The sequence below is a fragment of the Zea mays genome, chromosome 1 (genome assembly GCF_902167145.1).
Source record: "Zea mays cultivar B73 chromosome 1, Zm-B73-REFERENCE-NAM-5.0, whole genome shotgun sequence".
Lineage (NCBI taxonomy): Eukaryota > Viridiplantae > Streptophyta > Magnoliopsida > Poales > Poaceae > Zea > Zea mays.
In genome coordinates, this window is record NC_050096.1 from 6,006,977 (window position 1) to 6,151,155 (window position 144,179).

Sequence of the window (144,179 nt, forward strand, 5' to 3'; positions counted from 1 at the left end):
GACGACGCATTGAATGGCCCAATCCATGAGCCTCAACCCATTGCTCTCAAGGCAACAAGGAGCAAGGAGGCGCTGCCCAGCAAGGTGGCGCAAATTGAGGCGGCCGGTCTTAATGATGAAGAGATGGCTCTCATCATCAAAAGATTCAAGACGGCACTAAAAGGTCGCAAGGGACAGCCAAGCAAGACTAAGACCAAGGGAAAACGATCATGCTTCAAATGCGGTAAGCTTGGTCATTTTATTGCTAACTGTCCCGACAATGATAGTGACCAGGAACACGGGAGCAAGAGGGAAAAGAAAAAGCATTATAAGAAGGCCAAGGGCGAGGCACATATCGGAAAGGAGTGGGATTCGGATTGCTCCTCCTCCGACTCCGACAATGAAGGACTTGCCGCCACTGCCTTCAACAAGTCATCCCTCTTCCCCAACAAGCGTCACACATGCCTTATGGCAAGGGAGAAGAAGGTATGCAATCAAAACAATGTCACTTATGATTCTTCCAGTGATGATGAGTCTAGTGATGATGAAATAGATTACTCTAGTTTGTTCAAGGGATTGGATAGAACTAAAGTAGATAAAATTAATGAATTGATTGATGCCTTGAATGAAAAAGATAGACTCTTAGAAAAACAAGAGGACCTTTTGTATGAAGAGCATGACAAATTTGTAGAAGCACAAAAATCTTATGCTTTAGAAGTTAAAAGAAATGAAGTGCTTTCTAGTGAACTATCTTCTTGTCATAAAACCATTGCTACTTTAAAGAGTGTTAATGATGACTTAAATGCTAAACTAGAAGTAGCTAGTAAATCTAATTCTTGTGTAGAACATGTTGAGATTTGCACTAGGTGTAAAGATTTCGATGTTGATGCTTGTAGTGATCATTTAGTTTCAATTTCTAAATTAACTGAGGATTTGGCTAGTCTTAATGCCCAACTTAAGACTAGCAAGAATGAATTTGAAAAACTAAAATTTGCTAGGGATGCCTACACGATTGGTAGACACCCCTCAATTAAGGATGGCCTTGGCTTCAAGAAGGAAGCCAAGAACTTAACAAGCCATAAGGCTCCCATTCCCACTAAGGAGAAAGGGAAGGCCCCTATGGCTACTAGTGCTAAAAGGAACCATGCCTTTTTATATCATGATAGGAGACAAACTAGAAATGCGTATAGGAGTTATAATGCATATGATGATTTTAACTCTCATGCCATGTTTGCTTCTAGTTCTTCCTTTATGCATGGTAGAAATATGTCTAGGAAAAATGCTATGCCTAGAAAGAATGTTATTCATGCTCCTAGGAAAGTAGTGAATGAACCTTCTACAATTTATTATACTTTAAATGCTTCCTTTGCTATTTGTAGAAAGGATAAGAAAATTGTTGCTAGGAAGTTAGGGGCTAAATGCAAGGGAGACAAAACTTGCATTTGGGTCCCTAAAGATATTTGCACTAACCTTGTAGGACCCAACATGAGTTGGGTACCTAAGTCCCAAGCCTAAATTTGCCTTGCAGGTTTATGCATCCGGGGGATCAAGTTGGATTATTGATAGCGGATGCACAAACCATATGACGGGGGAGAAGAAGATGTTCACCTCCTACGTCAAGAATAAGGATTCCCAAGATTCAATCATATTCGGTGATGGGAATCAAGGCAAGGTAAAAGGGTTAGGTAAAATTGCAATTTCTAATGAGCATTCTATCTCTAATGTGTTTTTAGTAGAGTCTCTAGGATATAATTTACTATCTGTTAGTCAATTATGTAATATGGGGTATAACTGTCTATTTACTAATGTAGATGTGTCTGTCTTTAGAAGAAGTGATGGTTCACTAGCTTTTAAGGGTGTATTAGACGGCAAACTTTATTTAGTTGATTTTGCAAAAGAAGAGGCTGGTCTAGATGCATGCTTAATAGCTAAGACTAGCATGGGCTGGCTGTGGCATCGCCGCTTAGCACATGTGGGGATGAAGAACCTTCACAAGCTTCTAAAGGGAGAACACGTGATAGGCTTGACTAACGTGCAATTCGAAAAAGATAGACCTTGTGCAGCTTGTCAAGCAGGTAAACAGGTGGGAGGAGCGCATCACAGCAAGAATGTGATGACCACTTCAAGACCTCTGGAGCTGTTGCATATGGATCTCTTCGGACCCGTCGCCTATCTGAGCATAGGAGGAAGTAAGTATGGTCTGGTTATTGTTGATGACTTTTCCCGCTTCACTTGGGTGTTCTTTTTGCAGGATAAGTCTGAAACCCAAGGGACCCTCAAGCGCTTCCTCAGGAGAGCTCAAAATGAGTTTGAGCTCAAAGTGAAGAAGATAAGGAGCGACAACGGGTCCAAGTTCAAGAATCTTCAAGTGGAGGAATTCCTTAAAGAAGAAGGGATCAAGCATGAGTTCTCCGCTCCCTACACACCACAGCAAAATGGTGTGGTAGAGAGGAAGAACAGGACGCTCATCGATATGGCAAGGACGATGCTAGGAGAGTTCAAGACCCCCGAGTGCTTTTGGACGGAAGCCGTGAACACGGCTTGCCACGCCATCAACAGGGTCTACCTTCATCGCCTCCTCAAGAAGACATCGTATGAGCTACTAACCGGTAACAAACCCAATGTATCTTACTTTCGTGTATTTGGGAGCAAGTGCTACATTCTAGTGAAGAAAGGTAGAAATTCTAAGTTTGCTCCCAAAGCTGTAGAAGGGTTTTTATTAGGTTATGACTCAAATACAAAGGCGTATAGAGTCTTCAACAAATCATCGGGTTTGGTTGAAGTCTCTAGCGACGTTGTATTTGATGAGACTAATGGCTCTCCAAGAGAGCAAGTTGTTGATTGTGATGATGTAGATGAAGAAGATGTTCCGACGGCCGCCATACACACCATGGCGATTGGAGAAGTGCGGCCACAGGAACAAGATGAGCAAGATCTACCATCTTCCTCAATTATGGTGCATCCCCCGACTCAAGACGATGAACAGGTTCATCAAAAGGAGGCGTGTGATCAAGGGGGAGCACAAGATGATCACGTGATAGAGGAAGAAGCGCAACCGGCACCTCCAACCCAAGTTCGAGCGACGATCCAAAGGGATCATCCCGTCGACCAAATTCTGGGTGACATTAGCAAGGGAGTAACTACTCGATCTAGATTAGTTAATCTTTGTGAGCATTACTCCTTTGTCTCTTCTATTGAGCCTTTCAGGGTAGAGGAGGCCTTGCTAGATCCGGACTGGGTGTTGGCCATGCAGGAGGAGCTCAACAACTTCAAGCGCAATGAAGTTTGGACACTGGTGCCTCGTCCGAAGCAAAATGTTGTGGGAACCAAGTGGGTGTTTCGCAACAAACAGGACGAGCACGGGGTGGTGACGAGGAACAAGGCTCGACTTGTGGCAAAAGGTTATGCCCAAGTCGCAGGTTTGGACTTTGAGGAGACTTTCGCTCCTGTGGCTAGGCTAGAGTCCATTCGTATCTTGCTAGCATATGCCGCTCACCATTCTTTCAGGTTGTTCCAAATGGATGTGAAGAGCGCTTTCCTCAACGGGCCAATCAAGGAGGAGGTGTACGTGGAGCAACCCCCTGGCTTCGAGGATGAACGGTACCCCGACCACGTGTGTAAGCTTTCTAAGGCGCTCTATGGGCTTAAGCAAGCCCCAAGAGCATGGTATGAATGCCTTAGAGACTTTTTAATTGCTAATGCTTTCAAGGTTGGGAAAGCCGATCCAACTCTTTTCACTAAGACATGTGATGGTGATTTGTTTGTGTGCCAAATTTATGTCGATGACATAATATTTGGTTCTACTAACCAAAAGTCTTGTGAAGAGTTTAGCAGGGTGATGACGCAGAAATTCGAGATGTCGATGATGGGCGAGTTGAACTACTTCCTCGGGTTCCAAGTGAAGCAACTCAAGGACGGCACCTTCATCTCCCAAACGAAGTACACGCAAGATCTGCTAAAGCGGTTTGGGATGAAGGATGCCAAGCCCGCAAAGACTCCGATGGGAACCGACGGACACACCGACCTCAACAAAGGAGGTAAGTCCGTTGATCAAAAAGCATACCGGTTAATGATAGGTTCTTTGCTTTATTTATGTGCTAGTAGACCGGATATTATGCTTAGTGTATGCATGTGTGCTAGATTTCAATCCGATCCTAAGGAGTGTCACTTAGTGGCGGTGAAGCGAATTCTTAGATATTTGGTTGCTACGCCTTGCTTCGGGCTCTGGTATCCAAAAGGGTCTACCTTTGACTTAGTTGGATACTCAGACTCCGACTATGCTGGATGTAAGGTCGATAGGAAGAGTACATCGGGGACGTGCCAATTCTTAGGAAGGTCCCTGGTGTCATGGAACTCTAAGAAACAAACCTCCGTTGCCCTATCCACCGCTGAGGCCGAGTATGTTGCCGCAGGACAGTGTTGCGCGCAACTACTCTGGATGAGGCAAACCCTCAGGGACTTTGGCTACAATCTGAGCAAAGTCCCACTCCTATGTGATAATGAGAGTGCGATCCGCATGGCGGAAAATCCTGTTGAACACAGCCGCACAAAGCACATAGACATCCGGCATCACTTTTTGAGAGACCACCAGCAAAAGGGAGATATCGAAGTGTTTCATGTTAGCACCGAGAACCAGCTAGCCGATATCTTTACCAAGCCTCTAGATGAGAAGACCTTTTGCAGGCTGCGTAGTGAGCTAAATGTCTTAGATTCGCGGAACTTGGATTGACTTATAGCATACATGTGTTTATGCCATTGATCATGTTCCTTATGCATTTTGTTGCTTATTGTGGTGGTCAAGTTGTACAAACACTCCCTGGACCTCACAAGTCCGTTGCAAAGTGATGCACATGTTTAGGGGGAGATGCGTTACAACTTGACCCTTTGAGACTAACCATTTGCTTGAGTTTGCTTGATTTAGTCTAGAAGGTGGATTGAAAGGGAAAGGTGAACTTGGACCATGCAAGACTTCCACTGCACTCCGATGAGAGGGTAACTTATTCCAAGTTCATCTCTATGATCTTATTGCCCTTGTACTCTTAATTGAAGATTTTGGTAAGGCAATGGGGTTAAAGGGCCAAGATTGATCCCGTTTTGGTGCTTGATGCCAAAGGGGGAGAAAATAAAGGCCAAAGCAATAAATGGATCAGCTACCACTTGAGAGATTTTGAAAATAGTAGAATAGAGTTTTTGTTTTGTCAAACGCTTTTATTGTCTATTATTGTCTCTCTTGTCAAAAGTTGGCTTCTTGTGGGGAGAAGTATTGATTATGGGAAATAGGGGGAGTTTTTGAAATCTTTGATCAATCTCTTTTGGAATGACTCTCTTTATGCTTCAACATGTGTGTTTGACTTAGAGATAGAGATTTGAGTTTGATTTGCAAAAACAAACCAAGTGGTGGCAAAGGATGATCCATATATGCCAAAATTGAATCAAAATAAATTTGAGTTTTATTTGAAGTGATTTTGCACTTGTTCTAGTTGCTTTATGTTGTGTTGGCATAAATCACCAAAAAGGGGGAGATTGAAAGGGAAATGTGCCCTTGGGCCATTTCTAAGTATTTTGGTGATTAAGTGCCAACACAAGTGCTTAAATGTGAATCTATGCCCATGGATGAACAAAGTGAAAATCACAAGTAAAGGTATGTTTCTAAGCCTTAGTACATTGGTTTTGTGCACTAATACATTTGTCTAAGTGTTAGAAACAGAGAGAAGAAGAAAAGGAGAATGTTGGCTGTATACAGCCAACAGGCTGCTTCGGGCTGGGGCACCGGACTGTCCGGTGTGCACCGGACAGTGTCCGGTGCGCCAGACCAGCGCGGAGCAAACCAGCCGCTCTCGGGTTTTTCTCCGGCGACTTCGGCTAAAATTCACCGGACTGTCCGGTGTGCACCGGACTGTCCGGTGAGCCAACGGTCGGCCGGGCCAACGGTCGGCCGCGCGATCGGCGCGCGACACGTGGCCGAGCCAACGGTCAGAATGGGGCACCGGACTGTCTGGTGTGCACCGGACATGTCCGGTGCGCCAACGGCGCCCAGATCTGCAACAGAAAGCAACGGTCGGATGAGCTTTTTATGGAAACAAATCGGGCACCGGACAGTGTCCGGTGTGCACCGGACTGTCCGGTGCGCCCGACGACAGAAGGCAAGGATAGCCTTCCAGATGTGTTCTCAACGGCTCCTAGCTGCCTTGGGGCTATAAAAGGGACCCCTAGGCGCATGGAGGAGGACACCAAGCATTCCTACAACCTTTCTAAGCACCAAGACATTGATCTAGCGCATTCGATTCATTGTGATAGCATATAGAGCTCTTGTGGAGTTGTGTACTCTTTGAGTTGTGTTGCGAGCTCTTATTGCTGCTTGTGTGCGTGTTGCTCTGATCTTGTGAAGTCTTGTGTGCGTTGCTCATTCCCTCCCTTGCTCCGTGATTCTCTGTGAACATCTTTTGTAAGGGCGAGAGGCTCCAAGTTGTGGAGATTCCTCGCAAACGGGATTGAGAAAAGAAAAGCAAGAACACCGTGGTATTCAAGTTGATCATTGGATCACTTGAGAGGAGTTGAGTGCAACTCTCGTCCGTTGGGACGCCACAACGTGGAGTAGGCAAGTTTTGTACTTGGCCGAACCACGGGATAACCACCGTGTCATCTCTGTGATTGATTTCTTGTGGTTATTGTGTTTTGACTCCTCTCTAGCCACTTGGTCATAATTGTGCTAACACTTAACAAGTTTTTGTGGCTTAAGTTTTGAAGTTCTACAGGATCACCTATTCACCCCCCCTCTAGGTGCTCTCACACCCCCTTTGCGGGCGCGGTCTTGACGAGTGGTCCCATTGGGGGGGGGATCAACCCGCTGGTGGTATCTCATCTAGTCCTTCCTTATTCGATCTCGTACCGTGCCTTTGATCGATCTTGTCGATCAAAGGGGGCTTCGTGGCCACCCCATCAGCCAGGTTCCCGCGAGAGAATGTGAGGTACGACCTTGAACATGGGTATGAGCAAATGACCTATGTGCCAGTCACCTAGCTTGCGCCTCACTGGGAGCTTGCTCAGCCCACCCCTCGCTCTACGTGGGGATTTCGAATGGGTTTTAATTTTTACTTGGTTGGTGTCCGGTAATTATTGCAGTGGCGTGGGGAGGCAGGATGATCATCATTATTTCGCTCGGCGTGGATGACCTGATGGGACGTGGAACGACCCGCTTGTCGTGCTGCACCTAGGTAGCGTGCCGGTTTGGCTAACAATCTTGCTTGTTACTGGTGCGACCTCTGCCGCACATCTTTTTGACGCTATGCCCAGGCGACAGGGTCTTGCAAAAAATCACATAGTTTCTCCTTGGCCAAGGTGACCTTTGGCCTAAATGGGATCCCTCACGCTGTTTTGTGTGGGGGTCCCCACCATCTAGGAGTCCTGCCTCTTCTCCTACATTTCTGCGTAAGTGACTAGGAGGGTGCTTAGTGTTATTTTGCTTACCGTATTATCGTGTTTGCGAGTCTTCCCTCTTGGACTGCTTTTGCCTTCTCTCCCCTTTGTATCTCCCCATTTGCTCTCATGGTGTCGTCCCCTCCTGTGCGATCCGTGAGAGTCGTCTTTGTGGCTTAGAGAAGAAGGGGTTCCTCCCGCCGAAAGATGTCTCGAGGTGGAGGCTAGAAGCTGAGGGCGAGGTGCCCTGCCCCAGGGACGATGAAGTGATCGTGCTCGTTGTTGGTCACTTGTTAAAAAGATGTATAATAAAAAACAAGGCAACACAATGTTAAAAAGTTAATCAACCTTCGTCCTTAAGGAGGCATTCCTTCGGAACAACTAATAACATAATTGAAAGGGAAATAGTCTCAACATTTCCTATAATAGATTTTGGTGTTTGACGACCATCACAAACCTTGTGGACTAACCTGTTTGCCCAGTTGATCATTTCACAGGTGCATAAGTTCATCTACAACTATTCTAAATCGACTGTCCGGAATACCGTAGATTATTCCAGACAGGAGAAGCTTTTTTTTTGGAAAAACACCTAAGCACGGACCGTCCGGGCCCTTGCGGCGGCCGTCCGCGACACCGTTTCGACTTCGGCCAGGAACTGAAAATCGTGGATAGTCCGACTAAACCGCGGATTGTCCGACTATACAGTACTGACCGTCCGGCTATAATTCACGGACCGTCCGCATGTGAAGACCTGGTTCAGCCTGAAGGTGACAAGTTGAGCAAAAGGAATTATAGAGCTGGCGCGGACCATCCGGGACCAAGGGTGGACCGTCCGCATGGTGTCACCGAGGCAGATAGCCATTGATCTAGCCGTTGATCTGTCAGAAGTATCCGTTGAAGATGTCAGAATCAACCGTTGGAGGGTCGCGGACCGTCCGGGCCCTAGCCACGGACCGTCCGCCAGTGCAATTTCTGGCAGATGCGCCCCAACGGCTACATGGGTGGTTGAGGGCTATAAAATCCACCCCAACCAGCCCATTCACAAGCATTCATTGATCCATTTCATACACAAGAGTTGGGTATTCACTCATATCTACTAGAGCAACACTTCTATACACATCAAAGCCTCACAAGTGCCACAAAAGAGAGATCAAGCAAGAAAGAGCTACTCGTGTGCGTTTAGTGATAGTGCCTTGTGAGAATTATTGAGAGAAAGTGTGTGCTACCTCTTGTGATCATTTGAGCGTGGAGTTTTGACTCCCATTCATTGTAAAGCTAGCAAGAGCCCCTTATCTTTGTGCTTGGCCTTGTGGAGACTTCGGTCTCTTGTTGACAAAGAAGAAGAAGAGCTTACCGGTCTTGGTGATCGGTGGAGAGAGGGAAAGGGTTGTGTTGGAACTTGCTCTCCTGGGCAAGTTGATCCAATAGAAGAATGAAAGCAACGTGAACAAGATTTGGACTCGAGATGGCAATTGCTCTGTTAATCTAGCCTCTTAAGGGCACTGTGCGGGGGTATTTATAGGTGCCTGAGTGTCCAGCGTCTTGGATTAAGGACGCATGTGCCCTCAGGCGCCTAGGTCATCCCCGAAATATTCCCATAAAGCAGGGTTACAGACCGTCATTACAGAAAAGCCTTTATAAATCGGGCCCGTAATACACTCGGCCGCACGGGGCCTGTTACAATGGGCCGAATTCCACGTGGGCCTTCGTGTTGGACGAGGACGCGGGACGGGGCGACCTCGTCGTAGGCCTTCGTCTTGCAGCATGTTGGACGAAGGGTGGAAACTGTCGGTCGCCTCGCCTCCGTTGGTGCAGCGAGATTAGCGAAGGCATCGAGCGAAGGGTAGCGTCTTCGCCTTCGCCCCAACAGGTTGAAAAAGACCCGTCCTTAGTGGACTCCTCAACGGGGATTAGGTACTCGAGAACCGAACCTCGGTAAAACAAATCACCCGTGTCTCTTGTGCTTATTGTTCTTGATTTGTTTGTTTTCCTCCTCTCTAAGTTCTCTTGCACAATTCCTTGCTAATATTATTTTGTGTTGCTTCAAGTTAAATTCTCATTTAGAGAAGCAACACCTTGCAAGAAAGAATTTGTGTTATTCCTCTTCTTTATCTAAGTCCTCTTGCTCTATACTCCATAAAATTATTAGTTGTATTGATTTGCTAATTCCGCATTCTTTGAAAGCAACACTCTTTACAAGCAAAGGACTTAGTTTTACACTCCGATAATTGTGCATCTTGTTCTAACCACTAATCAAGGGATCTAGTTTGGATTTAGAGTTATAATTTTCAGGTTTCGCCTATCCACCCCCCTCTAGGCAAATTTCAATTGGTATCAGAGGTAGGCACTTCATATTGAGTCTAACAACTCGAAGTGATGGCTCATAGAGGATCCCAAAAGAACAAGAAGACACCTCCGAAGGAAAACAATGAGGTAACTCTTGAGATATTACTTTCAGATTGTTCTAATTATGTTTCATGGTCTACTAGTGTCATAAATGCTTTTAGAACCATAGATTCACAATTAGAACAAATTTTAGACAAGAGTATTATACCCTCTAGTTATAATAGGAAAAATGTTTCCGAGGAAGATCAAAGATGTATATGCTTAAACTACCTAGCTTATGACATCTTAAGTAATTCTCTTAGCAAAGAAGATTATCGTGCCTTCATAATGAATTATAATGAATCTATTCATGATGCGCATGATATTTGGACTAGAATTAGAAGTAAATTTGATGAGTCCAAACATGTTAGTTCATATGATGCTTCTACTTCCTCTAGTCCTTGTGAAACTAACTCTTTGAAGGAAGAAGAAGAAAATGAACGTTGGAGACCAAACGATGAATCCACCTCTCCAAAAGGTTTGTCTTCCCATTTTGATTCCCACATATGTTGTGTGGCTAATGAAAATGATAGCGGAAGCACAAATGAGGATGAGGAGGATGAAAGAAGCTTCATGCGACTCTACGCTCATCTAATCCAAGAAAATAAGGCGGTCATGCTCAAACTTCTAAAAAGAGCAAGAGAGCAAAGCGAAGATCTTCAAATGCTAGAAGATGTTATCGCCATAAAAAGCCAATGCTTTGATGAGTTGACTAAAGAACATGATGAGCTAAAGTGCTCTCATGTTGACTTGGTCCAAAGTTATGAGACTATTTCAATTGAGCAAGATAACTCTTTATATTGTGTCGCTCACTTAGTAAATAAGAGTGCCTTGCTTAAGGACCAAGTAGAAAAGCTAAAAATTGAAAATCTAGCTTTTCAAGAAAAAACATGATATGCTTCTATGTTCTCATGAAAATCTTATGGATGATCATACCATGTTAAACATTGCTCATGAGGTTGTGATAGAAAACTTAAAATCCCAACAACCTCACTCATGCACATGTATTCAAATTGAAACTATACTACCATGTGCTAATGCTTGTTGTCCGTCGACAAGCAAATCCTCCTTTGAGCTAGAATTTCCAGGAACAAAAGATGATACATGTCAAAGGCTTGAGGATGAAAATGAGAGGCTAAGAATGAGCTTGACACAACTAAAAGGGAAGTGCACTGCTCAACCTTCTCAAGATAACTGTGATTACATGGTGAAGAAGCTTGAGACAAGAACAACCGTGGCATGCACAAAATCCCTTGAAGAAAATGTCAAGGACTTGAGGATTGCCAAGAGGAAGGAACAAAAGAAGAAAATCAATACCTCTGCCAAAGGCCTCAACCATGCCTCCATGCAAGGTAACATCCAAGGTAATGATCAGGCCACACTTCACACTAAGAAAAGTAATAAGTGTAGTGAATGCTTTGAAAATGGGCACTTGATTAGGTCATGTCCCTATATTAAGAATGGCTTGATTATTAACAAGGATGATAAACTTTGTTTTAAATGCTCTAAGAAGGGACACTTAGTAAAGTCTTATCCCCATGTAAAACAAAAAGGCATAGCTTTAGAAAAGAAAATATTAACTAACAATGTAGCAAGCAAGAAACAAGGAAAGAAGAAATCTTCAAGACTTGAAGATCGCCTTTGCTACATATGCCGAAAGAAGGGACATCAATCCAAGGATTGTCCCATTGGTAACTATCCCGCTTCTAGCTTGTCAATTAATTCACATGTAACTAGGCAACCCAAAATTGCAACTTGTGCTAGAAAGGTAATGAGTTTACCAAGTGCTAACACAAAGGACATTTGGGTTCTTAGATCTTTGTTGACTAACCTTGATGGACCCATCAAGCGATGGGGACCAAAATATGCTTGACAAGATTTGCAGGACATGGAGATGATATGAAGCTTTGGGGTGCTTGAGAGAGTCAATTCAATTCTTATTAACTCAAGCTATCAATCTTACAATGATCTATATATCCAAGATTGACACAAAGTTATTTTGAATTGTTATATCTAAAACTCATATCATCTCGGGAAATATATTGATGTTGTAGGAAATAAAGAATTATCCTGTGCGGAAAATCAAGGCCTACAATATGGAGGAAAGCCAAAGGATGGTAACATTTATGCTTTTAAGTGCAAGTATCTTAAATTATCATTTATTATGTGTCTTTTGTAGCCACATAGAAAAAGGAAGCACTTCAATTGTTTTAGAATTATGTCATCATTCTTTGAAGAAATTCCTCTCATATGGTAGATTGCATATTCATCATTTCTATACTATGACAATCTACATGTTTTAAATTATTGTAAGAACCTCATGGCATGTTTTACACTAATTATCCTATTATTGCCATGATCTAGTTATAGAGAGAAGGAATTCAAAACCTTAGGACACTTATAAAGGGAATCTCTCTTTATAACTAGAATAGTGAGACTAATGTTTTTGCCCAATTGATCTAAATAGTCTCACATATAGAGAATGAGTTTCTCTATGGAAATGTGTAATCCAACATGACAAGGAAAATCAATCCAATGATTTATGTTGTATTTCTTCTTGCTTAAATTGGATATGATTCTTCTACATTCATCGCTCTCCATGTTATGAATTAGATTTTTTCCCATAATCTTAAGGAATTAACTATGCTTATTTTATAAGTTAAAACTGAGCATACATCATGGAATAATCTAGTTCATATTATAAAGTTTCCATGCTTTAGTAATCCACTTTTCATTCCTTGTCAAAAATGATTACAAAAAGGGAAACTAGTGCTTGTGTTACTAATGACATATCTCTTGAGCTTACTTATGGAAATCTACTAGAGAGTAAGTGCATGTTTAAAGCCACAAGCCTCAAGGGTTGCTCTTCACCCAAAGGAAGAAAGGTAAAGGCAAAGGTATGGGAACTCATCTTAATCAAATATAGTTCCCATCAATGGTTATTTAATCTAAATTATCATATTCTACCTATGTGAAGAATAGATTCTTTATTGAACTTAAATCAGCTAGATGTGCATTCAATCTCGTTCTCATAAATGCACTTGTCCATTAGAATCTAATTCATGCCTTTGCTATATCTGTTCTCATATTGATATGCTTCTAAGTTATGATAATGAATTCAATATGAAGAAGTAAATTTCCTATGATTGATAAAAAAATGTTTAAAAGGTGCATATTCCTCTTTTCTAATGATATGCACTAATGTTAAGGATTTTACTTCCAGCAGCGCTGGCTGAGGGGTATGTGGCAAGGACCCATGGCTAGTCCTGATCACAAGAGGTCCACCATAGGGAGTGACATCACCTCCGTGGCCGCCCTTATGGGGTCGACGACCACCTTTCGAGCTTGGAGACGACTGAGAAGCTTTAGGAGGAGTGGAGGCATGAGGGCATGAAGGAGCCCCCTTAGCGATAGAGGGCGAGGGGGTTGGTTGGTGGAGGACGTGCCATAGAGAGTCGAGGTAGACGTGCTGGACTTAGTGTCTAAGGTGAGCTCCTTAAGAAGTAGCTTGTTGCGGAAGTCATGGAAGTACGGAAAGGGCATGGAGCACTTGATGAAGGCCTTCAGATGGTCATAACACCAACTCAGACCACACAGGAGGTTGAGGATAAGCATGCGATCGGAGACATGCTTGCCAAGATCTCGGAGAGAGTCAGACATGTCCTTCATTTTGCGATAGTACTCGATGACAGAGAGGTCTCCCTACGAGAAAGCCAAAAGGAGACATCGAGATGGAGGGTGTGGTCCTCCTAGTTGCCATGGAACTGGGCCTCATGGTAGGCCTGGTGAGTAGTTCCCATCGCTCGCGGACAGCGTCTTAGAGCTTGGTGAAGAGGGAGCCAAGGATCCACGAGAGCACCACACTGTCCATTCGGTGCTAGAACGAGAGTAGCTAGGCAATGGCATCAGTGAGGGCATGGTCGTCAAGGGCATAATGCTACAGGGTGAGGAGCACCTAGTCACACCAGCGGGAGTAGTGAATGGACACGTAGTGGAGGACGACTGAGACGAGAGATCGGATGCGCTGGACACCCGTTGCCTGAGCGTGGAGGTTGACGATAACCACGACCTCATGTTCCGATGGAAGTGATAGCACTAGGGCTACCGGAGAAGGCTCGACAATAGAGGGGCCAAGGATCCATTATAGAGTGAGCTAGAAGGCAAGGGCATCCATCATGGAGTTATGTTGCTCCCAGGTGATTGCCACAGCGCGTTCGCGGTCCTGGGTAACAACCACAACAACCATGGTAGCAACGAGAGCAACGACCAAGCTAAAGTGGGCGACGATGACATCGAGGGATGTATGTACCATTAGTGGGGGAGAGATGGGGATGTGAGGGAGTGTTGGAGTGAGGTGGGACCATGCTATTGAAAAAATGGCCGATGCAAAATCCGAGAAGGGGGCAACAACGTTACACAGTGCTAGTGAAAGGGAGGGCGCACCCACACTTGGGCCAGGGGCATCCATGGCGGCAGGGGTTGCATCAGAGCAAGCAACAACCACGATGGTGGTGGCAGCCGCACCAGGGCCAGTCATGGCGAGGGGAAGGTCGACGTTGGGGCTAAAGCAAACGAGGCCCACACCCATAGGAGGAGCTCATGCAGAGGTAGGCGCGATCATGTCCACGAAAGGCGCATGAGCGCCTACGCCGGTGTAGATGGGCAAAAGGAACACAAGGGTAGTTGGAGGGGGTGCAAGGGAGACAACAACTCTAGGCGAAGTGCAGTATTTGGGGAAGGATGGAGGAGCCGATGGAATGCTCCATGCTGACAAGGGTGGGATTGAGGAAGAAGCCTGGCATCTAGAGAAGGGAGAGTGACTTGTTATCATGTTGGAAACCCTGATTAGAGTAGACTTTGCGTATATATGTAGTAAAAGTACATGTGCTGGATCAAAGACTATTACAATAGAAACACACACAGTAATCTAACGAATACAATTATGACACCTTGATCTGATATTTACATATTGTAATCATAAAAACACACTATACCCCGTGAGACAGTAACAAATATTTACAAGTGCATATTGGAACACACATGAAAGAAGACTAATCAATCTTTGTTACGAGCGGAGCGTTCCTTCTTTTGACCACCAAGAATTCGAGAAATTTGCAGTCCTCTACTGAACGCTTGATTAAACAGCATCCGCGTTTGGAACTCGGACACAAAGGGGAACCATGCCAATATAGCAACTGGACTAAAGAGAAGCACCCCCATAATTATCTCATAGGCCCGTGCAAGGGCACGAACAGATCCCCATAATCCTACATGTCGAGCAAGAGGCTTGCAAGCTTGTGCAATCTGAAGAATCAAATCATGAACAATAAGGCAGAAGCAAGCATATTAGTATTATGAGTTTATAAAGAATAAGTAAACCAAATGTTGAAAAGCAAGAGAATGACATACCAGAAGTATCCCCCATCCTGTGGGCAAGAATGCTAGAAAGCACACAAATATATCGCGAAAGGTCATATGAAGTAATACTATCAAGACAATCAAAATAGCAATGAAAGCAACAAATATCAAAAACTTGATCAGACGGAAGAATAGCTGGAAATCTGCACTGAATGTCCGCCTTCCCACCGACACAGTCTGCAAAGAATATAGGCAACTTAGGAAAGAAACTAGAAATAGCAGCCAGAGATGTAATGCTAAGAAAATTGTACCATTATTGCTACAAGATCCATATTCTGTTCATAAACTAAACAGTATCATATTTACCTTCATAACGAGCAGAACCGCCACAATTACGAGCCAAGAAATTAAATATACCTACAAGAAATAGCATTGCAATACAAATGATCTACAAAGCTAATAATATGCAATCAAAGCATAGTTTTTTTTTAAAAAAAATAAGATAATGATAATCAACCTGAAAAGCTTACCAAGATGCTTTTGTTATGTGTGACATGTAAGTGGTAAACAAGGCCATACTGGTATATGAAAAAACGTATAGCCAAGATTATCTCAACAAAGCGTCCTATTGTTCCTGAATATTTTAGATGATCCTGCTCCACTTCCCACCAAGATTCCCAGCTCTTGTCTGGTGACACACCAATCCCACCACGATTGCTGATCCACTTGTTCCAATCAGACCAATCATCAACAATTTTTGCCCACTCAAATCCCGAGGGGTTGAACAGAAAGGGTGCAAATAGCCATGTCAATACCAGAAGCCACATAGAGAAGGTAATAAAAATATAGGCAATTGTTGAGCGATAAGATTGACCAAATAGTTGGTATACAATGAGCAGAATCATCAGCTCAATCCCTTTAACAAAGTGGCTGCGAGAATAGAGTCTATAATTCTCTGCAAACTTAGCATGAAAGACGACAAATCCCCTGCCAGTACCTCTGTACTGAGCACCTCCATGAAGCAACATTCTTCCATAGTAGTGAGTCTTAGTGCCAAGGGAAAATGTGAAAAAGACAGTAGCCAATTGCAAGTTCATCATGATTAGATCACTTAGTGCCTGACCAAATCCTCTTTCAAGACCAATTTCCATCATCATTGGAAGAGCCATCAGAAAACCAAGTTGAACAAGAGATTGTGAGGCAAGAGCAATTTGAAGGGGATGATTATGAATCAATCTTCCCTGCGATAGCCCCTCTTCAAGTCCACTGAGAGCAAGATAAAGGCGTCCATACAGAAATACATAAACTGTAACAACCGTCAACTGAGGGAAAGAGTAAAATGTGTTAGAAACATACTGAATCATACTGATTTATATTTTTAAGATCAACACAAATTGATCATACCAGTGTACTGAAATAAAACCCCACGGTTGTGAAGTAGCATGAAAGCATCCTGAAAAAATCAAAGCGGTGTCCAAGCCGGTAGATATCACGACTAAGAGTCTGTTCACCATTTCCATTTGCTATTTTAGCCTCAAACTTAGAGATCTGATTTAATCCGACGTCTCTTCCCTTACCAACTTGTACATATTCATGGTGTGTTACATTGCCTCCACGAAGAGTTGAGTTATAACCTAAAATAGTGAAGACAATAGGAATATTACTTTGCACTTTGCAGTACTCATTACTATCTCATGATATGTTGTCTCTTGCACATGTTTATTTAAGGGGCCGTTTGGATCCAAGTGACTAAAATTTAGTCAGATGTTTGAATACTAGTTTGAAGTATTAAATACACTCTAATTATAAAACTAATTACACAGATAAGAACTAAACGGAAAGATGAGTCTATTAAACCTAATTAGTTCATGATTCGCTAACCATAAATTAATTAGACTTAATAAATTTGTCTCATCGTTTAGTCTCCATCTATGTAATTAGTTTTGTAATTAAACTATATTTAATACTTGCAATTGATATTCAAATATCCGATGTGACACGGACTAAACTTTAGTTAGGTGAACCAAACACCACCATAAGTACACTACTTACTGGGGAAAGTGAAAGCATACTCCATTGGCATAGCAGAAATTAAATTACGAAATCATTTCTTATATTTCATGGAGAACTTAAAGTTTATTTTGAAACACAGGAGACATGTGTGTGTGTGTGTGGGTGGTGGGGGGGGGGGGGGGTCCAATAGGATCCTCACCCACAGGGGACTAGTTATGAGTGAGGCATTTACACAGACTCATGGTTGAAACACATAGCGAACAAACACTCATATAGAGAACTTAATCATAGGCATATTACAGATTGAGTCGAACCTGCAAAAATGTCTTCACTTAAATTGATACTCTTTGATGCCTTACTGACACCACCCGTTGTCAGATGGAAAAGTCTATCAAATACATCAGGATGCCCATAGTGGAACCGGACCCTATCATAAAGCAAATTAAGAACTTCAGATACATTCCAGGAAAAAAAATCCAGTGGCAGGAACTTACGATTCTGAAAATTCCTAGGTACCAATGCAACTGCAGAAAGAGTACACAATGAATTTTGAAATAGGTGACTCGTATTCTAATCCTACTAGGACTTGGAGAGCTGTGCTTCATGGACCGTGATATTCATACCATTATGTGCAATATAATTTCACTGTGCATTTATTGTTGTGGAATACAGAGTAGTCAAAAAAGGAGAAGCTCTCACTTCAGAGGGTTTGCAAGGAGACGCTGCCCAATAGTCACAAAACTGTGCTCCTGATTTGACATGAACCATGCAAGGGAGGATACACTACATTTTCGAAGAGAATAAGTGTGAGATTATGCAAAGAACAAAGCCATCAATCTCAATTGTGTTGAAGTAATCAACCTGCCAGTAAAAATGTGCTCTCTAACTCCAAGTATAGATGGACGCCGCACTCCATGCTCCGTAAGGAACTCTTGGAGCAGGTTTCTCATTTTAAGGGATTCTTCCAAATAGTTGTCCTACAAAATAAATAAGGCAAGAACAAATTTATGAGATTGAAAGTCATCTTCTTCACAAAAGAGAAGTAACGGCATGATGAGAAACACCTGGTTCATATCTATGGTCTGCAAACCTTCACCACGGGTGAAAATTATTGCATGGTTTTGGTTTTCGGGCTTTCCTTCTCCCAGAATTGCAGGGCCTGGAAGTTTTATCCGATAGATAACCTTGGAAACATAAAGATGTATTTATAAGACCAATGTTATAGACTTTCTAGAGGATTGATGTGATGCAATGAATTGAGACAGGCATTATATAGGGTTTTGTAAATTTGTGTACCATTACCAGATTTAATAGACCAAATTACCTGATCAAGATTTTGAGTGGGGTCTGCAGATTCAGAATCCTTAGTTAGAGCAACCTTAACCAAAGTAGAATAATATGCTGTCTCCATTTTCTTGTCTCCTACTCTATCTTCCACCTCATCAATATATGCTACACGGAGAGAAGGGTAGCTACAAGAAGTGTAGCCCTAGTAATGAGTTTACAGGGAAATAACTTCAATTGATTTGAAAAAAAACTAAAACTAGAAAATGAGTATTTCATTGATATTATTGTATTATATTTTTAAGGTAAATGCTAGAAGATCATTTACTTCCTCATTAGCTGCAATATGTCTTGGGCATTAGCAAGTGCAGCACGCTTATCATTTCCATACTGCTGGCATGAAACAACATAGGTGAATTTCATATCAGCCACTGCTTCACATTGAGCAAATAAGGACCTCTGGTGTATCTTCCATTGTTCATCATTTACTGACTCGGCTGCTTTGTATCCTTCCATGAGATCTGCAGAGTTGTGAATAATTTTTTATTAGTGTAAGGGAAAATGAGAGTAAATATGTAAATGCAACAAACAAGAACCATGGTCCAGTCATAAAGCCAAATGTTAATAGAATTAATCATCACTTCGGCATAATAAACAACAAGATTGGTGTGGATGGCAGGAGAATGGAACCTATGCTAAGAAAACTGATATGGTCTATTACCTTCACGTTTGGCCATGTCTAGAAATGCTTCAAGATTCAAAGCTTTCTTGTAGTACATCATGCCTCTAACTGTTTCAGAACAATCAAATGATATAAGATTAAGAATCAACAGGTACAGACTGAAATATTTTTTTTAACGTAATGGCAGGAGCTCTGCCTCTCAATTAAGAAGAAAGGAATTGACCCAGTTTTAAGGGAAACCGGGCCCAAAACCTATACAGGACGTACAAACAAACCAGACAACAGCAACCCCACACACACAATGTCCATCGTGAGTCATCGTTGCCGAGCTCAACACAAGTGACGAGCAGCTCCGACACCCCAAGATAGGCAGCACAAGGCCGAAGGAAACACAACGATAACTACAAACACCGGCAGAAGAGAAGGAAGACTGTGGCGCGCCGTCGTTGCCAAGCCACGAGAAACCCCACTCGAGACAGCTCCGATTCTTCACCAGCGAGACTTCCAAAACATTGATCCACCGCCCCGCCTCCGCCAAATGCCTCATCTTCGAAGCAAACAAGCCCACGAAGAAGGGGGGTCGCTCCACGTCATCGTTACCAAGCCACATCCCCTGACGTAGCAGCTTTGATTTCACGGTGCAAGCCTCCACCTCCACACGCAAACTAGGACCCAAAAGATTAAAGCAACCACCGAAGGCGACGACGTGGCCGAGATGAACTTCATACAGACTGAAATATTACAACATTCATTTGAAAGGAAAACGAGTGACAGAAGTATTTGACTTCTCCAGTGTATTCTTGAAAAGTAAGTATTTGACTTCAACAAATAAATGTGTTATGATGGTGGCTAGGTTGAGGGAGCGCAAGGGAATTGGCCAGGGCCCTTGCTCATGGTCGAGCAAGAGAGAAAGGTTTTCCTTCGTATTTTTTGCTTGATATTGATACATCTCCTCTCCTTATATAGAGAGGCTTACTTTTTATCTCGAAAAGCGCATGATAACTTTTTTTTCTCGAACACGCAGGAGAGCTACGTATCATTTAATTAAAGAGAGAAAAGAAAAAAACAACACATTACATAGTAGGCCAACACAGCCTTCCCCCGCCACATACACAAAAAGTCAAAACACGACACTACACAGCACCCAGGCCACAGCCACACAGCCCCAAGAACACCTCAACCCGGATCAACCACATAAGCTGAGAGCAAAGAAAAACCTTTTGCTCCAGCCATACACCACAATCTAAAATCATCTTCAGCCAGAATGAGGGCCTTGGAGATACTAGGCCGCACACCGTTGAACACACAGTCATTACGGTGGCGCCAAATACACCAAGCACCTAACACCATTAAGGAATTGGAACCAGCTTTAAAATCACCATGCACCATCCCAGCCGCTTTGCTCCACCACTCATCAAAATTAGATTCATCATTGCCAGGAGAGAGGGTCGGCAGCCCCAACTTTTGCAGCAACAAGAACCAGAATTGTCTTGAAAAGACGCATGATACTAAGAGGTGGTGGATGGGCAAAAAAGCAGGGTGCGGGAGGCCCCTTTTGGCCAAACGGTCTGCTGTCCAGCACCTATTGTGCATGACCAGCCATAAGAAGCCACACTTGGCCGGAACCCAGGTCTTCCAAATTCTCTCATAGGCTCCAAAAGAAGTTGAGCCACTAAACAACAGCTCATATGCCGACTTAACCGAATACTGACAAGAGCTAGAAAACCTCCAAACATGTTTATCAGGGACTCCTGCATGAAGCACCACATCAGAAATAGCAGCCCACAAGGTCAGAAAATCTGAAATGATCTCCCAGGTGACTGAACTTCTCAGATCTCTGACCCAAGACATGTCATCAAAGGCCTCCACCACCGTCCTCTTATTAGCGATCCTAAATGGAACAAGAGCGTGAACATGGGAAGCCAAATCCTCCAGTCTCTGCCCCATGAGCCATCTGTCTCGCCAAAACAGGGTACTACGACCATCACACACCTCAGGGACCACCGCAATAGAGAACAAGGACTGCAGCAAGCTGTTACATACAAAGGAAGATCAGCCCAAGGCTTGGAGGAGTCTGTCTTGTTCAGCCAGAGCCACCTAACTCGCAAGGCCCAATTCAAACATTGAAGGTCAGAAATGCCAAGACCACTGTTGGGGACCTTCGGCTTCCGAAGGTCCTCAAAAACATGATTTAACAATGTTTCTGGAGTATAATACATGAGCAGGTACCTTCGAACTTGGACCTTTCGGACTTGAGTCAAAATCACAGTGTGAAGAAGCACAAGGGATACGAAGGATGGAACGAAGCCGAGGCTGTGCGCAAGGAAGCTTCGGCGTGATAACAGAAAAGGAAACCGACTTAAAAGGGAAAAAGGCTATCTAGACCCCGATGAATTATTATAGAATTATTAGCAAATGTAAAGGGCATGAGTGTAATTTTACATGGGCTGCGTCCCGTGCCTATAAATAGATGAACAGTGCTCCAGTACTGTTCACGCTGACTTGACATTTGCTTTTGCGTCACGCTTGTACTCTTTACTTTTCCTCAAGCCGAAGGTAGACTTGTAACATGAAATCATTTCTATTTCTTCATAGTAATAAAATATAAATGATTCAATAATAACAACATATTTAATTGTTCATGTTGTCTCTTATACTTCGTATGATTTCCTCTCCATTTTTATATGTCATGCTTACGAAGGTATGTCCTTCGTAACCTTCGTCCTAAAGTCGTTATATCCTAAGGTAAATAATGCTTCGAAGGGTGAAGGACTTTAACGTTTAACATTCTTTGTGTTGCCTTGTTCTTAAGCTAAAGTATTTGAGAGCAAGTCCCCAACAACCTCCAAGCTCTTTGGGTCGGGTCACCTTACCCCAAGCAACTAAGCAATGCCCACCATTCGCCTCTTTACGACCCCTCCAAAGAAAACCACGCCTAATTTTGTCAATAGCCTTAAGGGCCCATTTGGCAAGTCCAAGGCTATAGCATGGTAAATGACAGTTGCCGTGAGCACGGATTGAACCTGTATGCCACTACCAGCACGGGTCATCAAATCAACCTTCCAAGCGGGCAAGAGATCAGCCAGCTTATCCATAAGGGGCTGCAGCTGCGCCTTGGTCAATCTCTTGAGAGAAAGAGGCAGCCCCAAGTACTTCATTGGAAAAACCTCTACCTTGCAAGGCAAAAGCTCTTGCACAATGACCAAGTCCCGTTATATTAAGAAGAAGGAAAAGAAGGTCTGAAACAGACCTGGTACAAAGACTCCCTTACGGAGGTCGAAAACTTAGAAACTTGAGAAGATCCATCTAAACAAACTAAAAAACACTACGTGCCAATCCCCGGGATTGGGCCATTGGGGTAGTAAGGAGGGCCAAGCTCTTGGCACCAGCTAGCTCCCACATTTCTCTTTCTTCCTCCGCTCTTCTGATGGCCGTTTCCAAGTTAGGAGAAAGACCATCAAATACACATCTATTTCTGTGGTTCCAAATTGTCCAAAGTCCCAGGATAATTAATGAGTTGAGACCTTTTCTAGCAATCTGTTGCAGCTGGTCACTGCAGCTTTTCCACCACTGCATGACATTTTCTTCTCCAACCTGAGGAGTAAAACTTTGGAGGTTGACTTGTCCAAGCAGCATAAACCAAACATTCATCGCAAAGACACCCTACAAGTAGATGGTCTATAGTTTCAGTCTCTTGGTCACAAAGAGGGCATTGTACCGCCCCATTTTGGGGCTCACCTTCTTATTTTAATGAAATGCAGCTCTCCTGCGTTTTCGAGAAAAAAAAACAAAGAGGGCATTTCTCAGGATGATTGAGACCTCTTTTTTTGTAGCCTGTCAGCTGGCCAGCACCTTTTCAAGGCAGCTAACCAAATAAAAAATTGCATTTAGGAGGTGCCCAGGAATGCCAAATTCGCTCCCAGTGATCAAAGTGTGTGGATCCAATAAATAGTCCAATATAGACTGCTTTTGCAGAATATTTTCCATCAGATGCAATACTGAAATGTGCTTATCATTACACCCTGGATAAATATTGACTGAAAGCAGGTTTTCTGGAAGAAAAGTACAAGTCCAATACGTTATGACAGGAATGATCATCTACCTTGCAATGGCAGTGGACTTACATCCAAGAGTTCTCAAGGATATTGATAAAATCAGGAAAGGATTTCTGTGGCGTGGAAAAAAAGAAGTCAGAGGGGGACACTGCCTGGTGGCTTGGGGTAGAGTGTGCAGGCCAGTTGAGTTGGGAGGGTTGGGCATTTTCAGCCTTAAAGAACTTGGTTGGGCTTTGAGAATGAGATGGTTGTGGCTGACTAAAGTGGAACCTGATAAACCTTGGGCAGGACTCCCTATGCATTTTCCTTCCAAGGTGAAATCCTTCTTTCATGCTGCCACTCACACGGAAATTGGCAATGGACACTCGACACTCTTTTGGGAAGATAGATGGATTCATGGACGAAATGTGATGGATATTGCTCCCAGATTGCTACTAGTTGTGCCAAGGCGAATTCAAAACAGTAGAACTGTTCAGACAGCTTTAGCAAATAGAAGTTGGCTTAATGATATCCAAGGAGCTCTCACTGTGGAGGTACTAGCTGATTATCTTGATCTTTGGGATGCTATTATCACAGTTAACATAAACCCGCAGAGAGAGGACAAACACATCTTTAGGTTTGCCCATAATGGCAAATACTCTGCCAAAGTAGCCTACGAGAGTTTATTTATTGGATCAACATATTTTGAGCATTGTGACAAGGTTTGGCATTCCTGGTCCCCCCCAAATGCAAATTTTTCCTATGGCTTGTGGCGCTGCAGAGATGTTGGACAGCTGACAGACTTCAGAGGAGGGGGCTTGATCACCCTGATAAGTGCCCCCTTTGTGACCAGGAAATGGAAACCATTGACCATCTCCTCGTGAGCTGTGTGTTTGCAAGAAATTACTGGTTCAAGCTGCTGACAAAGGTTAACCTCCAGAATTTCACGCCTTATGTCTATGAAGAGAATACCATGCTCTGGTGGAAAAGATGTAGTGATCAGTTGCATGGAATTGCCAGAAAAGGACTAAACTCGCTTATCAGTCTCGGCCTCTGGATATTGTGGAAACACCGAAACGCCTGTGTTTTTGACGGCCTTTCTCCCTGTCTTAATGAAGCCATCAAGAGAACTGAGGAGGAAAGGGACCTGTGGGTGTTAGGAGGGGCTACAAACTTAGATCTCTTAACAGCCCCAATCCCAGGTCTTTAGGTCAAAGTAGTTTCTGTTTCCTTTTATTTATGGATGTATTTTTGTTTCTTTGTTTTCGACCACCGTAATGGGGGTCTTCTTGTACTGATCCATTTTGGATCTTTTTCTATTCCTACTTAATGAAAAAATGTGCATGTCTCTTGCGCGTTCGAGAAAAAAGATAGGTCAAGAAAATCTACAAGCACCCCGACAGTAAGCACACCCTTAATATCAGTTATCCATTTGTTATCTGCAAGAGTGTCCTGAACAATTCTGCACTTTCTGTATTGCTTGGGAAGAGCCGCAATCAATCTAGGAGCAAAGTCTTCTATTCTTTTTCCCAAAATCCAACGGTCTTGCCAAAGCAGGGTTGAAGCACCATCTCCAATTTCAGTATACATTACAGCTGAAAAGAAATATCTAACCTTTTCAGAGAGGTGTATAGGTAGGAATGCCCATGGCTTAGAAGGATCAGTTTTGGCCAACCACAGCCATCTCATTTTAAGGGCCCAACCCAATTCTTTTAGGCTGAAAATACCCATCCCTCCCAACTCAATTGGTCTACAAACCCTTCCCCACGCCCCTAAACAGTGACCACAACTAACCTCTCTTCCTTTCCGTATGAATCCCTCCCAACTCAATTGGTCTACAACCCAATTTTATCTATAGCCTTGAGAGCTCCTGGAGGCAAATCAACAGCCATTGCGAGGTAAATAAGTTTTCCTGTCATCACATATTGAACTTGAACCTTTCTCCCAGCCCTTGACAATAATTCAGCTTTCCACCCATGTAATTGGTCAGCAACTTTATCGATAATGGGCTGCACTAGCCCTCTGGTTAGTCTCATTAGTGACAGGGACAAGCCGATATAAGTGCAAGGGAAGGAAGACCTGGCAAGGCAGCTGCTGCTGCAGGACTTCCATCTCCCCAACACTGCATCGGATGGGATAAACACAGCTTTTTTGCACATTAGTTTGCAGCCCCGAAGCTTCCCCGAAAAGCTTCAAAATGCTGAGAACAACTTGAATGTCTTGATCTTTTGGCTGTAGAAACAATACCACATCGTCCGCATAAAGGGATAGCATATGCTGCAGTGGCCTGGCTGATAGTGGTTGCAGCAGCTCCCTTTCCTCTGCTTTAGAAACTAGAAAACTAGGTACATCCATAACCAGTATAAATAGCATTGGTGACAAAGGGTCCCCTTGTCTCAAATCCCCTTCTATGTTTAATAGTTCTCCTTGGAACTCCATTCAAAAGAATCTGAGTGGAGGAGGTTGCCAAAAGACCACTAATGATGTCTCTCCAAAACTGTCCAAAACCTAGTTTCTGAAGAACTTCTAGAAGGAAAGCCCAAGAAATAGAGTCAAAAGCCTTTGTGATGTCAAGTTTCAAGAGGATTCTTGCTTTCTTTTGGTAATGAAAAAATCTGGCAGTTTGTTGCACAAGCATGAAGTTATCTTGAATGAACGCACTTTGTCGAGGTGAGACCATATCCTGCAGTTTTTGAGCCAATCGATTAGCAAGAACCTTAGTTGTTAGTTTTGCCATGCTGTGCACTAAGTTGATAGGTCTGAAATCCTTGACCTCCTCAGCTCCCTCCCTCTTGGGAATAAGAGTAACCAATGTTGTATTTATTGTATCAAAATGAGCAAATTTGTGCCCCCAGATTTCTGAAATTACCGCCATCACATCTTTTATAATTGACCAATATGTCTTGTAGAATTTACCTATGAATCCATCTGGACCAGGATTACTTGACCCTAAAGAAATATTCTAATCAATAACTTATCTCTTTCCTTATCTAACCAAATCTTTCCTTATCCTAAGTAACCAAATCTTTCTTTATTCTAACAAACCAAACCAATCTAAATTATTCTTTTCTTATTATTTTCTCATCCTAATGGATCCACTAGTCATAACACTACTCCGCTCCTTCAAGACAACTCGCCCTCGAGCTGTGCTGATGGTCGTGGCTGCAAATGTCATTGTTTCTATGGCGACAAGGTGGCATGTGTACAACCCCCTAGATCCCATGGCGTAATCTGGTGGGTGTCGAGACCTGAGAGCAATCGCAACAGCGACCAGTGGAGACCAGTGATGAAATGCAATGGCACTATGCAAGGCACGCCTGTAAGGAACACCATGCCTTTTCCCCATCGGATGCCTACTAGTTTGCGTCACACCGGGAAGTCCCTAATGTTGAGATGCCATAGGGACGAAAGAGTTGACTCAGGGGCCGAAAGAGGAGTTGCCCTAGAGACCTATGCAAGAAGTGCCCTGAGGGCCAAGATGCCGGTGATCGGCACATGAAGTGCCACGAGGGGCTAAATAGATGCCCCGAGGGCAAGCACAAAAAGTGTCCCGAGGACTAGGGCGCTAATGGTTGGCGCACGAGGTGCCCGAGGGTCGGAACGCCTGGGGCCAGTGGAAGAAGTGCCCTCGAGGCATGGCGTCGGGACCCAATCACCCAACGCAAGAAGTGCCTCGAGGATCAGGGCGCCAGGGTTCAGTAAACGAAGTTCGGAATAGGTGCCTCGACAAGTGAAGGCTGCCCACAGAACAACTGCTCGCAATAGTTGATCTAGTCCACGGGTCCTTGCCGTCGTAGGTAGAGAAGGATGAGAACATCATCATCCCATACCCCGTCATCCCGTAGGGAAAATCCAGGGCTACGAAGCCCGCCGATGATGACACCTGGTGGCTCCCATGGTGCCAGTCATGAGAAGACGACGACCTGCTGCACCTTAAAGTGGTCAACTATTGGATGACCTCGGAGAGGTCCTGTGTTATGTCATTAAGGACGGATGGTGGCACTCCATATGTGAAGGACCGGTGAGGCGACCAGAGGGGGGGTGAATGGGAGCCACTTCAAATTCTCTCTCGAGAACAGCACTGTGACTTCCAATCCCAGACTTCAACGCAACCCCACGGGACGACTGAAACCATGTAACACAGTAATACTCAATCCAGTGTCAATGGAATATACCAAACTGCTACTCGAAAACTTGCCAAACTGTCTGCAAAAGTTCAGAGCTAAAAACAAAAGGTAGGTCAAGCGGCAGTGCCACGCGGAGGGGCGACAATGCCGGGCAGCGGCAATGCCGCTCACAGGGGCGGCAGTGCCGCGCAGTAAAAAACACACAGAATTGCATCAAATTTCAAAGGAAGTTTGCGCAAGGGGAAAGAAGATTCGTGAAGTTTCAATCCGAGCAAAACAAAACTCTATGCGCAGATCAGATTTCCCGAGAAGGATGGAGTTTTCTCAAATGAACGCAAACTGAGATCAACTCGGATCACGATCAAAAACTGCACCAACATGGCGTATGCAGTGATTCAAAGAGTGTATCTCTCCACCCAACAAACCGAAACAGCAAACACAACTAAAGAACTCGATGGTTCTTCCACAAATCCAAAGGAGAGGAGAGGAAGCGAGAACGGAGACAAACTCGAATAAAAAACTGCAGTACAGGTAAAACTGAGTACAAGATTCGAACTACTCCGTGGATGGATCCGGCCACCCTTCCTTCGAATACAGAGTTGAAGATTACAAGTCACAGATGCAAACAAAACACATGCGGATCTCCAACTACACTAGTGAATGGAAACTAGAGTTCTCTAAACAAAACACAAATGAGAATAGCCAAAGAGATGGTTGTCCATAACAGCCTACCCATCTATTTATAGAGGGTTATTTCTATTCCCTAAACAACCGCTAAATACATAGTGCCTATCCACTTAGGCAAGGGTGAAATGGACCTAGTCCTGGGATTTTGATCTGACGGCCACGCGCTACACATGAAGTTGTTTCGCCTTGACACACCCTTCGCGATTTCGCCATGTGCCACCTCTGATTTCCACCAGAATAGCCATCGCCGAGTTTTGAGGCCCAAACTCAGCAAAACTAGTAGCAAGGTGGTTTTTAGGCTCAACCATGAAACCGTCGTGAGTAGCGCACCACTTACGCGTCCCCCATGTCTTGGACATGTGTCCCACCAGTCCTCGACTACGCCGACGACACGATCGGCTCTACCACGTCCTCGCTCCAGTGTGTGTCCCAGGTGTCAGCCACTGCGGCTAGTCACCTGGCTTCTCCGGTCCGTCGATCAACTCCCAGCGCTCGTCCTTCGTCGCTCCCGATCCATCGGCACGAACCCACATGACCTTCACCTTTGCCTTCGACCACCGTCCCTGTGCTCCACACCTACCCACCACAAGCCGACAGACATGGTTGCACAACACATATACTCATGTCTCGGTTAGTCCACGACTCAACCCGAGACGCTATCCGTTGACAATGACTCATCATCAACCCGAAACACAAGGGACAAATCAACCTTGTGTTTGCAGTATGGTGTCGGCGACACAACCCATTGTGCTGATAGAGAAGAAGTCTTAGCATCCATCGTAGCAAACTAGCAGTAGTGTCGGAACCTAAGATCTCTGATACCAGATGGTATTTTCTCGAACATGTAGAACTACACATCATATTATATTAATAGAAGAAAGGGGGCCCAAATAGGTCCAGGTTACAACCATCTCGTGGAGGCCAAAAAAGGAGGTACAAAAAACTATCCATAATAAAATTATAAAACTACAACATCCAACTATTCTCAAGCAAGGCAAGGAGATAGGAGATCACTATGCCCCCAGCCAATCGCTAGAGACGACGCTCATCTCCAGCCTAAATAAGAGCAAGGGAAAGATTTGGAGTGAGCCACTAAGCCCATCAAACAAGCTCTGGTTACGGTGGTTCTAGATAATCCAAGCGCCTAGGACGATAAGAGAGTTAATTCCTTGTGCATGTTAACCGCAACTAAAACAACCCTCCATCACTCCAAGAAGCTTAGAGCGTTAGGGTGTGGAGATAAGGACTGAAGACCAACTTTACTTAACCAAAGGAACCAAATTGTCTAGAGAAGACGCAGGAGGTCAAGAGGTGATCAGTGGTTTCCTCTTCCTGATCGCAAAGAAGACAAAGTTGAGAGTGTTGCAGATTTGCCTAGCCAATCGGTCTGTCGTCCAGCATCTATTATGGGCAACCAACCATAGGAAAAATCTGCATTTCGGGAGAGCCCAAGTCTTCCAAATATGTTCATAAGGCTCAAACTAGGCCGAGCCGATGAAAACCCCTTAATAGATAGCCTTTGCCGAGTACAGACAATTGGCGGATAGCCGAAAAGGGTGTGTATCACTCACATCAGGTTGCAGTTGTATCTCCCACTAGGTCCCAGAGAAGATAGCTAATAAGAGCCCCGACAGTGAGCATACCACGTATGGCACACCCCCTCCTATGCCCACTTTCGAGACTTTGGTTGTGCCTGCTATACCCACACCTCAGCCACTGCTCCTCACAAGCTATCCCCTCGCTGTCTTTTCCTCGCTCCACTCGATGCCTTGACATCCTCACCCACTGCATCATCATCTCTTGTCATGTTGTCTTTGATGAGGAGGATTTCCCCCTTGCTGACTCCTCCCCACCCCCATCTCGATTCCCTCGATGCAGACTGTGTCGATGTTTCTCTTACGCTGTCCTCTTTCATGCCTGCACCCCGCGTGGCCCTGTCGACCCCCCCCCCCCCGTGCCCTGTGTGACCCCACCGACCCCGCCCGCGCCACGCGCGGCCTCGCCGACCTCGTCCGAGTCATGCGCGGCACCGACGCTGCTGACCCCGCTCGCGCCATGTGCAGCCCCATCAACGAGTGTGGCCCTGCCGCCCCTGCCTGCGCCCTGCACGGCCCCATCGCCTGTGTCTCATCCGACACGCTTCACCGACCCCGCCCGCGTCTACCACCGTCGCAAATAGACTGATCCGTTGGTCCTCGCCCTCTCGATTCGTTCCTGTGCCGAACCGCCGGTGTACCACTTAGTCACTATCCAACGTGACCCCAGCCATGTCCACCCGATGGTGACATGCCGCTCGACCGGTGTTCTCCACGCCGACAACTAGCTAGTTCTGTCGGTCGACGCTCCTCCGGATGCCTCCTCGGCCCCTTCCTCGGTTCACGCCGCTCTCGTCGATTCCTATTGGCGCCACGCTATGGAGGAGTACGCAGCCCTGCTGAGTAATCACACTTGAGACCTAGTGTCGCGTCCACCAGACACCAACGTCGTTATCGGCAAGTGGATCTTCCGGCACAAGCTGACATCGGATGGCTCACTCGAGCGCTACAAGGCCTGTTGGGTCCTTCAAGGCTTCACTCGGCGTCCCGGAGTGGACTACGTTAAGACCTTCAGCCCCATCGTCAAGTTCGCCAACGTTCAGGCCGTCCACTCTCTCCCCCTCTCCTGGGACTGGGCGGTCCATCAGTAGGACGTCAAGAATGTCTTCCTCCACAGCACTCTGACAGAGACGGTCTACTACAGCTAGCCCACCGGTTTCATCGACTCTGCTCGCTCGAATCTGGTCTGTCGGCTGAATCGCTCTCTGTACAACCTCAAGCAGGCGCTGAGGGCTTCGTACAGTCGCTTCGCCTTCTACTTGGCCTTCCCTCGATTTCATCGAGGCAAAGTCGAACACGACCTTGTTCATCTATCGGCATGGCGACGACACCGTCTACCTCCTGCTCTACATCGATGACATCGTGGTCACAGCGTCTAGTGATGCCCTTCTTCAGCGCACGATTGTCGCTCCTCAGCGCGAGTTCGCGATGAAGGACTTGAGACTTCTCCACCACTTCCTCGAGATCACCGCCAAACGACGGCCTCAAGGTCTCTTCCTCCACCAGCGCCAGTACGCACTCGACATCCTGGAGCCTGCTGCCATGTCTGACTATAAGCCCTGCTCCACACCTGTCGACACACAAGCGAAGTTCTCCGAGGACGACGGGCCTCGATCGCTGACGCGATGGCCTATCGGAGCCTCACCGACGCTCTCCAATACCTGACATTATCACGGCCCGATATCGCCTACGTCGTCCAGCAAGTGTGCCTTCACATGCACACCCCATAGGAGCCCCACCTCACCACTCTCAAACGGATTCTTCGCTACCTCCGCGGCTCCATCGACTATAGCCTTCTCCTTCAACCCTCACTGACATTGGTGCTCATGATCTACACCGACGTTGACTAGGCTGGCTGCCATGACACGCACCGATCCACATCTAGCTACGCCGTGTTTCTGGGCGACAACCTCGTCTACTGGACCTCGAAGCGACAGCCCATCGTCTCCCGCTCCAGCGCTGAGGCCGAGTACCGCGTTGTGGCCAACGGCGTGGCCGAGGCCTCCTGGCTCTGCCAGCTTCTACAGGAGCTTCATAGCCCCCTCGAGCGCTCCACCCTCGTCTACTACGATAACGTCGGTGCGGTCTACCTCCCAATCCTGTGCAACATTAGCGCACGAAGCACGTGGAGATCGACCTTCACTTCGTCCGCGAGCGTATCGCCGCCAGTGATGTTCGCGTTCTCAGCGACCTGACCACGTGGTCGCAGTTCGCTGACATCTTCACCAAGGGGTTGTCGTCGAGTGTATTCACTGAGTTTCGATCCAGTCTCAACATCTGTACATGATAGAGTTGAGACTGTGGGAGGATGTTAGACTCCTGTTCAGGGTCAGGCCTGGGTCTTCTTTTATTTATCTGATTACCCTGTGTAATGGGCTTGGCCCACCTAACTGCCCTATATAATATACTCCAAACCCTGGATTAGGGTTAGGGTTTCACCCTATCCAACACTAACAGCTACACTTGCCATAACAAAATGTTAATAAGTATCCAGTAGTACCTGTTCGAGCTAGTGTTTGGCCTCTGTATGAGGCCCATAGACGAAGTTCCTCCTTTAGTTCTTCGCTTTCTTCGCTCTCTTTAAGTTCTTCCTCCAATCCAACCCTTTCCTTAAAGTTTTTCCATTCATCTACATGTATAAGCATAACATGACAAAGTTAATGCCAGATGTTCTTGAACACACTTTATGTTAATACATGAATAGGATAAAGTTGTGCCTCAACCTGGATAAATTTTTTGCAGGTAGAATAGGGTGGAAACTCCATCTTCATTTTCTTCCTCAAGTTCTTTTATAGAGAAAAGAACTGGTTCATTGTAATAAGGGGTCAATGCGCTGCAGAGAGAGGCAAAATATCATCACCTATAGATTCCAACAGCAAGTTTATGACAGGGAAAAGAGTCAACAGGAGAAAGAATTTCAAAATGCAAAGGAAAATATAATCATTTCTGTATGTGCTCTACTATGCTTCTGTTTTGCAACTTTCAGACAACGTAGCAGTAAATTATTTCAGTAAATTGACTACAACTAAGGAAAAAAAATGCCTCCAGGAAAGGTATTCAAATTAACAGAGTAACTGCTCGAGAAGAGTTAGAGAGACAAGTATCATAAGAACACTGGGCATATGACAGTATAAAAGTGATATGATATGAGCTTCAGAAATATTTTTTTTTCGAAAAACGCAGGAGAGCTGCGCATCATTATATTAAGAAGGGGAAATTAAGGTCCAAGAGGACCAGTACAAAAAACCACCCTATGGTGGCCAGCAACAAGCATAAATAAAACTATCCATAGGACTAAGATACAAAAAGACGACCAAGGAAAAAATTAAGTCGGGCCTGCTGCGCCTAGAGCAGCAGCAAGCCCAAGGCTTCCGAGGTGTTTGGCACCAGCCAGCACCCATAAGGATAGCTCGTCGACGAAGCTTCAGAAATAATGACCGAGTTATTCACAGGTACTTACGAAAACGAGAGCATGTTTCGGACTTTGGGTGCATCAGGCATATCCATAAATAAGGAGTTGGTAAAAAATGTAAGACGCCTTCTGGCTTCTAGGTTTGAAGGAACATCCATAGCAGATTCCTTCACCGTAAGTAGCAGTTCCAGCCTTTTTATCTGCAGTGAAACGAATCATATAAGCAACAAAGCATTTAGACGTATGCCCCTTGTCCAGCAAAAACACTGCACAGGAAAGTCAACATGCATTCAATTTTGCACAAGTTTAATTATAGCTCAATAACCTTTTCTAGCCAAGCATCTGTGGTCGTGACTTGTAGAGGAAACTTGATAGCTCCAGATGGTTGAAACAACTGATACTCTTTATCCCACGTGGTTGTGCCATCATGCTTTTGATATGAGCCTCCATGACTTGACTCTAAAATACTGCCATGTTGCGGAAAAATGATTAGCTACAGAAAGTCAAGCAGAAGCCTACCCAACTTGCTTTGGACACAAAGGCTTTGTTGTTACTACTGTCGTAGAAAGCCAGGGCTAAAGAAAGCATGAGACAGATATCAGCATCAAGATTTAATCTTATTTTTGTGATTGCTTGCACATTCATCATGTTTCTGGAGGGACCGCAAAAATGCATGAATTCAGTATTCCTAAGACATTGTTTTAGCATAAACCATTGGATTCTAGAACAATAGCTCATGATCAAAGCGACCACAGGCTATTTTGATAGTTGCGCTTGCGGAAATCTTTGGCACAAAGTCCCTCCTTGTTTTCAGCTTTTGGGTGATATGGATGATGCTTGAAACTCAATACTGCAAATAATTTAACAGAAACAGCTGCATATGGTTATTACCTGAAATGGGCATTGTCCACAGGATGTGAAACATTAAGTTAGCAAAATCAGCATCCCACTGTTATGGCAAGTAGAGTGCCGAACAGATTAGATTGTTTTGTTAGGAAAATAGATTAGATTGGTTTGGTTTGTTAGGAAAGAGAGATTAGATTGGTTTGGTAGGATAAAGAAAGAGATAAGTTAGATTGATTTGGTTAAGATATTTCTTTAGGGTTCAAGTAAGGCTCTCTATATAAGGAGAGATGGCGAAAGGGCCTCTAGCTGAATTGGTTAGGTGGTCTGAGTAGCACTCCTCAGGTCCTGAGTATAAATCCTAGTGTGAGCGAATTTCAGGCTGAGGTTAAAAAAGGCCACTCACTGGTTCCCCTGGTTGTGTGCACACGAGATGGACTGACCTATGGGAGACGGATCCTCGTGTACGGGCTGGGCAGACTCAAAGCACGAGTAAAGATCTGGCCTATACGGGGCAGACCCTCTGCACCGGGGGGGGGCATGTTTCGTGACCTTTCTTGGTCGGGGCTCTGAATGCGCTTTTTCTTGATATAATACCATGGGGCCGGTCTTCCCCTACAGGCGAGTTTTTTTATATAAGAAGAGATGTATCAATCTAATCGAGCAAAAATTAGGAAGAAATCCTAACCAAATCAATCTAACTTATCTCTTTCCTAACAAACCAAATCAATCTAATTTGTCCGACACTCTACTTGCCATAACACCCACTTGGTAATATATGTACAAGCTTATAAAACAATATATGTACCTAAGGTGGTCGTCAAATATATCTCTTGTTACAACCTCCAGCATATCTTGAAAAATCTTTATTACAGCACTCCTGTCTTTCTCATCATTCTCCTTCTGGTATCATAAAAAAGGATAAGATTAAGATGAATTAGACCAGTGGAATCTAGGGAATAAACATGAAGATACGACAAATATTGGGTGATGCGATAACGGCAGATGTTTTGAAAAATATAATAGAATCTTAGAAATCCAATCATTATCTGTTAGATAGGCAGTTGGACCTAGAGCCTGGTATGTATATGGTTTGTGCAGCCTTGGACTCCCAAGTCTGGCGCACCTGTAGATTGACTTATATTAGGAATGGATATCGGTGGTTGGTTCTGTCCATGCCTATACATAAACATGTATTGTGTTCCCCTACAATAACTCTATTAGTTCTGCATACCAATCTTGCTTACATCATAAGCCAATCAAGGAAAAGATTGAATTTGAATGCTTCCTAAATGTATGCAACATGGGTCCAATATTATACAAAACAGCAACCTTATTTTTTCCCTAACATAGGTAGACATCATGCTAATCCCAGCCAGGTGTCTCTAGTATGCATTGTTGTACTGTTATGACAGGCGTGCAGTACCAAAGGAAGCAGAGGCCCACGGGGCATGCACAAGGAGAAGGCGATCAGGGTCCTTAACAGCCCAGCAGTAATTTAGGATCTATTTCCTTTTCAAAGTAGTTTCCTTTTATTTAGAGACAAGCTTCCTTTTATTCAGGGACAAGCTAGCATAAATAGGAGTAAGACGTGAGGAAGAATGGGAAAGAAGTATTACCCTAGTCGGCTTCCTTGTGGAGGCCGGAACCCTAGCCGCCACTGTTCTCCACGTCGTGATCACGCGTCTCGTCGTCCCTCTCGCCCAGTTCGTTCTTAACTGCCACCAGATGACCGATATAGCATGAGGGAGATCTCGGGTAGGAGTAGGAATCATCGGCTTCCACCATCTCGGGGCCGATCACCACCATTTCCCCACCATCTTCCACCACCCCTACCCCAACCCTCACGCTGGAATCCGTGGCCACAGTGGTCCACGAACTGTCCCGGTCGATGGCAGCTACGCAGGCTATTTTGCTGGGCTCCATGTACTCCCAGCCAGCACCAACACCCACCCTTCCCCCACCACAGTCGCCACTCTATGGTCTTCCAACCACCGGGGCGGTGACACAGGGAGTGCCCATACACCTGATGTCCATGTCGATGTCTGAAAGGGAAATGTGCCCTTGGGCCATTTCTAAGTATTTTGCTGATTGAGTGTCAACACAAGTGCTTAAATGAGAATCTATGCCCATGAATGGACAAAGTGCAAATCAAGAGCAAAGGTATGTTTCTAAGTCTTAGTACATTGGTTTTGTGTACTAATATACTTGTCTAAGTATCAGAAATAGAAAGAAGAAGAAAAGAGAAGAGTTGGTTGTGTACAGCCAAGAGGCTGGTTCGGTCTGGGGCACCGGACTGTCCGGTGGTGCACCGGACAGTGTCCGGTGCGCCAGACTGACTCGGGCGAACTGGCCGCTCTCGGGAATTCGCCGACGGCGTACGGCTAAAATTCACCGGACTGTCCGGTGTGCACCGGACTGTCCGGTGAGCCAACGGTCGGCCGGGCCAACGGTCGGCCGCGCGATCTGCGCGGGACACGTGGCCGAGCCAACGGTCGGAAGGGGGCACCGGACTGTCCGGTGTGCACCGGACATGTCCGGTGCGCCAACGGCTCCCGCATCTGCAACGGTCGGCTTCGCCATTTAAGGAAGGAAATCGGGCACCGGACAGTGTCCGGTGTGCACCGGACAGTGTCCGGTGTGCACCGGACAGTGTCCGGTGTGCACCGGACTGTCCGGTGCGCCCGACGACAGAAGGCAAGGATGGCCTTCCAGATTTGTTCTCAACGGCTCCTAGCTGCCTTGGGGCTATAAAAGGGACCCCTAGGCGCATGGAGGAGTACACCAAACAACCTTAGAGCAATCTTGATCATCCACACTCAGTCTTTGCGCATTCGTTTGTCATTTTCAGTGATTCGAGCTCCGTTCTAGTGAGAACTTTGAGATAGTCTTTTGAGCTCGATTCTTGGCCGTGTGTGTGCGCATTTTGCTGTGGATTTGTGTGTGTTGCTTCCCTTCCTTACTCTGTGATTCTTTGTGAACATCAAAAGTGTAAGGGCGAGAGGCTCCAAGTTGTGGAGATTCCTCGCGAACGGGATAAGAAAAGAAAAGCATAACACTGTGGTATTCAAGTTGATCATTGGATCACTTGAGAGGAGTTGAGTGCAACTCTCGTCCGTTGGGACGCCACAACGTGGAGTAGGCAAGTTTTGTACTTGGCCGAACCACGGGATAAATCACTGTGTCTTCTCTGTGTTGAATTCTTTGTGATTATCGTATTGTGCAAGACCTTCTCTCTAGCCACTTAGTGATTATTGTGCTAACACTTAATAAGTTTTTGTGGCTATAAGTTTAAGTTTCACAGGATCACCTATTCACCCCCCCCTCTAGGTGCTCTCAATTGGTATCGGAGCCGTTCTCTTCAAGAAAGGGACTAACCGCCCGAAGAGATGGATCCTAAAGGGAAGGGAATCGTGATCAACGACAAGGAGAAGGAGTCCTTCGTCAACGAGCCAAGGGATGACAAGTCCAACGACTCGGGCTCGGGCCACAAAAGAAAAGATGGGAGGAAGAAGAAGACAAGGCGCATCAAGGAAATTGTCTACTACGACAGCGACGAATCTTCCTCCTCCCAAAAGAACGACGACCACAACGACTACGAGAGAAAGAAACCGGTCAATTCGAACTTTTCTTTTGATTACTCTCGTATTCCTCAAAGTACTAATGCTCATTTATTATCTATTCCACTTGGTAAACCTCCTCATTTTGATGGAGAGGACTACGGATTTTGGAGTCACAAAATGCGTAGTCACTTGTTCTCTCTCCATCCTAGCATATGGGAGATTGTAGAGAGTGGAATGCACTTTGATAGTACGGATAGTCCCATATTTATTAATGAACAAATTCATAAAAATGCACAAGCTACTACTGTGTTGCTAGCCTCTTTGTGCAGGGACGAGTACCATAAGGTGAGCGGCTTGGACAATGCCAAGCAGATCTGGGACACCCTCAAGATCTCTCATGAGGGGAATGATATCACCTTGCTCACCAAGATGGAGTTGGTGGAAGGCGAACTTGGACGGTTCGCGATGATAAGGGGGGAGGAGCCGACGCAAACATACAACCGGCTCAAGACCCTTATCAACAAAATAAGGAGCTACGGGAGCACGCGATGGACGGACCACGACGTCGTCCGCCTAATGCTAAGGTCATTTACCGTTCTTGATCCTCATTTGGTGAACAATATACGTGAAAATCCCAGGTACACCAAGATGTCGCCCGAAGAAGTTCTTGGGAAATTCGTTAGTGGGCGAATGATGATCAAGGAGGCAAGGTACGTGGACGACGCCTTGAATGGTCCGATCAACGAGCCGCAACCCCTTGCTCTCAAGGCAACACGAAGCAAGGAGGCGCTACCTAGCAAGGTGGCACAGATTGAGGCGGCCGGACTTAATGATGAAGAGATGGCTCTCATCATCAAAAGATTCAAGACGGTGCTGAAAGGTCGCAAGGGACAGCCAAGCAAGACCAAAGCCAAGGGGAAGCGCTCATGCTTCAAATGTGGTAAGCTTAGTCATTTTATTGCTAACTGTCCCGACAATGATAGTGATCAGGACCAAGGGAACAAGAGGGAGAAAAAGAAGAACTATAAGAAGGCAAAGGGCGAGGCTCATCTTGGCAAGGAGTGGGATTCGGACTGCTCTTCGTCCGACTCCGACAATGAAGGACTCGCCGCTACTGCCTTCAACAAGTCATCCCTCTTCCCCAACGAGCGACACACTTGCCTCATGGCAAGGGAGAAGAAAGTAAGCACTCATAATACTAGTACTTATGCTTCTTCAAGTGAGGATGAGTCTAGTGATGATGATGAGATAGATTACTCATGCTTATTCAAGGGATTAGATAGAACCAAGGTAGACAAAATTAATGAATTGATTGATGCCTTGAATGATAGGAATATACTTCTAGAAAAGCAAGAGGATTTGTTGTATGAAGAACATGATAAATTTGTAGAAGCTCAGAAATCTCTTGCTCTAGAAATTAAGAGAAATGAAATGCTCTCTAGTGAACTATCTTCTTGTCATGAAACTATTGCTAAGTTAAAGAGTTTTAATGATGATTTAAATGCTAGACTAGAAGTAGCTAGTAAATCTAATTATTGTGAAGAAATTGTTGAAACTTGTAATAGGTGTAAAGATTTTGACATTGATGCTTGTAGTGAACATCTAGTTTCAATTTCCAAGCTTAATGATGAATTGGCTAGTCTTAATGCTCAACTTAAGACTAGCAAGAGTAATTTTCATAAGCTAAAATTTGCAAGGGATGCCTACACAATTGGTAGACACCCCTCAATTAAGGATGGACTTGGCTACAAGAGGGAAGCCAAGGACTTGACAAGCCATAAGGCTCCTATCTCCGCCAAGGAGAAAGGGAAGGCTCCTATGGCTAGTAGTGCTAAAAAGAACCATGCTTTTATGTACCATGATAGGAGACAAACTAGAAATGCTTATAGGAGTTATAATGCTTATGATGATTTTTGTTCTCATGCCATGTTTGCTTCTAGTTCTTCCTATACACATGGTAGAAATATGAGAAGTGCTATTCATCATGTGCCTAGAAAGAATATTATTCATGCTCCTAGAAAAGTAATGAATGAACCTTCTACAATATATCATGCTTTGAATGCTTCCTTTGCAATTTGTAGAAAGGATAGAAAGGTGATTGCTAGGAAATTAGGGGCAAAATGCAAGGGTGATAAAACTTGCATTTGGGTCCCTAAGACAATTGTGACTAACCTTGTAGGACCCAACAAGAGTTGGGTACCTAAGTCCCAAGCCTAAATTTGCCTTGCAGGTTTATGCATCCGGGGGTTCAAGCTGGATTATTGACAGCGGATGCACGAACCATATGACGGGGGAGAAGAAGATGTTCACCTCCTACGTCAAGAATAAGGATTCCCAAGATTCAATTATATTCGGTGATGGGAATCAAGGCAAGGTAAAAGGGTTAGGTAAAATTGCAATTTCTAATGAGCACTCCATCTCTAATGTGTTTTTAGTAGAGTCTCTTGGATATAATTTGTTATCTGTTAGTCAATTATGCAATATGGGATATAACTGTCTATTTACAAATGTAGATGTGTCTGTCTTTAGAAGAAGTGATGGTTCACTAGCTTTTAAGGGTGTATTAGACGGCAAGCTTTACTTAGTTGATTTTGCAAAAGAAGAGGCCGGTCTAGATACATGCTTAATTGCTAAGACTAGCATGGGCTGACTGTGGCATCGCCGCTTAGCACATGTGGGGATGAAGAACCTTCACAAGCTTCTAAAGGGAGAACACGTGATAGGTTTGACTAACGTACAATTCGAAAAAGATAGACCTTGTGCAGCTTGTCAAGCAGGTAAACAGGTGGGAGGAGCGCATCACATCAAGAATGTGATGACCACTTCAAGACCTCTGGAGCTGCTGCATATGGACCTCTTCGGACCCGTCGCCTATCTAAGCATAGGAGGAAGTAAGTATGGTCTAGTTATCGTTGATGACTTTTCCCGCTTCACTTGGGTGTTCTTTTTGCAGGATAAGTCTGAAACCCAAGGGACCCTCAAGCGCTTCCTCAGGAGAGCTCAAAATGAGTTTGAGCTCAAGGTAAAGAAGATAAGGAGTGACAATGGGTCCGAGTTCAAGAACCTTCAAGTGGAGGAGTTCCTTGAGGAGGAAGGGATCAAGCACGAGTTCTCCGCTCCCTACACACCACAGCAAAATGGTGTGGTAGAGAGGAAGAACAGGACGCTAATCGATATGGCGAGGACAATGCTTGGAGAATTCAAGACCCCCGAGCGTTTTTGGTCGGAAGCCGTGAACACGGCTTGCCACGCCATCAACCGGGTCTACCTTCATCGTCTCCTCAAGAAGACTTCGTATGAGCTACTAACCGGTAACAAACCCAATGTATCTTACTTTCGTGTATTTGGGAGCAGGTGCTACATTCTAGTGAAGAAGGGTAGAAATTCTAAATTTGCTCCCAAAGCTGTAGAAGGGTTTTTGTTAGGTTATGACTCAAATACAAAGGCGTATAGAGTCTTCAACAAATCATCGGGTTTGGTTGAAGTCTCTAGCGACGTTGTATTTGATGAGACTAATGGCTCTCCAAGAGAGCAAGTTGTTGATTGTGATGATATAGATGAAGAAGATGTTCCGACGGCCGCTATACGAACCATGGCGATTGGAGAAGTGCGACCACAGGAACAAGATGAACGAGATCGGAGGTATTCACGTGATGAGCTCTCCCGCTCCCAGCCCCTCTCCCTCCCCCAGCCCCTCTCCCTCTCCCCCTCACACCTCCACCAGCCTCTCGCCGGAATCCACTCCGGACCCGTCGACCAACTCTTCGGCCCCCACCCCCTCGGAGATTGCCCCCAGTCAGGCCAGTCGCCCGATCCCCCAGGAGGCAGGACGTTCTAAGTCCCAGAGATGGTGTGATGACGTTATTGATGGTGACTCATCGGGAGGATCCTCCTCTGCTTATCATTCCTATAAAGAAGCTCTCCTTCAACCTTCTGGTCATGGTGGTAACGCCCCTGCTCCCCCTCTTCCCCACTTGAAGACGAAAGCTGGTGACCAGTCAGAGGTGCAAGGGTCTTCTGCTGAAAGTCGACGTCGAAAGGAGGATGGCTGGCAGGTGGTTGAGCATAGGAGGCGCCACCTTCCTCGTCGAGGATCCATAGTGGATCTCCGAGGGAAGTGCTACAAGTGCCTTTCTACCTCCCACCTGGTAGCTTCCTGCCGACGTCCTACGAGGTGCTATCGCTGCTTCAAGTTTGGCCATCAAGCGGCAAGGTGCCCCTTGCCGGAAGCTGGGCGAAAGACAGTGTGGCAGCGGCTGGGCTCTGGTGGAGATCGTACTCCGGTGTGGCTGCGTTTGTCTGGAGTGGACAATTCTGGCCCAACGGTGATGGATCGTCCAGTCATTCAGCGCAAGGCCCCAGTCTGGCGAAGGCTTTCCCCTCCAGTGAACTCCCCATTAGTGGAAAAAGAAGCACAGGGTGGCATGCTTCTGCCTGTTGGACGTATGAAGAAGAAGAGAAGACGTTCTAAACGCGGGAAAGGCAGCTCGGGACTGCAGTCGGGCCCAAGTCAGCCGCATCCCAATCCCCCTGTTGCTGTCCAGAGCGCCTTGCCGCGGAAACCTTCCTGCGTATTGGAGTTTTCCACTGATTTGGCAAGAAAGGAAGCTGCTCTTCGGAGAGCCTTGTTTGTTTCGGTGGTTGGCACCAGGCCGATGGTTCGCGGGGATGAGGTGATTGAGGAATTGGCGCGAAGTTTCAGCATCAACCCTGATGATATGTCTATCCAGCAGGCCACGCCGGAAGATTTCCTACTATTCCTGCCTGATGAACACACAGCGACCCAAATTCTTAACGAAGGACGACCTTTCAGAGGCCCTGGATTTTCTCTCAATTTTAAAAGATGGACAAGATTCTCTCATGCCTCGACGACGTCTATGGCGGCACTGGTTGATATTGAGATTCGAGGAATTCCAGCTCATGCTTGGGATATCTCCACGGCAAAAATGTTACTACAGGATTCGTGCTGGGTTTTGGAATTGTTAAGGGATTCAGGAACAGCATTTCTGCTACGCGCCTGGTGTTTTGACCCAAAATATCTGCATTCAGAAATGGAACTTCATATCGTCGAGCCGGGCAGTGATGAGCAGAAGAAACGATGTTTGACATACAACATTTCCATGACAGTGTCATCGGTGCCCTTTCAGATGACCAATAGCACTGAAACTCTATCCCCTTCCTCTGACGATGGTCAGTTTGATGAAGGAAATGACAGTGATCCAGCTGACTCCCAGCAGCGCCGCCTTCCACCTCAGCCACCTAGGGAATCTGTTCACCTTCGGATAGGCGCCCAGTTTGTGTCTGGAAGGAGTAGGGCGCTGTGTTCGGTTGAGGAAGCTGAAAGGATGGGCTTAGGCGCCTCTTCGGGACTTAATGCACAACATTCAATGCGGCCCCTTGAAGATTGCCCGACCTGGGGAGATGAGATGGGAATGCAGCTGGTCTGTGGCGCCTCGGGTCCTTCCAGGCAGATATGTGGCGCCTTGGGTCCTTCCAGGCGGATATGCGGCCAGCCGTCCATTGATGCTTGCGTTGCCCAATTAAATAACGCACAGCTCGATGCTCGGGCCTGCTCCTTCATATCGGTGGAGAGATCCCAGGAGTCGCCTTCCCCTTCATGGAAGCAGTGTAGACAGTTGGCTAATGAGGCACGCGACCTTGGGGTCCGAGCTGCCTCCTTTAATGATGAAGAAAGAACCAAGGTGCCACTAGCTGTTGGGTCGCTGAATCAGTTGAGGTCAGCCTCGCCCCAGTACCATTTAGCTGCTGGGCCGCTGGAGGGGGACCGGACTGATTCGCCCCAAGCTACTGGGCCTTTGGGATTTACGGGTGAAGCACGCCAGGATGATCTTGTGGCTGAACCGGTGGATTGGGCTACGACGGACCTCACCCATCAAATGTGCATTTCTGAGACTGAGAGGACGACCTTGACTCTGGGCGATCATGTGGCTGCGGACAGCGGAAGGAAGTCCTCAACCGGGAATTTGCTACACCAATCCATTCACTGCACTACTGGCATTGAACAGCCAGGGATGCTACATATTAGGGGCCTTCAATCATCCAAAAAGCTGATGGTATACTCACGAAAAAGGTTCAACAGTAGGGACAAGTCTGGAAATATGAATGAAGAAGGGAGTGGGCCAATCGCTTCTGTACTGAGGATTGATACTGATGAAAATACAGTGTCCACGGTGCGAGAGGTCAGCCTAGCTGTTACTACTGATGGTAGTCAGTCAACTTCGCAAGAGACCCAAACAGGCAGTACGCAGCTCAAGAACAAACAATTCCTTAGCAAGCTCTCCAAAAAGATTTCAGGCCTCCTTGCAACACCAGAAGATCCCCCTTTTATGACGTCTAAAAATGCCCAAGTTGCAGAAATTATCCCACGCCGCAGCCGTCGAATTGCTGGCGTGGGAGTTGAATTTGACAACATGGATTTATCCTCAAGAACCACAAAGAAAGTTATGCAGGCCTTGAAAGTAATTGGGGATCCTGGGGCAGTCACCCAGCAAGCCAAAGAAGACTATCTGAAAGTATTCTCCACTGAACTTCCTATTTCACATATTGAAGCGCTGGCGTCCTTTTTTGGATGGGTGGTACCAGATGATCTCAAGGTGGGCAGCATTAGTGTTGGCATTAGTGCCTGTTGAGTTGTCCTGTAGAGGTCGCTGATGTAAGAGGTTTGTAATGGATCCAAAAAAAATCTTGAGCTGGAATGTAAGGGGTCTCAATTCTACATCTAGGCAATGTTCTGTTAGAACTTGCATTGATGCTTGTGGCGCAGACGTTATCTGTCTTCAGGAAACAAAAATGCAGGAAATTAACAGAGGAAAGGTGCTGGCTATTTTGGGAACAGATTTTGATCAGTATGTAATGCTGCCGTCCGAGGGTGCTAGGGGGGGAATTCTGATTTCCTGGAAAAAGCATATAAAGGTGACAGGGCTGAACAGAGTGGATTCTTATAGTATCTCCTTGCAATTCCAGAGAAATAATGGGCAGTCTTGGTGGCTGACTTGTGTCTATGGACCTCAAAGTAATTCTGAAAAGATCCTTTTTCTTCAAGAGTTAAGGCATTTCAGAAGCATCTGCTCTGAGCCTTGGGTAATAGTGGGAGACTTTAATCTCATCTACAAGGTTGAAGACAAGAATAATGATAATATTAATAGATCTATGATGGGTCGCTTCAGAAAATTTATCAATGATGTTGGTCTGATTGATACTCCCCTAATTGGTCGCAAATATACCTGGTCCAATCATCAATCTTCACCAACACTGGTCCGACTGGATAGAGTTCTCTGCACTACTGATTGGGAAGCGTTGTTCCCTAACCATCTCCTTCAAAGTGCTGCTTCAGAGGACTCAGATCATTGCCCACTGATTCTTGGACTTAACAGTATGTGTTCTGGCAAGCGTCGATTTCATTTCGAATCCTTTTGGCCAAAATTGGAAGGGTTCCAAGAGGTAGTTCTGGAAGCCTGGAATTCGGTTAATGAAAGAAGTTGCCCTTTCCTGACATTCGAACTGAAATTGAAATCAACTGCCAAGGCTCTGCAGAGATGGAGTGCTAAGAAGGTAGGCCATGTGTCCTCCCAGTTGGCACTTGCTAGAGAAATTCTTCATCAGCTGGAGATTGCCCAAGACTCTCGGCTCCTGTCTCCTTTGGAGGTTTGGCTCTTGAGAGGGCTTAAAAAACACTCCTTAGCCCTTGCCTCCCTCAAACGCACTATTGCCCGCCTACGGTCCAGAATCAGTTGGATAAAGGAGGGCGATGCCAACTCTAAGCTTTTCCATATGCATGCTAGGCACAGGCAAAGGAAGAACTTTGTTGCCAAGATTGTGTCAGGGATGAACACTTTCACTGATCACGGCGAGAAGGCTAGAGCAGTAGATGAGTTTTATTTCAAACTTTTGGGCTGCAAGGCGGACAGATCCTTGACTGTTGATTTGGATTACCTGGGTCTACCTTCTCATGACCTGACTGATTTAGATGCGCAGATTGATGAAAATGAGGTTCTGGAATCCATAATGCAACTACCTTCTGATAAGGCTCCGGGGCCTGATGGTTACACAGGCAGATTTTATAAAGTTTGTTGGCCAATTATCAAGACGGATGTGATGGCTGTTATTGCTGCAATTTGGTGCAGAAAATTCCAGCAGTTTGGAAGACTTAACACTGCATTTGTTACTCTTATCCCTAAGAAGGAGGGGGCTGAGGAAGTAAAAGACTTTCGACCTATCAGTCTGGTACACAGCATTGCTAAACTTGTCACCAAGTTGATGGCCAACAGATTGTCCCAACGACTGCATGATCTTGTTTCTCTTAGGCAGAGCGCCTTCATCAAGGGCCGTTTCATCCAAGACAACTTCATGCTGGTTCAGCAGACTGCCAGATTGCTTCACCAGCAAGGCCAACCGAGGGTTCTTTTGAAGCTTGACATCACTAAAGCCTTCGATTCTGTTTCTTGGCCTTTTTTGCTTGAAGTACTTCAGAGATTGGGTTTCGGGCAGATTTGGAGGGATATCTTAAGTGGCCTTTTAGCAACTTCCTCCACACAGGTTTTACTCAATGGAGTTCCGGGGAACACCATCCCCCACAAGAGAGGGCTGCGGCAAGGGGATCCCCTCTCCCCTATGCTTTTTATTTTAGTGATGGACATCCTTGGTTGCATTGTGGCCAAAGCTGATGAGGAGGGGCAGCTTGAGCCTCTCTCTTCCAAACCACTGCACCACAGAATTTCGCTATATGCTGATGACGCGGTTCTTTTTTTCCACCCAAGGGAGAGTGAAATTCATACTGTCCTAGGTATTCTGAATTTGTTTGGAGAAGCTTCAGGATTAAAAACTAATATTCAGAAAAGCAGTGTGTATCCAATCCGTTGTGGGCAGGATGAGCTGGACATCCTCAATGATTGGCTTCCTTGTGAACTTTCGTCTTTCCCATGCAAATATCTTGGTCTACCTTTGTCCTTAAAAAAGCTGTCCAATAATCAGCTGCAGCCCATTATTGACAAAGTGGCTGATCAACTTTCTGGGTGGAAAGCGGACCTCATGACACGGGCAGGTAGAAGAGTGCAGGTTCAGTACGTGATGACTGGCATGCTTATATATCTAGTCATGGCAGTTGACATTCCCACAGGCTCGCTCAAAGCTATCGACAAGATCAGAAAAGGATTTCTCTGGCGTGGGAGGAAAGAGGTCAGAGGAGGACATTGTTTAGTGGCTTGGGGAAGAGTTTGTAGACCTCTTGAAATTGGTGGACTTGGGATTTCTAGTCTTAAAGAACTAGGATGGGCCTTAAGAATGAGATGGTTGTGGCTGCGCAAAACGGATCCGGATAAGCCTTGGTCCTCATTGCCCATGCAGATATCCAACAAAATAAAGGCCTTTTTTTGCACCGCCCTGCTCACTGAAATTGGAAATGGGTCCTCAACCTTATTTTGGCTGGATCGTTGGGTCCACGGAAAGAATATTGAAGATATTGCTCCTCGACTGCTTGCAGCGGTACCAAAGAGAATTAGGAACAGCAGAACTGTGCTTGAGGCCTTGACAGACAGGAGATGGCTAACTGATATTCAAGGGGCCTTGACAGTAGGTGTCTTTGCCGATCTCCTAGATCTCTGGGATGAACTTCAAAGTGTCCAGCTTCATTCAGACAGGGAGGACAAACATATTTTCAGGTTCGCTAATGATGGAATTTATTCAGCGAAAGCAGCTTACAATGGCCTCTTCATCGGGTCGACCATGGCTAAGTATTGGGAACTAATTTGGAAAACCTGGTCCCCTCCCAAGTGTAAATTCTTTTTATGGCTTGCTGATCTTGGAAGGTGCTGGACAGCAGATCGTTTGCAGAAGAGAGGTCTTAGCCATCCTGACAAATGTGTCCTGTGTGACCAAGAGCAAGAAACCATAGATCACATTTTGGTGGGGTGTGTTTTTGCTAGGAGTTTTTGGTTTCAGCTGCTGGGACAGGTCAACTTATCTGCCTTTACTCCTGTGATGGGAGAAACTAAAATGATGGAGTGGTGGAGCAGAAGCAGTGAGCAGTTACAGGGGATTGCTAAAAAGGGATTCAATTCTTTGATTACCCTTGGGCTTTGGACTCTCTGGAACCACAGAAATGGATGTGTTTTTGATAGAGCTACACCTAGCATGGAGGGTGCTATCAGAAGAGCTGAAGAAGAAATTATTATTTGGAATTTTGCGGGGGCCAAACATCTTGCCCTTATTACAGCTCCCATTCCAGGTGTCATGTAGGGATCTAGGAGTGAGTTCAGTAGTTAACCTCACTAGGGAAGGGTGTTGGTTGGTTAAGTTTAGATTGTGGGGGTAGGTTGGTCTAGTTTGCTTTCTTTCTTCTCCTTTTTCTTTTTCTTTTTCTTTATATTTCTTTTTCTGTTGTGTTTGTAATTGGTCTAATTTTTAGACCCTTCTTCTTAATACAATGATACGCAGCTCTCCTGCGTGTTCGAAAAAAAAAAGATGAACGAGATCAACCTTCTTCCTCAACAACGGTGCATCCCCCACCTCAAGATGATGAACAGGTTCATCAAAAGGAGGCGTGTGATCAAGGGGGAGCACAAGATGTTCACGTGATGGAGGAAGAAGCGCAACCGGCACCTCCAACCCAAGTTCGAGCGATGATTCAAAGGGATCATCCCGTCGACCAAATTCTGGGTGACATTAGCAAGGGAGTAACTACTCGATCTCGATTAGTTAATTTTTGTGAGCATTACTCCTTTGTCTCTTCTATTGAGCCTTTCAGGGTAGAGGAGGCCTTGCTAGATCCGTATTGGGTATTGGCCATGCAGGAGGAACTCAACAACTTCAAGCGCAATGAAGTTTGGACACTGGTGCCTCGTCCCAAGCAAAATGTTGTGGGAACCAAGTGGGTGTTCCGCAACAAACAGGACGAGCACGGGGTGGTGACAAGGAATAAGGCTCGACTTGTGGCAAAAGGTTATGCTCAAGTCGCAGGTTTGGACTTTGAGGAGACGTTTGCTCCTGTGGCTAGGCTAGAATCAATTCGTATCTTGCTAGCATATGCCGCTCACCATTCTTTCAGGTTGTACCAAATGGATGTGAAGAGCGCTTTCCTCAACGGGCCAATCAAGGAGGAGGTGTACGTAGAGCAACCCCCTGGCTTCGAGGATGAACGGTACCCCGACCACGTGTGTAAGCTCTCTAAGGCGCTTTATGGACTTAAGCAAGCCCCAAGAGCATGGTATGAATGCCTTAGAGACTTTCTAATTGTTAATGCTTTCAAGGTTGGGAAAGCCGATCCAACTCTTTTCACTAAGACTTGTGACGGTGATCTTTTTGTGTGCCAAATTTATGTCGATGACATAATATTTGGTTCTACTAACCAAAAGTCTTGTGAAGAGTTCAGCAGGGTAATGACGCAGAAATTCGAGATGTCGATGATGGGCGAGTTGAACTACTTCCTTGGGTTTCAAGTGAAGCAACTCAAGGACGGCACCTTCATCTCCCAAACAAAGTATACGCAAGACTTGCTGAAGCGGTTTGGGATGAAGGACGCCAAGCCCGCAAAGACTCCGATGGGAACCGACGGACACACCGATCTCAACAAAGGAGGTAAGTCCGTTGATCAAAAAGCATACCGGTCAATGATAGGGTCTTTACTTTATTTATGTGCTAGTAGACCGGATATCATGCTTAGCGTATGCATGTGTGCTAGATTTCAATCCGATCCTAAGGAGTGTCACTTAGTGGCGGTGAAGCGAATTCTTAGATATTTGGTTGCTACGCCTTACTTCGGGCTCTGGTATCCAAAGGGGTCTACCTTTGACTTGGTTGGATACTCAGACTCCGACTATGCTGGATGTAAGGTCGATAGGAAGAGTACATCGGGGACGTGCCAATTCTTAGGAAGGTCCCTGGTGTCATGGAACTCTAAGAAACAAACCTCCGTTGCCCTATCCACCGCTGAGGCCGAGTACGTTGCCGCAGGACAGTGTTGCGCGCAACTACTTTGGATGAGGCAAACCCTCAGGGACTTTGGCTACAATCTGAGCAAAGTCCCACTCCTATGTGACAATGAGAGTGCAATCCGCATGGCGGAAAATCCTGTTGAACACAGCCGCACAAAGCACATAGACATCCGGCATCACTTTTTGAGAGACCACCAGCAAAAGGGAGATATCGAAGTGTTTCATGTTAGCACCGAGAACCAGCTAGCCGATATCTTTACCAAGCCTCTAGATGAGAAGACCTTTTGCAGGCTGCGTAGTGAGCTAAATGTCTTAGATTCGTGGAACTTGGATTGATTTATAGCATACTTGTGTTTATGCCTTTGATCATGTTCCTTCTGCATTTTGTTGCTTATTATGGTGCTCAAGTTGTACAAACACTCCCTGGACCTCACAAGTCCTGGTGCCAGTCATGCACATATTTAGGGGGAGATGTGTTACAACTTGACCCTTTGAGACTAACCGTTTGTTTGAGTTTGATTGTTTTAGTCTCAAAGAAGGATTGAAAGGGAAAAGGTGGACTTGGACCATGCAAGACTTCCACTGCACTCCGATGAAAAGAGTAACTTTTCCAAGTTCATCTTTAAACTCTTATTGCCTATTTTGCTCTTAATTGAAGAATTTGGTGAGGCAATGAGGTTAAAGGGCCAAGATTGATCCCGTTTTGGTGCTTGATGCCAAAGGGGGAGAAAATAAAGGCCAAAGCGATAAATGGATCAGCTACCACTTGAGATTTTGAAAATAGTAGAATAGAGCTTTTTGTTTTGACAAAACTCTTTTATTGTCTCTCTTGTCAAAAGTTGGCTTCTTGTGGGGAGAAGTGTTGATTATGGGAAAAAGGGGGAGTTTTTTTTGGAATCTTGAATCAATTTTCTTAGGAAAACCTCTCTTTATGTCTCTACAAGTGGATTTGACTTAGAGATAGGATTTTGAGTTTGATTTGCAAAAACAAACCAAGTGGTGGCAAAGGATGATCCATATATGCCAAATTGAATCAAAATAAATTTGAGTTTTCATTTGAAGTGATATTGCACTTGTTCTAGTTGCTTTATGTTGTGTTGGCATAAATCACCAAAAAGGGGGAGATTGAAAGGGAAATGTGCCCTTGGGCCATTTCTAAGTATTTTGATGATTGAGTGTCAACACAAGTGCTTAAATGAGAATCTATGCCCATGAATGGACAAAGTGCAAATCAAGAGCAAAGGTATGTTTCTAAGTCTTAGTACATTGGTTTTGTGTACTAATATACTTGTCTAAGTATCAGAAACAGAAAGAAGAAGAAAAGAGAAGAGTTGGCTGTGTACAGCCAAGAGGCTGGTTCGGTCTGGGGCACCGGACTGTCCGGTGGTGCACCGGACAGTGTCCGGTGCGCCAGACTGACTCGGGCGAACTGGCCGCTCTCGGGAATTCGCCGACGGCGTACGGCTAAAATTCACCGGACTGTCCGGTGTGCACCGGACTGTCCGGTGAGCCAACGGTCGGCCGGGCCAACGGTCGGCCGCGCGATCTGCGCGGGACACGTGGCCGAGCCAACGGTCGGAAGGGGGCACCGGACTGTCCGGTGTGCACCGGACATGTCCGGTGCGCCAACGGCTCCCGCATCTGCAACGGTCGGCTTCGCCATTTAAGGAAGGAAATCGGGCACCGGACAGTGTCCGGTGTGCACCGGACTGTCCGGTGCGCCCGACGACAGAAGGCAAGGATGGCCTTCCAGATTTGTTCTCAACGGCTCCTAGCTGCCTTGGGGCTATAAAAGGGACCCCTAGGCGCATGGAGGAGTACACCAAGCAACCTTAGAGCAATCTTGATCATCCACACTCAGTCTTTGCGCATTCGTTTGTCATTTTCAGTGATTCGAGCTCCGTTCTAGTGAGAACTTTGAGATAGTCTTTTGAGCTCGATTCTTGGCCGTGTGTGTGCGCATTTTGCTGTGGATTTGTGTGTGTTGCTTCCCTTCCTTACTCCGTGATTCTTTGTGAACATCAAAAGTGTAAGGGCGAGAGGCTCCAAGTTGTGGAGATTCCTCGCGAACGGGATAAGAAAAGAAAAGCATAACACTGTGGTATTCAAGTTGATCATTGGATCACTTGAGAGGAGTTGAGTGCAACTCTCGTCCGTTGGGACGCCACAACGTGGAGTAGGCAAGTTTTGTACTTGGCCGAACCACGGGATAAATCACTGTGTCTTCTCTGTGTTGAATTCTTTGTGATTATCGTATTGTGCAAGACCTTCTCTCTAGCCACTTAGTGATTATTGTGCTAACACTTAATAAGTTTTTGTGGCTATAAGTTTAAGTTTCACAGGATCACCTATTCACCCCCCCCCCCTCTAGGTGCTCTCAATGTCGCCATCCCCAATTCCATCATATGCGCTGGCGTCGATGGGTGCGCCGCAATATACGATGACGACACCTCAAGGGTGGTCGGGTTCCGTATGAGGGGGCCATGTCACAAGACACTGCGCCACCTCCGCTAGGACAAGGACCGAGCCTTGGGCCCCATACTCCCCGTTTCTACAAACATTACGATGGCACCGTCGACCTGCTCAATTGGATGAACCAATGTGAGCAGTTCTTCCGGGGCCAACACACCCCGACCTCAGACCGAACCAGGTTGGTGTCGTACCACCTCACTAGCCGCCTAGACATGGTACTATGCCCTCGAGCAGGACGAGGGCATGTCGACATGGGGACGCTTCCACGAGCTATGCACTTTGCGCTTCAGGACAGAAGGCAATCAAGGCCTCGTGTCGTGCATCGAACTGTCCGGTGCATCGAAGGCCTATCTAATGAAGGAGCAACGACTCCTTTGGCCCTTGGGGGCTATATAAGAGGCCCCTAGGCGCCTCTATCCGTACACCAAGCATACTTTGAACATCCTACGACACCGAGACACTGCGACCACGCTAGAGCTTTGATAGTTTGAGATTCGAGCAAGTGTTTGAGATGTAATTCCGTTGTGTTGTCTCTTGTGCTCCTCTCTCGAATTGTGTGCGTGTGTTGCTTTGATTTTGTCTCTTGTGTGTGTGTTTCTACTCCCCCTTACTCTTGTGGTTTACTTAAGATCAATTGTGTAAGGGTCAGAGACTCCAAATTGTGGAGATTCCTCACAACGGGAAAAAGTTAAGATAAGAAAGAGAATCGTGGTACTCAAGTTGATCAGTGGATCACTTGAGCGGGGTTGAGTGCAACCCTTGTCCATTGGGACACCACAACGTGGATTAGGCAAGCATTTTACGCTTGACCGAACCACGGGATAAATCGTTGTGTCACTTGTCTCTTTACCTTATAGCGAATCTACTCTTTACTCTTTCTAGTAGTTCACTTCACTTCATAATTGCCCTAAGTTTAATACTCACCTTGTGAGAGCAATTAAGTGAAAAAGTTCTCCTCACATCCTCTTCATTCGGACTTGGCTTTTGATTTCACTAATCAACGTCGACATCATGCATCGCCTCAAATTAGCCACTAATCCCCGCCCCACACTTTGGGTGATGGTAGCTAACGAGGAACGCGTGTCGTGCCAGGGCGTGGCATGGAACGTGGACTTCACGATCAAAGCCGAAGAATTCTGCGTCAACTGCTATGACAGAATAAGTCATGTGGTCTTGTGGAGGACTGCAGAGACAGCAACATCTCAGTCCTTTTGCTGCAGGGCATCTTAGTCCAAGGAGCATCTTAGTCTTTGCTACAGGGACAACATGTTGCAGGGACAATAGCATCTCTTTTCAGCCTTATGGAAGACAACAGTCTTTTGACTGCTCAAGGATAGCATCTGGACAACAGTCTTTTTGGCTGTCCTCCTTTAGCATCTAGAGGACAGCAGGAGTCTTTTGACTTTCCTCCTTTAGCATCTAGAGGACAACAAGACAGACTAGAGGACAACACATTTGTGTAGAGTGTAGTGCAGCCCCTAAGGCTATAAATATGTATCCCCAAGGCCCAACCCTTAGATAGGTATGGTAGAAGATGGATATAGACGAAGATATACTAAACAAGATGATTTAGTGTTTCAGCATGTTTTTGGTCTTAGTATATATAGAAAATTATAAAAATATAATCATTGACTTATGTTTGACTAGTCATGACTAGTCTGTCGTAGTCACGACTAATCTACTAGTCGGTAGTTGCACGACTCGAAAACATTGTTGCCCTATCATCTAACGCTCGTATATGGGCACCCGTGCTGACTCGTATATGGGCACACACGTAGACTGCACGCTCAGACACAAATGAGATTGGCCACGAAATCACATAACACACTTACCAAGCAACACATGCACCTATACTACTTAACACACCACACACTCGGTCCCCTCGGGGGAAATATCCCCGGTGCGACATCCGAATCGATCCAGACAGGAATCAAACCTACAGGGACACACTACCCACCGAGCAAACTCGGTCCCCTTGGGAGAAATATCCCCGGTGCGGCATCTGGATTGAACTAGACAGGAACCAAATCCAGGCGAGCGCACTCCCCACACCACACACTCGTTCCCCTCAGGGAAAATATCCCCGGTGCAACATCCGAATTGATCCAGATAGGAATCAATCCCAGGCAGGCACACTCGGTCCCCTCGGGAGAAATGTCCCCGATGCGACATCCAGATTGATCTAGATAGGAATCAAACCCGGGCGAGCGCACTCCCCATCGGGAGTCACATCCATCGCACTGCAAGAGCGTTCGCATGATGCTTTTTCATCGGTACTAGATTTGCACCATGGAAGCAGATTTGGAAAAGCTCTTGCAGAGAATAATAGATAGATGCTGGACAAAAGAACATCTTGCGAAGCGTGGCTTGCCACACCCTACTGTTTGCCCTCTTTGTGACCAAGCTAATGATATTGTCCAGCATATCTTGGTCTCATGTAATTTCTAGGTAGGTTTGGGTGGTCATTCTTCTCCTGCGTCGTTCAAGAAAATAAAATTTAGCTAGCTTTCATATGATATGCTTCATTGCTTCAAGACAACAGGTCGTGCTACCTTTTCTAGCACCTTTTGATGACATAATAACAGGTGGACATTTAGATCTCTCTATACTGATAGCTAGTTTCGTTGTTAGAGTATATTTGGTAGTTAGAATATTGTAATCTCATACTGCTATATGTATCTGGTGAGGGTCAACTAAAAGGGTCAATGCAAATATCTCACATGTTATACACAATCTATTACTATGTAGTTTGTCTAACATAAGTATATAGGTCATACATACCAAGTAGTTTACCAACTCAACAAACTTGAAGTAGAGATCTGGCAGGGCCCGCATGTTCAAATCTGCAATAACTTTGTCCTCAGAGATGCATTTTTCAACTTCTACAAATATCTTATTTATGACCCTGAAAGCAAATAAACAGCATCAAGTAGACCATGGATCGGTAAATTATTTCTTCAGAGTTTAATAGATGAAATATAGGAGGGACCTTTTCTCTGGTTCACCCTGTACAAGGCCATTGATGATATTCTTAAATGATGCATAACATTCCTCAATTGCACACTTAAAATAATAATCATTGTCAAGCCTCTTTCTCAGATCTCGGTCTTTGCCATTGCTATCTTTAGCCATGTCAACTGCTATCGGGATCTGACATTCATGATGTTAACAACAGGTCAACCCTTTTTAACTTGCAAACAATGTATGAATGAGCATTGCCTCTAACATGATGTAATACAAACAACAAAGCCATAAAATTTAAAAGCGGAAAATAACCTTGCTGGCAAGCAAAAATGGAGGCCACTGCACGACACCAAGGGTCCGATCAGACACATAAGGAACAAGTAGCAGCTCCTTCTCCCTATATCAAAAATTGTGGGCATCAACTTAGGTCAGCAAAAACAAATCAAGCTGGAAATTAAGTTTACCCATATAATCCAATCACCTATTGTCTATAAGATCTTCATCTCGAAAGCTGGTGACAATTTCATTCCACATTTGTGCGAACCTTGCTGCTATATTCTCCTTGTCAGCATGTTCCATCTGAAAAGTAGCATCAATAACAAAAAATATCCATAAAATTAGCAATCAAGCAATTCAAAGCTAGAAAAACGCCAGAAATATATTAAGAGTACAGAATGACACCTCTTTGAAACGATTGTGTAAGTAAGACCTCAGACCTTTCTTCCTTTTTGCATCAGATGTTTCAACAGGAATTAGGCACGAGTTAAAGGCTAAAGGTATTGAATCAAAGCGAGATCGCAGCATCCCCAGAGTACGAATCTGTCTCATCCAAAAAATGAAGGTTTGCTTTTTATCAATTTTTTCAACCAAAATTAGACACACATAAGAGGCTAAAGGTATTGAATAGAAGAATGTCACCACATCCAGTGTCTGAATCTGTCTCTTCAGAATGAATGGTAAATGTGAATTTTTTTTGCAAAACTGCATTTAGTAATTTGAAGTACACATAAAATAATTGTGTAATCAGAAAGTGTGATGTGCGGGCGCACATACGCCAGGCGCACGCGTGAGGTGCGCAGGGGAACAGAGCGCGCAGCCAGGACACAGGAAGGGAAGGCAAGTGGCTAGAAGGAAAGTTAGCCACCTAATTAGTTGTTTCCTGTGTTAGTTATTCCCTTATTAGTCGTTTCCTTGTTAGTTATTTCCTTGTGAGTTGTTACCTTGTTAGTTATTTCCTTACTAGTTGTTGTTTCCTTGTTAGTTATTTCCTTATAGCTGCCCCCTCTGTGGCTATATAAGCATGTACGAGAGATCATTTGGAATAAGGAATAAGTCAGTCCTAATCTCCCTCTCTTCTCTACAAACCGACGGCTGAGGGGTATAACCTCGCCGGCGTGACGGACAGCGGCTACGAGTTACGTAGCCGGGGTCCGGCCAGTCGGGGATTTGGTGTCCTTGACAACCTGGTATCACGGTCTCGTCGATCCTCACCCACCCGCTCCAACCACGCCCAGCAGCCGCCAACGCCACCACCTTCCCCAGCCTCCACCACAGCCATGGCCGAGCCCACCATTGCCGACGTCCTCGCTGAGTTGCGAGCACTCCGCACGGACGTCAACACGCTGCAGTTCGACATGGCGGCCATGAAGGACAAGTCCGCGTCGGCCTCGGACAACGGGGGCCACGGTCGGCGACCCGAGGGGCAGCGCGACCACGATCCGTACATCCAGCACCGCAAGTGGGACTTCCCCCGCTTCGACGGCTCCGTCGATCCGATGTTGTTCATCAACAAATGTGAATCATACTTCCGGCATCACCGCACCTTGGGGGAGGAACGTGTTCGGATGGCATCATACCATCTGGACGACGTCGCGCACCTGTGGTACAGCCAGCTTGAAGAAGATGATGGTGCCCCGTCATGGGGTCGATTCAAAGACTTCCTGAATGAGAGGTTCGGACCTCCACTCCGTTCCGCGCCGCTGTTCGAACTTTCGGAGTGCCGACGCACCGGATCTGTGGAGGAGTACTCTAGTCGTTTCCAGACGCTCCTGCCCCGTGCCGGTCGGCTGGACGAAGCTCAACGAGTGCAACTCTTCACCGGAGGCCTCCTCCCGCCTCTCAGTCATGCGGTGCGCATCCATAATCCGACCACGCTCGCCGCTGCGATGAGCCTGGCGCGGCAAGTGGAGCTCATGGAGCTCGAGCGACCGCCGGTACGACAGGGAGCGCGCGGTCTACTTCCACCACCGCCGCCTCGAACCGCTCCGGCCGCGCCACCCCAGCAGCTGGCTCTTCCAAACCCGCCGGCGGGTAACGACCAGGGACGACGCGAGGGCAACCAGCGGCGCCTCTCTACGGCGGAGCAGGCGGAACGATGTCGCCTTGGCCTTTGTTTTAACTGTGACGAAAAGTATTCTCGTGGCCATAACAGGTTTTGCAAGCGGATTTTCTTCGTGGACGGGGTTGAGATTGATGACACCGAACCCGTCACCGACGACGGGGACAGGGATGCCCCCTGCTTCTCGCTGCAGGCGGTGGCTGGGGTGTCCATGACGGACACCACGCAGCTCGCGGTCACACTAGGGGCCGCCCAGCTCGTAGCCCTCCTCGACTCCGGCAGCACCCACAATTTCATCTCCGAAGAAGCCGCTCGACGAACGGGTCTTCCGCTCCAACAATGTCCCCGCCTAACGGCCATGGTGGCCAATGGTGAGAACATCACCTGCGCCGGCGTCATCCGCAAAGCCCCACTAATCATCGCTGGTGCTGCGTTCCCGGCGGAGCTGTTCGTCATGCCCTTGGCCGGGTACGACATCGTCCTCGGCACCAAATGGCTCGGCGCGTTGGGGCCCATTGTCTGGGACCTGGCCAACAGGCGCATGTCCTTCCAGCGAGGGGCCGCACCATCTCATGGGCGGGTCTATCCACGACGTCGGGCCCGGCGGTGTGCGCCTTGTCCGCTGAAGAATCGCTCTTGGATGCTCTCCTCGGAGCGTTTGCAAGGGTCTTCGCCACTCCAACGGGACTGCCCCCCAAGCGCGCACATGATCACCGCATCCTGCTGAAGCCCGATGCACAAACGGTCGCCGTGCGCCTATCGGTACCCAGCTGCCCACAAAGATGAGTTGGAGCGGCAGTGTGCAGCCATGATGGAACAAGGGATCGTCCGACGCAGCGACTCCCCGTTTTCGTCGCCGATCCTCCTTGTCAAGAAGGCCGATGGATCCTGGCGCTTCTGCGTCGACTACCGGGCCCTGAACGCCATGACGGTCAAGGACGCCTTCCCGATCCCGGTGGTGGACGAGCTATTGGATGAGCTCAACGGCGCCAAATTTTTCTCCAAGCTCGACCTACGGTCGGGATACCACCAGGTCCGCATGCGACCCGAGGACATCCACAAGACGGCGTTCCGCACGCATGACGGCCTATATGAGTTCCTGGTCATGGCGTTCGGACTCTGCAACGCGCCGGCCACATTCCAAGCCCTCATGAACGACGTCCTGAGGCCGTTCCTCCGTCGCTTCGTCCTCGTATTTTTTGACGATATTTTGATCTACAGCAGGACTTGGGCAGATCACCTCCGGCACCTGTGTGCTGTCCTGGAAGAACTGCGCCGTCACCAGCTCTTCGTCAAGCGCACCAAATGTTCCTTCGGGGTCTCCGCCGTCGCCTACCTCGGCCACGTTATCTCTGCGGCGGGCGTCGCCATGGATCCCGTCAAGGTGCAAGCCATCCATGATTGGCCGACGCCGCGATCCTCCCGTGCCGTCCGTGGCTTCCTCGGTCTCGCGGGGTACTACCGCAAGTTCGTACATAACTATGGCACGGTGGCCGCGCCCCTGACGGCGTTGCTCAAGAAGGACGGTTTCACTTGGGATGATGCAGCGGCCACGGCGTTCTCCGCGCTCAAAGCGGCGGTCACTTCGGCACCAGTCCTCGCCATGCCCGACTTCGCCAAGCTGTTCGTCGTCAAATGCGACGCGTCAACCATCGGCTTTGGGGCGGTCCTGGTCCAGGAGGGACACCCGGTGGCATACTTCAGCCGGCCAGTAGCGCCGCGCCACCGCGCGCTGGCCGCCTACGAGCGAGAGCTCATTGGCATGGTCCAGGCGGTTCGGCATTGGAGGCCATACCTATGGGGGCGCTGCTTCCTCGTCAAGACGGACCACTATAGCTTGAAATACCTCCTCGACCAGCGCCTCGCCACGATTCCGCAGCACCACTGGGTCGGCAAGCTCTTGGGCTTCGATTTCACAGTGGAGTACCGCTCCGGGGCCACGAATACTGTCGTCGACGCCCTATCCCGCCGCGACAACGAGGAAGGAGAACTGCTGGCCACCTCAGCGCCCGGTTCGACTTCATCGAGCGCCTCCGCCATGCCCAGACCACCGACCCGGCGCTGGTAGCCGTCCACGATGAGCTCCGGGCGGGGACCCGCACGGCGCCGTGGACCATCACCGACGGCATGGTCGCCCTGGAGGGGCGCCTCTACATCCCGCCAGCATCGCCACTACTTCAGGAAATCCTGGCCGCGGTCCACGACGACGGCCATGAAGGCGTTCATCGCACGCTGCACCGCCTGCGGCGTGATTTTCATTTCCCCAACATGCGTCGTGTGGTGCAGGACTTTGTGAAGGCGTGCGCCACATGTCAGAGGTACAAGACTGACCACCTGAGGCCGGCCGGGCTGCTCCAGCCACTGCCCATTCCGTCCAGCGTGTGGGCCGACATCGGCATCGATTTCATTGAAGCACTGTCCCGGGTGCAGGGCAAGACAGTAATCCTCTCCGTCGTCGACCGCTTCAGCAAGTACTGCCACTTCATCCCGTTAGCACACCCCTACACCGCCGAGTCCGTCGCCCAAGCGTTCTTCAGCGACATCGTCCGCCTTCATGGTGTGCCGCAATCCATCGTCTCGGACCGCGACCCGGTGTTCACGTCGACATTCTGGACCGAGCTCATGCGGCTCACTGGCACCAAGCTCTTCATGTCGTCGGCTTTTCACCCGCAAACGGATGGACAGACGGAGGCCGCCAACAGGGTAATCGTCATGTACCTCCGTTGTTTCACAGGCGATCGTCCTCGGCAGTGGCTTCGCTGGCTTCCGTGGGCCGAATACACCTACAACACGGCTTTCCAATCGTCGCTCCGGGAGACGTCGTTCCACGTGGTCTATGGCAGCTGTTGCACAGGAGATGGAGGACCGCACGGCTTTTCTCGCCGACGTCCGCTACCGCCTCGAACAGGCCCAGGCAGTCCAAAAGCGTGTCTATGATCAGCACCATCGTCCGGTGGAGTACCAAATTGGGGACTGGGCACTACTACGACTCCGGCAACGCCCGGCAGCATCACTACCACGGAGCTCCACCGGCAAGCTCAAGCCACGGTTCGTTGGACCGTATCGCGTCCTGGAGATCATCAACGCCGTGGCTGTCCGGCTCGAGCTTCCGCCAGGGGCCCGCCTCCATGATGTGTTCCATGTTGGAGTGCTCAAGAAGTTCGTCGGCACACCACCGGCAACACCCCCGGCATTACCCCCCACGCACAACGGCGCTGTGGTGCCCGTGCCAGCAGTGGTCACAGCCGGGCGCCTGGCTCGTGGGATTCGCCAGCTATTGGTCCAGTGGCAAGGTGAGCCAGCTGCGTCAGCAAGCTGGGAGGACTACGACGACTTTCGCGCTCGCTTCTCTGATTTCCAGCTTGAGGACGAGCTGGTCTTCGACGGCGGGAGAGATGTGATGTGCGGGCGCACATACGCCAGGCGCGCGCGTGAGGTGCGCAGGGGAACAGAGCGCGCAGCCAGGACACAGGAAGGGAAGGCAAGTGGCTAGAAGGAAAGTTAGCCACCTAATTAGTTGTTTCATGTGTTAGTTATTCCCTTATTAGTCGTTTCCTTGTTAGTTATTTCCTTGTGAGTTGTTACCTTGTTAGTTATTTCCTTACTAGTTGTTTCCTTGTTAGTTATTTCCTTATAGCTGCCCCCTCTGTGGCTATATAAGCATGTACGAGAGATCATTTGGAATAAGGAATAAGTCAGTCCTAATCTCCCTCTCTTCTCTACAAACCGACGGCTGAGGGGTATAACCTCGCCGGCGTGACGGACAGCGGCTACGAGTTACGTAGCCGGGGTCCGGCCAGTCGGGGATTTGGTGTCCTTGACAGAAAGTCTGGTGGGAATCAGGGCAAGATTACAGCAGAACAGGGAGAGAGAGCCCCCTGACCTACAGCAAGGTTAAGGGTTGTTTCTTCTTTGCCTTTTGCTGCCGTAGAGTCCAATTATATATAGCGTAGACAGGACTCCTAACTTGACCCTCAAGTAACTCAAACAGATCTAAACCTTCCAAAGATATTAACTAACAAGCTTATCTAATTATTCTATATCCTTATCTATGTCGGCCACCTCCTGGGCCTCTCCTGGCGTCGGTTGGGCTGAAGAGGGCGCCAACTGGGCCCCACCAGACCTGAGCTGATGCTTGTAGTGCATGGCCATAAAAGCATCTACAACACTGCCCCACCCATTATCAAATAGCTCGTCCTCAAGCTAAAAAGAGGGGAAAACCTCCTTGAATTCAGGAACCTTCTCCCATGTAGCATCTGCAGCAGCTTGACCAGTCCACTTGATGAGGATCTGCCACACGCGCTGTCAGGGCCTAAGGAGGCCCATGGAGGGGCTGCGGTAGCAACAGCCATGGGCCCTCCAAGGGAGATTAGATAAGGATAGTTAGAGATAAGATTAGAAGATTAGTTGAGATTATTTAGGAGATTAGTTGAGATTATCTAGGAAGGTTATCGGTTAGTTTGTTGAGAGTTTTTAGGAGAGTTTTTAGGACATAATGATCTCTAGCTAGATAGGGGCGGCCAACTGGCCTATTTATGTAATCAATGGATGAGAAATAAAGTAGGCAAGAATTAGAAGGGACAAACCCTCCTCTTGCTCGGCCGTGGGCAGAGGCCCCCGGCCGACGTTCCTGCCCATCGATACCCCTCTCTAATCCCTCATCGATCTAGCAACCATAACATCTGGTATCGGCTAGCCAACGTCCCCATCTCCATGGGTTGCGCCGTATGCCACCTTCGTCACGCCATCCTGGCAACCGGTGTCCCCATCTCCATGGGCAGCATCGCCTGCCAATTTTGTCACCACATCCTGCACGCCGACGTGCCCAACTCCAGGGACAACGCCAAATTTCGTCACATCATCTTCGTTGACGGCGTCTCCGTCCCCATGGGCAACGCCACTAGGAGCAGCCACGGCTCAGCAATCATCAGCTCCATCGATGGGAGACTTGTGGACCAACATAAGGGCTGATCTAGCAAAGATGCAAGCCACGCTCCAGAAGGTTGAGCAAGGGCTGCTGCAAATCAAGGTAGCAGTGCAACATGAGCAGCACCAGCTGGCGTTGTCCGCACAGCTCCAGACGTCGGCGGTTGTGGGCATACAAGCTGCTGCTCGTGGCTTCCTTGCACGACGGAGAGTGCGGGAGATGCGCCGACAGATGCTCGAGGCAGCCTTGGTGACGGTTAACCTCGGCACACGGGGGCGCGACCTCGCCCTGTCGGACGGCCATCAGCAACGGCTCCGGGCCGCTATCTCCAAGTGCGAGCATTGTACGTGTCCCGCGGGCGACGAACTTCAACTCTACGGCAGCGGCGGTAAGGAAGGCACTCCCCTCGTCATCGGCAAGGGCGCACTATTTAGCGCCACCACATTCCGCTACCGGCCGCCACGAGGGCGCCTCTGCTGGTTATTGTTGCGACCTATTCCAGGTGTCCGTCCATGTGCTCCCCTTTCGTCTAGATGGCGTCCATGGGATCCAGGTGGCTGCACACGTGCAAGTCCAATGCGCGGAGGGTGTCCGCCTTATCTTATGGGGTCAAAAAAAATCAGATTCGAAATAATAAGATAAGTCGAGATGTAAAAGGCTTGTCTTCTAGGTGTCTGGTTTTGGGTCAAGTAGACTCGGCCTTTGAGCACCCGTCATGCTGCAGCTCGAGGACGAGCTGCTTGTCCAGGAGGGGTGTAGTGTCAGGGCCTAAGAAGGCCCATGGAGGGGCTGCAGTAGCAACAGCCATGGGCCCTCCAAGGGAGATTAGATAAGGATAGTTAGAGATAAGATTAGAAGATTAGTTGAGATTATTTAGGAGATTAGTTGAGATTATCTAAGAAGGTTATCAGTTAGTTTGTTGAGAGTTTTTAGTAGAGTTTTTAGGAGATAAGGATCTCTAGCTAGATAGGGGCGGCCAACTGGTCTATTTATGTAATCAATGGATGAGAAATAAAGTAGGCAAGAATTAGAAGGGACAAACCCTCCTCTTGCTCGGCCGTGGGCAGAGGCCCCCGGCCGACGTTCCTGCCCATCGATACCCCTCTCCAATCCCTCACCGATCTAGCGACCATAACACGTGCGGTTAAGGCAGGCACACCAAACCTTGTCCAGCTAAGGTAGCACATGACCAGGCTTAGAAGGGGGGAGTGTTGGCGCAACCGTAGGCGGGGAGCCATTGAACTGCTTGAGGAACATTGCGTAAAACACAGTATGTAGACGACACTTAGGAGACAGTGCCGGCTTGTAGGCAATAGAACCCAGCGGGCCAACACCTGAAATGACACATAGAACTTAGGTGCCAACTTGCCCTTAGCTCTGTCAATCAGGGAGTCAGCAAGACGTTGATGGAGGCACGACTAAACCCATCGCCCTCTTGAAATTCCAACTCGAGGTGATGTTGATCATAGTTGCCTTTCATCAAGTCTTGGGCATGCTACAGCCGTTCATGAATTGCAGTCAGGAACTCATCGCGATCGTGGAGCCGGTGATCCGCTGCAGGAACCTTGAATTCGCCGGCTTCATAGGAGATAGGCGTCAGCGACTCACAGCCATAGACCACCTTGAAGGGTGTCGTCCGCTGTGCGGTCTGGTAGGTGTTGTAGCAGCATGCAGCCCATGGCAGCCAACAAAGCCAACTACGTGGACGATCACCTGCGAGGCAGTGAAGGTGGATGCCCAAAATGTGATTTTTCAGATCAGATTGGTCGTCAGTCTGCGGGTGGAAGGCAATATTCATTCGCAATTTGACACCCAAGAGACAAAAGAGCTCCGTCTAGAAGGCGCTGGTGAAGACGGAGACATCAGTGTACGGGTGGTCCAACGAAAGGAAATGGGCATACTTGGAGAAGCAGACGACCACCATGAAGATGACAGACTTGCTCCCACATGTGGCAAGCCCTCAACAAAGTCCATGGAAATGTCGGCCCACATCGAGCTAGGGCTAGGCAACTCGAGGGGCTGCAGTATTCTGCCGGGTGGAGGTGCACAGACTTGTTACGCTGACAAAAAGCACAACTCTTGATGTCTTTGATGAACTTGGTGACGTGGACATTATAGAATGAGGCGCATAGACGGTGTGCGGTCTTCTAGATGCCCTCATATCCCACCCTGTGAGTCATGGCAAGGATAGTGGGTCACAGGGCGGGCACGGATGGCATGAAGATGCAATCGACATATACAGCGAGGCCATCCACTACCAACCACTTAACGGAGGCCTCTCCCTTGCTGAGCAGCTCCAACAGGTCCAGAGGGTAGACTTGTGAGTGCGCATGTCCACAGGACACTGCGGTGTTCTAATTACCTCATTACACGGTATATTCTAGTAATGTAGTTGGTAACCGAGGGTACGAATGTACTTTCGGCCACCTACACTCAGATTGCCCTATAAATACCCACGTCCTGTAGCTGCATGGGACACGCATAACACGCTACAGTCCCTACCTAACGTTTTGTTGTGCATTGTGCCCCCTTTTCTATCCCTGAGTGTTTGGGTCCACCTGCCAGGATCCAACACCGAGGTAGGAGTTCGATGGGGCACCGAAGGAGCTCTTGGTTTGCTTGACAGACAGCTTGTGCTGCCTAAGGAAGGCCAATCGAACATGTTGTAAATGCTCGGCCCATGTGCTATTGTAGATGAGGATGTCGTCGAATAACACCAGCACGAAACATCGGAGGTAGGCGTACAACACGTCGTTCATCAGCGCCTGGAAGGTGGAGGGGGTGTTCATGAGCCTGAACGCCATGACAAAAAACTTAATGTTGCCATGATGTGTCTAGAACGTCGTCTTGGTGATGTCCTTCGGATACATCTACACCTAGTAATTGTTGTTGGGGAGGTCCAACTTGGTGAAGAAGTGTACCCTCTTGACTCCTTGAGCTCATCAAGCAGGTCATTGTCGATCCGATTTGGGAATTTATCCTTCACGGTCTTGGTGTTGAGGGCGCGGTAGTCAACGTTGAAACGCCATGACTTGTCCTTCTTGCGCACGAGCGAGACGGGTGCGGAGAACATCAACATACTGGGTCTGATGATGCCTTGCCGAAGCATGTTGTCGCACTCCCGCTCCATCTCGTCCTTCAACAACTGGCAACTGCTAGTAGCGGTATGGCCTGACGGCGATAGGCATTGTGTCCGACAAGAGGTTGATGCAGTGGTCGAAGTGTTGTGGCAGAGGCAGACCGGCGGGCTCGGCAAATATGTTCGCGAACTCTGTGAGAATTGCAGGAGATTATCATAGGAGAGCGAACACCCGTAGTGAGGCACGAGAACGCCATGGTGAGGCACGAGAAGCCCCAGATGATCGGTCCGAGGGTGCAAAGCCACTTGCACCCGAGTACCACCTCGTAACCCTCTAAGGTGATGACGAGGAAGTCAATGCGGAACGACTCGTCGTTGATGGAGAACGCGAGCGCAGAGCAGGCCCCAAGGCATGGCAGTCGCTCGCCATTGTCACCCCCACCGTCGTACCGTCCTTGGTCGTAGGACTCAAGTGGAGCCGGCGTGCCACTTGAACCACCATGAAGAAGTGTGTAGAGACGGAGTCAACAGGAGCGGTGAGTGTCTCGTCCTGCACAAAGACGTCCAAGTGCATGGTTTCGCCTGTGCAAGTGCCAGACAATGGGGTCATCTTATTGTCGCCGTCAAAGTCGAGGGGGTCGACATCGCTGATGTCGAGGAGGTAAATGCCCTACTGGTGCTTGTCTTCAGGTGCGTCCGTGAGAACTCAAGGCAATTGAAGCAAAGACCTTCATGAGGTGAATCATCTCGTCGGGCGTCAATCTAGTCATGTGTCTGCCAGTAGGTGGACGGGTTGTAGCCGGATAGCTAGGGGCAACTGGCGTGGCGGGAAGTCTTGGAGGGGATGGTGTAGCGCGGGCCAATGAACGATGTGTGGATGGTGCTGGTGCCCGAGCCGCCACAGTATTGCGACGGGTGTAGGTGTGAGCTAGGGTCGTTGCCTCCTCTAGGGTGGCGGGTGTGTCAAGCTTGATGACGGTCTTCAATGGTTTGCCCAGGCCTACGATGAAGATGGAGATATGTTGCAACTTGGAGAGGTCGTCGTAGTGGGTGAGGTGTTAGTAGAACGCATTGATGTACTCGTCGAGGGACCCCTGAAGGCGGAGGTGTGCGTTGGCGAGCTCCATGAAGCGTGTCCAATACGGGGTGCCCTGGTTCCTCTCGGTTCCTCTCCCACCAATAATAACACTGCTAAGTGGTGCCCTCCATTTAGAAGAAGGCAAGCCAGACCTTCTCCATGTCCAGCGTACGTGCTGCTCGGAAGAACTGCTCATAGCGGTGGAGCCAACGTAGCAGATCCTCGAAGCCATCGTACTTGGGGAAGTGTAGATGGCAGCGTTGATGAAGACAACAACCCTATCTCTCAGAAAGGTGGCCGCTAGTAGAGGGTTCCTTGATCGATAGTGTCGTCACCTTTGTAAGCAACGGGACTCTTACATGATCACGAGGATGACACTACGAGTTGGAGCAATTTTCCGTTTATTTCTCACACACTACTCAAATGCCATACCCATCTAAGGGTTGGGGATATATATTTATAACCATAGGGGCTGCACTACACAATACACTACACTTTACACAAAGGTGATGTCCTCTAGATGCTAAAGCACAAGATGTTGTCCTCTAGATGCTAAAGTGCAGTAAAAAACTGCAGCACTACACACTACACAAGATGTTGTCCTCTAGATGCTAAAGTGCAGTCAAAAACTGCAGCACTACACGCTACACAAAGGTGTTGTCCTCTAGATGCTAAAGCACAAGATGTTGTCCTATAGATGCTAAATTGCAGTCAAAAACAGCAGCACAAAGGTGCAGTTGTCCTAGCTGCTGTCCTCCACACCTGCAGTCCTCCACAACGCAGCAAGGATGTTGTCCTGCAGTCAAAAAAACTGAGATGCTGTTGCTGTTGTCCTTACCACAGACCAATAGACTTATTCTAACAATTCTTCCCCTAAGTCTTGTGCGCCGTCTTGTAGGATAGTTGGGCATCCCGGACCTGGAGCAAAACTCAAGGAACTTGATCCTGCCAAGGGCTTGGTGAGTAGGTCTGCAAGCTGATCCTTGGTGTTGATGTAGCGTGCCTTGATGCTCCCTTTTGCCAAGCAGTCACAGATGAAGTGGTACCTCACCCGGATGTGCTTGCTCCGTTCATGTAACAAGGGGTTCTTTGCCAGGGCGGACTAGCTATCCACCCTTAGTTCCACCGCTCCAGTGTCTCGCCTGAGGAGATCATCGAGCAGTCGAGCAAGCCAGGGCGTCTGAGTTGAAGGTGGAGACCACTATGTACTCAGCCTCGCAACTGGACATGGCCACCATCTGCTGCTTCACCGACTGTCAGCTGATGGGGCACTTGCCGAGGAAGAAGGGGATCCCGCTTGTCCTCTTGCTGGTGTCGATGTCGCCGGCATGGTCGCTGTCGCTGTACCCGACAAGGTGTGCCTTCCCAGGCCACCTCGAGTAGTAGAGACACTGGTCGAGAGTCCCCGCAACGCAGCAGACGATCCTCTTCAGAGCCTTCTCGTGCTCCGTCGTCGGCCACTGCAGGAACCGACTAACGTAGCCGACGGAGTATGCCAAGTTCGGTCGTGTGTGGACGAGGTAGCGAAGGCTCCCCACAAGACGTCGGTACTGTGTAGCGTACACCTCCTATGTCGTGCTGTCACGACTCAGCTTCAGCCTCTCCTCCATCGGAGTGAGAGCTGGGTTACAATTGGTGACCCAGCTAGCTAAACAATGCGCTTGGCGTAGGCCGTCTGGCGAAGTATGATCCCAGAGTCACCCTGGTGCACCTCAATCCCCAGGTAGGAGAGATGCCCCAGCTTACTCATCTGTAAGATGGCCTTCATTTCTTCCTTGAACGCCGCCACCTCTACATCCTTGGCGCCAGTGATCACCAAGTCGTCGACGTAGACACCCACCAGCAGGGCATTTTCTTCATTGCCCTGCCAATAGATGGCCGCCTCGTGCGGGCATGGCATGAAGCCCATCCTCTTGAGCGTGGAATCCAGCTTGGCATTCCACGCCCTCGGAGCCTGTCGCAAGCCGTAGAGGACCATGCGCACACGCTGTGTTCCTAGGTCAAGGATGTGGTAGGCCTTCGAGCCCTCCTCGTAGCCAATGAACACCACCGGAGTGCTCCTATTGTCGAGCTTGCCGATGTGGCCAATCTCCTTAGTGAACGTGAGGCAGCCGAAGACCCATAGGTGAGAGACCGCCGGCTTGCGCCCATGCCAAGCCTCGTATGGTGTCATCCCGTTGAGTGCCTTGGTGGGCGAGCGGTTGAAAATGTAGACCGCTGTCACCACCGCCTCTCCCCAGAAGGCAGTCGGCATTCCCCTCTGCTTGAGGAGAGCCCGAGCCATCCCCACAACCGTCTGGTTGCGCTGCTCGACGACGCCGTTCTGCTACGGGCTGCACGGCGCGAAGTAGTGGCACTGAACGCCCTCATCCGCGCAGTACGACGCGAACTCAGCCGCCGTGAATTTGCCACCGTTGTCGATGTGCAGCAGAAGCAGCTTGCGGCCACACTTTGCCTCCGCAGTGACCTGCACACGCCTGATGACGTTCGCAGCCTCTCCCTTGCTACCAAGGACCATCACCCACATGTAGCGGGAGAGGTCGTCGACGAGTAGCAAGAAGTAGCGTCGTCCTCCTGGTGTGGCTGGTGTCACCGGGCCACACAAGTCTCCATGCACGAGCTCGAGCCTCTCCTTGGCTCGGAAGCTCGACTGCTGGAGAAAGGGGAGCCATCTCTGCTTTGTCAACACGTAGACATCGCAGAACTGCTCCACATGGTCAAGGCAGGGCAGGCCTCGTACCATCTCTTAGGCACTAAGCCGCTTTAGGGCCTCAAAGTTAAGGTGCCCGAAGCGCTCGTGTCACTGCCATGCCACGTCGTCCCGACGAGCAGCAGGGCAGCAAGGTTGTGCCACCTTCACGTCGAAGATGTAAAGCCGATTTGGACTCCTGCGTACCTTGGCAAGAAGGCGACAAGAGGGGTCCAAGATCCTCATGACTCCGTGCTCGACCTCCACGTGCGGACCATTCTCATCCAGCTGTCTCCTCATCGTAGGTGTCGTTGCCGAACTGCACCATATTCTGCAATAGAGTGTTGAGGCGCAGAGCAAAGTCATCGACATCCTCACCTGACTTGAGGCCAGATTCTCTCACTCCTTGCGAAGTGTCTGCAGTGTGGTCTTGCGGGCACGGTCTCTGTCGATGCAGGTCGTAGCGATGGCGTCTCAGGCCTCCTTGGCAGTCCGCTTCTGAGAAAGCTAAAACTGCATCTCGAGTGGGACTACAGTAATGAGGGCATCCAGCGTCCGTCGATCCTCGTAGTAGTCGACGTCGTCGTACCAAACTGCTTCCCACATGTGGCGAACCTAGAGGCGTACCCTCATCACCTCGACCCACTCGACGTAGTTGGTCTTGGTGAGGGTAGGCCACCCATCGCTGAGACCGATGTCCCTGGCAACGGCTTGGACCCCGCGGTAACCATGGTACAGATTTGGGGAGGGAGAGCCACGCCGCCTGTAAAGGTCATGATTTTCGTCGACCCGACCGCCGCGTCGGGAGCACCCCCGGCACGTTCACGCACGTCTAGGCTGCCGCTTTGCGCGTTCTCGTCTGGAGCGCCGTCGGCACGTCTGTGCCTATCTAGGGTGCCGTCGTGCACGGCTGCCCATTGTGCTGCCTGCTCTTGTGCTGCCTCCCTTGCCAGCCTGAGCTCGTCGTTGGTGTTGTCGTCGCCAGAAACAGAGTTGTCGGCGCTACTGCCGCTTAGAGCCTTGAGCTCTGCCGCCGCCGCACGTGCAGCATCCGCCGCCTCCGCTGCTTCTACTTCCTCTCTCGCTGCTGCTAGTTCCACCGCCGCTAGCCGTGTTGCCCACGCCGCTGTCACTGCATCCTCTACTGCTGCTCGCTCGCGTTATTGTCCCGCAGCGACCTCAGCCTCCTGCTGGCGTCGCGCACTCGATATGATCGAGCGTAGAGACATGGTGTGCTAGCGAGGGGTCGCTGCGTGTGGAAGAGGATGTCTCAAACGAAAGGCTGCTCGTCCGAGCAGGAGAGGAAGAAACAGTTGGAGCTCTTGCTGCCGACTGAATATGGGGAGAGGTGCGGGAAGGAGATGAGCAAGAGATGTTTAGGTTGCAGGATAGTTTGGCTCTGATACCAATTGTAAGCAACAGGACTCTTATTCTCATCGAGAGGATGACACTACAAGTTGGGGCAATTTTTCGTTTATTTCTCACACACTACCGAAATGCCATACCGATCTAACGGTTGGAGATACATATTTATAACCATAGGGGCTGCACTACACACTACACTACACACTACACAAAAGTGTTGTCCTCTAGAAGCTAAAGCATAAGATGTTGTCCTTTAGATGCTAAAGTGCAGTCAAAAACTGCAACACTACACACTACACAGGATGTTGTCCTCTTGATGCTAAAGTGCAGTCAAAAATTGTAGCACTACACGCTACACAAAGGTGTTGTCCTCTAGATGCTAAATAACAAGATGTTGTCTTCTAGATGCTAAAGTACAGTCAAAAACTGCAGCACAAAGGTATTGTTGTCCTAACTGCAGTCCTCCACACCTGCAGTCCTGCAGTCAAAAAGACTGAGATGATGTTGTTGTTGTCATCCCCACAGACCACGAGACTTATTCCAACAACCTTGTCGTCCATGGCCACTTGACGAGGTTGGATATCGGACAGGCTAACCAGTATTTGGGCCATGGAGGCTAGGAGATTGTTGGTGGCAGTTGGCGTCGTGGCAAGTGCCTTGTTGTTCGACATGGTGGGGCAAGGGTGGTGATGGAACTGATGGGTAGCGTCGGGGTGGTGGTGGTGGGAGTGGGGGTGCCGCAGGGGTCGTGGTGGGGCCGCACAAGCACACATGATCTTGGCTTAGAGTACCAAGATGTTAGGAATTAGGGCAAGATTATAGCAGAACAGGGAGAGAGACCCCTGACCTGCGGCACGCTTTAGGGTTTGTTTGGGACAATGGAATTGGAGGGGATTGAGGGGGCTAGAATAGGAAGGGGATCCTAGCACCCTCAATCCCCTTCAATCCCCTTGCTCCCAAAACATGCCCTTAAGGGTTGTTTCTTCTCTGCCTTTTGCTATCGTAGGTCCCAACTATAGCCTAGTCGCCTAGACAGGACTCCTAACTTGATCCTTAAGAAACTCAAACAAATCTAAACCTTCCAAAGATATTAACTAGCAATATTATCTAATTATTTTCTATCAATATCTATGTCAGCCACAACTCCTGGGCCTCTCCTGTCGTCGGTTGGGCTAAAGAAGGCGCCAGCTGGGCCCCACTAGACATGGGCCAGCGCTTGTAGTGCTTGCCTAGAAAAGCATCGACAACAAAGTCATAGATCTATTTAGGGTAATCTATAACGTTCTAGATATATTTTTTAGTTACTCCTGACCTCTGAACGTATTGAGCACATTCCATTCACCAGAATTAATTAAACAAACAGCAAAAAAATCCTTTCTCAGGGTTAGGGACTCAAGTACTAGGATTTACCGCATGGGTTATTCCAAGATTCTAATAAAAACATTTCCTCTATTTTACCAGTAGTGGACAACTGTTAATAATCTTCATTAAAACAAATTGAAGTGTTGTTGCTTCCTATATTCGCTAGATAATTTCTGCCATAAATAAATCTGAAAATATTTTTCCAAGGTATGTAGAAAAAGGTCAACAAGAACAATACCTCTCCGAGCCGTTGGAAAGCACCGTAAATTCCACCAAGTAGAGTGGAGAAGATTGTATACCAAATTTGTGTATCCATGAAATATACCTGTAAAGAAAACAAAAAATGCACGAAAATCAATGTCGTCCTCTAGACTGTTCGAGTCCACATAATACACATTTATTTAATAGGAGAAAAACAATTGAAGTTCCTATTTTCAGAAGAAAACAATATGTGTGGTTATAAGGCCTTAAAATCTAGAGAAAAGGAAAAGAGAAGATCCTACCAGAATGATTGGAGCCCAAATTGCAATAACAACACCGATATTGCTCTTTTCTGCAAAATAAACTTTGGTGTCAGTATAATTGAATGAGCACGAAATATTGTTCGAAAAACATGCATACCTCTTGGGAAAAATTCATGCCACCGAAACGTATGTATGGGGGTCTTCATGATAACCTTGGTGGGTTCAACAAGAGGTTTGATCTATAGGAACAAACATAATTGAGTTGGAGACATAGTTTCAAAAACATGTGTTTGAAATAATAAATAACAATCAGTTCAATTATCTCTTACTAGCTTACACATAGATGCCATTTACTGCTATGAATATATATACACACACAAAGAGAGAAGTGATATTCATCACCTGAACTAGCCTACCAACGTTGATGCAAATGGAGGTAACTGTCTCGTGTCCTGGGAAGCTGTCCAGCGGCCTCTCAAGTATGGTGGTCTGGGTATTCTCAACCTGGAGATGTTTGGATGGGCCCTACGTGCCAGGTGGCTTTGGTTACAAAAGACTGACGCGTCAAGGCCATGGGCTGGTCTCCCTATCCGAGTGCATCGTAATGCAAAGGCCCTCGTTGATGTGGCTATTACCTCAGTGGTAGGCAGTGGTGAATCTGTGAAGTTCTGGTCTGATCGTTGGCTCCTTGGTAAAACTGTGGCTGAACACTGTCCAACCCTTATCCAAGTGATTTCTAGAAGGGCTTTAAAGCGAAGAACAGTAGCTGAGGGGCTCACAAATCGTCAATGGGTGTCAGATATTCGGGGAGGATTGTCTGTAACGGTCCTAGTAGAGTATCTGCAGCTATGGAACTTGGTTGATGGGGTAGTTCTGCAACCTGACATCGCAGACCAACACATCTGGTGCCTCTCTGCTCATGGTACTTATTGTAGCAAATCGGCCTATGATGCTCTCTTTGTTGGCTCTATCCCTTTTGGCCCTTGGCGACGTGTCTGGAAGACCTGGGCCCCCTTAAGATGCAAATTCTTTGTATGGTTGGCAATCAAAAACAGGGTTTGGACAGCTGATCGACTTGCAAAAAGAGGTCTGCCCCATCCAGTTGCTTGCCCTCTGTGTGATCAGGCCGAGGAAACCATCCAGCATATTCTTGTCTCCTGCGTGTTCGCTCGGCAGATATGGACGTCCATGCTACACAATTTAGGCCTCCTTGCCATTGTGCCTCAGCATGGATGCACTCGTTTCTCAAATTGGTGGTGCCAAAGTATCAAGAAAGTGGAGAAGAGTCTAAGAAAAGGTCTTAATTCCTTGATCATTTTGGTTGCTTGGGAGATTTGGAAGCACCGTAATGCTTGTGTTTTTGAGGGGGTTGTGCCCTGCACCCAGCGAGTTCAGAGTGCTGTGATTGAGGAGGGCAACGTCTGGTGTTTGGCTGGTGCATCAGCTCTGCAGGACCTCCTGCTGCGCCAGCTCCCTAGGGGACCTTAGCAGTTTTCCTGCTGGTAGTCGTTTTTGGTCGGGTTGTTACCTTGTGTGTGTGTGGTGCGTTGTGTTATTGCCGGAGGGGTCTCGGCCTAGGGGCCTTTGTAATTAGGGGTTGACAAGTCTTGTCTCTCCTATGTTCTTTTTTTCTTCTTAATATAATGACACGCAGCTCTCCTGCGTTTGTTCAAAAAAAAAATTAAACCACCCCCGAACCAGCCACAATGGCGCGCGCCCCCGCTCGACCATGCATCGTCTGGCTACGGCCCCCGTTCGCGCGCCCGCTCGGCCTAATCCCGCTAATCGCGCCTTCACATGTTGCGCCTCTATCGATAATTCCTCTGCCACGCCGACCAACCCACCGCTATGCCTACCCCCGCCGCTCGCGACGTTCGCAATGGCTGAAGTAACCCTTAAATGGCTGAATTAACCCTTGAATGGCTAGATATTTGTTCCTGTTGTACGTTGAAATAAACATTGAATGGCTGAAGTAACCCATTAATGGCTGAATATTATGTCGCATCTTAAGAATATATTTGCTTATATTATGTTATATCTTAATAATACCAAAGTGAACTTCAACGTACCGGTTATGTGAATCTTCAAAAAAATAATAAATAATAACTAACAGTAGCATGAATATGTTAAATGACTACAGACGGCTTCAATTTGAAGGCACACCTATAGTCGTATGTTTGGCTACCAAACACATGGTATTGACTTCGTTGAATTGATGATTGTTCAAATAAACCATGGCAAAACAAAATTGTGTATAGAAGTACCTCCACGTAGTAGCTAAATGCAAACTTTATCAAGAGAAGAGCAATCCAGAACATGGTGTACCTAAAAACACAAATCGAGATCATTGTATTAAATTAGAAGATAATAAAACTGATACCTATCTTTCTAATTAAAATAGTTTTGCTAAATAAGCTGCAACCATGCACATGCACACAACAAAGCATGTATCTTACATGAAAAGTGAGAAAGCACTTTCATGCATCCCCCTACCAACAAACAGACGAGGCTGCACGAAGACACACAGCATTAGTTCATGATGTTCAACTATAGTCAGCATTATGAAAAACTTACACATTAGTTCCAGCATAGAAACCAATAAGTAAAATAATGTTAATTACCTAAAAGTAAATTGTCCCAAAAGGTATCTTTCATAATACAAAAGGTTATTTAAGTAAAAAATCTACAATTTTTTAAGTTAGCATCCATCATCTTGGTTGCTACATTTTTTCTGGAATACACAAAAGAGCTTGCACATCATTATATTATTGGGTTTTTTAAATTGGTGCCCTTAGTTTTGGTGGTGTGCTCACCTATACCCTTAGTCGTGTTTTTTGCTCAGTTGTGTCCTTCTGTTCTATAGCACTGGAAGGGCACAGCTGAGCAAAAAACACGACTAAGGGTATAGTTGAGCACACCACCAAAACTAAGGGCACCAATTTAAAAAACCCATTATTAAATAGGAGTCTAATAAATACCCATAGAAGCCTATTAAGGCATGATTTTAGACTATATGAGATGTGACGTCGTCACTACTTCACATAACACATGAGAAAGGCATATTAGTTTGGAAGGTCAAGTAGTGCCCAGGAAAAATAACTTTCAGTATTTATGATCAATGCTACATAGAGACGAATATTGATGACAATGTTAGCCATAGAATCAAAGCAAGATGGATGAAGTGGCGTCAAGAATCCAACGTTCTATATTACAAGAGGGTACCACAAAAGATAAAATAATCTAATGTCTAGCTAATAAATGTTGCAAAAATATGTATCTTACGTTGGATTTTATGGCCATGGAAGAAGGAATTGAGTCCAGAACGATGATGTATGTGATAGGCTAGAGTAGCATCAATTGAAGAAAAGGTTGTCCAACACTGGTTGAGATGGTGGACATGTCCAACAGAGACCTCCAGAGGCACTAGTGTGTAGTGCAATCCTAAGGCATGATAGTGTTGGAAACCCTAGCCCATAGAGTGGGTTGAGTGTTGTATGTATTAGTAAAAAGAGTTATATGGGCTAGACCAAGGCCCGTTACACTTAGACATGATACAACAGAGAAAACAATAATCTACCCCCGCCCCCAGTCGAAACTCTAGTCGTGACAGATGTTGAGACTAGACCGAAATCCAAGAACAACGAGGAGGGAAGACCCTTGGTGAAAATGTCGGCAAACTACAAGCTTGTCAAGACATGATGGACGCAGACGACCCTGACAGTAACGCGCTCAGGGATGAAGTGAAGGTCGACCTCGACATGCTTCGTGCGCTGATGCGGGACAGGGTTGACAGAGAGGTAGAAGGCGCTGACATTGTCGCAGTAGACCAGCGTGCTCCTAGTGTGGGAAATGTGAAGCTCCTAGAGAAGCTGACGCAACCAGCTCGCCTCAGCCATGCCATTAGCAATAGTCCGGTATTCGGCCTCAACATGACAGGTTGACGCTTAGAGAACCAAGAGATGAGGTTGGCCCCAAGCCCCCAACAAATACCGCATAGCAAAGGTAGACCAGCGGGTATCTAGGCACTCAGCCCAGTCAGTGTCTGTGTAGACGATCAACTCATGTGTGGAGCGCTGAAGGTGGAGACAGTATTTAACAATACCCTGAAGGTACCGAAGGATCCGCTTCATCACGCTCCAGTGTGAATCACAGGGATCATGAATGTAGAGACAGATCTATTGGACAACATGCATGATGTTGGGCCTGGTGAAGGTGAGATACTGAAGAGTGTCGATAAAGTTGCGGTAGACAGTGGGGTCACTCATAGGAGCACAGTCACCAGAGAGCTTGGCATGCGTGTCCACCGGGGTCAAACAGGGCTTGCAATCTAGCATGCCAGCACGCTCGAGGATATCTAGGGTATACTGTTGCTGCTGGAGAAATAGGCCCAGAGCGACGCTCAACAACAATCCCCAGAAAGTGGTGAAGATGAGTCAAATCCTTCATGGTCAACCCATGTTGAAGGGCGGTGATGATCCGGTGTAGGAGGCCCGAAGAGAAGGCAATGAACACGATGTCATCAACATAAAATAGGAGGTACACAGTGTCACTAACACACTGGTAGATGAACAAATATGTGTGCGACTTGGCCTCAGCAAAACCAAGGGAGAGAAGATATGTGGCAAAGCGGCTATAAAGTAAGAGGTACACGGTGTCACTATCGCATTGGTAGATGAACAGATATGTGGCAAAGCGGTTGTACCAAGCTCGGGAGGCTTGCTTCAGACCATAGAGGGCTTGTTGAGCTTGCGGACCATATCGGGGTGAGTAGGGTCAACAAAGTCGGCAAGCTGACTAGAGTAGACAATCTTAATGAGAGTGCCATGAGAAAACACATTCTTGACATCCAACTGATGACCTGACCAAGAACAAGAGAGGGCCAAAGTGAGAATTGCAGAGATGGTAACAGGCTTCAAGACGAGACTGAACGTCTCATCGTAGTCAACGGCAGGACACTGAGTGAAGCCTCGAAGAACCCAGCAGGCTTTGTACCTGTCTAGAGAGCCATCTGCCTTCTGCTTATGTGTCCTGACCCACTTGCCAGTAACCACATTGCCGCCTGGAGGACGAGGCACTAGATCCTAGGTGTGATTGGCAACGAGGGACCAGTATTCATCTTCCATAATGCGGTGTCAATGAGGATTGGCAACGGCGCTATGGACAGAAGACAGCATGGGGAGACCGACAATAAGGAGGTCATGGAGAGGACGAGTCGATTGATAGGGTGAAGGACCCCAACGGTCTATTGGGTCACAATCGGGTGAATGTGGCGAGGGTCGCGATGAAGGGGGTGATACACCACCGGCTCGACGCTAGAGTGGGCGGTGTACCCACCCGGGCACATCGATGATAGACATGTACAAGTTGGGTGTAGCAGCGAGGAGCCAATGCAAACAAGGGCACTAGAGAAGGCCAGGGGCAGGGCCCAGCAGGGGTCAATAGGGTGGCACACGAGTCAGTGAGGGGCGGCATGGCAGCCTAGAGGGAGTCTAGGGGCACTGGTGCCACAGACCAAAGCAATGTGAGAGAACTTGCACGGAGAAAAACAAAGGATAGCTAACCATAGGGCACCACGAAGTCAGAATTATGAATAAAATCCAAATCGGGAAGTGAGGTGATGGTGGGCTGATAGTCGAGAAGGGGAAATCTATCTCAGCAAAGATGACGTGATGGGAGATCAAGAGACGATGAGGGGTGAGGTCAAGACAAAGGTACCGTTTGTGATCAGGAGAGTACCCGTGGAAGACGCGGTGGGCAGAGAGAGTACCAAGCTTATGGGGAGCAGAGCTAGAAAGGTCGGGGTAGCACGCACACCCAAAAACATGAAGATGGTCATAGGAGGGAGTGGTGCTAAAAAGGGCAACACGGGATGTAGATGCACGAGTCTTCGTAGTAGGAAGACGATTAAGAAGGTGGGTGGCGGTGTGGAGGCTCTCAGCCCAGTAGCAAGCAAAAATATAGGCCTGAAATAACAGGGAACGCTTGACATTGTTAGTAATGTGAATCATGCACTCAGCCTTGCCATTCTAAGAGAAAAGTGTAGGGGCAGGACATTAGGAGCTGGACTCCATGTGAGGAAAAAAGGACCGAGAGGAGTTATAAAACTCACGACTATTGTTACACTTGACAGCTTTGATGGTGCAATCAAACTGAGTGGAAACCCAAGCGAAAAAGTGGAGAAGAGTCGCAAAAGTATCAGACTTCGAACGCAAAGAAAAAGTCCAGGAATAATGAGAATATCGTCAAGAATCATCAGATAATATTTATAACTCGAAACACTAGTAACAGGAGAGGTCCATAAATCATAGCGTATGAGATCAAAATTGTACATAGCCTGAGAGGGGCTAGAGAAAGGAAGTCGAACATGATGACCTAACTGACAGGCGTGGCATAGATGCTCAAGGGTGCCCCTAGTACAAGAAAAGACTGAACCACTACACAGCTTGGACAACACAGCTAGGCTAGGATGTCCGAGTCAACGATGCCAAGTACTGGATGTAGTGGAAGTAGTCAGAGCATGCGGCTGTGGCGAGGACGAAGGCGGTGATGTAGCAGAAGCAGGATATGGTGAGGTGGACATAGGCAGCCACAGGGTGTACAGGGGCCAGAGCTATCACAGCGCGCGAGAAGACCCCGGGTAGCGAGATCCTTCACGAAGAAGCCAAAAGGATCAAACTCAATAAAGCAAGAGTTATTTGTGGTAAAATGGCAAATAGATAAAAGCTTTTGAATGGTATGTAGGGGCGACAAGGACATTGCAAAAAGATGAAAAGGTCGAGGAAGAATCAAATCACCTACAGAGATGACCAGAAGAATGTTTCTATTGCCAACAATGATAGGTAAAGGAGTGGGCGGGGGAGGTGGGTAGAAAGAAGAGAGTATACCAGTGTTCGGAGTGGTGTGGTAGGAGGCACCGAAATCAGCAACCCAGTCGGTGATAGCGGGAGGAGTTAGGGTCATCATGTTGAAGGAGTTAGCAAGAGATTGTCAATCCAACCCACCAGGCCTCGGGTTCCGGGACAGAGCGGAGTGGGGTGGCAGTGGTAGAAACGAGGCCTGAGGTGCTGGTGGCGTAAAGGTAAGGTGGCCAAGGGGATACCCCAAACCAGGCACTGTCAAGTGAGTCGACTGGGTGGAAGCAGACGCTAGGGAGGCCACCTAGGGACGAGACAGGCCACATGGTGATGCGGTCAGTCAACAAGTTGTAGATGAAGGGCCAAGGGATGTCCTCCTGGCCACCACCACGGCTGCCCTTGCACCGACGGCGACCACCACCCTGGACCTCGCACCCCCTAGCCCTAGGCTGGTGGGGAGAACACCTAGAGCCATAGACTGGAGGCACAGACAAGCGCAATGGAACAGGGCGGACGCAAGGTCTGGCCCTCGAGGGTGGAGCAGTAGAGAACAGTAGCGGTGTCCAAGGTTATTAAGGCGTTAAGGCGAGTTAGGCGTGCGGCGAGGCAACGCCATATGAGCATCACCTAGGCGAGGATATGCAAAAAAAAACCTAACATCTAACACTTGCAATAGCAAAATTGGTAAGGTTAGATAATACAAGCCTTTTTATTGTCCATGCTTGGTATGTACTCTGCACTTCTCTTTTCCTATTTGTTGTTCTTGTAGCATCCATGATCCTTGGCAGATAGGTTGCACGTCTGTGTTTGGTAAGGAGATGTTGTATCTTGTGCCGGTGTCGGAGCGAGGAGGGCCCCTTAGTGAGCTCCTCGTGGATGAGGTCATTGTGGACCTTGTGGAAGGATAGGAACGGGACCGAGTGAATGGTCCAAGTACATAGGTGATTGTAGCGCTCGTTGAGGGCACGGAGAAGGTTGAGGATGAGCATGCGATCAGAAACGGGCTCCTCGAGGTCACAGAGGGAGACCACCATGCCCTTCATCTGGCGGCAATACTCGATGACGGAGAGGTCGACCTGGACAAAGATCTAAAAGGCAGCATCGTGGTGAAGAGTGTGAGCCTCACTATTGCCGAGGAATAGCTCATCGATGGCAACCTAGGGATAGGCCTCACAAGCAACTCAATGTTGACGATCCCAAGGATCCACAAGAGGACCACACTATCCATGTGCAGCTAGAAGACGACAGTGAGGGATGCGGTGTCGGCGAGAATGTGGTCGTCCAGGGCGTAGCGCTAGGTGAGGAGGATGAGGTCACGCCAACAGGTGTAGGTGGAGGAAGTCGAGTCAAGGATAACAGGGAGAAGAGAGCATATATTCTGGACACCCACCGCCTGGGCACGAAGGTTGGCGATGACAACGGCCTCATTCTCCCAAGTAGTGGCATCAGCAGTGAGGGCTATGGGCAAGGTGGGAGTGAGGGGCAGCAACATCTGAGGGCAGGAACAAGGCCGGAAGAGAGGGATCAAAGCCGAGGCCTGCTAGGCTCGAGCCCTAGCCGGCGGCGCCCAGACTAGAGAGGGTTGAGCCGTCTCCCTGGGCTCGTGGACGATCTCTTGAAGCTCGACAGTGATGGTGCCGAAGAGCCAGGACATGACGATGTTGTCGTGCCTATAGCAGGACAGGGTGTTGGAGACGACATCAAGGACGTGACCATCAAGGGCGTAGCGACAAAGCGTCAGCAGCATGAGGTCACACCAGTGCGTATAGTGGGTGGAGAGGGGATCCAGAACAACCATGACGAGGGAGCGGATGTTCTGGACAGCAACTACCTGCGCGTGGAGATTGGCCACCTTGGCGGTCTCGTAGGTGCCGATGACATCGGGGATGGAGTGGTTTTTGTCCTGGTTGAAGGTTGCATCCTCCTCAGTGTCCTTCAATTGTCGCTCTAGGGCGACGAGGGCGGCCATCTTCTCCCACGCAAGCGCAGCAACACGCTCACAGGCGCGAGTGGCAGCGATGACGGCTCGCACCTTGGAGAGGGCTTCAAGCAGGGTTGCCTTCTCCTAGGCAGCAGTAGCCTGAGCGGCCTCGGCGACAGCTTGTTCGGCCTGGGCGCACTACGTCTAGAGGGTAGCAGCGTCGAGGTCGTCCATGGAGCAGATTGGAGCTGCTAGGGGAGGCCTAGTGGCAGGGCTAGAAAGAAAAGCAGAAGTTGTTAGGGGAAATCTAGGTCTCTAGATAGTAGATACCATGACAGAATATGAGCGGCTAGATATTGGATTGATGGTAGAAGTACAAGGGGTGTACAATATATAGGCAAGGATCGTCTAAGATTTATAGAGAGCACCCAATCAATGGAGATCCTTGCCTAATCTATGATCAACAACCATAGATACCAAGGCACATATGGCAAGCATGATCAACATATATGGCAGACATGATCAGTCTAATTACATATGTTAGAGTATTATGGGCCGTATGTGTGCTGGCCCATTAGGGTTCTATATTTTGTACCCGTTGCTATAGCTAGGGTTTGTTGTATTCTGCAATCTAGCATGGTACCAGAGCCTTGACTCCCAGTCGCCGCCGCCCGCCACCCCTCCCTTCCCCCAGCCGCCGCCGGCCACCTCTCCCCTCCTCCGGCGAGCTCTTCCCTCCTCTCCCTCCTCTCCCTCTCTCCTACAGGGCTGCGTTGGCCGCGCCCCCTCCTGCGCGCGGTGCGACCCCGGGGATGGCCCCCATGGCCGGGCCGTATGTGTGCTGGCCCATTAGGGTTCTATATTTTGTACCCGTTACTGTAGCTAGGGTTTGTTGTATTCTGCAATCTAGCAACATAGTCTAACACACAGAACTGGTATCATTGTATTAAGAGGTAAAAACTAGTATAAACACCGAGGTTTGGGTCAAGATAATAGAAAACCCGGTACACTGAAGTGAAATGATAATTCAGAATTAGGGGATGGATAGTGTATAATTTATTAAATATCAAGTTCACCTGAGACCACCACATGATGAACCTCACAAGCTTGAAGTCTGAACTTTCAAGGCTCCGACGTAGAAATGGAAGAAGAAAAAGTATAGCAGAAAGCATACTGGGTGACAAGTATATGACTACTGAAACAACAAATAGTGGCAGGTGGTTTCGACCATTTCCGAACCAGCTTTTGATAATTCTGATGATTCCAGTTGGATTTTCCCAGGTGTATGCATATGTAACTGGTAGTAGTACCACCCACAAGGCTGCCATTGTGAATTTTAGAACATATCTCAGCTTAACTGCAAATTCCATCGTTCGTCTGGCCTTCCAATTAAAGATAATATCAAGTGTAGCTGTAAAAACAGACGCAGTTATTCAAAGCAAAGCTATTTCGAACACTGTGATGATTATGACAGGATGATACAACAGGTTTATGTTCAGTGAAAGATCTTATTACTTCACAACTAGCTTGGGAAAATAAAAATGTGTGTTCCATATACTTTAATAATTAAAGAAATTCTTTTTTTTTGAAAACCGGCAAGAGAATTGCCTGTTATATTAAAAAGAAGATGAGCGCCTGCAAGGGCTAAAGTATACAAGTACACCACACTAGGGAAGGAGACATTAGGTATGGTGACACAAATGTCCCAAAACCAACCCCCTCTCCTTCCCCAAAACTTACAGCAGCCTTGCTAAATGCATTGCTCCTCCTAGAATCCACAGACGGATTTGCTCCTTAATCATCGCTATAGTCTGTGTCACCATGATTATCTACTAGGGTGACAAGCTGACAAAAGACCGAGATGGGCAAAATAAAAAAATGAATTGTCAACCAAGACCAACAGTGTTGTAATTACTATTGTAACGTTCTTGCTAGTATGTGGGTTTTAAATATATTGCCAACATACCACAACACTAAAAAAGGGCGTATCCAGTGTCGTAGGCTTCCCGCACTGTGCGGGGTCTGGGGAAGGGTATCTTTAAGCGTCAAGCCTTACCCGCATAATATGCAGAGGCTGAGGCTCGAACCCGGGACCTTCCGGTTACAGACGGTAGGCTCTATCGCTGCACCAGGCCTGCCCTTCTAACATGCCACAACACTAAAGAAAAAGATTCTAAAAAGAATGTTGAATCTTCTATGGTTCTTCAACCTAATCTGCAAACACATGTGCTACAAAGATATGAGAACCAACAATAATGGATTTGTGTATGTAATATGGCATAGTATATGTGGGAAACCCTAACCAGGTTGGGTGAGCATATATATATAAGCTGAGTAATTGGACCAAGCCTATTACACTGAGGGTATACAGGTAATTACACAAGGACTAACCCCGAAACCCTAACAATACTCTAACACCCCCCCCCCCCCGCAGTCACAATTCTATCATGTACAGATGTTGAGAGTGGAACGAAAATCGACGAAGACACTCAACGGCAGCCCCTTGGTGAAGATGTCGGTGAACTGCAGCGTGGTGGGGACGCTGAGAACCCGAACGTCACCGACAGCGACCCTCTCACGGATAAAGTGCAGATCGATCTCCACGTGCTTCGTGCGATGATGCTGCACGAGATTGGTGGAGAGGTAGACCGCGTTGACGTTATCGCAGTAGACGAGGCTGGCGCGCTGGAGGGGGCTGTGGAGCTCGTGGAGAAGCTGGAGTAACCAGGAGGCCTCTGCCACAACATTGGCCACAGCGCATTACTCGGCCTCCGCGCTGGAGCGGGAGACGATGAGATGCCGCTTGGCGACCAAGGAGACGAGGTTGGCGCCCAGGAACACGACATAGCCAGAAGTGGATCGACGCGTGTCGGGACAGCCGGCCCAATCAGTGTCGGTGTAGACCACGAGCTCTGACGTCGGGGATGGACGGAGGAGGAGGTCGTAGTCGAGGGAGCCGCGGAGGTAGCGCAGGATCTGCATGAGAGCGGTGAGGTGGGGCTCCCGGTGTGCATGTTCAAGCACACCTGCTGGACGGCGTAGCCGATGTCGGGCCTGGAGAAGGTGAGGTACTGGAGCGCGCCGGTCAGGCTCCGGTAAGACGTCTCGTCGGTGACTGGGGGCTCGTCGTCCACAGAGAGCTTCGCCTAAGTGTCGACAGGCGTGGAGCAGAGCTTGCAGTCGGACATGCCATCCCACTCCAGGATGTCGATGACGTACTGGCGCTGGTGAAGGAAGAGACCCTGAGGCCAGCGTTCGGAGGTGATGCCGAGGGAGTGGTGGAGGAACCCTAGGTCCTTCATCGCGAACTCCCGCTGTTGGGTGATGATCGTGCGCTGTAGGCGATCGACGGTGGATGTCGTAAGCACAATGTCGTCGACGTAGAGCAGGAGGTAGAAGATGTCATCGTCGCGCCGGTAGATGAAGAGTGGTGTGTCCGACTTGGCCTCGATGAAGCCGATGGAGGCCAAGTAGGAGGCGAAGCGACTGTACCAGGCCCGTGGCGCCTGCTTTAGGCCGTAGAGGGAGCGGTTCAGCCGGCAGACCAGATCAGGGCGAACGGTGTCGACGAAGCCAATGGGCTGGCTGCAGTAGACAGTCTCCGTTAGAGTGTCATGGAGGAAGGCATTCTTGACGTCGAGCTGATGGATCGCCCAGTCCCGGGAGAGGGCGAGGGAGAGGACGGCGTGAACGATGGCGAACTTGACGACGGGGCTGAAGGTCTCGTCGTAGTCCACTCCGGGGTGCTGGGTGAAGCCCCGAAGGACCCAACGGGCCTTGCAACAGTCGCGAGAGCCGTCCGAGGTCACCTTGTGGCGAAAGAGCCACTTGCCGGTGACCACATTGGTGCCTGGAGGACACGGCACCAGGTCCCAAGTGTGGTTGGCCAGCAGGGCCGCGTACTCCTCCATAGCACGACGCCAGTGTGGGTCAGCGAGGGCGGTAGCGAACACAGGAGGGGACCAGGGAGGCGTCCGGAGGAGTGACGGTCATATCAGCGGCCAGAATCAGGCGATCGACGGGGCGAAGAACACCGAAGGCGCGCCGAGTCACTATCGGGTGGACGTGCCCGGGGTCGCGGTGGATGGCGACCGGGTGATACACAGGCAGCGCAGAGCGGGCCGCCGGGACGTAGGGGGCCGCGGACGTGGCCGGCTCGCGGCGGTGATAGACGACGGCGGGGTCGACATAGCAAGTTGCGCTCGTCGACGGGCCTAGGTCCGTGGGTGCCGAGGGAGTGGGCGCCCGCAGAGGTGGTAGACGAGGGCGGGATCGGCGAAGCGAGTCGCGCTCGTCGACGGGGCCGCGCAGGTCGCGGGAGGACTCGACGGGGCCGCACGTGGCGCGGGAAGAGGCGTGAGTGGAGGGTGTCGGGGTCGCACGCGGTGCAGGCAATGGCGCGAGGCAGGGTGCCTGGGTGGAGGGGTAATCAGATCGGACTCAAGAAGGGAGTCGAGATCGGTGGGTGTGAAGGAGTCAGCAAGATCTCCCTGCTTGGGCGATCAAGGCAATTGACATATTAAGGAGAGCTTTCCTTTGGAAAGGTGGGAAAGAAATCAAGGGAGGGCAATGTTCTTTGGCTTGGAGTAAAGTCACTCGTCCTAAAGAATTGGGTGGTCTTGGTCTTTTTGATTTAAAATTGTCTGGTTGGGCTCTTAGAGTCAGGTGGCTTTGGTTGCAGAAATCAGATCCTGGGAGGCCGTGGGCTGTTTTTCCGCTTCATTTCACAAAGGAAGTGGTTTGCCTATTCAATTCTGCTGTGTATACTGAGATTGGAAATGGTTTAAACACACTCTTTTGGACTGATAAATGGCTGCATGGGCACTGCATCCAAGAGCTTGCCCCTGCAGTGTTTGCCTCTATTCCTAGGAAGGTTACCAAAAGTAGATTGGTTAAGGATGCCTTGACTAATTTGAGTTGGGTTCAAGATGTTCAGGGAGCTCTTTCCTATGCTTTCTGGGTGCAGTTTTTGGAATTGGCTGAGATCCTGGAAGGTACCTTGCTGCAGCCCAATGTGCAAGATCGTCATGTTTGGAGGTTTTCTAGTTCCGGTGAATATTCTTCAAAATCCGCTTACACTGCTATGTTCCATGGCTCGGTGTTTTTCAAGCAGGCTGATCGAATTTGGAAGACATGGGCCCCTAGCAAATGTCGGTTTTTTCTATGGCTTGTGGGTCACAACAAATGTTGGACAGCAGATAGATTGGCTAAAAGAGGATTGACTCAGTCGCTTCTTTGCCCGCTCTGTGATCAACATGATGAGACTATCAACCATCTGCTGGTGGGCTGCTCCTTTGCGCGTCATTTCTGGTTTGAGTTGCTCAGGCCTTTTGGTTTGCAGGACTTCCTTCCAGGACAGGATATAGATGATTTTGATCACTGGTGGTGTTTCAATAGTGCTCGGCTGGGTGGGCTGAGTAAGAAGGGCTTTGACTCCTTGGTCGCTTTAGGCGCTTGGATGTTGTGGAAGCATAGAAATGGTGTTGTCTTCAATGGTTCCCATCCAAACTTGGTGGTGGTCGTTCGGTTGGCCAGGGAGGAAGCTTTCTTGTGGTCTTTGGCTAGGGCTAAGGGTTTTTCTTACCTCCTAGCTCAAAGTCGGGTGATTTAGTTTTCTGTTTTAGTGTTGGGGTGTCTGTCAGCTGACAAACACTCTGTCCCTGCCCCTGCTCCAGATGTTGTTTCTGGCTAGGTGGGGTTCGGTGTGTGTGTGTGTGTTGTACTGTCTGTTCGGGGTCTTTTCCCCTTTTCTTCTTAATACATTGACGCGCAGCTCTCCTGCGTGTTCGAGAAAAAAAAGAGTCAGCAAGGGGAAACACATCTTTGTCGAAGACGACGTGACGGGAGACGATGATGCGGTGTGAGGCGAGGTCAAGACAACGATACCCCTTGTGGTCAGGGGAGTAGCCAAGGAAGAGGCACCGAGTGGAGCGAGGAGATAACTTATGAGGAGCGGTGGCGGAAGTGTTCGGATAGCAGGCACAGCCGAACACGCGAAGGTGGTCGTAGGAGGGGGTTGTGTCGTACAAGGCGAAGTGGGGAGTAGGGTGGCTCACCGCCTTCGAGGGAAGGCGGTTGAGGAGGTGGGTGGCAGTGTGCAAGGCCTCTGCCTAGTAGCTAGCAGGTAGAGATGCCTGGAAGAGAAGACATCAGATCATATTGGTGGTGGTGCGTATCATGTGTTTGGCCCAGCCGTTCTGGGCAGAGGTGTAGGGACACGAGAGACGCAACTGGATGCAATTGATGAGAAAGAAAGGACGGGAGGCGTGGTTGTCGAACTCGCGGCCATTGTCACACTGCAGGGCACGGACCGGGCGACGAAAATGGGTGGATCAGGCGAAGAAGTGTGTGAGGGTGGTGAATGTGTCAGACTTCAACCGAAGATAAGTCCAAAGAAAATGGGGAAAATCATCCAAAATCATCAAATAGTAGTTATAACTAGAAAGACTGAGTACACGGGAGGTCCAGAGATCACAATGAACCAGGTCAAAAGCCTGCTCAGCCCGAGAAGAAGTAGTGAATGTGAGACGAGTATGTCGGCCTAACTGACAAGCATAACAGAGGCCCTCAAAATGTCCCCTACTACATGAAGAATCTAAGCTGCTGGTAAGCTTGGTCATGACGTCAGGTCCTGGGTGGCCGAGACGACGATGCCAAATGGTGGAGGTGGTGGTGGAGACCAGGACTGAAGGTGGAGACGCGCCGGTGGAGGAAGGCCGGAGCGTGTAGAGGGGCCAGCGCTGTCACATCAGGCGAGAGGGGTCCTAGTCGCCAGATCCTTCACAGAAAAATCAAAAAGGTCAAACTCAATGGAACAAGAATTGTCGGTGGTGAACCGACGGACAGAAAGGAGATTATGGGTGATGTGAGGGTCTACGAGAACATCATTGAGATAGAACGGCCCAAGGAGAACCGAGGCACCTACTGAGGTGACCGGCAGATTGGAACCGTTTCCAACGACAATCGAGGTGGGATGGGAGTAATGAGGTGGATGGGAGCGAGATAGCATGCCTGCAGTGGGGGTGGTGTGGTAGGAGGCACCGAAGTCGATGACCCAATCAGATGAGGGTGGGGCCAACGCCATGGTGCTTATAGGCGGTGGCGAGGGAGGCTGGGCCCAGGCTCCAGCTTGCGGGGACCAGGGAGTCATGGTGGGGGTACCCGGAGGGGGGAGCTGAGGCGGAGCCTGGGTCGTCGGAGGCACGCCGTATGGAGGTATGTCATAGGCAGACGTCTGAGGTGCGCCATAAGGGGGGCACAGTCAGGAGAGCCGGCACCAGAGGACGGGAGGCACTCGGGGCCTGACCCGGCCACATGGAGATGGTTCCGGTCCAAGGATTGTAGAAGGACGGCCAGCCCTAGCCAGTGGAACCTTCGCGGGTGGAGCCGCCACCCCCGCGCCCGCCCTTGCGGGGGCGACGCTCCGTCGGCGGTGGCAGCTGGACGAGGGACCGCAAGGGCCGCGGTAGGAGGCGAGGGGCCGGCCTTCCGGAAGACACCTGGCCGTCGGGAGGAGCGTTGTAGAGTGCCGAGGCCGGAGAGGGTGCCTCGGTCGCCATGGTGAGCTCCTCGAGGAGAAGCTCGTTCCGCACGGCATGGAAGGTGGGAAAGGGCACGGTCCTCTTGATGAGAGCCTTCAGGTGGCCATAGTGGGGGCTGAGGCCACGCATGAGGTTCAACACCAAGGTACGGTCGACCACCGGCTCGCCGAGGTCGCGGAGGGAGTCCGCTAGGACCTTCATCTGGCGGCAGTACTCCCCCATGGAGGGGCCCCCTGAGAGAACTGGTAGAACTGGGTGTCGAGGTGAAGGGCCCGAGCGTCCCGAATCCCGAGGAACTGTTCCTCGAGGGCGAGCCACACCTGTCGGTTGGTGTCTGCCTGGTCGCGAATGATGTCTTGTAGCTCGATAGTGATGGTGTCATGGAGCCACGAGAGCACCACACTGTCCATCAGGCACCAAGATGTGGTGGGTTGACCAGGTCGACGAGGACGTGGTCGGCGAGAGCATATTGCCAAAGCGTGAGAACCTGCCCCCGCCAACGAGGGTAGTGGGAGGACGCCGGGTCCAACACAATGGACACAAGGGACCGGATGTTGTGGAGTCCGACGACCTGAGCGTGGAGAGTGGTGACGTGGTCGACGTCGAGACCATGGGCAGCCTCGGGTGTGGGCGTGGGTGTCTCGTGGTCGACCGGAGGATGGCCGAGGAAGAGACGTTGCGCGGTGGCCATATGGGCGGTCAGAGCAGCGCACATGGCACGCTCGTGCTCTAGAGCGAGGGACGTGGCGCGCTGACGCTCCTGTGAGGCAGCCACGGTGGCCTGGATGGTGGCGATGGCGACGACAAGTGAGGAGTCGACGGCTGGCGCCGTGGAGGACTCGATGGTGGCAAGGCCGGCGGGTGCAGCGAGGGCGAGAAACCCCGACGGAGGCCCAGCGCCGGAGCGGCGGCATGACGGCCGGAGGAGGGGCGTCAAGCAGGGGCCTGAGGTCGGCGATGTAGGGGGCGCCCACAGTGAGCTCGCTGCGGGGGTCGTGGGGTAGAGGACGTTCGGCTGTTAGGCCGACCACAGCAAGGGAGGCGAACATGGCAGCAGCGCCCTCTGCCCGACCGACGACGGCTTGCACTGGTAGCCCTGTGGCGGCTGTGCGCGCGCCCAGGGGCATTGTGGCGGGTGGGGCGATGGCCTGGCCGGCGGTCACGGCCACGGCGGTGGCGCTGGGGCTGTCGCCGCCGATGGGGGACGAGGGGAGGGCCGCCATGGGGAGGTGGCAGCTGGGGCAGAGGATGTCGGCGCGGCCGGAGCAGAGGGATCTGGCGGCTTGCGAGGCCGGTGATGACGGCAGCGGGCGCGGGCGCGGCCGGGCTCGGGGTGGAGGAGGGGAAGGGCGGCCGGTGGGTGGCACCGGCGGCAGCGGCTGCTGGGCAGCGGCCGGGGTCGAGAGGGAGGGGAGAGAAAAGTGGAACTAACCTAGCTCTATACCATGTGGGAAACCCTAACCCTAACCGGGTTGGGTGAGCTTATATATATAAGCTGAGTAATTGGATCAAGCCCATTACACTGAGGGTATACAGGTAATTACACGGGGACTAACCCTGAAACCCTAACAGTACTCTAACAGTATAAAATGTCTATCATCCCATGGGATTTCATTTTATACCTACACTAAACATATGGGCATGGCAAAGCATACATATACTATGTCAAATATTAAAAAAATAAATTGTGAAAAGTAACCACGACTAAGAAAAATATAAGTTTTGTCCAAAAGAGGTTGCAAAAACAGTATAACTGGGGAACATCAAGACACTTTACCAGATCAATGCAAAGTTTACACACCTTGTCCAAGATTTAGTATAGCAGAAGTGATAAAGATACTCAAAACCTTCTTGAAAACAGCATAATCAAAAATACTGGCTAGTGAACCTCCGTCCCAAGCGAGAATTATCATAACCTACATGAAACAATCAAAATTAAATTAAAAACCTCAAATAACAGATTAGCTATACAACATCCAGCTAAGATGTTAAGTACCTTCCTGTAGAGTGTTTATTAAAAAATGCACTGAACCCTTCAAACGTCCAAAATAATGCAGCAAATGCTTATTGCAGAAGAAGGTAAATATAAATAAATACCTGAAGAGCTAAAATAAAGAAGCTCCAGAGTCTGTCAAAACTTCTGAATATGTGCCAAAATGAGCGTAGCTCAACGAAGTTGACCTTTCCCTTCTGTTTGCTGATCCTTGTGCTCTGAACAGCTCATTACATTAGATGTTGCTAGCCCAACAAAAACACGAAGATACCATGATGATATATGGTAAAATCCTAAGCTAAAAAACATAATCCAACTCACTTCATTTCTTTCATCAGGCTGACAAAAGAAGTCAGCATCAGCTCGCATAGGCCAACCAAGCCGAAAGCAGTCAGCAGACCTGCAATTTAACAATATAAAATCTAAAGAGCAAACAAATAAACTAAGAAAAAACTAGTACCAGAAGTACTCATTAAGATCATCATAGTTTCTCCACTCAGAATGATTCCCTTTCTCTCTTTTGCTCCTTTCAGCTTCCTGAAAAGTTGTAGTGAAAAACTGAAGTTCAGCACCAGAAGAAGAATAAAGCTCAACCGACACAACTGAATAACAGTCAAGAGCTGAGAGCAAACCACCTTTGCTATGGTATGGTAAATCGGTGTAACAACTTTCTTCAGAAAGGCTTCTTTCTCACCACCATAGGCCGGCTTCACATATTCACCCGTCAAGGCACTGACATTTCCAGCTAACATACCATACATTTCAAATGCCATCTATGACAATAACCAGAACTGTCAGGACCATCTTCGTTACGCTTTTAACATCCAAGACAAGTACTTGCAAAACAAATGTATGACTCATGCATTTTTCTTAAGAACAAATCTGTAGCCTTCTTAATTCACCTATTGAACTCTGAGAGCATTCCATGGATACAATATTAATTTTTCGCATAAAACTTGATAGGGTCCATTATATATGTCCGTAATAGAGCGTATAGTCACAGTAGATTGTGCTAAAATTTTAATATTAGCTACCTTTAAAATGTCGTATTTACCAAATTAGTTACATGAATGAACTCATCCAGTTGATGCCGCTCGAGTGTTCAAAATTTAACTATTCATCCTTAAGAACATTTCTTAAGTATTGATCTTAATATGCTTATTTATTTAAGAAAGAAAAAATGAATTAATGTAAGGGAGTTCATGTGTTGTTTAGATCGTACATGATGATATATGTAGCAAATGCACTCTGGCATAAAACGCAAGTTTGCAGCTTCACCCCAAATGAGAAGGTACAAGCCCATATACAGTAATTTTCGTTGTTGCATCTCCTGCTGAATTGTTGGCAACCTATTATCAAGACAGAACAAAGAATAAACAATGAGAAGGGATAAAGCAATCTACTAGAACAGGTTTCACTTCCTTTTTTAAAGATGGTACTACTTTGGTTTTAAACTTCAGTATTGGGTATCAGTGCTTAATTTTCCTACTTGTTACAGTAAGAAAATGAGAGACGAAAACAACTAATGGCTATACCCCCTGGGTTCAACTGATTTGGAATACTCACTACAGATGGGGACGGATTCCTCATAACTCAAGTGAAAAGGTTCCTTCTGGTGGAAGGACACCAGCAGGCTGGTCAATGATTATAGAGGGATTGCCATGCCAATTGCAGGGGACGAAAGAACCTTCCTCCTTTTGTCAGATGTTTGGAATAATACCCACCTGGCAACTGAGTTTCCAAGGCTTTTCTCTTATGCCAGAAATCGAAACTGCACTCTTCAGCAGTATCTGGCAAGCACTGATGTTCAGGAAATGTTCCACACACCGCTTTCGGTTGAAGCAGTTGAAGAATATAATTTGTTTCAGAGCAAAATTCACTCTCTTGTAAGCGGGATGCACGGAAATGATTCATGGCTGGTTGGGGGTGGCTCTTTTGAAACTGAGAAAGTCTACAGACGGAATTTTCAATGCATTTGCCCCCACCCACCCACCCACCCCCCCCTCCTTTCAAATGGATATGGAAATCCAAGATGTGCAAGAATGATCAAAATTTTCATTTGGTTATTTTTCATGGATAGACTTAATTCTAGAAATATGCTTAAAAGAAGAAATTTCCCGGTGGAGGGAGGTGACTACTGCTGTGTCATGTGCCGCTTGTGGTGTGAAGAGACAACTTAGCACTCGTTTTTTCAATGCCAATATAGCAATGCGTGTTGGGAATATCTGGGGATCAATTGGAACCACTCGGAGAGTTTCTTTCAGATGTTGGAAAAAGGCCAGAGATTCTTTTGGACTCCCTTTCTTCATGGAAATTTTTTCAGTGGCAGATTGAGAGATTTGGAAGGAAAGAAATAAAAAAAATCTTTAGCCAAAATGAGTGAGATGACCCATCCCAAGGGGGGCAGAATGCTATGCCAAAATTTTTTTTTTTGGGAAAACGCAGGAGAACTGCGCCTCAATATATTAAGAAGAAGAGATAAATCCAGATCAAAGAGATCTGGACAAATTACAAGGCCTCCTCATGGGGGCCAGAAACACAGCAAACTGAAAAAATCCATCAAACTAAACAACTCCCTAGTCTCCAGGAATTAGGGCAGCAAGGTATGAAAGACCCTTAGCCCCAGCCATCTCCCAAGACTGCCTCTCCTCCCTGGCTAAATTAATGGACAGATCTAAACTAGGAGTACAACCATCAAAAACACAACTATTACGATGCTTCCAGGTTATCCAAGCTCCTAAGGCCACAAGAGAATTAAGACCTTTACCACGGATACCAGAAGCCAACCCAGAAATCTGCTCCCACCAAGCCATAAATGAAGAATGTCCAGGCTGGGGAGCCAGTCTCTGAAACCCAAACGGTTTAAGAATAGTAAACCAGAATACTCTTGTGAACACACAGGAGACGAGGATGTGATCAATAGTTTCAGCTTCCTGGTCACAAAAGAGGCACCTAGCTGGATGATCTAAGCCTCTCTTCGCAAGCCTGTCAGCGGTCCAGCATCTTTTGTTAGCAACCAGCCAAAGAAAGAACCGACACTTTGGAGGTGCCCAGGTTTTCCAAATCAGGTGATAGAGACCAAAGGACGTTGACCCAGCAAAGAGGCCCTCATAAGCCGACTTAGCCGAATATTTACCATCTGCTGCAATACTAAAAATGTGCTTATCCTCCACTTCAGGCTGCAACACCATTTCTGAAAGAAGCTCCCAAAGATTCAGATAATCCACTAGAACTCCCACAGACAGAGCACCCTTTATATCAGATATCCATTTTCTGTTGGCAAGAGCTTCAAGCACAGTTCTTCTATTTGCAATCCTTTTAGGAATGATGGCGAATAACCTAGGCGCCAGACTACACACATTCTGCCCCAAGATCCATTTATCTGTCCAAAACAGAGTGTGTGCTCCATTTCCAACCTTAGAGACCAAAACAGTGGAGAAGAAAGCTTCTGCCTTTTTTGGAACTTGGATAGGGAGATTAGCCCAAGGTTTTCCAGGATCAGTTTTATGAAGCCATAACCATCTCATACGAAGGGCCCAGCAAAGTTCCTTTAAACTAGAAATACCCAGCCCTCCCAAATGGAGGGGTCTGCACACCCTTCCCCAAGCAACCAGACAATGTCCTCCCCTGACTTCCTTGCGGCCTTTCCAAAGAAAACCCTTTCTAATTTTATCAATTGCCTCCAAAGCCCATTGAGGAAAATCAATGGCCATAGCCAAATATATGATCATACTGGAGAGCACATGCTGAACCATAATCTTCCTACCGGCTCTAGTCATAAGATCAGCTTTCCAACTCGGAAGACGGTCGGCCACCCTGTCTATGATAGATTGAATCTGTTCTCTGGTCAGCTTATGAAGGGAGAGTGGAATTCCAAGATATTTGCAAGGGAATTCAGACCTCTCAAAAGGCAATAAATTCTGGACCAGCACAAGGTCATCCGTAGGGCACTGGATGGGAAAAACATTAGATTTCTGCTCATTGTTGCGGAGCCCAGACGCCTTTCCAAACAAATCCAAGATATTTAATGTAGTGGAAATGTCAGCAGCCGAGGGCCTCAAAAATATGACAACATCATCAGCATACATAGAGATCCGGTGGAGATTAACCCTGTCCGACAGGCGCTGCAATAAACCTGCATCCTCGGCCCTAGTAAATAGCAGGGCCAAAATGTCCATTACCAAGATAAAAAGCATTGGGGAAAGAGGGTCGCCTTGCCGAAGACCTCTTCTGTGAATAATCTTCCTCCCCAAAAAACCATTAAGAAGGACCTGAGTAGACGAAGAGGCCAACAGTCCACAGATAATATCCCTCCAAAGCTGTCCAAACCCAAGCTGCGCCAATACCTCAATAAGAAAAGGCCACGAGACCGAATCGAAGGCCTTGGTGATGTCCAATTTGAGAAGCAAACTGGCCTTCTTCTGGCGATGAAGGAATCTGGAAGTCTGCTGCACCAGCATGAAGTTATCTTGAATAAACCGCCCCTTGATGAAGGCACTCTGATTTGGAGAAATCAGCCTGTTAAGCTTGCTAGCCAGCCTGTTGGCAAGAATCTTTGTAATCAGCTTGCCGAAACTGTGCACAAGGCTTATTGGCCTAAAATCCTTCACATGTTCAGCCCCTCTTTTTTTGGGATCAAGGTAATGTAAGCAGAATTCAACTTGTCAAAATTAACAAAGTTATTATTCCAGACAGCATGAGTAGCAGCCATGATATCAGATTTGATAACGGTCCAGCAGGACTTATAAAAACATCCAGTAAATCCATCCGGCCCCGGCGCTTTATCAGAAGGTAAAAGCTTAATGGTATCCCATAGTTCCCTTTCCGAACAGGGAGCCTCAAGCGCAGCCAAATCATGCTGAGAAAGGCCAAGGGCCTCCAAATCCACTGCTTGCTCTCTGTCCCAGCATGAACCAATTAAGTTTGAAAAGAAACCATCCACTGCTGCAGCCTTGTCCCTATGGCTAGTAAGGATATCATCCCCATCAACCAACGTAGCAATAAAATTCTTTCTCTTACGGTGTTTGGCATGCAGGTGGAAGAATTTCGTGTTGGCATCACCATCCTTGAGCCACAAAATCCTTGATCTCATCCTAGCCATAGTACGCTTCAGGGAGGATAAAAGCAAAGAATGTTTTTTAAGCTTGCCTTTCAGCCAAAATTCATCCGGAGTCAACACCCTTTCATCCTGAGCAATTTCCAGCTTATGAGAAATTTCTTTTGCCAAAGCTAGTTGAGATCTAATGTGACCAACCTGCCTATCACTCCAAGCTTGCAACCTCCTGGCTGTCTTCTTCAGTTTATAGTGGAGAGTGAGGAAAGGACAGTTCGTTGTACCAACTGAGTCCCAGGCATCGCGTACAGTATCATGAAATCCCTCCAATTTAGGCCAAAAAGCCTCAAAATGAAAACGTCGACTCCCTGATATATTATCTCGAAGACCCAGAATTAATGGGCAATGATCAGAGTCTTGGGAAGCAGAACTCTGCAGCAGCACATCAGGGAAAAGAAACTCCCAGTCAACTGAGCATAGGACTCTGTCCAATCTGACCAGAACGGGCTCCATTTGTTGATTTGACCAAGTAAAACGCCGACCATGGAGAGGAATTTCTTTAAGGTCGAGATCATTGATAAATCGCCTAAACCTTCCCATCATAGCTCTGCTGAAATTGTTGTTGTTCTTGTCAGAGGCTTTGTAGATTAAGTTGAAGTCCCCAGCAACAACCCAAGGACCATTGCAGCCCTCTCTTACATTTCTTAGCTCCTGCAGAAAAGAGATCTTCTCATCATCCCCTTGGGGACCATAAACACAGGTTAACCACCAGGTACCTCCTTCTTGCTTATGGAACTGAATGGAGACACTGTGATTATCAATTCTGCTCGCACCTGTGAATCTCAAATGATTTTTCCAGGCCACCAGAATTCCTCCACTGGCTCCAATCGAAGGCAAGAAGACATATTCAGAAAATTCAGCGCCCAAAACAGAAATTAAGGTGCTACTAGCAATAGATTGCATCTTAGTTTCCTGCAAACATACCACCTCAGCCTTAACGGACAGAGCTAATTCTCTAACAGAATCTTGACGAGCACGAGAATTGAGACCTCGCACATTCCAAATAAGAATTTTGGATGGATCCATTAAGAAACACAGTTTACATCACCAACCAGAAAACAACACCCTTATTGAAGGGGAACCAACACAGGGGCTCTCCACCCAAACAGGGCAGCAAGAGCCTCCACCTCACTACGGATCAGGGGGCGCTTGAAAAACTGAGTATATTCATCCAAGGCTTCCTGACTAATTCCCTCATTCTCGGAGATAATATGCAGGGATCTCATGACTTTCCTGGTAGTTCTACCTCCCAGGTCAAGGAGATTAAATTCCACTCCAACTCCCGCAACACGGCGACTTCTTCTTGGCATGGGAGCAGCAGGCGGGGAAGGTGGAGGATCAACGTGCGGATCAACTCGCGGAACAGGAAGAATCCCAGAAGAATACTTGGAGATTCCATTGAAGAACTCTTGATTTCTGGCTTCAAAGCTTGCTGTCTCATGTGATTGGGATTCAGCAGCAAAATCAAGGGCAGGGGCAACAGCATTGCACCCAGCCAAAGAATTATCCACAGACTCCGAAAGATTCAGACAAGGCCTCTCTGAAATGTTGACCTCCACAACCTGTATCAACTGTCCTTCCTGAATTGGGGCGTGTTTGCTTCGGAATCTGCATCTCGAGTAGACTCTCAGGGGGGCCACAGCATTAGATGAATCACCTGGGAGGGGCGAATTCGCACCAGCCTGTTCCAGCGACCCAGCAACAGCAACAGTCCTGTGTCGCTGGGGCGAAACAGGGAGGACAGAATCCAGCGACCCCACAGCAGCAGACCCAGACGGCCCAGCTAAGATATTCTCCAAGGTTGTCATGCATGGCACATGAGTGGCAGGAAGGGGCGAGCTCAACCTAGCCTTCTCCAGCGGCTCAGCCAAACATCCGTGCTGAGGCGAGGAAGGTCCAGGTGAGGTCAGCAGCCCATCACCAGCACAGACAGCAGCACCATCTTCCAGAGCTAGGACCGGCGCCACCATCCTATTTCCATGCACAGCCACAGACCGTTCTCTGCCCACGCCCTGATGTGATCCGAGGCGAAGGTGGACAGGCTGACGCTGCAAAGGGCGTGGTTGTCGGAACCGGGGATTGGACGGGCCCCGGACATCTCCATCTTCCTCACCATGAAACGCATTCTCATCTGAAGGAGAGAGACTGCTGTCCGAGGGTAACTGAAGGGGAGCCGGACTAGCAGCAATGCTAATCTTGTAGGTCAGACATCTCGCCTCCTGAATAAATGGCTCTCGCTCAATGATGTGGAGATCCATCTCCCTGCAAAGCTTCTTCGGATCCAGACACCATGCCCGAAGCTTGAGTGAGGAGAGATCTGTCTTGCACGCAGAGGCGGGGTGCAACTCCAAGATGTGACAGGAGCCACGAAGAAGTGTCTTGGCTGTGTTCAGACCCCACGCGTGCGCTGGGATCCCCCTGATCTCAATATCCATCAAGTGAGAGAAAGACGTAGCTGAGGCATGTGCAAATCTTGTCCATTGCTTGAACACGAGCGAGAACAAAGGGCCTCTGAATGGCTTTCCTTCATTAAGCACTCTAGTCGCCACTTCCTCATCCGGCAAAAACAGCAGGAAGTCTTCTGGCTTGGACTGGTGAATAGACATATCGTCAATATTGATGCAATAACGACGGCCCACTTCCTCCAACACCTCCGAGCCGAGAACAGCGGGTCTGGTACCAGTAACAGTGACAAATAATGCTCGACGGAGCGCAGCTTCTTCTCCTGCCATGTCCGTTGAAAGTTCCAAAACACAAGAGGGCAAGTTCGACGTGAGAGGAACCAAGTCAGCAGGGGGAGACTGACTGTTCCCCACCACCGCAGCCCCTTTCCCGCGTCTTGAACGTCTTCTTTTCCGCTTGGGCTGTAAGGACGGCTGCTTCTCAAGATCCATGACAGGCTCCATCGCGGCACGATCCTGCGACGAAGCAAGACGTCTCCAGACCGAGGTCTTGCGCGCGCCCCCCAGAGAATGAACCTTGTCCATGCCAGATAACCTCTGCCACACCGGAGGCCTCACCGGAGTCCTCGGCCTCACCAAGGCCCGCTGGGAGGAATCCTGACTGCCCGGAAGACACCGCTTGACGATGCCCAGGCGCTGCCACACTGGCTGCTTCTGAGAGTCGGCCGGCAGAGATGAGCAGTCTGCCACCCGATGTCCAAAGCAGAGACACCGAAAACACCTTGTTGGACGCCGGCAGGTAGCAGCCCGGTGAGAAGTAGAGAGGCAGTTGTAACACCGACCTCGGAGATCCACACGGGACCCTCGACGAGGGAGGTGCACACCACGATTCCTCTGTCTGCGATCAACCACCTGCCAGCCACCTTCAACAGCCGGAAGGGTCACCTCAGACGACACCTTGGCGGGGAAAACAGGAGCAGCTAGCGCAGAAGGGGAGGGGGAGGGCGAGACATGGCTAGCCAAGGGGGAGAGACCAGCGGCGCAAACCGAGCTGGAGAGGAGTGCAGCTTTAAAGGAACGAGAAGATGGAGAGGAACCTCCAGCTGAAGCGTCGCCGCGCCAGCGCTGGGCCTTGGACCGCCCTTCCTGGGAGCACAGCCGCCGGGACGACCAGGACGCAGACGCCGAGGCCGTGGTCGTAGTAGATCGATCCTTGGTCCAAATATTCCTTCCTAACAGTTACACATTTTGCCTGGAGTGATGACCTTCCATTATTGTCGTCTGTTACTGGTCGTTTCCTGTGTGATGGCTAGTAACAGATGGGCTGTAATGGCTGTCAGCTATTAACGGATGTCACTGATGGCGTCAGTTTCTGGCTGGCTGTAACGGTAGCTATGATAGCGACCGTTATTGTCCGTTCTCCTACCTCTGCGCGTGTACATATACGGAAGAGGTGAGGCTGCTTCTGGTCACAGCACACACGAACAGTCTCAGACGCGTTGCACACATCCCATTTCCGTCCCACCTTCTGCGAGCACAGAGAGTGTGGGAGAGCAGGCCTTCGAAATCGCCGTCTGCAGAGCTACACTTGCACGGGTGTGCGGGCGATCAGGTTTTTGGAGAGCGTACTCGTGACTGCTCGCTCCGTCCGCCCGACCAACGCTGCTCAAGTTCCTCGTCGCCGGCGTCGTTCGAGAGACTGCACTGTCTGCATCGACTGTGTACGACTACATCAAATATACACACGAGATGTCTCGTGTGAATGGAGCCACTGATGCCTTAACCATCGGTCCCTCCGCAGGGTACACTCTGTTCTTAGTATTTGTGCATATTTTACTGTTGTTTACTGCTTATGTGAGTAATGATACACATATGCACATACATGTCGTCACATACATTACTGTGATTTTCTGGATTAAATTAAAACTGAAAATGCTTATTTTCTCTAACAAGATGGAGGTACTGCTGGATACCTTGCAGCGAGAGTGCTCCTTTTATGACCCTGACCCATGATCGGTCTGTCTTAGCTTAAGCCACTGTTCTAGAGCGGAAAGTCTTATCTATTTTAGCAACAACCACCGAAGCCAAGTCACTGATGGTACTTCCAAACAGCCACCGATCGGACCAAAAAGAGGTATTTCTCCCATTAAGAACCAAAGTTATGTAAAATGAGATATATCACTAGACATTGTTTGCCATATTGAGCAGGATGCTACAGTGGCAAAATCATGCTTCAGAAAATTGTTTTCTTTTGCACATTATAAATTTTGCTTTGGAAGAATCAGTGCATTTTTTCAGCATCCACCAACAACATACTACATGGAAAATTTCCCTTCTCTACTACAAATGAGTTTCGTAAGAAAATGGGTCAGTTTTTTTATTCTTTTCTTTCCTGCTATGTTGGACAGGATTGGTTGCATCTTAGTAACCTTGTTTTTTTTCTTATGCTTGTGGGGGCTATAACCCTTTTCACTCGGTTCTGTGGACGCTTATTATATTTTTGCTGTACTATATGTACTTATATAATACAATATAACATAATATAACGTGCTTTTGCACTACTACTTAGGATGGTAAAGCAGCACAAGTGCAAACGAACAATCAAAGCTGTGGAAGTACAAACGAATAGTAAGATGGCAAGAGGTTGTTAAGACAGTCACCAAAGGCTGCTCTTGCGACCAAGATATTTGCACCATTTCTTGTAATTCTTAAACAATCTTTTCATCACATCATTCAGTGCATTGTCATCCAACTGCAAGAGAAAACAAAACGAACATCAACAGGAACACAAAAAACAAACATAAATGTTGCGAAATATGTAGAAGAAAAGTAAGAATTTTTAGATCAACCTAGTGGTTGAATATTTACAGAAGAAAACCTTGGATTGTTGATCAGTCTTCGGATTTCTTCGTATATGTATGTTAGCAAGAAGTAAAATCAAATGTTCCCTCTGATTTGAAACACTATCTGTCTGCATGTCAGAAGTTGACAAAATAATAAAGAACAGAAAGTAAATTGGCTAAAACCAGCATAAACAATATAAATCATACAATACCTGAAAGCCAAACATAGCTTGCAGCCAATCCAAGAGGTCCTCGTTAACTTTATGCTCATAAGTTTTAGGCCATGGAAGACCCCTTGTATTGCGAAGAGCGGAAGCAGCAGCTTGGATCTTAGAGTTTGACAAAACAAGAGGTACTTCATTCGTTCATCCTTAAATTGATAGGACAATAACTACGACAAAGAGGAAGGGGTACGAAAAAGAACCTCAGGAAATTTCATGATTGCCTGATTGCCACTGTCTGGATCAAGAGGGAGAATATTAAAAGGGAGATAGATCTTCGTTTTCTCTTTAACCTTATCAGCAGCTTCCAATATCTAATAAATACATATAATCTGTAAGACTGTAATGACTATCATATGCATAGAGGCAATATCCATATTAGTTATTATTGAACTGCAAAAACAGCAGACTGTAATGACTATCATATGCATATAGGCAATATCCACATTACTTATTATTGAATTGCATGAGTGGTGGAGCAAGGTGTGTAAGCAAGTGCACAAATCCAAAAGAAGAGGCATTAATAGTGTTATCATCATTTTTTTCTCTTTTTTTTTCTCGAACGCGCAGGAGAGCTGCGCATCATTATATTACGAAGAAGAAAAGGTCCAAAATAGACCTGGACAATGATCACCAAATAAAGGTGGTTACAAAAGTTTGCTAAGGGGTTGTTACACAGATGACTATATAAAAGACGACCAGGCCTGAACTCCCCCTGAGTTAAGGCCACAAACCTTTCAGCCCTGCAGCCCCAGCTAGACACCACATCTTGGCATCGTCCCTAATGTCTTGAGTAATCCTAGAGATGTCCGGAGTAGCCCCATCAAAGACACAAGAGTTTCTGTGTTTCCACAACCACTAGGCCACTAGAATCACAGCTGAATTGAATCCTTTTTTTTTGTGCCTTGGTGTTTATGGCTTCATCGAAATAAGGAGGTCTTCGATGGTGTTAGTCCTTCCATAAGCAGAATAAAAGAGTTTTCCTGGAAGAGTTAGATTGTTGGGGTTTAGCTCGTGCCAAGCATCTTGAAGGCTTAGGTCTAGGTGCTGCCATTATTAGCAGGGGCGGAGGACCCTATGTGGCGAGGTATGGCCCAAGCCATACCTTGGCCCAGCCCAATTAGTAATTAGTATCTAGGTCATTACTCATTTACTCATTAGCAATACCAACTCTGCACCGGCCGCCGCTCTACACCGTATGACTCTGTTCCTGTCTTCCGCCTGACGCCGCCTTTCTTCCCTGCTCCCGCTCGCTCGCTCGCTGCTACGCTGCTCCTGCCTCCTGCTCTCCTCACCTGCACGGCTGCAGACCTGCTCGCTGTGGGCGGAAGAGCATTGCCGGTCTGTCCTCACCCCGCCAAGGCGCCAAACGAGTCGCTGGCCCTCTGCAGACAGCAGACCGGCAAGGTTTCAGCACTGTCGCTCGCTGCTGTCATCTGTGGACAACTGGGTAAGCAGAACCCTTATTTCCTGAACCCCCTCTGTTCAGTTTAGATGTAGTCAAAATATAAATTACAAATGTGTGAAGTGAACTGATTAAGTATTTCTGTTGCCTAGATTTAAATTGGTCATTTAATTATTTGACCAATGGTTGGAAATAAGAAGGGAAAGAATAAGGCTTCACAAAAAGGTATATTATGTAATTTGTGAAGAAATATTTGAGCTACTTTGTTAAGCTAGTAAAGTACTAAACATGTATGATTGATTTTTTTACAGATTTGAAGAGCTATTTTAGCCAAGGTTCCAGTGGCTCAAGTCTAAGTACTCATGGCAGCGGCGTAGTTGCTATTGTAGAAGATGTGCCTTTAGAAGAAAATGTCTTGCCATCTGTAGAACATGATGAAGAAGAAGAACAAGTTCAAGAAGGTATAACTGACTTCAACCCGGATCATATTATTTCTGATCCGGGACTTCGTATTCCAATCGAAAGATTTTATGCAAATATTAGAGATGAAGTTAGGAGAGCTTTTATAGCTAAAGGTCCAACCCAACCAACCGGTCACAGATTTCCTCCATCAAGTGATAAAAGGAGCTTTCAGAAAAAGTGGTTTAGCCAATATAGTTGGTTGGAATATAGTGTGGAGAAGAATAAGGCATATTGCTTCTATTGCTACCTTTTTAAGAATGATCGAATGGATGACAAATTTGGTTATGATGCCTTTACAAAAGCTGGGTTCTCACAATGGAAAAATGCTTATCTTGCACTTCCAAAACATGTTGGTGGGCCTAGTAGCATACACAATGTTGCATCAACATCATTTCATGATTTTGATAACCAAAGGTCAAGCATAAAACATAAGGTTTCAAGTTATAGCAAAGATGCATTGATCAAATATGAAACCCGATTGGAAACTTCTTTAGGTATTGTAAGTTATCTTGTATTGCAAGGGGAACCATTTCGGGGGCATGATGAATCTAGTACTTCGTTGAATAGAGGCAATTTTTTAGAATTGCTTGATTGGTACAAGCAAAGGAATGATGAAGTGAAGCGTGCTTTTGATGAGTTATGTCCCAAAAATGCTAAAATGACCTCTGGAACAATTCAGAAAGAACTTGGAAGTTGTTGTGCGGAAGCAATCACAAAGGCAATAAAGGAAGAAATGGGGGATTGTCTATTCACAATTCTTGTTGATGAGTCTCGTGATATATCAATTAAAGAACAAATGGCCTTGGTTGTGAGATTTGTGAATACTAAAGGTGAGGTAATTGAAAGATTTCTAGGTCTCAAGCATGTCAAGGACACAACATCGGAAGCATTGAAGAGAGCACTGGTTGAGGCATTAAGCGACCATGGTTTATGTGTTGCAAATCTTCGAGGGCAAGGGTATGATGGTGCTTCTAACATGAGAGGAGAATTTAATGGTCTTCAAAAAATAATTCGAGATGAGAACCCGCATGCTCATTATATTCATTGCTTTGCTCATCAATTGCAATTGGTAGTTGTTGCGGTCTCAAAATGTTCCTCATCTATTGAAGATTTCTTTGAGTATGTTTCATTGATTGTGAATAGCACTAGTGCTTCTTGCAAAAGGAAAGATGTGTTGGTTCATAAGCATCGCTTAAATATTTTGTCTAAGTTAGAGAGTGGACAAATTGTATCGGGAAGAGGTAAACAACAAGAAACATCATTGGCGAGAGCAGGAGATACAAGATGGGGATCTCACTACAAGACTTTACTTAGGATTGAGTCAATGTGGGATTCAGTAATAGAAGTCCTAGAAATTGTGAAACAAGATGAGCGCAATCCATCTAAGGCGGGTGGTTTGGTGCAAATAATGGAGTCTTTTAGCTTTGTGTTTATCATGAAGATGATGTTGCAAATTCTCCGTATTACAAATGAGTTGTCTTTGATCTTGCAAAGGAAAGATCAAAATATTGTTCAAGCTATGTCTTTAGTTGTTGATGTGAAGACACGTTTGATTAATTTGAGAAGTGAAGGTTGGGAGCCATTGTTTGAAGAAACCAAAACATTTTGTTTGGAAAATGATATCCCAATACCAAATATGGAGGATATGGTACCATGATTTGGTCGATCAAGAAAAGGTGGGAGAAACAATATCACTCAAGAACATTTTTTTCGTATTGATACCTTCTATGCTGCTATAGATGCTATTACCACTGAGTTTGATCATCGCTTCAATGAGACATCCTCGGAGTTGTTGGTTTGTTTTGCTTGTCTTGATCCAAGAGACTCATTCTCCAAGTTTGATGTAGATAAGCTTTCTCGACTTGCGGATATCTATTGTGACGACTTCTCTTTTGATGATCGCAAGATAATAAAGGATCAGTTACGCACTTTCATTATTCATGTGCGAAGACTTGAGGAGTTCAAAGTTTGTTATGATCTTGCAAGTCTATCCAAAATAATGGTTAGACTTGAAAGACATATTGTTTTCCCATTGGTCTTTCGTCTTATTGAGTTGGCATTGCTATTACCGGTGGCGACGGCAACGGTTGAAAGGGCCTTCTCAGCGATGAAGGTTATCAAGACTGAATTACGCAATAAGATGTCTGATGGTTGGTTAAATGATTTAATGGTTTGCTATATTGAGAGGGACATATTCAAAGGACTTGATCTTCAAAATATTAAAAAGGCTTTTCAAAAGAAGAAAGATAGACAAATGCAATTGCCTCAGTCTCCTAGACGTAACTAGGTATATCTCTTAGTTACTCTTGTTTTGTTTTAAATACTTTATCGTAATGCCCTTATTTACATTTGTCTTGTTGTTAAGTACTTTAAATTACTGTTTCATTTTAAATTGTTTTTAACTAGAATATATATATATATATATATATATTTGTACATATAGTTATGTACAAAATTCGCCATACCTCAAATTCTGTTCGTCCTCCGCCACTGATTATTAGGTCCAGGGAGTTTCTGGGTGGGTAGTGGAGGAGTGTGTGTGGAGCCTGCTGGCACTTTTTTTGTTAGCCTCCTCTTGATTAATGATGTTTTTCATGTGCAGGAGGAGGCTGGGGCACTGTGCTTAGCAGGAGGTTGATGGGTCTGTTTGTGCTGCCTTTTGGGCTTTGTATCTTGGTCCATTTTAGACTCTTTTTCTTCTCTTAATTTAATGATGCGCAGCTCTCCTGCGCGTTCAAGAAAAAAAATTGAACTGCAAAACCAGCAAAGGGAAGCAAAAGTCCATTGATTACTACGTTATACCTCATGATCAACTTCAACAGCATGTTGTTGTGTAACTGCTTTTAAAACTTCAAACAGAATAGCAGCAGTCTGGTAGGCTTTGGTTAGTTGAGCACTGCATGAATGAAGTAAATCCCGCAGCAATAACATTTATGGACAAGGAGAATATGGAATTAAAGAAAAACATAGGATGCATACCGATCCAGTTGGTCAGAAGCATTCTGGAGTGCTTGAATATATTTCTTGTAATAGCTATGATAGAAGGTCTGTATTTCCCGTGCATCACTCTTTTGTCCCCTTCCCATCAAGGTGGGCTCGTTCTCCTAACAAAGCAAATAATCAGGAGGTAAGAAATGTATATAAGATAAAAGTTCCCTTTTTTCTTGACAGGAAACTATGCAGTTGGCTAAACATCACATGGATTTTTTTTTCTTTTTAAAACCAAAACCAAACAATTTTAACTTTCCAAATTTTCTAATGAGACGGTATTTCCAGTAACTGTTGTTAACACAATAAAGTACTAATTTTCAAGATCATGGCTCATGGAAATGGTGCCATTATTAGCATGTGATAGATAGTACACAGAAGATATGTCAATGTTGACACATAACAGCATCACAGGGCACTGAAGCATATATGCAGATGCAGAAAACTGAAAGGCAGACTAAAGGACTGAAGCACAGAGAGGCAGATTGGTAGTGCAGATGTGACAAATACAGAATGAACATAGATGCAAACAACCACAGACTAGAAGCACTATTTCAAACCCGTACCCTTTCAAGCCGCTGCAGAAGAGCTGTCTTGAACTGTCGGACACCACGACCACTTGAAGTCGGATCTAACCTGTGAGCCTTTTCGAATGCATAGAACCGGCCTATCAATTATTGCAGATATACACATCAATCAGTATACTGGAAACATTATGTAGGATAACATTTTTAACCATGTCCTTTTAATGGGTTTTTTATTTCTGAAAGTTGTAGTGTCCCATGGGAGGAACAGAGAGGGATAGCGTACAGAGATAAGCGACACGAGGGTTGGCCATCTCAACCTCATTGGCAACACGGAGGATGGGCGCAATCTCAACAAGCGACGACGGCACCACCTCGCTGTCAAACATGGGCTCACCAAAATTCACAGCAGTCTGCGTCCTTTGGATGCGGCGAGCCCCTGGCGACTGCATCGGCCCGCCCCGAGACAGCGTGCGTGACAAGGACGTCATCTCGGTGACTTGCAGTCACCACCCTAAACCTTGAGGTGAATTAAGCATGAGAGATTGTTTCCAAACGTAATGTCAGTCTGTAACCAGTAAATGACAGATATGTACGTGGTACCTTGTCACTCGGTACAACAATTTGATGATGCTGAGACGAATCACGTCAGGCAATTCAACCAACCAACGGAAATAGAGGCCCCGTTTTGAAGCTAGGCAGCTAGCCCAAGCTTGAAGATTCAGAAATCCAGCACCGAGCTTTTGGTGGCGCGCGCATGGGAAAGCTGGCAACATGGTCAGAGACAGTGAGACACCAATAAAGCAACTGTACACAGCAGTCATCTGCCGACCAAAAAAAAAACAAAAAGGCGCTACCAGGTTGGTAGAATCTTCTACAACTTGAACCTCGTCGTTCGCATAACATAATAACACGAGTACGCGACCCAAACCAACCTACGAGCACAATCGCGCACCTATCAGATGAGAACATTCGGAAGCCCCGTCCCAATCCCATGGTTTAGGGCGGCAACCACGCGTCCACGCCCGGCTCTCGCCGAGCACAACACAACCACGTGAGCCATGCGTCAGTCAGACTAAATTGAGACGTACGCTACGGGCTCATATACGTTGGATCAAACGAAGGACAATACCGTCAGTTCCTCGCAACGCAGTAAGGCATAGGATGAGAGGGGCGCGAGCTAGCTAGAACCTTCCGCGATAGCAGTAATGAGGGAGAAGGCGAGAAAGGAGCGGTTTCCGCACCTCGCTCATGTGGAGTCGGGGACACGGCCACACGGGTAGCGCGCGCACCAATCCGCAGGAACTCGAGTGAAAACCACGCGACCAACGTACTTACGTACGGTAGACGCGCAAGAGCCGCGTCGAGGAAACCCTCGGCGGGAGCCTCTGGATGGACGGCGGCGAGCTGCTCGGCGGCTACCTCCGCGCGTGGGAGGTGATCATCGCGGTCGAGGCGAAGCGGTGTTGGGGACGACGAGAGGGTTTTGTGTTGGGACTTGGCAGGCAGGGAGGAGAGAGAGAGAGAGATGTGGGGTACTGCTGTGGGACGTTGGGACTGGGAGGGAGGTGGGGAAATGGGAAGACGACACCGCGAAGTGGACGGGGCGGCTGATCCGCGCCGGAAACTAGGCTCTATTTACGCTCCCTGCCACTGGAACCGCAGAGGAGATCGCAGTACTAGCAGCCTGTTGGCTACTGCAGCCGCAGCAATATGTTCGAATCGAACTAGTATAATTGTAATCCATAAAAATAAAATACTGTATAAATCAGATGTATAGCTGAATTAAAATCATAGCAAACCGTAATAAACACATGCGCTAGAATAAAAACTCTTGTCGTGATAACTTGTTCGACTCGTTTTAATTGAAATAATTCATAAATTGAGCTAATATTTTAGTTTAGTTCTTAACGAGTCAAATTCAAATTGAAACTGTCTCATGAGCCTAACGAGCTGCATAGCCACAACCCAGCAAGATCTAGCCCGCTAAGCATTCGGTCTATAAGGATAATTTGATTTGGTCTATTCGGTTTATAAAATTTAGGTTCTGCAGAATGAATCGGAATTTTCAAAATGTTTTTAGAAAATCGAACCCTAATAGACCCACAATTATGGTTCGATTTATTTGGTCCACCGAATAGACCTAAATAGTAAAGAGACTAGTATTTTTTGTTAAAATATATACAATGAATAATTAATTAGAAGTATTATTATTACAAACAAGTGACTACTATAACAAATAGCATATAGAGATATATATACTATTGTTAAGATGTCATCACAATTTTTAGCTGATAAGTTCATAAATCACATAATAATATTATCACATATTAAAAACTTTTTATATTTCAGATTATTTGGACTATTCAGGTTTTAAATGTTAGAAACCGAACCCGAACACATATCGCAAAATATAGCGCATATAAGAACCGAACACGAACTCAAAAACCCGAATAAACCTATAATTCGGTCTATTCGTGTTCGGTTCGAGTTAGGGTTCAGTTTTTGGCTCGAGATAAGGTTCAGTTTTCGGTTTTAAAATGACCAACCTTACTAGCTCGGATGCCAAGTGGCCTATATCACTCAAAAGCAGTAGTGCAGTACCAATAACCCATATGTCAACTGGCATCATCCACGCCATGGGCCACAGCTGACAGCACGGTGAAACCCTGGAAAATAGTAGAACACCTCTCGAGCCCCATCTGCCATCTCCCACACCCGACGACGCCTAGCCGACTCCCATCCTTCGTCTCCATACCTCCAAGCAGTCGCGATCTCGTAGACGCGGTCTCGTTATCTCGCGGAGACGTCAACTCCCATCCTCCATCTCCAGTTGTCCACGCCTCCAAGCAGTCCCGCAGAGACGCAGACTCCTCGACCACCGCCATTGCACTGCCAACCCTGGCCGTCGGCCAGCCCGTCAACCTCGATCGACTGTCGCTCTGCATTTTGGTTTCCGACCACCATCCGCGCCCACGACTATCCCTTCCTTGGCTTCACTCTCGTCCAATTCTAGTTACCTGTCTCATTCGGTTAGTTCTCAATCCATATGGATTGAGTAAAATTGGGTGTGTTTCAATCATAAGCAAGTCAATTTTTTTCATAATTGTTTCCAATTCTGTCTAATCCATAGGTAATGAGATTAACCGAACAAAACCTCACCGGGACGTCTAATCCATAGATAATGGAATTAACCGAACAAAACCTCACCGGTACCGATCCGGTATACCAAAGATCCATGCCTCCACCCGCCGACCACTAGCATGAAGGACCAAGACCTGGAGGCGCATGAAGGAGTGTGGCTACTTTGATCACGAGTTAACTCACAAATTAATCGAGCTAGCTCGGTTGTCAAACGAGTTGAGTCTAGTAGCTCCTTCAGCTACATAATGAGCTAAGTCGAGCTAGCTCGTTATCATACTAGAGATGGCAACGAGTATGTACCCGTCGTGTTATCATCCCATATCTATATCCGTCAAAAAAATCAAACTACACGTATAAGGTCGTGGGTATAGAACCTTATCCATATTGGTACCGCGCGGGTAATTTTACCTGTCAGACTACCCGTACCCGCTATAAAAAGAATAAAATACTAATGTGTCAATCATTCAAAATGTCAAACAAACACATAAAAAATAAGTTTAACTTAAAATACAATAAACCATATGGTTACGTAACTTGATAGGTAAACAAACAATAACCGAACAAGTATTTTCTTTTAGCTAAGACGACTTTAATTATATGGTAAATAGAGATATGATGCGGGTATATTTTACCCACGGGGTACATGGTATGGGTAGTACCCACCCGTACTCGTCCACCTGGCAGGTAGAGGTTCTCGCTCATTAGCATACCCGCAGGCAAAAAAATCATCTCATACCCGCTTTTATATTGGGTAAAACTCATCAGGAATTTGGGTTTCGGGTACCCATTGTCATCTCTATATCATACCGAGCTAGGGGTGGTGTAAACTGTACAAATATTATCCGAACATCCGGTCGTCCGAAGAGGTCAATTATCTAGTTGGATAGCTTTTTCGTATATCCGCGGAAATTCGGATTTCGGGTTCGAATTCGGATAGTATAGTTTGGGTATCGGATATGTGAAAGGAAAATGTGCCCTTGGGCAATTTCTATAATATTTTGGTGATTAAGTGTCCAACACGTTTAATTAAGTTCTTATGTGTGACAGAACCTCCCAAGTCATTAGGCCCACCTACAGTTGTCCTTGTCCAACGGACCTCAGACAACCTTGCAGGTGCCCCTGATCACTTGACAAGTTCGGTATCTGTATTCTTTACCTTACCCAAGAGCGTTTCACCCGTCACGCAGACATTACAACACATCGGAGGTACGAGAATGCGGAAGCAGTTACAATAACTTACTTTATTTTTAAAGTAAGAAAGAGTAGTATTATTACAAACTAGAGCAAATATAAGAGTGATGGAGTAATATTGTTACATAATTTGGGAGGCAAAAACCCCTCCTGATAAACAGTAAAAAGTTTTATAGGAGGACACTTCCTCCCGAGGCTTCAGTCTTGATTTTCTTCTTTAGGCACCACCTTGGAACAAAAGCAACAAAAATTTGCTGCTTCTTCACCTAAAACAACATGGGACAAAGCCCTGAGTACGAAGTGTACTTTCGCAAGTCTTACCCGTCAAAATAAAGAGACTCTCAAGGATATGCTGGCTGTTGGGAATCAAGGTATGGCTCATCAATAATCAAAGACTATGTTTGCATAAATGCTTACTAATATCGGATCCTTAAAAGTCCAGTTTTATTAGCAAGTTAAGTCATTACCTGAGTTCTAGAGTTCTTTCTACCCTAGTTCAAGCACTTGACTTATACTAGCCAATTTCTTATCAACCCTTCTTGTTCACTGGATTGCTATGTGTAGGGCAGTGGCCAAGTCTTCATGTCTGAGAAGTAACGGCGATCTGAATCGATTAATACTCAGCTGAGGATCTCCAATCACACGACATATGTAGCACTTAACCCTTGCATATGTCAACTCGCCACCGGGGTTCTTAAGACCAGATCAGGTTCACGCCAACCAGAGCACAGATACACCACCGTACAGCCTCTTGCCACGGAGGGTACACGCTACTCTCTCCATCTCTTCACTCCCATTGCGTGTTATCTTATTCTGGTATTAGTCTGCCCGAGGCAAAGCTTACTCATGATGAGGCATGTGACCAGTTAAAGGCTCCTCGATCAGCAAGCCTACATCGACAAGGTCCTTAATTGACTCAGACGGAGACACTACACCGAGACTCTACTCTCGTGCAAGTCACCCGCCCGGTCTCGGCTTTATCATTTCAAACCCAAAGTTTGGTACCTGGCAGAGGTACATCTTTTCCGATGTTGAACCCATCACGGCCATGATGGATCCATCATCAAGTTTTATTTTTGAAAACACCCCACCCACTTGAAGTATCATCTTTTGTCAAAACAAAACATTTTTGTTTTTCTAGAGCAAAGCTGAGCATAAGAAAAACCTTTTTGTAAAACAGGGGATTAAGGAGAAGTAATCAAATCCAAGGAAGGAAATGCAACAACTGGTTTAGCACACAACTCTGATCACTTAATGCATCAAGTAAGTGAGAAAGATTTCAAAATAGCAAGGAGGTGGCAAATGCACCGGGGCTTACCTTGTGTTACAGGTGAGTCAGGCTCTGCTCCACAGATGTCAAAGTAAAAGCAGTTTCCAGCCTGGGGTTCTTCAGGTGGTGGTGGTGGTGTAGTCCTTGCTTCTTCAACTTCTATCTCTTCTTCGTTTTCTATATATAGCCATATATAATCATGAATGCTCATGTAATGCTCAAGAAAGTGCAAAGATAACAAAAGTATACTATCTTAGGTCTTGAATATAATTTTCCTTCACGGATCTCTGGGAAACTAGGGTTTTTGGAGTCTATAGTGAAATTCAGAGGGCAGGAGACTAGGGTTTTGGGTTCTTGGTACCAAACATGGTCCAAATCATGCCAAATTTTACCCAAGACTTCTAAATAATATTTAAAGCTTATCTAAAAAGTTTGGTGAATTTTGGGATTATTAATTACTTTCTAAAATTCTAGAAGTATGGATTTTGGCTATTTTAAATACCCCATAATTCCCTATTTGAACTAAAAATCATGAAACTATTTTTATTAAATATTATAGAAAATTAGGAACCTAGCAAAATTGGTCTTGCATTTTTAGCATTTTTCTAAAATTTTCTAGGAATTCTCTAGTCCTGGCAGAAAAAGAAAATGAAAGTCGCCTAAAGGGGGTGGATAGGCGAAACCTAAAAATTAAAACTTTACACCCCAACTAGATCCCTTGATTAGTGGTTAGAACAGGATACACAATTATCAGAGTATAAAAACTAAGTCCTTTGCTTGTAAATAGTATTGCTTTCAAATAATGCGGAATTGATAAATCAATACAATTGATAGGTCTATGAGAATAAAGCAAGAGGGCTTAGATAAGAAGAGCAAAATCACAAGTTCTTTCTTGTAAGGTGTTGCTTCACTAAATGAGAATTTAATTTGAAGCAACACCAAATAATGTTAGTAAAGAATAGTGCAAGAAAACTTAGTATGAGGGAAAGCAAACAAATCACAACAAATGAACACAAGAGACACGAGTGATTTGTTTTACCGAGGTTTGGCCCTCGAAGGCCTAGTCCCCGTTGAGGAGTCCACTAAGGACGGGTCTCTTTCAACCCTTTCCCTCTCTCCACCAATCACCAAAGACCGGCGAGCTCTTCTTCTTCTCAAGGATCACTTAAGACCCCGCAAGAATCACCACACTCTTTGGTGTCTCTTGCTAGCTTTACAAACCTCCAAAACTTTGGAGGAAGTTCAATGGGAGTCAAAACTCCACACGCAAATGAACACAAGATGTAGCACACACTTTCTCATAATGAATCTCACAAGGCACTAGTGCTAAACTCACACGAGTAGCTCTCTCTTGCTTGCTCTCTCTTTTGTGGCACTTGTGTTGGTTGTAGTGGTCTAAATCTTGTGTATAGGATGGATCAATGAATAGATGTGGTTGGGAGGGCTTGAATATGTCAACTATATGACTTGGAATGTTGCTTGGGCTCCCACGCCTTGAAGTGGTCGGTTGGGGTGGTATTTATAGCCACCAACCAAATTGTAGCCGTTGGAGAAGGCTGCTGGCGATGCGCGCACCGGACAGTCCGGTGCGCCACCAGACTGTGTCCGGTGCGCCGTCACGTCATTCTCCTGTTAGGGCTTGGAGCTGGTCGACCATTGGAGGCTTTGTCCTCATGCAGCACCGGACAGTCCGGTGCTACACCAGACAGTCCGGTGCCCCTCTGACCTTCTGCTCTGACATCTGAATTGCACTGTTCACTTTGCAGAGTCGACCGTTACGCGCAGATAGCCGTCTTTTTAATCATTGTATTAGTTTTGAGTTGAACCTTTGGCACCTGTAGAACATATATTCTAGAGCAAACTAGTTAGTCCAATTGTTTGTGTTGGGCAATTCAACCACCAAAATCAAATAGGAAAAGGTTTGACCCTATTTCCCTTTCAGAAAAAGAGAAAGACTCTACAGTATTGGGTTGAAACCGGCCCAATACAACCCACGCCCAGGCGAAGCACGCGCGCCCGCGCCCACGCTACAGGTTTTGCTAATAGGTCCCTGCTAATTTGAATAACTAGAAAAGGGGTCGCGACGCTATTTCCATGTCTCACTGACACTTACAAATAAACCCCCGCGCTTCTATTCCTTCACACCCCGAGGTCCACGACGGGGAGCGGCGGAGAACCGAGCTCCGGCGAACTCATACTGGTCACAATACTTAACGACTGGTGCTCTAATTCGGCTGAGACCTAATTCCACCCTTAACAAGTGTTTCCCCTCAATCAATTTCACTAGCGAGGCTCTAAATCGTCTGGTCCACGGAAACAGTGCAGACAACAGAGGAATAGAAGTGTTCCCGGTGATCTAGGGCAGTATAGCTCAATTGAATGAGTCAAGCAGCATTAGGAGAACCTAAGGACACTTAAACGAATGATCATAGAGTATGAAGAGACTTGGAACAAGCTGGCCATGGCGAGGGCTCTTTCACGGTGGCGGAAAACAGATTTGGGGAGAAAGAGAAATTAGAGAGCTATGGTGGCTAATAGGAGGCAGGAGCGGTTGCTCTGGCTTCGTGATTATCTAACAGAGCTAATGGTGTACTTAATTTATAATGTTCAAGAGCGGTGACCTCCAATTTTGGATTGGCGCGCTGGCGGTCGGAGAGGAAGAGGGGCACTGGCGCACACGATTGGTGGCCATAACCGTGGCAACTTCACCGGCGATCACTGGATAGGTTAGTATGAGTCACGGCGGTGTGGTTAAAGTGCCAAGGCATGTGGCACAAGACTGCGAGGTGTCTAACTCCGGTGAGGGTAGATTCAAAGCGACCGGGGCTGAGCGGACATGGCGACCGGACGGAACAGTGGCCATGGCTCAATAGCGGTGAAGATCTTTCTACTTCGAGGCGTTATCCGGGCCTAAGTGAGCACGAATCACTTCACCGGCGTGAATCCATGCGCGGGGTCACCAGCGGTCGGTTCACTGAACCAACAGATCTTTCTGGTCACTGTACCATCAGGAACTTCTTCAGTCGGTCTGATAGATCATGTTTGGGGCGAATTTCCTCTAGATTTTGTATGGTGACTAGATCAATGCTCTGCATCAAAGTTGTAGCTTATCAATCCAGCTCAAACTTTGTCACAGAGGTTTTAGCTAAACATCCATTTAATCGAGCTCCACAAGACCCCAAAGTTGATCCAATCTACTGTCTTTGTTGAATATCAGGGAGTTTTAGTCAGACAGACAAGCTTTAGGGCTAATTATCTCCACTTTTTGTGTAACAACAATGCTTAATTACTTAAGCAAAGTTAGGCTCCTATAGTAGCTCTATAATCTTGATGTATTGATTTAGGGCAAATTATACATGGATTTAAAGAAATAAGGCTCCAAAGATGCCCTAAGTTTACTGAATTTTAGACAACCCAATAGGGTTTAAGTGGTGCTTTTTGCAAATAAGTCCAAATCTCATGGTTTCTTTTGCAAATCTTCAATTAGTTGAACCATATGACTTAAGGTACCCTAATTCCATGGTTTTTGCACTTAGGTCCAAAAGTGTGCAACATTTGCATATAACCCCCTAGGGTTTTAGTGGTCCCTTTTTGGGTTTCTGGCACTTTTAGAGTTTGGATGCTACTCAAGTTCATTAATGGTGATATTTTATGACCATTTCTTATGAGTTTTGAAGTTTTCCCATGTTTGAGCTCTATCATCACCCCTAAGCCTAATTTAGGGTTAAATACCCTATTCTAGGGTTTCACCCATGACTAGTCACATCAATAGAACTCATTTGAAATTTTTTGCCTAGTGAATGCATTATAAATGTAACAATCACATGAGATGCTAATGCACATGATGTTATGCTCAAGTTTTAGTGGCAGTAACACCAGGGGTGTTACATCCTTCCCTCCATAAAAGAATCTCATCCCGAGATTAAAAGTCCTAGGGCAAGTAATGGAAAAGGAAACGTGTCATATTTTTATTTCCTTATTTTTGGTACAACGCAGGGGTGGTATGGGGTTCATTCCTCTATTACACAAGTGTACATATCTTACAATTTACATAAAGTTAAAAATCCTGGGAAATTCATGTCTAAAAAGTCTTGAGTTTCCCAAGTAGCTTCATCTTTCGTGTGTTGGTTCCACTGTATCTTGTAAAACTTGAGAGTTCTCCTTCGGGTAATCCTATCCTTTTGATCCAAGACTCGAATAGGATGTTCGGAATATGTCAAGTCTGGTTCTAAGGCAACATCCGTCACTTCAACGGTTCGATTTGGAATCCGAAGATACTTCTTCAATTGAGATACATGGAACACATTGTGCATCGCAGACAATGTTTCGGGTAACTGGAGTCGGTATGCCACTGGTCCACATTGTTCAAAGAACAGGGAAAGGACCAATGTACCAGGGTGCAAGCTTCCCTTTTACCCCAAAACGTGATACACCCTTCATTGGTGAGACTTTCAGGTAGACATAATCTTCAACTTGAAAGTATAAGGGTTTGCGTCGCTTGTCTGCATAACTCTTTTGGCGAGCTTGGGCTTCTTTCAAATTATGTATTATTCATTGAACCTTCTCTTCTGTTTCTTTTACCATATCAGGCCTGAAAAACCATCGCTCTCCTGGTTCAGACCAGTTTAACGGAGTACGACACTGTCGTCCATACAAAGCTTCAAAGGGTGCCATTTTGATGCTCTCTTGATAGTTGTTATTGTATGAGAACTCCGCTAATGGTAAGAAATTATCCCATTTCCACGGAAACTCCAAAACACATGCTCGCAACATGTCTTCGAGTATCTGATTTACCCTCTCAGTCTGCCCACTAGTTTGAGGATGATAGGCCGAACTGTGGAGCAACTTAGAACCCAAGGATTTATGAAGTTCTTCCTAGAATTTGGATACAAATTTAGTTCCATGATCCGACACTATTGTCTTCGGAACACCGTGTAAACTGAGAATACGAGCAATATACAGTTCTGCATATGTGGCCACTGTATACTTTACTTTGACTGGGAGAAAGTGGGCAATCTTTGTGAGTCGATCAATGATAACCGAGATGGAATCATACCCTTTTGCTGTCCTAGGTAACCCCATAATGAAGTCCATACTAATATCCTCCCATTTCCATGTTGGTATAGGTAAAGATTGCAATGGACCAACAATTTTCATATGTATGGCCTTGACACGTCTACAAGTCTCACATCTTGCCACCTAGCGTGCAATTTCAATCTTCATCTTTGTCCACCAATAATGCTGCTTTAGATCATGATACATCTTAGTGCTTCTGGGATGAATAGAATAGCGACTAAGATGTGCTTCATCTAAAATTTGTTGGCGGATCTCGTCATTTTTGGGCACAACTATGCGGTTGTTAAACCATACAACTCCTTGATCATCTTCTCTAAAACAATTGGCTTTACCGGCCTCTATCTTCTCATGAATGTGTTCCATACCCTCATCATTCCTTTGTGCATCAATTATTCTTTGCAGAAGAACTGACTCAAGCTTGAGGTGATTAAAAGTTCCATGTTGAATCATTCTCAGGTTCAACTTCTCCATTTCTTGGCATAATGTAATGTTAGAAGTCTTCATTGTAAGACAATGGCAGGAAGCCTTGCGACTTAGCGCATTTGCCACTACATTAGCCTTGCCTGGGTGATAATGAATTTCTAATTCATAATCTTTAATCAGCTCGAGCCATCTCCTCTGCCTCATATTAAGCTCTGACTGGGTAAAGATGTACTTCAAGATTTTATGATCTGTATAGATATGACAGATATTTTCTAGCAGATAGTGACGCCATATCTTTAGGGCATGAACCACAACAGCTAATTCTAGGTCATGAGTTGGATGATGCTCCTCATGCCGGTGCAACTGTCTTGAGGTGTATGCTATAACTTGGCCTTCTTGCATCAAGACAAGTAGCGCCCCAATCCTTTAGGACTCAAATGTGATACAATTACTAGTCCCAGGAGGCTAGTAAACACATTTATACAACAGATGATTCCAGATCTGCTTAAACGAGACAAACCTATAAAGGTGGTGATCAACTTTAAGAGTTGGTCCACAACTCGGGACATATCATCAGAGTGGGGTTGAAGCAGCCCGATATACGCAGCGAAGCAAATCAGTGGTCCAACAGCCACAGGCAAGGTTGGGAACAGTCGTAACTCTTACCCGATCTCCTTTTTCTGAAAAACAACAAATAAGCAAGGGTGAGTACAAACGTACTCAACAGCCCACCTTCACCCACGGAATGGGGAAATCAGATATAATGCATGGAATATGTGGAGCTTAGGATATTTTGCAGAAAGAGCAATATTTTATGCAGGGTTGTTTTGTAAAACATTTTTCTATTTTTTAAAGCGCATCCTCTGCCAAAGGAGCAGGAAGTTTTTTTTCAATATAGAACAAAATCCCCTGGACTAAACCATCCAGGTATCTCAGCAGTTTCCCACTGGTTTTCATTTTCAAAAACAGCTACTGGACTTCCCGTCCACCATAGCTCACGGCTCAACCGCCGGACCTTTCAAAAACCACTTTTCTCAAACGCACCTTTTTTTGGAAAACAAAACACTAATTGCCATACCACACCAGACTCGTCCATACCAGTGGACACGGACTATTCGAATAGGTTTGAACTCTGCGCAGAGGTGTACACTTTACCCACTAGTCCGGCTCTGCGATCTCATAGCTAGTGAGACCCAAATCCGAATCTCTTTCTTTCCTCGCACGTCCCTACCTTAACGGTTATACCAGAAGGAGTCAGGCCACCGCCATGCCCAAACCAGACAAAACTTTCCCCCTCCTTATCCTCCCGGTGCTCCCTAGCCTTCATAACCCTAGGGTTTGAAACGTACGAGTTCAGATTGAGTGACTGCCCACATAGTCTCGAGTGGTTGTACTTATCATGAGTACAGGTAGTGAAGGATGACAAACTGGTCCTTATATGAGGGGACAATCCTTCTGCTCACGCCTAAACCAACTGAGCCATCACCTTAGGCCCTCCCCTAAACCAGGGAGTCCCTAATCATCCCTACTCAAAGGTGATAAGGGTGAAAACCCTTCATCATACAAATTTTGAAAAGCATTTTCTTCTAAAAACTCGCACCTTTTCTCAAATCATTTGTAACAAATATATCAAGGATTGATTGCGGCAAGCGGCTGGGTGGCCCTAATAACTTGTCTCAAAATCATATTATGCATAAAATAACATGCTGAGGGTTGTGGTTGAAAAATCATAGGTAATTTATGCATCAAAGGGATCCAGTGAGCTTGCCGTGCTTATCCGGCGAAGGGGGAAGGGAAGCTCGCGGAACTGGCTTCTAGCTCCACCGCCTGGTGTAGACTTGCAGATCTGGCCTCCACGAGATGGCACGAACGCTCCGATAACTATGCAACATGAACAAGCAAACATACAAACCAGCAAGTATACCAACAAATATTTAGTATAGTGGTCAGAATAACGATTTATGAATACGTAGAGTCTTGAGTAGAATTTGTGTCATGTGGTGTTGAGATATTACTCGTGGTGGAACGGAGGTGCTTACCAGGTGGGTGGACTGGAGACGAAGCGACACTATGCGTGTAGTCGGCAGAGCGGAGTAACTGAGTGGGTGGGGTGTTTGCCTTGGCTGAGGGTGTTGAGTGTGTGGAGAGGGAGAGGGTAGCTGGGTGTATTTATAGTTGGGTGTATGTGGTGTAGCACAATGAAGTTCACTGTTGGTGAGAATAGTGACGAATTAATCGTCTGACTTAGTATGAACAGGAAAGTTATAGGCAGAATATGGGACAAGAGTATTTTGGGAGTTTTCTGGAATATGAACCATGCTTAAGGGATGATATGGTTGGATAGGGAATAACTTGATAAGAATTTAGAAACGAGAATTATTGGAATCTGAGTTTGGAAGCCTGGTTCAAAGGAATCTCAAAGTTAAGCGTGCTCAACTTGGAGAAACTTGGGATGGGTGTCCAGATGGGAAGTTCCCTACTGGAAGGAAAATCACAGTCACCGGAGTTCGTATGACTGGAATATGGGTCTGGCTGGTCTTAGATGGGCTCGACAGCATGATGGATGAGTAGTTAAATTTGGGGTGATCAGATGATCGATGAATAGTAATGATGAATAGTGACGACAGAAAAAGTTACCATAGATATCATCGATGAATAGTAACGATGATGAATAGTGTTGGCGAATAGTAACGATGATGAATAGTAACGGTGAACAGTAATGGTGAATAGTGATGGTGAATAATTCGTATGAACGAACGATGAGCGATGAATAGTGATGATGAACGAACGATGAACGATGAATAGGAACTATGAACGAACGGACGAACGATTGAATGATCGGACGAACGAACGATCAGAATTTCAGCAGCATAACGACAGGAAAAAGATTATTTGGATGAACGAATGGACGGACGATCTAACGATCGGACGAACGAACCATGAACGATCGGACGAACGATCGGACGAACGAACAAACAAACTAAGAACAGGAGGACGAACGATCGAAGAACGACCGAACGATCCTTGTGCTAGTGTGTGCTTGTGTGGAGCATGGAGTGGGCGTGTGGGGGGAGGAGAGTTGCCATGAAATGGCTTGGGGTGGGATGAGAGGAGGCCCTTGCCCCTCTATTTATAGCCATGGTGGGGGGATTAGGGGGAGGGATGAGAGGATTAGTGGGAGATTAGCATGTATTTGTCTTGTATGAGTGAGATTAGCTTGTAGAACTCACCGTATGACACCAGAGGCATACGTATACGTATGAGCATGAGGAAAGTTATGGAGAAAATATCTGTAGGGACTTTAAAAATGATTCTGAAGGTATTTCTGAGGAGGAAAAATATTTGGAGATATATTGGTGGAATATTTGGGCAGTATTTCTTGGAAAGAACTTGAGGGGGATTACTGGGGAAATATCTGGGCAATATTTCTAGAAAGAATTTGACGGGGATCACTGGGAAAATATTTGTAGGATATTTTGAGGAGGATTTTGGAGAGAAAATAGACCACTATATTTTATTTGTTGATATCAACTCGCAAACAAACATTTTGAAATGAAATTTAAAATTCATTTTGAATTTAGAACGAGTTTGAGAAAAATTCAGGATTTGAATTTTTGGGATGCTATAGATCTACCCCACTTAAAATGAATCTCGTCCTCGAGATTCGGCTTAGAAGGGTTATGGGTATAGCTTTACTTCAGCTACAAATCTTCACTTTGCAGACTCTTCGAGGAGATGGAACTTCAACAAAATCTGGTCTTGGAGGAGCATCTGGTTGCCGATTGCAAACGCTGATTCTGGCTACTCAAGGATCATCTTTAGGCTTCTAGGTTTCGCTTGGCAGCTAGCTTATTGAAGAAGCATTGATGCCAACACACAAACCTTCCTCCTGCGAACTCCCACATGGGTTCCTTCCTTGATTGGTCTTCTAGTGCTTCATCAACGGAACTTGGGTGACCACTTCTCATCCAGGAACTTATATGCTTGGATGATCTGGTCCTTCACAAGCTTGCTACATGCCTTCTTCTTTTTCTCCATAGCAGGAATCTTACTGGGACACTACCCCACTTAAAAAGAATGAGGTAGAACTCTTGAATCTTGGGGATTTGAACTCCTTGAAGTACCACATAACAAGGGTGTTACGTGGCCTTCTTCTGTTGTTGCTGCTTGAGCAGGTTGCGGAGAAATGACTGACACGGGGTTGATTTTGGGAGAACCTTCTTCTCATCTTCTCTTCACTTTTCACTTTTCATTGCCTCTCTCTTTCTCTTTGTTCTTCCCACTCGAGGATTCTATCAAAGAGTATTACCGTCATACAGAGGAGGAAACCGAAGATGTTGAACCATGTACAATAGTCTTCAACCCAAGAATCACCAAGCATTGTGATCTTAGGGGCGAGGGAGTGGGAAATGGAGTTGCTTGCGATTTGGCAGAGGGGATTTTATTGGGAATGTTTTGCTTTGAGTGAGATGGGAACTGAGGGAACTGGTGTGGGAGTTTTATAGGTGAGCGGGGGTGTTCGGTTGCGGAGTGGTGGTGATGGAGCAGGTGACACGAGGCAGCAGGTGCGATGGAGGGGGGATGGTGTTGCTGGTGGTAATGGCGATGGGTGCGCTGGAAAGGGGGCATGGGGTGGTGATAGTGCGTATGGGGGTGGAGCACGCATGCAGGGGGCATGGGTGAGTGGTGGGGTCAATGACCCTGATGTTTGTGGTCTCTGGTTCCAAGAATCTTTGCCTCTCTGTATGGTAATAACTTCTTTTGTGCTCTTTTCCTGTTTACTTTGACTCAGGGGCAGTGCTTTGATTCTCACGGTCGGTCCTTTTGACTGAGCGACTGGATAGGTTCCTTCTGTAGCTTATTCTAGGCTTCAAGGGTAAGCTTCTCGGTATCTTCTTGGGTAAGGTGCTTTTCTCTTGAGATGGGTTAAGATGAGAATGGAAGCATAAGGTGAGGATTAGCTCTAATTTGTGATCTATGTTTTAGAGAAAACCTTCCTTAAAAAGAAAGAAAACACACAAGCTCAACAATGATAAGCACAAACAAATCGAATGTTTTGAATAAGGGAAGAATAGAGTTTTTTTCAAAGCACGGACTACTCAGATTCAGGGCTAAGCATAACTACTATTGCTTGGCTCCTGAATTGAGAACTATGCTAAATGTGACTTATGAGCACTAACGTTTAAAGCATCACATATGCACTCAAAAGGGGAGAAAATATCAAGCGAAATTCATTTTGAAATGCCCTAGGACGCCACACAATTAGAGTTTTTCAAAACACGGGTCTACACGATTACCTCTCATACATGCAGGGCTCTAGCCAAAGTGAAGAAAACTTCACTACCCAATGCATGCAGAGGACTGGGCATAAATAACTTAGACCTGGCAACTTCTCTTCTAACGAGGCTGACACACAACTTCAATCTGAGACATCTCCTGGATGGGTCAAGAGGGAGCTGATGTTGATGACTTCTTCTGGCGGCGACTGAGAAGGCAAGGCGGGGTCGAACTCTTCTTCAAGCTGGACTGGCTCTTATAGCTCCTCAGAGGGCGGCGGTGCTGGCGGGGTGCTTGTAGCTTCTTCTTTGATCTCACGGGACGGTGCTGGAATCTTCTTCATGGTGAGGGGCTCAACCAACTCTGGTGGGGGATCATGGGAGGACTCGGGATGCTCTTGCTTATCCATAGCCTGACGGAAGACTGGCATTCCTTACAAGACTATGGCTCCTTCCGGGAGTTCCCAAGTCTTCTTTTCTCCTCTGGTAGAGACCGGGTGACCTTCAAGAATCTGGGGATCTTCAGCTCTCATGGACTGCACTGGGTTGGATGAAACGGGATCTTGGATCCACAGGGCTCTACATTGGTTGCGGGTGACCAAGTAGGCCTTCATCAACTTCTGGACATGCTCCTCCTTTGCTTGCTTCAGGGCTTCAACAGCAATGACTTAACGACTTTCCAAGGCAGCTACACGGGCTTGAGTTATGGTGAGATCCACATGGAGCTTACGATTGAGCTTCTCTGCATCTTCTGCTCGGGCAATCATCTGACGGTGGTGCTGAGCCAAGAAATCATACTGGCATCCAGGGTGAGCAGGTAGGCAGTGAGGTACACGACTGAGGGGTCGTCTTCAAGCAGCTGCTGACCTTCCAATGCACGCATCCTGGCCATCCAAACTGGACGGTTTCTCTGAAAGGGCGAAAAGAATCTGAGTGGGGTGTCGGCCACTTCTTCTTCATAGATTTGACACAGGGTCCTCAATGCCTTGCGAGCGACGACTTGGCAGGTGTCTTTGAATCTATGCCCAGCAGCAGTGACACTCCATTCCACATGGTGCGGACTGGATCCAATGTATACAGTCACGACACACTTCTCTGTGCCATGCTCGATGAATTCACGACCATCATACTCTGGCTGGCTCCTGATTCCGAGGCGAACTGTGCATGCTCTCAGCAACTTGGGGAAACCATCTTCATTCTGGCAAAAGCTGGTTTGGCAACGGACCTCCATCTGACTTCTGAGAGAAGGAAAGGGGGAAACCATTTTTGAAATGAAGGGATAAGAGCAAGAATTTTTTTAAGAAAATAGTTTTGACTCAAAAACTTTTGGATCAGGCTAAGGGTTACGTCCTGCGGCCAACCTAACAGCTCCGATACCACATGTAGCACCCCAATCCTTTGGGACTCAAATGTGATACAATTACTAGTCCTAGGAGGCTAGTAAACACATTTATACAACAGATGATTCCAGATCTGCTTAAACGAGACAAACCTATAAAGGTGGTGATCAACTTTAAGAGTTGGTCCACAACTCGGGACATATCATCAGAGTGGGGCTGAAGCAGCCCGATATACACAGCGAAGCAAATCAGCGGTCCAACAGCCACAGGCAAGGTTGGGAACAGTCGTAACTCTTACCCGATCTCCTTTTTCTGAAAAACAACAAATAAGCAAGGGTGAGTACAAACGTACTCAGCAGCCCACCTTCACCCACGGAATGGGGAAATCAGATATAATGCATGGAATATGTGGGGCTTAGGATATTTTGCAGAAAGAGCAATATTTTATGCAGGGTTGTTTTGTAAAACATTTTGTATTTTTTAAAGCGCATCCTTTGCCAAAGGAGCAGGAAGTTTTTTTTCAATATAGAACAAAATCCCCTGGACTAAACCATCCAGGTATCTCAGCAATTTTCCACTGGTTTTCATTTTCAAAAACAGCTACTGGACTTCCCGTCCACCATAGCTCACAGCTCAACCGCCGGACCTTTCAAAAACCACTTTTCAAAAACGCACCTTTTTTTGGAAAACAAAACACTAATTGCCATACCACACCAGACTCGTCCATACCAGTGGACACGGACTATTCGAATAGGTTTGAACTCTGCGCAGAGGTGTACACTTTACCCACTAGTCCGGCTCTGCGATCTCATAGCTAGTGAGACCTGAATCAGAATCTCTTTCTTTCCTCGCACGTCCCTACCTTATTGGTTATACCAGAAGGAGTCAGGCCACCGCCATGCCCAAACCGGACAAAACTTTCCCCCTCCTTATCCTCCCGGTGCTCCCCAGCCTTCATAACCCTGGGGTTTGAACCATACGAGTTCAGATTGAGTGACTGCCCACACAGTCTCGAGTGGTTGTACTTATCATGAGTACAGGTAGTGAAGGATGACAAACCGATCCTTATATGAGGGGACAATCCTTCTGCTCATGCCTAAACCAGCTGAGCCATCACCTTAAGCCCTCCCCTAAACCAGGGAGTCCCTGATCATCCCTACTCAAAGGTGATAAGGGTGAAAACCCTTCATCATACAGATTTTGAAAAGCATTTTCTTTTGAAAACTCACACCTTTTCTCAAATCATTTGTAACAAATATATCAAGGATTGATTGCGGCAAGCGGCTGGGTGGCCATAATAACTTGTCTCAAAATCATATTATGCATAAAATAACAGGCTGAGGGTTGTGGTTGAAAAATCATAGGTAATTTATGCATCAAAGGGATCCAGTGAGCTTGCCGTGCTTATCCGGCGAAGGGGGAAGGGAAGCTCGCGGAACTGGCTTCTAGCTCCACCGCCTGGCGTAGACTTGCAGATCTGGCCTCCACGAGACGGCACGAACGCTCCGAAAACTATGCAACATGAACAAGCAAACATACAAACCAGCAAGTATACCAACAAATATTTAGCATAGTGGTCAGAATAGCGATATATGGATAGGTAGAGTCTTGAGTAGAATTTGTGTCATGTGGTGTTGTGATATTACTGGTGGTGGAACGGAGGTGCTTACTAGGAGGGTGGACTGGATATGAAGCGACACTATGCGTGTAGCCAGCAGAGTGGAGTAATTGAGTGGGTGAGGTGTTTGCCTTGGCTGAGGGTGTTGAGTGTGTGGAGAGGGAGAGGGTAGCTGGGTGTATTTATAGCTGGGTGTATGTGGTGTAGCACAGTGAAGTTCACTGTTGGTGAAAATAGTGACGAATAAATCGTCTGACTTAGTATGAACATGAAAGTTATAGGCAGAATATGGGACAAGAGTTTTTTGGGAGTTTTCTGGAATATGAACCATGCTTAAGGGATGATATGGTTGGATAGGGAATAACTTGATAAGAATTCAGAAACAAGAATTATTGGAATCTGAGTTTGGAAGCCTGGTTCAAAGGAATCTCAAAGTTATGCGTGCTCAACTTGGAGAAACCTGGGATGGGTGTCCAGATGGGAAGTTCCCTACTGGAAGGAAAATCACAGTCACCAGAGTTCATATGACTGGAATATGGGTCTAGTTGTTCTTAGGTGGACTGGATAGCATGATGGATGAGTAGTTGAAATTTGGGGTGATCGGATGATCGATGAATAGTAACGATGAATAGTGACGACGGAAAAAGTTACCATAGATATCATCGATGAAAAGTAACGATGGTGAATAGTGTTGGTGAATAGTAATGACGATGAATAGTAACAGTGAATAGTAATGGTGAATATCCGTATGAACGAACGATGAACGATGAATAGTGATGATGAACAAACGATGAACGATGAATAGGAACTATGAACGAACGGACGAACGATCGAATGATCGGACGAACGAACGATCAGAATTTCAGCAGCATAACGGCAGGAAAAAGATTATTTGGACGAACGAATGGATGAATGATCGAAGGATCGAACGAACGGACGAACGAACCATGAACGATCGGACGAACGATCGGACGAACGAACGAACAAACTAAGAACAGGGGGACGAACGATCGAAGAACGACCGAACGATCCTTGTGCTAGTGTGTGCTTGTGTGGAGCATGGAGTGGGCGTGTGGGGGGGAGGAGAGTTGCCATGAAATGGCTTGGGGTGGGATGAGAGGAGGCCCTTGCCCCTCTATTTATAGCCATGGTGGGGGGATTAGGGGGAGGGATGAGAGGATTAGTGGGAGGATGAGAGGATTAGTGGGAGATTAGCATGTATTTGTCTTGTATGAGTGAGATTAGCTTGTAGAGCTCACCGTATGACACCAGAGGCATACATATACGTATGAGCATGAGGAAAGTTATGGAGAAAATATCTGTAGGGACTTTAAAAATGATTCTGAAGGTATTTCTGAGGAGGAAAATATTTGGAGATATATTGGTGAAATATTTGGGCAGTATTTCTTGGAAAGAACTTGAGGGGGATTACTGGGGAAATATCTGGGCAATATTTCTAGAAAGAATTTGACAGGGATCACTGGGAAAATATTTGTAGGATATTTTGAGGAGGATTTTGGAGAGAAAATAGACCACTATATTTTATTTGTTGATATCAACTCACAAACAAACATTTTGAAATGAAATTTAAAATTCATTTTGAATTCAGAGCGAGTTTGAGAAAATTTCAGGATTTGAATTTTTGGGATGCTACAAGACACAACCTAAACCACTCCCTGATGCGTCACAATACACATCAAATGGCTTCTCAATGTCCGGTTGAGCTACTACCGGAGCAGTGGTCAATAAAACCATCAGCTCCTCGAAGGCTTCATTGCATCTTGAGGACCAATTAAATTTGGTATCATTCTTCAATAAACTTGGGATTGGCTTCACAAGCTTGGAAAAATCTGGAATCTGGAATAAATCGGCGGTAATAACCAGCCAGTCCAAAGAAACTTCAGACTTGATGTACAGTAGTGGGTGGTTTCCACTCCAAAATATCCTTGACTTTGCTGGGATCAACCGCAATCCCCTTGGCAGACAATACGTGTCCCAAAAATTGGATCTCCTCCAACAAAATGCGCATTTACTGAATTTAGCATATAATTGATGCTCCCTTAAGTGCGTTAATACGATCCGCAAATGTCGAGCGTGCTCCTCTTCATTCTTGGAATATATCAAAATATCATCAATGAACACCACCACGAATTTATCCAACTCGGGCATGAATACCGAGTTCATCAGATATTTGAAGTGGGCAGGAGCATTTGTTAATCCGAAAGACATAACCAGATACTCGAATAATCCATACCGCGTAGTGAATGCGGTCTTGGGTATATCTTCGGGTCGGATACGGATTTGATGGTAACTCGACCTGAGGTCAATTTTGGAAAATACCCGAGCTCCGGTAAGCTGATCAAATAAGATATCAATCCGGGGAAGAGGGTACTTATTTTTTATTGTGACCTCATTAAGGGGTCTATAATCCACGCACATCCGAAGCGTTTGGTCCTTCTTCTTGACAAGGATGGCTGGACAACCCCAAGGTGATGAGCTTGGTTGGATGAATCCCTTTTCTAGCAGATCTTGTAATTGTGTCTTGAGCTCTGCCAACTCATTCGGGGGCATTCGGTACGACCTTCCAGAAACAGGAGCCGTACCGGGCTTCAATTCAATCACAAATTCTACATCTCTCTTTGGAGGCAATCCAGACAGATCTTCTAGAAAGACGTCCAGCAATTCACATACTACCGGAATATCTTGGATCTCCGGTATGATGGCTTCATATATTCTGTCAAATGGTTTAGCTGTAGTAGCTACGGGAATGGACAAGAGAACCTCTTCTTGGCCATAGCTCAACCTGATGGTTCTCAGATCAGTGTTGAGGATAGCTTTATGCTGGGCTAACCAATTCATGCCCAGAATTACATCTATATCTTGGCCTTTCAGAACAATGATATTTGTGGGAAGTCTCGTTCAGCCAATGTTACGGGCACATAGAAAGCCACTTCTTTAGCGAATATTTGTCCCCCAGGCGAATGAATTATAAACCCTTCCCTTGATTCATTGTATGGAATGCAATGTTTCTCCATAAACTTCTTGCTTATGAATGTATGTGAAGCACCAGAATCAAAAAGAATGACTGCAGGGTGATTGGCCACGAGAAACGTACCCATCATGACCAGCTCTCCCTCCGGCGTCGTGGCCACTTGTGTATAATAGATTCGCCCAATTTTCTTCATATTCTTGCCCGCCGCATTATTTGCAGTGTTTCCCTTGCCTTGACTGGAACTTCCCGGGTTCTGCTGATTATTGGAGTTGTTCCACCTCGGATATGGGCAGCCTTTGATGAAGTGTCCAGACTTCCCACAATAGAAGCAACCAGTAGATGAACTCGGGAGTGCAGGGAAACGAGTACCAGGGGCACCCAGCTGAGTGGTTGAAGTGGGGGCAGTGGTAGGGCGGATGAACACAGGCTGTTTAAAGGGGTAGGAGGGTGGACAAGGTGAAGAACGGTTTTGATTGAAAGGTCGGATCACCAACCTTGGTCGCTTTTTAGGCCCTTGGTTGGACCTATCACCTCCATAGCCCTTTGACTTGCCCTTTGATTGAAAGGGGGATAAAGAACCTTCATAAACTTCTAAAGGGAGAACATGTGTTAGGACTAACCAATGTTTGTTTCGAGAAAGATAGGCCTTGTGCAGCATGTCAGGCAGGGAAACAGGTGGGAAGCACTCATCGTAGCAAAATGTGATGACAACATCAAGACCACTGGAGCTTCTTCACATGGACCTCTTCGGACCCGTTGCCTACCTTAGCACTGTGGGAAGTAAGTATGGTCTTGTAGTTGTTGATGATTTTTCCTGCTTCACTTGGGTGTTCTTTTTGTAGGATAAATCAGAAACCCAAGGGACCCTAAAGCGCTTTCTAAGGAGAGCTCAAAACGAATTTGAGATAAAGGTGAAAAAGATAAGGAGCGACAACGGGTCCGAGTTCAAGAATCTGCAAGTTGAGGAGTATCTTGAGGAGGAAGGCGTCAAGCACGAGTTCTCCGCTCCATACACACCACAGCAAAATGGAGTGGTAGAAAGGAAGAACATGATGCTTATCGACATGGCGAGAATGATGCTAGGAGAGTTCAAGACGCCCGAGCGGTTTTGGTCGGAAGCTGTGAACACAGCTTGCCACGCCATAAACTGGCTCTATCTGCATCGCCTTCTAAAGAAGACCTCCTACGAACTCCTAACTGGTAACAAACCCAATGTCTCTTACTTTCGTGTATTTGGAGCAAATGCTACATTCTGGTGAAGAAAGGTAGACATTCTAAATTTGCTCCCAAGGCAGTAGAAGCGTTTTTACTAGGGTATGACTCAAATACAAAGGCGTATAGAGTCTTCAACAAATCATCGGGTTTGGTTGAAGTCTCTAGCGACGTTGTATTTGATGAGACTAATGGCTCTCCAAGAGAGCAAGTTGATCTTGATGACATAGATGAAGATGATGTTCCAACGGTCGCAATGCGCACGATGGCGATTGGTGATGTGCGACCACAGGAACAACAGGAGCAAGATCAGCCATCTTCCTCCACAATGGTGCATCCTCCAACTCAAGACGGTGAACAGGTACCTCAAGAAGAGGGACATGATCAAGGGGGAGCATAGGAAGAACAAGTGATGGAGGAAGAAGCACCACGTGCCCCTCCAACTCAAGTCCGAGCAAGGATCCAACGACATCACCCCATTGACCAGATTCTGGGTGACATAAGCAAGGGAGTAACTACTCGCTCAAGATTAGCTAACTTTTGTGAGCACTACTCGTTTGTCTCTTCTATTGAGCCTTTCAGGGTGGAAGAAGCCTTGCAGGATCCGGATTGGGTGTTAGCCATGCAGGAAGAGCTCAACAACTTCAAGAGAAATGAAGTTTGGAGCCTGGTGCCACGTCCAAAGCAAAATGTTGTGGGAACCAAGTGGGTGTTCCGCAACAAGCAAGACGAGCACGGGGTGGTGACAGGAAACAAGGCTCGACTTGTGGCAAAAGGTTATGCCCAAGTCGCAGGTTTGGATTTCGAGGAGACTTTTGCTCTTGTGGCTAGGCTAGAGTCTATTCGAATTTTATTAGCCTATGTCGCTCACCACTCCTTCAAGTTGTTTCAAATGGACGTAAAGAGCCCTTTCCTCAACGGGCCAATCAAGGAGGAGGTATACGTGGAACAACCCCCTAGCTTTGAGGATGACAGGTACCCCGACCATGTGTTCAAGCTCTCTAAGGCGCTCTATGGACTTAAGCAAGCCCCCAGAGCATGGTATGAATGCCTTAGAGATTTTTTAATTGCTAATGCCTTCAAGGTTGGGAAAGCCGATCCCACTCTTTTTACAAAGACTTGTGATGGTGATCTTTTTGTGTGCCAAATTTATGTCAATGACATAATATTTGGCTCTACTAATCAAAAGTCTTGTGAGGAGTTTAGCAGGGTGATGACACAAAAGTTTGAGATATCGATGATGGGCGAGCTGACCTACTTCCTTGGGTTCCAAGTGAAGCAACTCAAGGACGGCACCTTCATCTCCCAAACGAAGTACACACAAGATCTTCTCAAGCGGTTTGGGATGAAGGACGCCAAGCCCGCAAATACACCGATGGGAACCAACGGGCATGTTGGCCTCAACAAAGGAGGTAAGTCCGTTGATCAAAAAGCATACCGGTCCATGATAGGTTCATTGCTTTGTTTATGTGCTAGTAGACTGGACATTATGCTAAGTGTATGCATGTGTGCTAGATATCAATCTGACCCCAAGGAATGTCACCTTGTGGCTGTTAAGCGAATTCTTAGATATTTAGTTTCTACACCTTGCTTTGGGATCTGGTATCCAAAGGGGTCTACCTTTGACTTGATTGGATACTCAAACTCCAATTATGCCGGGTGCAAGGTTGATAGGAAGAGCACATCAGGGACGTGCCAATTTCTAGGAAGGTCCCTGGCGTCCTGGAGTTCTAAGAAACAAACATCTGCTGCCCTATCCACCGCTGAGGCCGAGTATGTTGCCACAGGACAGTGTTGCGTGCAACTACTTTGGATGAGGCAAACCCTCCGGGACTTTGGCTACAATCTGAGCAAAGTCCCACTCCTATGTGACAATGAGAGTGCTATCCGTATGGCGGATAATCCTGTTGAACACAGCCGCACTAAGCACATAGACATCCGGCATCACTTCCTGAGAGACCACCAACAAAAGGGAGATATCAAGGTGTACCATATTAGCACCGAGAACCAGCTAGCCGATATCTTTACCAAGCCGTTGGATGAGAAAACCTTTTGCAGGTTGCGTAGTGAGCTAAATGTCTTAGATTCGCGTAACTTGGATTGATCTATAGCATACATGTGTTTTATGCCTTTGATCATGTTACTTTATGCATTTAATCCATTATTGTGGTGCTCAAGTTGTACACGTGATCCCCGGACCTCACAAGTCCATTTGCAAGTGATGCACATATTAAGGGGGAGATGTGCTACAACTTGACCTTTTGAGACTAACCTGGTTGTTTGAGTATACTTGATGTAGTCTAAAAGGTGCATTGAAAGGGAAATGTGAACTTGGACGATGCAAAGACTTCCACTGCACTCCTGTATTAGTATAATTAATTCCAAGTTCATTCTTATGCTCTAATTGCCTTTTGCTCTGAATTGACATTTTTAGTGAGGCAATGGGGTTAAAGGGCCAAAAATGATCCCGTTTTGGTGCTTAATGCCAAAGGGGGAGAAATTAAGGCCAAAGCAAATGGATTAGCTACCACTTGTGAATTTCAAAAATAATAGAGTTAGAATTTTTGATTTGTCGAAAATGCTCTTATTACAAAATTTGGTCTCTTGTGGGGGAGAATTTTGATTATGGGAAAAGGGGAGTTTTGACACATGATCAATTTCACTCTTAGATTATCTCTCTTTGTGCCCAAACAAGCGTGTTTGACTTAGAGATAGTAAAATGAATTTGATTTGCAAAAACAAACCAAGTGGTGGCAAAGAATGATCCAAATATGTCAAATCTTGTGCAAAAATGATTTGGTCCTCATTTGCATTGATGTTGCACTTATTTTGGTTGCTTTTTGATGTGTTGGCATAAATCACCAAAAAGGGGGAGATTGAAAGGGAAATGTGCCCTTGGGCAATTTCTATAATGTTTTGGTGATTAAGTGCCCAGCACGTTTAATTAAGTTCTTATGTGCCAAATAAAGTGAGAAGTGCAAATCAAGGCAAAAGGTATGTTTCTAGACTTGGTGAATTGTTTTATGTACTAACATGGTTATCCAAGTGCTAGAAACAATGACTAAAGGAGAATAGAGGAAAAGGGAAAGACTTGGCTCTGTGCAGCCAAACTTCAGCTCGGTCTGGCACACCGGACTGTCCGGTGGTGCACCGGACAGTGTCCGGTGCGCCAGGCTGGTCTCCGGTGAAACGACCGCTCTCGGGAGTTGACGATGGTGTACGACTAAAATTCACTGGACTGTCCGGTGGTGCACCAGACTGTCCGGTGAGTCATCCGCGGTGAACTCATTGCTCTCGAGAAAAGCATCACGACGACGTGGCTATAATTCACCGGACTGTCCGGTGGTGCACCGGACTGTCCGGTGGTGCACCGGACTGTCCGGTGAGCCAACGGTCGCTAGCGCCAATGGTCGGCCGCACAATCTTCACGCGACACATAGACTGCTCCAATGGTCAGCTGGTGCACCGGACTGTCCGGTGTGCACCGGGCAGTGTCCGGTGTGCCAATCAGCTCAGAGGAGCAACGGTCGGATATGCCAAATTTGGAAGGAGATCGCGCACCGGACCGTCTACAGGACCTGTCCGGTGGCGCACCGGACTATCCGGTGCGCCACTCGACAGAAGGCAGGAATTGCCTTCCAAGATTGCCTCCAACGGCTCGTAGCTGCCTTGGGGCTATAAAAGGGACCCCTAGGCACATGGAGGAGTCACACAAGCATTCACTAAGAATTCTAAGACTCCCACACTCTGCCTCTGCGCATTTGATCGATTGTGTTAGTGATTTGAGCTCCGTTCGAGTTGTGAACCCTCTGTGCTACGTTTCGAGCTCAAGTCTTGGCTTGTGTGCGTGTGTGTGCTGCAGATTTGTGTGTTGTGTGTGTTGCTCTCCTAGTCTTACACTTGTGCCTTCTTTGTGATCTTTATTGTAAGGGCGAGAGGCTCCAACTTGTGGATATTCCTCGCAAACGGGAGAAAAACTATAAGGAAGAAAGTCGTGGTATTTAAGTTGATCATTGGATCACTTGAAAGGGGTTGAGTGCAACCCTCGTCCATTGGGACGCCACAACATGGAAGTAGGCAAGTGTCACTTGGCCGAACCACGGGATAAAAATCGTGTGTCTCTTGTGTTGCCTTCTCTGTGATTGTTTTATCCACAAGAACTCGCTTCAAAACTACTTAGTCGCGCTAACACTTTAATAACTAAGTTTTGTGGCTATTTAGTGTTTGATTTTACAGGATCACCTATTCATCCCCCCCTCTAGGTGCTCTCAATATGAATATGAGATGACTGATATCCTGCAAATTTCGGATATCCGGATATCTTCTCGGATACCTTTCTGAATTTTAGATTTCAGATATTCAGACATCTTCCCATATATCTTACCAGATTTCAGATTTTGGATATTCAAGTAGTTACATGTGGAATCATCTCAAATATCCAAGTTTCAACATAATCAATACTTTAATTTATCATTTTCATATGGGGACTATGGGTTATATTTTTTATAGGATGTTTATTGGTCCTGGTAACCTATTTGCAATTTTCGACCGACAATATAATATTTTATGAATTTTATTGCATTTTGACAATATTTTGTAGAATAATAATGATATACAAATAGTCTCAGAAAATCATGAAATTTAACGGAGGGGCAATATATGTCCATATAGCATCGTCAAAAATGCTTGGACCATTAAATGCTAGCGTTTTTTCAATTCACTTTCACTTGTTACATGAGTTACATGTGAAGTCACCCTAAATATCCAAATTTCAACATAATCAATACTTCACTTTATCATTTTCACATGTGGTCTTGAGGTTATCTTCTTATAAGATGTTTATTAGTTTTGGTAACTTATTTGAAATTTTTAGTCGACATTAGTATATTTTTTGGACTTGATTTCATTTTGATGATTTTCTGGAGAAAGAAATTAATTATACACAAATAGCCTAAAAGTTTCATGAAATTTGACGAAGGGATACCATATGTTCAAATAGAATTCTCAAAAATGTTTTGACCATAAAGCCCATAAGATGCTAGTGATTCTTTTATTTCACTTCTACTGATTGCGTGAGTTGCATGTGAAATCACCATAAGTATCCAAGTTTCAACATAATCAATACTTCGCTTATCATTGAAAGGGAAATGATCTTTACCATTTCCTCTAAGTTGATTTTGGTGCTTAATGACCAACGCAACCTAATGGACTAACTAGTTTGCCTAGTTAATTGTTTCACAGGTGCATAAGTCCATCCATCTCAATTCTAAGTCAACTGTCCAGAATACCATAGATTATTTCGGACATGGGAGGTTTTTGAAGAACTCGCATATGCGCGGACCGTCCGAGCTCTTTCGACGGACCGTCTGTGACACCTCTATGAGCATCGGGCAGAAGCTATGCAAATCACAAAACCTCTGCTACGGACTGTTCAAAGGAGAGAAGATTATCGTCCGAGACCAAACATGGACCCATATGTTGAAAACCAGAAAAACCCAAAGGTGTCGGATTCGGTAAAAATTCATTTTTAGCGTCCTCGTGGACCGTCCGGGTGCACGACCGGACCGTCCATGACTTTTTATCTAACATCTGATGGTGCATTTAATGCACTTATAGCCATTGATATCGCCGTTACTGTTGATGTTGTGTTTCTAGCTGAAGGAAATAGGTGACGTCTAAGAGGGGGTGAATTAGGACTTCTAAGCTCTCTAAACTAGGCCACAAATAAATCCCTAAAGCAAAACCTGTGCAAATAAATAATCTATAATGTGCAAACTAGATTTTGTCTAAGTGTTGTTATCTCTAACGCAATGCCTAAGTTTCAATCCTAAACAATCTAAGTATAAAGACAAAATTAAAACTTAAATGCTTAATATAAATGCGGAAGCTAAAGAGTAAGGTAGAGATGCAAACTCTTGTGGATGACGTCATATTTTTAGGTATCCGGAACCACACAAGGTCCCGACTAATCCTCGTTGGTGCCCCACGCAAAGGGAAGCCCATGCGAGGGCCAAGCACCACGGTCGATTAACTCCGTAAAGAGTCGTGGGCCTTCTCCACGCGCAAGTGGTGCTATGCTTTCTGCTCCTCTCGAACGCTCTTTGTCGTCTCCACTAATGAGCTTCTGGCCGAAACACCGCGGGCCTCGTTCCCTCCGGTACTCGGTTGTCACGGTCTCGCAAGACTTGAGAGCACCTAGAGGGGGGTGAATAAGTAATCTTGTAAAAATCAACACTAAATGGCAGAAAACTTGGTTTATGAAATGTTAGTGGAATCAAAACTAAGGTGCTATGTCTAGAGAGAAAGAGATGACTTCTTCACTTAATTGCTCTTCACAAGGTGAGTATTTAAACATAGAGCAATTATCAAGTGAGTAGAAGCAGAGAGAATCGTACACGAATAACAATAGGTGACACAGCGATTTTTATCCCGTGGTTCGGCCAAGTAGAACACTTGCCTACCTCAATGTTGTGGCGTCCCAATGGACAAGGGTTGCACTCAACCCCTTTCAAGCGATCTAATGATCCACTTGAATACCATGTTTTCTTCCTTATAGCAGATGTTCCTTTGTGAGGAATCTCCACAAGCTAGCGCCTCTCACCCTTACAATATCGATCACAATGAAAACTACAAGAGTAAGGGAGGGAATAGAAACACACACAAGAGCTAGAGTCACAGCAACGACACGCACACAAGTCAAGAATTAAGCACACAAATACAGCGCAACGAGTTCGCAACTCAACAAGTGCTCAAATCTCAAACACAATGATCCGGATGCGTGCTTGCGGAGTCTAGGCGTCTTAGGATGTTCAATGGAGGCTTGGTGTCCTGCTCTGAAAGTCGCCTAGAGGGGGGTGGATAGGCGAAACCTAAAAATTAAAACTTTATCCCCCAACTAGATCCTTTGATTAGTGGTTAGAACAAGATATACAATTATCGGAGTATAAAAAAAAACTAAGTCCTTGCTTGAAGAGAGTATTGCTTTCAAATAATGCGGAATTGATAATACAACTAATAGGTCTATGAGAATAAAGCAAGAGGGCTTAGATAAAAAGAGTAATCACTTAAGTTTTTCCTTGCAAGGTGTTGCTTTACTAAATGAGAATTTAACTTTAAGCAACACCAAATAATATTAGCAAAGAATAGTGCAAGAAGAACTTGGAAAGAGAAAGCACAAACAAATCGTGCAAGAAGAACTTGGAAGGGGAAAGCACAAACAAATCACAAGTAATAAGCACACGAGACACGGGTGATTTGTTTTACCGAGGTTCGGCCCTCGAAGGCCTAGTCCCCGTTGAGGAGTCCACTAAGGACGGGTCTCTTTCAACCCTTTCCCTCTCTCCACTGATCACGCAAGACCGGCGAGCTCTTCTTCTTCTCACGGATCACTCAAGATCCCGCAAGGACCACCACACACTTTGGTGTCTCTTGCTAGCTTTACAAGCCTCCAAAACTTTGGAGGAAGTTCAATGGGAGTCAAAACTCCACGCGCAAATGAACACAAAGAAGTAGCACACACTATCTCTCAATGAATCTCACAAGGCACTAGTGCTAAACTCAAATGAGTAGCTCTCTCTTGCTTGCTCTATCTTTTGTGGCACTTGTGTTGGTTGTAGTGGTCTAAATCTTGTGTATAGGATGGATCAATGAATATATGTGGTTGGGAGGGCTTGAGTATGTCAACTAGATGAATTGGAATGTTGCTTGGGCTCCCTCACCTTGAAGTGGCCGGTTGGGGTGGTATTTATAGCCACCATCCAAAATGTAGCCGTTGGAGAAGGCTGCTGGCGATGGGCGCACCGGACAGTCCGGTGCGCCACCAGACAGTGTCCGGTGCACCACCGGACAGTGTCCGATGTGCCGCCACGTCATCCTCCCATTAGGGCTTGGAGCTGGTCGACCGTTGGAGGCTTTGTCCTCATGTGGCACCGGACAGTCCGGTGCGACACCAGACAATTCGGTGCCCCTCTGACCGTCTGCTCTGACATCTGATTTGCACTGTTAACTTTGCAGAGTCGACCATTGCGCGCAGGTAGCCGTTGCTCTGCTGGCACACCGGACAGTCTGGTGGCGCACCAGACAGTTCGGTGAATTATAGCGGAGGCGTGCCTGGAAAACCCGAAGGTGAAGAGTTTGAAGTCGATCTTCCCTGGCACACCGGACACTGTCCGGTGGCACACCGGACACTGTCCGGTGGCACACCGGACTGTCCGGTGCGCCAGACCAGGGAGCACTTCGGTTTCCTTTGCTCCTTTCTTCTTGAACCCTTTTTAATCTTTGTATTGGCTTTGAGTTGATCCTTTGGCACTTGTAGAACATATACTCTAGAGCAAACTAGTTAGTCCAATTATTTGTGTTGGGCATTTCAACCACCAAAATCATTTAGGAAAAGGTTTAAAGCCTATTTCCCTTTCAATCTCCCCCTTTTTGGTGATTGATGCCAACACACATCAAAGCAAATATATAAGTGAATAATTGAATAGTTTGCATAAGGTAAGTGCAAAGGTTGCTTGGAATGAAACCAATATTATTTCAATAGATATGCATGGATTGTTTTCTTCTTAAAAATGTTTTGGACCACGCTTGCACCACATGTTTTGTTTTGCAAAATGTTTTGGAAATTCTTTTCAAAGTTCTTTTGCAAATAGTCAAAGGTAAATGAATAAGATTTTGAGAAGCATTTTCAAGTTTTGAAATTTTCTCCCCCTATTTCAAATGCTTTTCCTTTGACTAAACAAAGCTCCCCCTTAATGAAATCCTCCTCTTAGTGTTCATGAGGGTTTTAGATATTAATTTTGAAGAGGGTATACCAATTTGAAATTATATCAAAATAAGATACTAATTGAAAAACTTCTTTTAACACCAATTAAAAGACTACATTTTTGAAATTGGTGGTGGTGCGGTCCTTTTACTTTGGGCTAATACTCTCTCCCCCTTTGGCATGAATCGCCAAAAACGGATACTCGTGAGTGAAATATAAGCCCTTTACTTTCTCTCCCCCTTTGGCAAACAATTAAAATATGAGTGAAGATTATACCAAAGTGGAGAACGATGCGGAGTACCGGCAAAGAGTAGATAATACCATAGATTGCTCCCCCTAAATATGTGCATGGAGAGGAACACATATTTTGGCCTTAAATGCCAATTGCACATAATTAGGTTAATGAGAACATATCTATATCATACAGAATGTGAAGTGCATTGTGTCATAGTATAAGTGTGATGCTCATGACAGTTTATGCACATATCAAAGCATGTTGTAAACATTTTAAGCATTTTCCCTTAAGGATTTCAAAGAGGCTTAAGGACCATCCACCTTTGGAACAAAGACAGTTTATCCTCGTTACAAGGTTAAGCTTTAAGCTCTTTGACAATTAGATCACTTCATCTAGTTTTAGCAAAGATGCATTAAAGCAGGAATGAATTTTAGGAAGTTAAACTAGCACTACAAGAAACTGGTTAAAGAACGTGGGTGAAAAACCGTCGAACTTAATGTAATAGGCCGTCGAACTTACCATAAGAACGTGGGTTTACCCACGAATATAGCCGACGGCGATTTTTGGACGAACTTAAAGAAGTAAGTTCGACGGCCCCCACGTTCTTAAGGTTAAGAACGTGGGTACCGTCGAACTTAACATTAAGAACGTGGGTACCGTCGAACTTAAGATTAAGAACGTGGGTTTTTAAGTTCGACGGGGGCCGTCGAATGTTTTCCCATAAGTTCGACGACACCCACGTTCTTAACCTTAAGTTCGACGGGGCCACGTGGCCGTCGAACTTATGGATCGTGCGTGGGTCGGCGAGGGCTGCCCATTAAGTTCGACGGTACCCACGTTCTTAACCCTTTTCCAGAAAAAATAAAAAATACAGAAATGTAAAATTAGATACACATAATATCACATGCAACACAATATATCACATACAATACAGATTTCAAACACAAAGATATATGTTCATATCACAAATTCACATAATTAAGTCCAAATATATAAGTTCGCAAATTCACATAAGTCCAAATACATAAGTTCACAAATTCACACAGGTTCACATCCATAGTTCACAAGTTCAAACACACAAGTTCAAACATTAGCTCCATCGCTCTCGATCAGGACATCGGATTGTTGTTCGTAGCTCCACCACTAGAATTGAGACATCTGTCCGCAAAGTCAACGTGAGGGGGAGGAGTCACTTGATGAGAGCCGAAATCCTACAAAATAAACCAAAATTCTCATAAATACACAACTGGCATTAAATCACATGTACACAAAGATATAGGAAAGCATGATAAACACAAAATGTGGCTTCTGTTGGGGTCATGCTTCGTTGCGCCGAAGGTCTTGCGCGAAGAAGCAGCTTCGGCTGAAATCGTCCCCAGGAAATGGCCGAAGGTTCCTTTTTATAGAGCTTCGGCGTTACAAACCGACATAAAGATAGAATGACCTTTTTATCCATAGAGGTCTAAGATAATGTTGTAAACTTTTGTAAAGGGCATAATTGTAATTCGTCACAGGCTGCGTCCTGTGTCTATAAATAGATGAACAGTACCCCCGTACTGTTCACGCGAACCTGTCATTTGCCTTCACATCACATTTGTATTCGTCAAAACCGAAGGTACATTTGTAATTTGAAATCATTTCTATTTTTCCATGTTAATAAAATAGAAATGATTCTACGATGATGCTTATATTATATTTCATGCTTTATATAAGTCCTTCGTTATTATCTGTTATGTTTACGAAGGTATTTCTCTTATGACCTTCGTCCCAGACTCATTATTTCCCGAAGGGAACATAATGCTTCGAAGGACGAAGGACTTTAACACTTAACACTTTTTATGTTGCCTTGTTCTTAACTCGAAGCATTTGAGAACAAGTCCCCAACATTGGCGCCCACCTCCGGTGAACTCACTTCCACTTTTTGAGCTGATGGCTTCGTTCAACAACCAAGCTGGAGTTGCTTCGGACCCGAAGCTGGTGCTCCCGATCACAGGTGGCTCGTCCTTAGAGCCAGCTAACAAGAAGCAGAAGAAGGAAGCGCAGAGAAGAGTACAGCATGTTGGGGTGCAAGGACCCTTCATCAAATCAAGATGGTCTCACATTCCTATTACCTTCTCTCAAGAGGACCTTCAGCTCAAAGATTACCCACACAACGATGCCATGGTTATCTCTTGTGTTATCAAAGGATTTCTGGTTCACAATGTCTTGGTCGATACAGGCAGTGCAGCTGACATCATATTTGCTAAAGCCTTCAGACAGATGCAAGAGCCAGAAGATAAGATTCATGATGCTACACATCCTCTTTGTGGCTTCGGAGGAAGACAGATTGTAGCACTGGGCAAGATCACCATGTCAGTAACCTTCGGATTCATCAACAACACTAGAACTGAGCAAGTTGTGTTTGACATTGTTGACATGGAATATCCTTACAATGCAATTATTGGTCGTGGTACTCTTAATGCCTTCGAAGCAATCCTTCATCCTGCCTATCTTTGCATGAAGATACCTTCGGACCAAGGGCCTATTGCTATCCATGGAAGCCAGGAAGCTGCTAGAAGGGCCGAAGGAAGCTGGACCGACTCCAAGGCAATCCATAATATAGATGGAACTGAAGCTTGTGAACAGTACAAATTCAGAAGGGAGAAGGCAACTTCAGCAGATCAGCCGAAGCCCATGCTATTGTGTGAGGACATAGCAGAGCAGAAGGTGCTGTTGGGCTCGCAATTATCTGAAGACCAGGAGAAAACCTTGATAAGGTTTTTATTCAACAACAAAGATGTTTTTGCATGGTCGGCTAATGATCTCTGTGGAGTAAATCGGGATGTTATTGAACATTCGCTCAATGTTGACCCATCCTTCAAACCCCGAAAGCAGAGGCTTCGGAAAATGTCTGATGACAAGGCCGAAGGGGCTCGCAATGAAGTAAAAAGACTCCTCAGTGCAGGAGTTATCAGAGAAGTGAAGTATCCAGAATGGCTAGCTAACACTGTTATGGTGAAGAAGGCCAATGGCAAGTGGAGAATGTGCATCGACTTCACAGATCTCAACAAGGCTTGTCCGAAGGACGAATTCCCGTTGCCAAGGATAGACTCTCTAGTCGATGCAGCAGCTTCTTCAGAGCTCATGAGTCTCTTGGACTGTTACTCAGGATATCATCAAATCTGGATGAAAAAGGAAGATGAGCCGAAAACTAGCTTCATAACTCCAAGTGGCACGTATTGCTATCTTCGGATGCCTGAAGGGCTCAAAAACGCTGGAGGAAGCTTCAGCAGAATGACTGCGAGGGTCCTTCAGTCTCAAATAGGCAGAAATGTGTTGACCTATGTTGATGACATTATCGTCAAAAGTACGAAGCAGGAAAATCATATTGCTGATCTGCAGGAGACCTTCGCTAGCTTCAGACAAGCTGGTTTGAAGCTGAATCCAGAGAAATGTGTCTTCGGAGTAAAGAAGGGTAAATTTCTTGGATGCTTGGTTTCAACAAAGGGAATCGAAGCTAATCCAAATAAAATCGAAGCTATACTTCGAATGGAGCCACCAACTACAAGAAAAGGGGCCCAAAGATTGACAGGAAGGCTGGCATCTCTCAACAGATTTATATCCAGATCAGCAGAAAGAAACTTACCATTTTTCGAGGTGCTGAAGTCAGCCGAAGTCTTTCAATGGGGCCCAAGCCAACAAAGAGCCTTCGAAGAGTTGAAGCAATACTTGATAGATCTCACAACATTAACTCCACCAACGCCAGGGGCTCCTCTGTTGTTATATGTGGCAGCTTCGCACTCAGCAGTAAGTGCGGCACTTGTCCAGGAGAAGCTTGATGGCCAGCTCAAGAAGCAAGTTCCAGTGTATTTTGTATCTGAGGTCCTTAGTGTCTCAAAGAAAAATTACACAGAGCTGGAGAAGGTATTATATGCCGTTTTAATGGCATCCAGGAAGCTTCGGCATTATTTTCAGGCATACAATATCATTGTTCCTTCTTCGCAGCCGTTGAAGGATATAATGAGAAATAGAGAAGCTACTGGACGGATTGGGAAATGGGCTGCAGAGCTCAACGAATTTTACATTGATTATGTGCATAGATCTTCGATCCAGTCTCAAGCATTGGCAGATTTTATTGCCGACTGGACGCCAGGGGCTCAGGATGAAGAAGCAAATAAAGATGCCGAAGTGTGGACAGTATTTTGTGATGGATCTTGGGGAATATTCGGAGCAGGTGCAGCTGCTGTGTTGGTTTCACCATCCAAGGTCAAAACTTGTTATGCAGCAAGACTTGATTTCAGCTGCACAAACAATATTGCTGAGTACGAAGCCCTGCTTCTGGGCCTTCGGAAATTAAAGGCAATGGGAATCCGAAGGGCAATTCTTAAAACTGATTCCCAGGTGGTTTCGGGTCATGTTGACAAAAGTTGCAAGGCTAAAGATCCGAAGCTTGAAAAATATCTAGATACGGTCCGAAGGATCGAAGCATCCTTCGAAGGATTCTCTGTCAAGAATATCCCTCGAGGACAAAATGAGCATGCTGATTTGCTAGCTAAGTCTGCGGCACAGGGGCTGTCGTTACCTTCGGATGTGTTCTTCGAAACGATAAAGGCACCTTCAGTGGAGCTCCTTGAAAGAGCAGTCCTCAACATATCTCCTGTTTACAGCGAAGATTGGAGAACTGAAATAATCGCTTACCTTCAGGGTAAGTTCCTTTCAGATGACGAAGCTTACAATAAAAGAGTAGAGGCAAGAGCTCGTCCGTATGTCATGATAGAAGGGGAATTATACAAACATGGAGTTTGCGCTCCGCTGCTCAAATGCTTATCTAGAGCCGAAGGTATAGAGTTGATGAAAGAGATACATGCAGGCCTGTGTGGATCCCACATCGGATCCAGGCCGTTACTTGGAAAAGTGTTCCGCCAAGGTTTTTATTGGCCGAAGGCAGCTTCGGATGCAGCGGAGTTAGTCCAAAAGTGCGAAGGTTGTCAAAAATGTGCAAGAGATCAAAAGCAACCTTCGTCTTTGACACAGCTGATACAACCCATCTGGCCATTGCAAAGATGGGGCCTTGACTTGTTGGGTCCATTACCATCGGCCCAAGGGAATCTAAAATATGTTGTAGTAGCTGTGGAGTATTTTTCCAAATGGATTGAGGCGAAGCCATTAGCTACAATAACTTCGGCCACTGTCCAAAAGTTTTTCTGGCAGAACATTGTCTGTCGCTTCGGAGTACCGAAGGCCATCACTGTAGACAATGGAACGCAGTTTGACTCCGAAGCTTTCAGAAACTTTTGTGATCAAATTGGAACGAAGATCCATTTTGCATCA

General features: G+C 46.6%; 2 protein-coding genes across 8 annotated transcripts; one reads left to right on the forward strand and one right to left on the reverse strand.

Annotated features, from left to right (window-relative positions):
- Positions 1–14,610: 14,610 nt before the first annotated feature.
- LOC100502361 (callose synthase 3) lies at positions 14,611–108,015 on the reverse strand. Of its 7 annotated transcripts, none has more exons than XR_004852581.1 (45): positions 107,576–107,884; positions 106,935–107,097; positions 106,618–106,851; positions 106,374–106,474; positions 105,799–105,923; positions 105,622–105,715; positions 101,156–101,266; positions 100,944–101,060; positions 100,767–100,859; positions 100,549–100,640; positions 91,596–91,722; positions 91,009–91,146; positions 90,834–90,910; positions 90,695–90,773; positions 90,478–90,591; positions 90,182–90,296; positions 81,916–82,250; positions 74,521–74,573; positions 74,329–74,389; positions 72,222–72,303; positions 72,104–72,153; positions 71,839–71,925; positions 55,444–55,581; positions 55,244–55,341; positions 55,075–55,159; positions 54,788–54,948; positions 54,580–54,703; positions 35,435–35,533; positions 34,624–34,718; positions 33,298–33,439; positions 33,021–33,172; positions 32,284–32,393; positions 32,061–32,189; positions 19,157–19,225; positions 18,764–18,956; positions 18,476–18,640; positions 18,216–18,335; positions 18,013–18,128; positions 17,851–17,934; positions 17,466–17,578; positions 16,543–16,772; positions 15,669–16,460; positions 15,505–15,555; positions 15,190–15,375; positions 14,611–15,084 (listed from the first exon to the last, which is right to left on the reverse strand). XR_004852581.1 is itself a non-coding variant. In XM_035962483.1 (45 exons), exons 4-45 carry the CDS (start codon positions 106,820–106,822, stop codon positions 14,836–14,838), a joined length of 5,841 nt encoding a protein of 1,946 aa, XP_035818376.1. In that variant the 5' UTR covers positions 106,823–106,851; positions 106,935–107,097; positions 107,189–107,266; positions 107,576–107,881; the 3' UTR covers positions 14,611–14,835. The 7 variants fall into 7 exon arrangements, 6 of the variants coding, with proteins under 6 accessions (XP_035818376.1, XP_020394919.1, XP_020394923.1 ...); XM_035962483.1 differs by lacking the exon at positions 35,435–35,533 and adding an exon at positions 107,189–107,266 and having other exon boundaries at positions 18,476–18,623; positions 107,576–107,881; XM_020539330.1 differs by having other exon boundaries at positions 18,476–18,623; positions 107,576–107,876.
- Positions 102,311–105,623, forward strand: LOC103631359 (zinc finger MYM-type protein 1-like). Its single transcript, XM_008652289.3, has 4 exons — positions 102,311–102,402; positions 102,510–102,582; positions 102,669–105,106; positions 105,422–105,623. The coding sequence occupies exons 2-3, from the start codon at positions 102,540–102,542 to the stop codon at positions 104,474–104,476; spliced, it is 1,851 nt and encodes a 616-aa protein (XP_008650511.1). The 5' UTR covers positions 102,311–102,402; positions 102,510–102,539; the 3' UTR covers positions 104,477–105,106; positions 105,422–105,623.
- Positions 108,016–144,179: the final 36,164 nt, after the last annotated feature.

Coding starts and splice junctions, on each gene's coding strand:
- LOC103631359 (XM_008652289.3), top strand. CDS start 102,540: ATGGTTGGAAATAAGAAGGGAAAGAATAAGGCTTCACAAAAAG. Junction 102,583..102,668: donor GAATAAGGCTTCACAAAAAG/GTATATTATGTA, acceptor ATTTTTTTACAG/ATTTGAAGAGCTATTTTAGC.
- LOC100502361 (XM_020539330.1), bottom strand. CDS start 106,822: ATGACGTCCTTGTCACGCACGCTGTCTCGGGGCGGGCCGATGCAGTCG. Junction 90,774..90,833: donor GATCTTAATGAGTACTTCTG/GTACTAGTTTTT, acceptor GTTAAATTGCAG/GTCTGCTGACTGCTTTCGGC. Junction 18,624..18,763: donor ATATTGCAGCTAATGAGGAA/GTAAATGATCTT, acceptor CACTTCTTGTAG/CTACCCTTCTCTCCGTGTAG.